Source organism: Heterocephalus glaber, unplaced genomic scaffold, assembly GCF_053883595.1.
Source record: "Heterocephalus glaber isolate CG9 unplaced genomic scaffold, H.glaber_assembly_v1.0 deba00001861, whole genome shotgun sequence".
Taxonomy (NCBI): domain Eukaryota; kingdom Metazoa; phylum Chordata; class Mammalia; order Rodentia; family Bathyergidae; genus Heterocephalus; species Heterocephalus glaber.
Window position 1 is genome coordinate 954,460 of NW_028258501.1, and position 110,171 is coordinate 1,064,630.

General features: G+C 52.0%; 6 protein-coding genes and 5 long non-coding RNA genes across 25 annotated transcripts; 4 read left to right on the forward strand and 7 right to left on the reverse strand.

Moving 5' to 3' along the window:
• Positions 1-3,447: 3,447 nt before the first annotated feature.
• Positions 3,448-4,700, reverse strand: Lage3 (L antigen family member 3). The gene is made up of 3 exons (XM_004875009.4): positions 4,485-4,700; positions 4,130-4,258; positions 3,448-3,765 (listed from the first exon to the last, which is right to left on the reverse strand). Exons 1-3 carry the CDS (start codon positions 4,619-4,621, stop codon positions 3,651-3,653), a joined length of 381 nt encoding a protein of 126 aa, XP_004875066.1. The 5' UTR covers positions 4,622-4,700; the 3' UTR covers positions 3,448-3,650.
• Positions 4,701-7,957: 3,257 nt separating this feature from the next.
• On the reverse strand, positions 7,958-10,405 carry Ubl4a (ubiquitin like 4A). 9 transcript variants are annotated; one of them, XM_087204100.1, is made up of 7 exons: positions 10,261-10,405; positions 9,986-10,091; positions 9,548-9,756; positions 9,198-9,282; positions 8,974-9,068; positions 8,581-8,755; positions 7,958-8,262 (listed from the first exon to the last, which is right to left on the reverse strand). In XM_087204100.1, exons 1-5 carry the CDS (start codon positions 10,306-10,308, stop codon positions 9,022-9,024), a joined length of 495 nt encoding a protein of 164 aa, XP_087060226.1. In that variant the 5' UTR covers positions 10,309-10,405; the 3' UTR covers positions 7,958-8,262; positions 8,581-8,755; positions 8,974-9,021. The 9 variants fall into 9 exon arrangements, with proteins under 9 accessions (XP_087060226.1, XP_087060231.1, XP_087060227.1 ...); XM_087204105.1 differs by having other exon boundaries at positions 9,198-9,469; XM_087204101.1 differs by lacking the exon at positions 8,974-9,068.
• A 425-nt stretch (positions 10,406-10,830) lies between these two features.
• Slc10a3 (solute carrier family 10 member 3) lies at positions 10,831-13,096 on the reverse strand. The gene is given in 4 exon segments (XM_004875016.3): positions 10,831-11,326; positions 11,329-12,103; positions 12,105-12,602; positions 12,854-13,096. Coding segments are annotated over 4 exon segments (1,638 nt in total). The 5' UTR covers positions 12,908-13,096; the 3' UTR covers positions 10,831-11,015.
• An 8,652-nt stretch (positions 13,097-21,748) lies between these two features.
• LOC147820551 (uncharacterized) lies at positions 21,749-23,276 on the reverse strand. The gene is made up of 2 exons (XR_015448412.1): positions 23,161-23,276; positions 21,749-21,856 (listed from the first exon to the last, which is right to left on the reverse strand). It is a non-coding gene; the product is annotated as an uncharacterized LOC147820551 (long non-coding RNA).
• Positions 23,277-26,777: 3,501 nt separating this feature from the next.
• On the reverse strand, positions 26,778-33,680 carry Fam3a (FAM3 metabolism regulating signaling molecule A). Of its 3 annotated transcripts, XR_015448406.1 has the most exons (11): positions 33,521-33,680; positions 33,176-33,285; positions 31,747-31,860; positions 31,348-31,371; positions 30,453-30,662; positions 29,556-29,679; positions 29,405-29,463; positions 28,866-28,916; positions 28,559-28,643; positions 28,354-28,480; positions 26,778-27,448 (listed from the first exon to the last, which is right to left on the reverse strand). XR_015448406.1 is itself a non-coding variant. In XM_087204094.1 (10 exons), the coding sequence occupies exons 2-10, from the start codon at positions 33,223-33,225 to the stop codon at positions 27,353-27,355; spliced, it is 711 nt and encodes a 236-aa protein (XP_087060220.1). In that variant the 5' UTR covers positions 33,226-33,285; positions 33,521-33,676; the 3' UTR covers positions 26,778-27,352. The 3 variants fall into 3 exon arrangements, 2 of the variants coding, with proteins under 2 accessions (XP_087060220.1, XP_087060221.1); XM_087204094.1 differs by lacking the exon at positions 30,453-30,662 and having other exon boundaries at positions 31,729-31,860; positions 33,213-33,285; positions 33,521-33,676; XM_087204095.1 differs by lacking the exon at positions 30,453-30,662 and having other exon boundaries at positions 33,213-33,285; positions 33,521-33,675.
• A 4,396-nt stretch (positions 33,681-38,076) lies between these two features.
• Positions 38,077-53,827, reverse strand: G6pd (glucose-6-phosphate dehydrogenase). 3 transcript variants are annotated; one of them, XM_004875025.4, is made up of 13 exons: positions 53,139-53,648; positions 52,429-52,556; positions 45,081-45,118; positions 44,894-45,002; positions 44,271-44,488; positions 43,276-43,434; positions 43,023-43,148; positions 42,802-42,895; positions 42,529-42,715; positions 42,192-42,427; positions 42,033-42,109; positions 41,863-41,955; positions 38,077-41,741 (listed from the first exon to the last, which is right to left on the reverse strand). In XM_004875025.4, the coding sequence occupies exons 2-13, from the start codon at positions 52,546-52,548 to the stop codon at positions 41,651-41,653; spliced, it is 1,548 nt and encodes a 515-aa protein (XP_004875082.1). In that variant the 5' UTR covers positions 52,549-52,556; positions 53,139-53,648; the 3' UTR covers positions 38,077-41,650. The 3 variants fall into 3 exon arrangements, with proteins under 3 accessions (XP_004875082.1, XP_004875079.3, XP_021107999.1); XM_004875022.4 differs by having other exon boundaries at positions 41,253-41,741; positions 53,430-53,827; XM_021252340.2 differs by having other exon boundaries at positions 41,253-41,741; positions 52,429-52,564; positions 53,163-53,254.
• Positions 49,359-67,619, forward strand: Ikbkg (inhibitor of nuclear factor kappa B kinase regulatory subunit gamma). 3 transcript variants are annotated; one of them, XM_004875020.4, is made up of 10 exons: positions 49,359-49,634; positions 57,111-57,312; positions 58,575-58,786; positions 61,389-61,507; positions 61,963-62,115; positions 62,615-62,711; positions 63,517-63,660; positions 63,873-64,015; positions 64,131-64,192; positions 64,361-67,619. In XM_004875020.4, exons 1-10 carry the CDS (start codon positions 49,446-49,448, stop codon positions 64,495-64,497), a joined length of 1,458 nt encoding a protein of 485 aa, XP_004875077.3. In that variant the 5' UTR covers positions 49,359-49,445; the 3' UTR covers positions 64,498-67,619. The 3 variants fall into 3 exon arrangements, with proteins under 3 accessions (XP_004875077.3, XP_087060203.1, XP_004875078.1); XM_087204077.1 differs by having other exon boundaries at positions 49,397-49,634; positions 61,392-61,507; XM_004875021.4 differs by lacking the exon at positions 49,359-49,634 and adding an exon at positions 53,916-54,103.
• A 10,511-nt stretch (positions 67,620-78,130) lies between these two features.
• LOC147820552 (uncharacterized) lies at positions 78,131-78,835 on the forward strand. Its single transcript, XR_015448410.1, has 2 exons — positions 78,131-78,531; positions 78,664-78,835. It is a non-coding gene; the product is annotated as an uncharacterized LOC147820552 (long non-coding RNA).
• A 17,112-nt stretch (positions 78,836-95,947) lies between these two features.
• On the forward strand, positions 95,948-96,988 carry LOC147820553 (uncharacterized). The gene is made up of 3 exons (XR_015448413.1): positions 95,948-96,126; positions 96,513-96,635; positions 96,805-96,988. It is a non-coding gene; the product is annotated as an uncharacterized LOC147820553 (long non-coding RNA).
• A 3,337-nt stretch (positions 96,989-100,325) lies between these two features.
• Positions 100,326-101,324, reverse strand: LOC106008685 (uncharacterized). Its single transcript, XR_015448408.1, has 3 exons — positions 101,136-101,324; positions 100,690-100,812; positions 100,326-100,508 (listed from the first exon to the last, which is right to left on the reverse strand). It is a non-coding gene; the product is annotated as an uncharacterized LOC106008685 (long non-coding RNA).
• Positions 101,325-103,818: 2,494 nt separating this feature from the next.
• Positions 103,819-104,523, forward strand: LOC147820554 (uncharacterized). The gene is made up of 2 exons (XR_015448409.1): positions 103,819-104,219; positions 104,352-104,523. It is a non-coding gene; the product is annotated as an uncharacterized LOC147820554 (long non-coding RNA).
• The last annotated feature ends 5,648 nt before the right edge of the window (positions 104,524-110,171 follow it).

Below are 110,171 nucleotides of genomic sequence, written 5' to 3' on the forward strand. Positions count from 1 at the left end.
AGACAAACATACAAAATTTTTTATATCAAAATTGTATCTCTTTTACTTATAGCTTTTAAATATATATATTTTTTATCTCACTATAGACCTTTTATCACAAACTTGTCTTTAGCTGTTAAAATTTTAAAGTGTCCCTTTTTTGTTCTCAGATTGTACACTTTAAACTTGGTTGGCTGCCAATAGAACAGTAGTAACCTTGAGGGTTTTTTATCCATAAAACACAGAAAAGAGCAAGTTAACCTTATAATTACAATTGAAGAATTTGCAATATACAAGAAATACTTTAAGCACAGCAATTAAACATCAACTCAAACTGAAACACAGATACATTCATCAGTTAGCTAAAATTTGTAACTTTTTAAACTGAAACACAGATACCTTTATCAATTAACTAAAATTTGTAACCCCTGTAAAATTTTTTTCTCTGGCTTTGTTTTATATCCTTCAGAGCTTTTTTATCTGTTTTTAATCCATTACTTATTTTTTTTTAATTTTTTTTTTTAATTTGAGTGTAAGCCCTATTTGATCCTCTCTGAGTCTGACCACAGCACGGTGCTCTGAAGTCAAGCAGTTTTCATGCTTTTGTCCCCACCTCCTCCAAACCTGTGAATATAGCAACTCAAAAGGAGGGGGAAAGTCTAAATTCTCTCGGTCCGGATCTGGTTTCTTTTCAGCATCGTCCCCTTTCTGACAGAGGACCAGGATATTGCTTTTCGCTTCCGGGGCGCACATATGAAGCCAAGGAGGCATTCTGTGGCACAATTTGAGCCATAAATCAACATAGGGAAATTGATCTGGATGTTCCCATCCAGGGGCAGTGACTGTTAGCCAGATGGACCAGACGAGACCCTCACCTAGGGATCTCTCAGTTGGCCAAGCTAGGCAAAGCTTGGGCCATTCTAACTCACAAAAGGCTCTAAGTTTTGGGGTTTCATCTTAATACCACAACTTCCAGTAAAACCTTACTTAAAATTCTTTTTTTTTTTTTTTTTTTTTTTGGTACCGGGGATCGAACTCGGGTCGGCGGCACCACTGAGCTAAATCCCCGCCCCTTTCTTAAAATTCTTAAGCATGCATTCCAAAACAGTAGGACAAGATGTTTCTGACCCACGATGGGCCGATCAGAGTGTTGGCGTGTGTGGGTACCCTTGTATGGAGACGGAGACGCAAGACAAAGGTGGGGGATCACTCGCTTGCCTACCTGGCTGTGGGCTTCTCGGCCACTGTAAGGTCCTTTCAGGCTAAGGTGGGCTGTCGCTTAAACTCACCATTGTGCCTTTGTTAAAGGTGACCACACACAAATTCTGCGATTCAGGGAGGACTGTTTAAGCGCAAGCGCTTCCTCCCTCTGTCTTGTTCCGCAGCTCTTTTCACACACTCTCCTATCCAGAACTCTTTCACTCACACATTTACTCAGAAGTTATCACATGCCCTCCCGGTGACCCGCTAACCGTAACCAAAACAAATGAAAGAAGCTACCTCCCCAAATGGCAAAGGGCAAGGGGTGATCGGGCCCCTGCACTATTTTGCCCAAAGTTCACAAAGTGAACCAAAACAAATGGGAGGAGCTATCTTCCCAAATAGCAAAGCACAAGGGGTGATCAGGGCCCTGTGCTGTATTTGCCCAAAGTTACAGAGTCCAAATTCACAAGGTGAAACTGAAAGTTAACGACTAGGGGGCTTCCCGGGGTTTCTCACCCAGCAAAGGAAAGGGACAGACGAGACACCAACAGCAGCAGTCCTCCTTCTGTAGTCTCCTTCTTGGGTTCGGGCGATCCTCCGCCAGTGAGCGGGTCTCTGTGTCCTGTTAGGGAGCCTAGGAAATTAGTCCCAGGGGTGCGCCTTTCCTCTCGAGGAGACAGAGAGCCGTTCCCTCCGGTGGGGTTCGGGCCGATGCCCAAAAGGGCTATTTCATTCCCGATTCCCGGCCAACGCACCAAATGTTGCAGAAATCTCGGAAAGAGATACACGGAGACACAGAATTCGGATAAAATAATAAAATTTCTTCTGGTGAGCGGGCGGGAACGTCAGAAACCAGTCTGGTTAGTATATGTGCTGCCGAAGCAAGCACACCAGTCTGGTTAGTATCTGCGCCCCCTTTGTTCAGCATTTCCCTTTTTATATCTCTTTTAGCCATTATCTCATCCCTAGTGGTCTTTGATGCGTAAATACAATTCCAGTTCCTATTTACAAGTCACAGACACAAGATAGGCCATATACATTGTAAATTCCGCCCCCCCATGGTAACTTTGTTAGGTTAATGAAGTTACTGGTTAAAGAGTCAGATAACCGTCACCTTAAACAAGGAGTTATGGGAAAAGCAAATCTTAAAAGAACACATTACTTATTTTGGTTCTACACTTACCTTAATATTTAATCTATTAAGTTATCTAAAACTTTTCCCTATCATTGTGACAGAGACAGGGGCCAGTGCGGCTTGGGGGCAAAGCACTTGCCAGGTGTGCATGCCACCTTAGTTCCACCCCAGCACAGCGACCTGTCATCCCTGAGCTCATCACCGGCAGGAAAACACAGTGCACCTGGAGGAGGAAATCTGTCACCCAAAGGCATTCAGAGTAGAAAGAAGACTGCCTCTATTCTGAGAAAACAACAGTGTTGATGAAACATCTACAAAAGAGCTGCTGGGCTGATTCATTTGGTCCTCAGACTGAACTCAGAGCCTTCACATGGAGCTACAGCCCCAGCCCATTTTTAATTTTGAGACAGGGTCTAGCTAAGTGGCTAAGTTGCCCAGGCTCAGCTCCAACTTGCAACCCTCCTGCCTCAGCCTCCCAGAGCATTGGGACGACAGGCTTTCACCACTGTGCCGGGGCTCCTGGACTGAGTTTAACAAAACCACAGGACACAACGTATCTTACAAGGAGCCCACTCCTTCTCTAAACACTTCAACCAGTTGCCCTAGCACTTTTCCTCCCAAGGTGGGTAAGTCACAAAACTCTCTCTAGGGTCTCTGCCTCTTTGGTTCTGGTCATGCAGTTTCTATGGGAGGAGGGGCTGGTTGTTTTGGCAGGAAAGTACTCCTTGGACCTAAGGAAGTGGGAAACCAGCATTCTGGTGGGGCAGCTCCTTTTCTGGAGAGCTATTTTGTGCTGTAGGTTGAGAGACTTGAAAATAAACTGAGGCAGGTGTCATGGCACACGCCTATCATCCCAGCATGCTGGAAGAATGAGGCAGGATTACAAATGTGATTCCAGCTTGGGCAACTTAGTGAGACCCTATCTCAAAATAAAAAATAAAAAAGGGTCAGGGATGTGGTGTAGTGTGAAGGTCCTGAGTTCAATGCCCAGCAGTACCCCCCCCCACACACGCACACACACTTCAGCTGTAGCCAGGTGTGAGTTCATGCTTCTCATTACAGCTATCTGGGAGGCTGAATGGCCCTGGATCTAATCCCCGTTTTCACAGGGAAACAGAAAGACACCCAGGTGCAGAGTAGTAGGTCAGTTTTATTTTCTGCAGAACACACATTTAAGCACCAAACAAAATGAAGGGACATTTGGCACCTAAGGGCGAGACCCCCAAGCCCTTGGTCTCCTAAACTTGGGATGCAACTGCTTGGGGACGTATTGCCCTAGGGCAGGCCACCTTGCCTAGGAGCGGATAGAAGCTTTCACCCGCCCACATCAGGCTCAGTGGGACACTGGGGGCCCAAAGCGCTGCATGGTCCGCACCACCAGGGAAAGCTGCTCCAGGAAGCTGACTACAGAAACCTGAAGGAGGCTCGCATCTTCTGCTGTCCAGCGGCTGAAGATGAAGGGAGAGAAGGCAAAGTTGGTCCTGGGGCACCCATCACAGGGCACTCCAGCAGAGACTACCTCAGGACCTCACTTGCATCCCTAGAAGTGCAGCCACATCACTCCCATGCCAGCCCCTTCTGATTTTCCCCTGGGGCTGGGGGGACTCAGGGCTCTGGCAAGCTAAGTGAGTGCTGTACCGCCCAGGTGCACAGCAGCCCTAGACTTTTTCGCTTTTTACTTTAGAGAGGGGCTGGCTGAAGTGCTGAGGCTGGCCTCCAACTCGCGATCCTCCTGCCTCAGCCCCCTAAATTGCCGGGATCACAGGCCTGTGCCGCCATGCCCGGGCCATGCCAGCCCTCTGTCTCACTTACACGGCCAGAGTGCTGCCACTCGCTGTCAGCTCCTTCCCAATCACTCCTGGGTGCGGTTCAGCATCTGGAGCCAGCGAGCCGAGAGCGATTCCTGCGTCCAAAGGCGTCGGGAACAGCACGCAGAGGGCGCTGGTGGCTACTGTGAAGGTTCCTATTGCACTGCTTTCCCGGCCTCCGCAGTTCTCTGAGGCCACCGTCACCCCTCCCGGGGCAGCCTGACTCGGCCAACCCTTCTAGGGGAGCCCACAAGTCCCCAGGCCACCCCGGTCACTCGACTCCCAGCCACCCTCTCGCGTGCCCCTACTCCACCCCAGGCAGCCCAGCTGAACCCCCGCTGTCCCCTCGAGTAGGATACAATATGTGTGTTCTGCTCTCGGGTCCGCTGGCCTTAGGAGCCGGATTTAGGCCCACACCGGGGGCTTTTGGAGCACCAGCTGCCGGGTGGGCGCTACCGGCCGCAGCCGCCGCCGTGCCTGCGCAGCCCGTCAGCATGTCCGCTGTGGCCCCGCCTTCCGCTTGCCCTGCTCGTCGGCTATTGGGTGACTAAGGGCCCCAAGGCCCCGCCCCCGGCCGCGAGCCCATCCCGCGTGCGCAGCCGGGCGCTGGGGAAGCGGCGGTTGAGTGGTCGCTTCCCGCTGTGATGACTCTGCCGGACCCTTGTCGGCCCGGTCAGCCACAGAGGGACAGAGGTACCGCGAAAGCTGTCCCTTCACCCACGAGCCGACGCCAAGGCGCTCCTGCCGGGCGCGTGCTCGGGCCCGCGAGCAGACCTTGCCGCCCTGGGCCCGGGAATCTGCTTCAACACGCTTGGCCCTGCTAGGCGACCCCGGAGACCCGCTGGCTGCCTGGCCAATGAGCGCACCGGTCTGAGGCCCCGCCTCCACGGCTGCCAATCAGGGCACCCATTTCGTTGCGGTGGGAAGGAGGGCGGCGTGCAGCCCTGTTTAGGATGCTGCCTTACTTACCCTGTGCCCCCACTGGTCAGTCCAGGGACAGCGAATGGATCCACTTGCAGTTTAGAAGGAGCGCTTCAGAGGGGGCTGTGTGGAGGAGAACTTGCCATCAGAGAAGTAAGAAATGACATGGACGTCAAGCAAAGAGCTGGCAGTGGAAATAGGTCTAATATATGGGAAAAAGCAGTGTGCAAAACCAGAGTCACTAAGTACCAATATAGTACGTTATCCAGGGTGCACACAGGAACCCTACAACAATCCGCTAACGTAGCAATACTCAGAATCTCTGGGGGTCGGGATGGAAAGGAACTCAGAACCTTGAGCTTGTTAGGCGGGCGCTGGAACCACTGAGCTAAATCCCCAGCCCGAGTTAGATTTCTTTTTATTTTTTTGGTACCGGGGATTGAACTCGGGTCCTTGCGCTTGCGCAGCAGGCGGCAAAACCACTGAGCTAAATCCCCGGCCATTTTGTTTTTTCTCTGAGATAGTCTCTTGCTGCCAGTAAGTTGCCCCAGTGGGATTTAAACTTGCAATCCTCCTGCCTCAGCTTCCCTCAGAGGTGAGATTGCAGTATATTCTTTTTTTCTTCTTCTTCTTTTTTTTTTTTCTGGTACTGGGGGTTGATCAAACCAGGATCTTGTGTATGCTAGGCAACCACTCTATCACTGAACTACATTCTCAGCCTTTTAAAAATGTTTACTTTTGAGATCCAGATGTGGTAGTGCATGCCTATAACCCTAGTGCTCGGGAGACTGAAGCAGGAGGATTGCCATGAGTTCAAGACCAGCCTTAGCTACACAGTGAGTTCACGTCCACTCTGAATAACAGAGTGGGACTCTCTCAAAAATAAATAAATAAATGGATGTTTTTTGGAATTGATTTTTGGGTACCAGGGATCAAACTTGGGACCTTGCACTTTCAAGGCAGGCCACAGAACCACTGAGCTAAATGCCCCGGCCCTGTATGTTTATTTTTGAGGTGGGTTTTACTAATTTCTCCAGGCTGGTTTTGAGCTGCCTCAGCCTCCTGAGTGCTGGGATTATAGGTGTGTTCCACCTTGCTGAGCTAATACAGTGCCTTTTAAATTCACTTTCCCTAGCATACTCTCTTTGTGGGATATATTCTAAAATCAGGAACTGGCTTCACTCTTAGCATAGTTGTTGATAATGGCAGAGATGAGGTGAGTGTGAAGAGAGACTGTTGGGTAGATCAGATGAGTCAATATATCCATGTCACAACCTGAAATAGAATTGGGATCTCAAGGCTCCTCGTGTTTCCAGGCTCTGTCCATTGACAGGGTCCAGGAGCAGTGAACACATCCTGCACAAAGACATTGCTTTCCTTTTGCTTTTGTTTGTTTATTGTTGTTTGAGACAGGGTCTTGCTATTTAGTGCAGGCTGGGCTTGAACTTGGGAGATCCTCCTGGCTCAGCCTTCTGAGTACTGAGATGGCAGGCATGCACCACCATGCCTGGCCAGATCTTGGTTTCTAAATACCATTGCCTGATTGAGCAGGGCCATCTATCATATCCTGGTGTTAGCGTCATCACCTCACATCCCTGGGGCTCGGGACTGTCCTGAAGGGCAGGGGCAGTGGGCAGACTGGAACCACCTGCGGGTGGACATTTGTGCCACCTCCTCCTCCTCTTCCCTCGCTCTCCAGCCTGCCGTCCAATGGCTTCCTCCTCCAATGGCACCATGTGCCATTAGCCTCACTGTCCACCTGGAAGTCCACCTCCTCTCCTCCGTTCTACCCCTCCTCTTGTGCCCCTTTCCCGGGAGAGCTCCTGATCTATCTGCAAAGCTCTGAGGGCATCTCTGGGAACAGCAGCATGGCCACCCCGGGTTAGGCTCCGGGACTGGACCATGCCTGGTTCTTGTACTGGTCCCTCTGTGTCCTAGTGTGTGGCACTTGGGCAAGTGGGGACAACAGAGGAGCCTGTGACTGACACCCACATAAAGCAGCACTAACCCAGTGCACACCCCGGGCCCTTTGCTCCTCAGTCTCCAGGTCTAGCGCAGTCTCACAAGCTCCAAGCCCTGTGTCCAGCTGCGCAGCCAGGTCCCTCCGTGGCAACAGAAGCACACTAGCCTCTCCCACACACTTGTTCTTCCCAGGCTCCCACATTTGCCCTCAGCATCATACTGGGGGTCCCTCCATGGGGTCCCTGGCCCAGCCTTGTGGCAGGATGACCAGCTGTGCTTTTTCGACACAGCGGGACCTGTGTCTGTGCACTGGCCCCCAAGATTGGCAGGACTCAAAAACCATGTGTACACTGGGCATGTTGGCCCATGCCTGGAATCCCAGCACTGAGAGGCAGAGGCAGGAGGATCGAAGTTCCAGCCCAGCCTGTCCAGCCCTGTCCCATAAATGAATGAATGAATGGGCCAGGGATATAGCTCAGTGTGAAGGCCCTGGGTTCAGTCTCCAGTACCGAAAGAAGAAAAATAACCATGTCTAGGGTTTCTCTCTTTCTCTTTAAGCAGGGCAGTGAGTCCCTGTCAAAGACTAAAGTATCTTTTTCTTCAGTAGCCCTGTAGCCCAGGCTGGCCTGGAATTCAAGATCTTCCTGCCTCAGCCTCATAAGTACAAGGATTACAGTGTGCATCGCCAAACCCAGCTAAGTGTCCTCAAGACAGGCACCACAGGGGCCCCTCCTTGTGCGAGCCTTCTGCCCAGGGTCCCCAGCAGCTCATCCAGGTGCTCCTGACCCTTTTAAGACACTTGGGTCCCCTGTGGTGGACAGATGCTGTTTGCAGCTACCATTCGGGATCTCCCAGCCTCCAGCATGGCTGGCGTATGCCTGAGGCAGCAGACCCCAGGCCTTGTCCCTCACTCCCCAGCCACCAGAATGATCGCACACCCAAGCCACTGTGACCAGTGAAATGATAGCGTTTATTTGCAGGGTCGTGTGAGACAGAAGCTACGCTACAGAAACAAGTGCTCCTTGGAGGTGGTGGCCTGGGACTGAGCAGGAACTGGAGAAAGTAGAGGGAGGTGGAAGAAACTGGAAATCTCGTCAAATTGTTCATCTGCTGTGGGTCACCAAGAAGTTTCCTTTGTTTTGAAACCAATTACTGGCAACCAAAAGCAGCCTCACTAACAGAGTTCTTTGTGGTTCAGTTTCCTGCACACAGTTCTTCTCAGAACACATGTTCTTCTCAGAGCATATTCCCTGACTGCAAAGAAACAACAGCATCACGAGCTACACAATTTCAGTGGATCCCTGCTGCATGATATCCCCAGCAGGTCTGTCCTGTCACCTTCCCTGCATGGGGACCCAGAGACGCCTCACCAAGGTGCAGGCAGGTGCAGCCTGCTCTAAGGGCCTGGCGCTGATGAGAGCACTGGCACTGGCCCCCCGTGCCCTCCATCTCACACTTCTGCCCCCTCCCAGCACCCAGTGTCCCTTGAAGGCGGTGAGGGGCCTGCTAAGTGGACACACAAGGCGGGGGAAGTGCCAGGCACCACACTGTCTCGCAGAGTCATCTGCCTACCAGAGAGGTGAGAAGCACCCACTTCCAGGAGGAGAAGCTGAGCAAGGGGCCCAGAGAAAAGCCAGGTCCCGAAGGCCGGGACACCCCCTGGCCAGCCCATGCTTGGCTATGGCTTCACTTTTGGCTTCGGTTTGTCACTGAACACAAGGTCCAAGGTCCCTGCAGACTTTCCACCCTGGGCCGGGGAGGGAGGAAAAAAAGGGATTCATTTTGGAGAAGTGACTCTCACTGCACAGACTCTATGGTTGATGACCCAAATGGTACAGTCACTTGTTCCAAGTCATGCCACAGGGCTGTGTGACTTTCTGACTCCCCAGCCCCTAGATCACTGCCCCTTCATCAAGACATGCTACACGGACTGCAATGGCCAAGGGGACACAGGGTGGCTGGCACCTGGCCTCCGAGGAGGTTTGCCAATGGCTCTGACAGATGCAGCAGAGGTCAGGAGACTGCACTGGGCATCAGCGGCCACCTGTTTCCCTGTAGGCCTGGGAGGGTGAAGCAGGGTGTAGTCATGGCAGCGTGCTGAAGCCCACCCCCCCTGCCCACAGGGCACTGCTCCTCCTCATGCCAGGCACTTCATGTCACTGCTGGGCCCCTTTGCCATCCCATCTCACCTCTGCTGCAGGGTGGGAGAGAACCAGGTCGAAGGGGCGTGAGGGGTGCCAGACACCCGCACCAGCTGTTATTATCAGGAGCCAACTGCAACATGAGAACACATTTAATGCAACATGCAGCTGTAGTCTGGCCTCGGGCTCCTCCCTGACATCCGGGAATGCTATTTGGAGAACCCCTTCTCTAGCGCCTCAGTCCCTTCAGGGTGCAGGAAGTGGCTGGCCAAGCGTTCAATGTCATCCAGCGTTAGGCGGCTCAAGGACCTGTCATAATCCTGAGGAGAGAAGGCCAGGAGGATTGGGGGGTGCTGGTGGGGACAGGCAGGCTGTGACGGGCAGGGGAGCTTCCTCACCCTCTGGAGTTGTTCCAGGACTCTGCTGGCATCTGCGGCACTGAAGTGATGGGCCAGGATTTTAGAGACCAGCTGCCAGACAGGTGCAGGTGGGGGCTCAGCCCCAGTCCGGGCAGCCCCTTCTTCCAGTAGCACCTTCTCCAGAGGTTTCACCACCAGGTTGAGCTTGGAATTGGGCCCGATGCTGTAATCTGACAGTCGTTTCCTATCTACCAAAGAAAGACGAGTGCAGTTCATTACCTACATCTGTGGGGGTGGCCCCGGAAGCCACGGGCCCACCTCCCTCGAGCAGCTGGGGCGGCGCAGTGGCATCTGGTGGTGGTGGTGACTTGGGCCACCGTCCGGAGAGCCCGGATCCGTCGCGCTGCTGCCTGGGCACCCTGCACAGCCCGTCCCCCGGCTTCCAGTGGGGCTCCCGGGCACCTCCTCTAGGAGTACCTGCTAGGGCCTTGCCCTTGAACAGCAGCCGCTGCTGGCGCACAGGGACATTTAGCTTCTCGGAGACCAGTTGCTTCACCGTGGCCACCAACTCATCCTCGGGCACCTGGCCGGGCGAGGGTGGAAGCAGGGGTGAGCCGCGGCCCCGGGGAGCGGGTACCTCGCGTCCGCTCCCGAGGGCCGCTCTCCGGGCGTTCGGGGCCCGCCTGTCCCAGCCCCTGACCGTCCTGGCGCCAGGCTAGGGTGAATGGCGGGTCCGGGCCCGGCGATCCTACCTGCAGACTGCACTCGCGGCCTTGGAGCGCCTTCACAGTCAGCTGCATGGCGACCGCGGCGGCGTCCACTAGGGGCGACGCGCACCCAGCGGCCTCCCGCCGCGCGCTGCCGCCCTGGGCGCGCGCCGGAACCGCCCGCCGCCGCCGGAAGCTGCGAGGGGGCGCGCCCGCGCGCCTTGGCCCGTCCCCGCCCCGCAGCCCCCCCCTCCCCGGAGAATCACCGGCCCCGAGGCCCCGCCTCGCCCCGTGGACAGCCTGGCGGGCCCTAAGCTCCCAGAGTGCTGGGGACGGGGCCGGTGCCAACCCCGGTTGTCTCAGTGACAGAAACGGCCCAGCCCTGCCCTGCCAAGCTTGTCCACTGCCAGATGACTTTCTACTTCCTCCTTTGAACCAGGCTGCCACCCTCATCCTCCCACCCCTCGACCCATAACAAGGAGGGGACCCACAGAGGGGACTGAGGGACAGAGCCTGGCCACCCAGGCCTCTCCCCTACCCTGGGCACACACCTCCTGCCTGCCCCAGGGCCCAGGGGCAGACTGGAGGGGACCCCAAGCTTGTGGCTTTCTTTTATTGAAATATATTTCTGGGCACTGCCCATCTACCTAACTCAGCATGGGCTCTTTGGGACTGAAAGCTGAAGAAAAAACAGTAAAAAATGTAAGCGTGGATTTGTCTGAGTGCATAGTGCATGAGAACTAAAGGCCTTTGGTACACAGGAAATGTGGGGACAGTGGGCAGAGGGCAAGGCAGTGGCCTCATGGGACTGGAAACAGGCTGCTATAGATGAAGTGGCCAATGACCAGGGCCAGCATCTCAGAGGTCCCACTCAGTGCCACAATGAAGGGGGCCTGGGAGGCATAGTCTGCTTGGAGGCGGCGGAGGGACAGCTGCAGCATGGCCAAGGCCAGCAGGCTGTTCTGCACCCCTACCTCAAGGCTGACTGTCCGCCGTTGTGCCACCAGCAGCCTCAGGCAGATGGCAAGGCAGTAGCCCACCAAGAGGCCAACCAGGGGCACCGTGAGGCCCACTAGGACAATGAGCAGCCTGACTCCCACCAGGATGAAGACCCCATGCGGTAGGCCAGGAAGAGGTCACCTAGCAGCAGCACAAAGCTGAAGGGCTTGATGACCTGCAGCAGCAGCTGGGAGAACTTGGACAGTTTGGACTTGATCACCACTCCTGCTGCTATGGGGGTGGCAATGAACAGCAGGGTCCCCAGGATCTTGGAGACTGGCACGTGCAGTGTTTTGTGGATGCTGAGCAGGTGGCTGTAGATGGCCGAGGAGAGTGGCAGGAACCCAGTGGCAGCCACCATTGAGATGCAAGTCATGGAGATGGCCAGCGTGATGTCCCCTCCAAGAAGAAGGCTGAAGAGGTAGCTGCCCCCACCGCCAGGTGATGAGCAGGTAATGATGAGGCCCAGAGCCAGGGCGTTGGGCGGCATGAAGACCTTGGCCATCAGGAAGACGTACAAGGGCATGACCAGAAACTGGCCCAGGAGGCCCAGCAGTACAGGCTAGGGGCTCTGCAGGAGCCCCTTGAGGACCTCAAGTTCCACTTTGCACCCAAATGAACACTTGTTGACGAAGATGAGCGGCAAGAGCAGGTAGAGGATTGGGTTCTTTGAGAAGTGGGCCAGGTCGGCAGTGAGCTCAGCTGGGGCACCTTCTACCGGCGAGACCTTGATGCAGAAATCTCTCCGCTCCTCGATCAGCATGGGCGGGGCCTCATGAAGGTCCAGGAGCTGGATGCTGAGTGGCGCCAGCCCAGCCAGGCCAGAGTGGATGTTCACCACAAAGCCACCCCTGCCTCCCCACGTTATGGCACTCACATTCTTGATGGTCGGCACTCACATTCTTGATGGTCAGCACCTCTGTGTCCAGGGATGTGACCTTCAGGGTAGGGCCAGGCCTGGTCCCGTTGACCTGGCCCGGGTACTGGCTTGAGATCACAATGATGCCCTCACTCTCCTCGGGGAACTCAAACTCCACCACAGAGCCATCTCCAATGCTCAGATAGCGGCCCCCTGCCAGGGGCACCATGTGGCCTACAGCAGTGCTGAGGTCAGCTGGGGCAGTGCCCTGGGCCCCCCATGGCAGGGTCAGGAGCAGCACGGTGGCTCCCAGGATGCTCAGGGGGCCCATACACCCTCCCTCCTGGCCTGGGCCCGGCTGCTGCTGGGCGCCCCTGCCTCTCCTGCACACCATAGCTGTCACGGAGGATGCGGTGCCCAGACCTCTGCAGCTCAGGAGAGCGCCCCTGCCAGTGCCATGGGCTCCTCCAGAGAAGGATCCATAGGCTGTGCTGGTTCTTTGCTGCCTGCCTCGAGGGTAGGGCTCTCCCTGGGGAAGAGAGGGACACAGAAGTGTGGCTGGTGAAGGTGAGTGACTGTGAGCCCAGGACCCTAGGCATCTGCAAGCCCCCCACTGGGGGACTGAGCAAGACCCTTGCCCCAAGCTCAGACATGGCAAAGCAAGGTCTAGTGCTGGCCCTCAGTGCAACTCAGCTGTCCCCTCCCCTGGCATAGCTGTGTCAAGCATCCCAGTCCTGGGGGGGGGGTATAGCTCTGTGTGTCCATTCAGCCTGCCCATACCTGCTCACTTTCCTGGGCTTGTCCACCATGGGGGCCTTGTGGGGATGTTCTCATACAAGGGACTCAGGAGAGCCACCTTCAGTCCTGTCACCATTAACTCATTCCCCACTGGCTACAAAATCCAGGTACATCTGGGTATGGGGTGCAGGCCTGTCATCCCAGCACTCGGGAGGCTGAGGCAAGAGGACTGCAAGTTCAAACCCAACCTGGGCAATTTAGCAAGACCCTGTTTCAAAACAAAAATATAAAGGACCCGACCCGGGATTTAGCTCAGTGGCACTGCACCTGCTTTGCAATCGCAAGGTCCTGAGTTCGATCGCTGGTATCAAGAAAAACAAACAAATCAACCCAAAACTATAAACGAAAGGGCTGAAGATGTAGCTCAGTATGTAGGCTCTGGATTCAATCTCCAGTACTGAAAAAAAACAAAACAAAAAACAAGGTACAGCAGGGCTGAAGCAATTCCACAGTTGGGGTAAAATTTCTCCAGGAGTTCCAGGACGGACAAGGGGACCTGCTTGTGGAGGACACAGGGACACAGGGCGCTGATGGGCCAGGGCCAGGTGCAGGAGGCTTCTGAAGAATAGAAGAGGTGACAAAGCTGTGCAGGCAGTGGGTGACCACTGGTGGGGACACTGGACTGCCCTATGGTGATGAGATGGGGTCCTGGGAGGAAGCAGGTCCACCCTCCCAGGGGAAGTTGCCAGAACTGGGTCAGAGAGAGTCACAGGGCCCCTGGGGGCTTGCCCTTCTCTGGCGGCCTCAGAATCTGAGCCCCTGGAGCTGTTCAGCTCATCCTTCAATGTGTGCCCTCCTAGCACCTCAAACTCCCAGTGGGACTTGGGGGTTTACAGAGGGCAGGGTGACCAACCACCACCCTGGTGTCACATCAGCTGCTAGAACTGAGGCAACCAGAACCTGGACACATTTTGACCTCTCTGCTGCCATTTGCCTCGAGCTCTGTAGTGTCCCAAGGCCCTGGGGTCCTGATCAGTCTTTGGGCCTGCCCACCCCCAACATCTGAGATTGAGGACAGGGCCAGCAAAAAGGTTATGCCTGGGATGCAGCCCCATGACAAGGCCCTGCTGGCCTGGGCTTCGGGTCACTTACCCTGGTCCAGCCTGTGTCTTGTGGCAGAAAGCTGAGGCTGGACAGGCAGGGTGGGTGGGAGAGGTCAAGTGCGGGGGTGGGGTGGGGATCGCGGTGCTGGAGCGGCCAGAAGGAAGGATGGTGTCCGTGTCGCCTGGGCTGTGCAGCAGGGCGGGCTGCCTGGAGTCACTGGCACAGGGCTCAGGCTGTGATGCCACCCGTCTCTGCATGCAGCTGTAAGAGTTTGAGCAGATGCAGCCCAAGGCAGTGGGCAATGCCAGCCCCAGGTGCTTGCACAGTGGTAGGTGTTTAGGGACTTGGGTGAGTGGCCGTGAGGCTGGGGTTCCTCTCCACCGGGAGCCCGGAAGTTGTCAGGTGGGCACAGTCGGGCTCGGGCGCGAACTGGGAGCACGCGGGATGGGCGCACGACCCTCCGGATGCCTCTCGAGTCAGGAGGGCTCTCATATCACCCCTGGGTGCTCGCAGGCCTCAAGGATGAGAGGCGGCCCTTCCCGGCCGGGTGTGGCCAGGCCGGCCCGGTGACCAGAGTGAGCGATTGAGGAGCGGGGATGGGCCAGAGGCCGCCTCCCGCCGCCCCTTCCCAGTCAAAGGCTCTCACCCGCCACAGCGGCCGCGGACCTCCTTGCCCCGCCCGCCCGCGACCGAACCCCGCCCCCCCACGCGGTCCGCTCACTCCTGGCCGCCTGTGCGGGTCGCGACCGGAAATGACGTTTCGGAGTGTTGTGCAGCGCGCGGCTCCCTGCTTCCTGAGTTCAGCAGCTGCGCGGCACCTGGCGCCGTGGTCGGCTTTGGCCGCCTGTGGCCGCCTGTGGCCGCCGTCTCCGGCGCGGTCCGGGGTTCTGCAGAAAAGGACCAGACTGGAAAGAGGTGGAGGAGAGACAGAATGGAAACAGATGGCAAGAGGATGAGAAAAAGGTGATGGGAGAGCGTGGAAAGGATGGAATCAGCCCGCGCTCCTCTAAAATGGACCTTGAGGGGCGTGGTGCATACCTGTCATCCCAGCACTCGGGAGGCTGAGGCAGGAGGGTCACCACGAGTTCGAGGCCAGCCTGGGCTACAAAGTGAGTTCAAGGCCAGCCCGAACTACATAGCGAGAGCCTGTCTCAAAACCAAACAAAAACCCCAAAATAAACACAGGAAATGGACCTCTTGGAGCTAGAAGTACATCTCAGTGATAGAACACTTGTTTAGCTAGCATGAGCCTCTCAGGTCAATTCCCAGCACCTCCAGAATAGATACGTAAATAGATAAAAATAGTAAAAGGAACTTAGTGGAGGGCAGTGGTCCCCAGAGTCGGAAGTATTTGCCTCCAGGGGGTGCTCAAGACATGGTTGTGGACTTGGGTAGAGTATAAAAACTTGTATCTCTAATTTTTCTAATAAAGAATCATGACTTTTTAAAATTTGTTTCTTTTTTTGAGACAGGGTCTGCTATGTAGTTCAGGTTGACTTTGAACTCACTATGTAGCCCAGGGTGGCTTCGAGCTTGTTGTGATCCTCCTGCCTCAGCCTCCCAAGTGCTGGGATGAAAGGAATGCATCACCACACCAAGCTTCATGACAGTTGTTTTAATACATTTCTTCACATGGAAATTTCTGTTGTTTGTTTTTCCAGACAGTGGCTCACTCTGTATCCAGGCTGGCCTAGGTATCCCGTGCTGGCCTCAAACTTGCCACCTCCTGCCTCAGCCTTTTAAGTGCTGGAATTACCAGCACATGCCACTGTGCCCAGCTTATTTTTTATTTTTCATTTTCCTGTTTTTGTGCTGCAGGGAATCAAACTCAGGGCCTTACATATGCTAGGCAAGTGCCCTACCACTGAGCAAAGTCTATAGCCTGAAATTTATTTTAAAACATTTATTTAAAAATAGATGTGGGAGGGCTGGGGATTTAGCTCAGTGGTTCTGCTACCTACCCTGAAAGCACAAGGACCCAAGTTCGATCCCTGATACCCGCCCCCCCCAAAATGTGGGACTGCAGTTCATGATGTATCTTGCTTCTTTTTTTCCTTTCTCCCCTCCCCTCAACCCCTCTTCCCCTCCTTATTTACAAAAGCTTTGTTTTTGTTTTTTTCATTCTATTCTCCTCTTTCTTGTCCCTTCTTTCCTTTCTCCCTCTCCCCTCCCTTGTTCCCTTTCTCATTTGAACATTTTCTTCCCATTTCCCAATATCTATTAATACATTTTGGTCCTTATTTACACTTTAGGTTTCTCACAGCAGAGAAACAATGTGGTATTTAAACATGTGTGTCCAATTTATCTCACTTAAGAGTATGGTCTCAAGGTCCATCCATTTAGCCAGAAATGTCTCAAGCTTATCCTTCTTTATGGCAGAGTAATACTCCACTGTATAAAAAACTCACATCTTCTTTATCCATTTGTTGTTTGATGGGCATTTGGGCTGTTTCCAAGATTTAGCTTTTACAAATTGTGCTGCTATGAACATGGGTGCACATATATCGCTGTGGTATGATTCTTTTAATTCTTTGGGGAAGATATCCAACGGGAATAGCTGGGTCAAATGGGACTTCCAGTCCTAGTTCTTTGAGGTATCGCCACACTGATTTCCACAGTGGTTGCACCAGTCTGCACTCCCACCAACAATGGAGAAGGGTTCCTTTCTCTCCACACCCCCTCCAGCATTTGTTATTGGTTGAGTTCTTTTTTTTTCTTCTAAAATTGTCACATACATCCTTATTTGATTCCTTCAAATATATATATATGTTTTTTTGGTATGGGGGATTGAACTCAGGTCCTTGTGCTTGCACAGCAGGCGGCGAAAGCACTGAGCTAAATCCCCAGCCCCTTCAAATATTTATTGAGCAGCTAAGAAATACAAAGGTAATTAAAAGAAGGGATGAGGCATTTGCACAACAGAAAGCATTATGTAAGTTTCACTGAATCACAGCAGTCAAAAAAGTAGAGGAAAAAAAGGTGCTTTAGGAAAAAAATTGCTTCCAGCCTGGAAGAGGGTCTGAGTGGCAGATCAGGAAAGGGGGTTGAGATTAAAAAGGAAGACTTCAGTCTGGATTGTTGGTGATACTCAGTATGGACCATTACTTATCTCTCCTCCTCCTTTCTCCCCATCTTTGGGCTTAAACTTATCAGTAGTCCCCAGGACTGTTCAATGTGCCTTTTCTATACTTGCTTGCATTTTTGCTTTAATATCTTCTACAGAACTAGGTCCTTTGGGTGTTTGAGGAGTCTTGTTTTTTGAAGGATTCTCGATCTTTTGATGTTGGTGTTGATGGTTTTGAGTCTTTTCCATTCTGGTTTGATTTTTGTGCATTTTTGGCTGGAGAATCTCGTATTGATTTCTTCACTGGCGCTTTTTCTTCAGCTTTCTCATCATCAAAATCATTGTCTTCATCATCATCGTCGTCGTCGTTGTCATCATCATTGTCATCTTCATCAGCAGCTAGTTTTACTTTTTTCTGTGGAACCTTGCTACCACTTCCAGGGGTAGATCGCTTTCCAGATATACTTAAGAGTTTTACATCCTTGTCCTCCTTCTCATCTGATTCTGTATCTTTCTCCACAGCCACTAAGTGCTGTCCACTAATATGCACAGGCCCTGAAGCACACTTCAACCTTAAGACAACAGGTGGTGTAATTTCAGAGCCCCCAAGGGGAACCGTTGGCTGTAGAGACATTTTCACAGTTGCCAGTGTTACTTTAATTGGACTGTCTTCGTAATACATTGCCTCTGCTTCCACAATGTGCAATTCATCCTTTGCACCAGCCCCTAAACTGACTGTTCTGTCGGCCTTTAGTTCACAACCGAAAAGATAGTTCTGGGGCCTCAGGGGGCTCATGTCCATATCCATCAAATCTTCCATGGAGTGGTGTCATGTACTTAGGTGGGAGAGAACGTAGATGGAAATAAACAGCTACTGCCCCCAGAGAACAGACACACAGGACGGAATCACGCCATGTTATTGGTTGATTTCATGATAGCAGCCATTCTTTCTGGAGTGAGGTGGAATCTCAGCATTGTTTTCATCTGCATCTCTCGAATGACCAGTGATGTTGAACATTTTTTCATATGTTTATTTTCTATTTGTACTTCTTTATCTGAGAAGTGTCTATTTTGATGCCCATTTTTTGGATTGGGTCTTTACATCTGGGAGGTCTGATTTTTTTTGAGTTCTTTATACATTCCAGATATTAATCCTTTGAGAAACAGCTGGCAAAATTTTTTTCCCACATTGTAGGTTGTCTCCCCTCTGATGGTGGTTTCTTTTGCTGTGCAGAAGTTTTCAATAAGCTGAGATCCCAGTTGTTGATTCTTTGTGATGTGCCCTGTGTAATCAGGGTTTTGTTCATAAAGTCTACACCAATGTCTTCAAGAGTTCTACCTATTCTGTCTTCTAGCAGATTTAGCATTTCTGGTTTTTTGTTTTGGGGTTTTTTTTTTTGGTACCGGGGATTGAACTCGGGACCTTGCGCTTGTGTGGCAGGCGCCAGAACCACTGAGCTAAATCCCTGCCTCAGGTTTTCTGTTTAAATATTTAGATCTTTAATTCATATCAATTTTAGTTTAGTGCATGGTGATAGATATGGGTCTATTTTTTTTTTTTTTTTGGTACCGGGGATTGAACTCAGGACCTTGTGCATACAAGGCAGGCGATAGAACCACTGAGCTAAATCCCTGGCCCTCTATTGGTCTAGTTTTTTTTTTTTCTATGGGTCTAGTTTTAATCTTCAGCATGTGGAAAGCCAGTTTTTCTAGCACCATGTATTAAAGAGGCTATCTTTCCTCCAGTGAGGGTGTTTGGGTCCTTTGTTGAAGATGAGGTGGCTGTGTCTGGAGTTATTTCTGCATCTTCTAATCTGTTTAAGTAATCCTCAGGTCTGGTTTTTTTTTGTCATTACTATGCTGTGTTTGTTTGTTTGTTTGTTTTTATATCGCAGTAGCTTTGCAGTATAATTTCAAGTCCGGGATTGTGATCCCCCCTGGCATGCCTTTGTTGCTCAGAATTGTCTTTGTTATTCTAGGTCTCTTTTGGTTCCATATGAATTTTAGGATTGTTTTCTCTAATTCTGTGAGGAACAGAGAATTTTGATTGGAATTGCATTACATCGTATAACAATTTTGGAAGTATGGCCATTTTGACTATATTTGTTCTTCCTACCCAAGAAGAAGGGATATCTTTCCATTTTCTGTCCTCTTCAACTTCCTTTTTCAGAACACTGTAATTTTCAAAGTGAAGATCTTTTACTTCCTTTGTGAGATTGATTCCTAAGTATTTCATTTTTTGGATGCTATTGTGAAAAGTATTGTTTCACTAATTTCTCTCCCAGTGAGTTTGTTATTCATGTACAGGAAGGCTATTGATTTTTGAGTGTTTACTTTGTATCCAGCTATGCTACTGAAGTTGGTTATCAAATCTAGAAGTCTTTTGGTGGAGTTTTTGGGGTCTTCTATGTAGAGTATCATGTCATTGAAAATAATGATAACTGAATTTCTTCCTTTCCTATCTTTACTCCTTTTATTTCTTTCTCTTGTCTAATTACTGTGGCTAATGTTTCCAGAACTATATTGAGTAAGAGTGGTAACAGTGGACATCCTTGTCTTGTTCCTGATTTTAGAGTGAAAGCTTTCAGTTTTTGTCCATTTAGTATGATATCTATTGTTGGTTTGTCATAGATGGCTTTTATCAGGTTGAGATAAAGACCATCCATTCAAATTTTCTGTAGGGTGTTTTAAAATCATGAATGGGGGTGGAACTTTGTCATGTTTTATCTGCATCTATTATTTCTCTCTCTCTCTTTTTTTCCGGTACTGGGGATGGAACTCAAGACCTTGTGCTTGCGAGGCAGGTGCGATGCCAATGAGCTAAATATTCAGCCCATTTTTTTCTGCATCTATTGAGATGATCGTATGGTTTTTGTCCTTGGGTCTGTTAATATGGTGTATTTATTACATTTATTGATTTGCATATATTGAATCATCCTTACATCCCTGGGATGAATCCTACTTGGTCATGGTGTATGATGATCTCGATGATTTGCAGCATTCTGTTTGCCAGTATATAATTGAGGATTTTTGCGTCCATGTTCATTAGGGAGATTGGCCTGTAGCTCTCTTTTTTGGTTGGATCCTTCTCTGGTTTTGGTATCAGGTAATGCTTCCTTGCAGGAATGACTTTTGGAGTATTGCTTCCCTTTCAATTTCATTAAAGAGTTTGAGAAGTAGTGGCATTAGGTCTTCTCTAAATTTCTTGTAGAATTCAACAGTGAATCCAACAGGGCTTTGGCTTTTCTTTGGAGTTAGGTTTTTAATTACATCAATTTACTGGTCTGATATTGGTTTATTTAGAATTTTTACAGTTTCTTGATTCAGCTTTGGTAATTTATATGTATCTAGGAATCTATCCATTTCTTCTGTTTTCCATCTTTTTTGGGGGGGGGGCGGGTACCGGGGATGGAACTCGGGACCTTGCACTTGGGAAGCAGACGGCGGAACCACTGAGCTAAATCCCCAGCCTGTTTTCCATCTTATTATAATACAGGCTTTCAAAGTAGGTATTGATGGTCTGTTGTGATTTCACCCTTTTTATTCCTTTTTTTTTTTTTGAGATGAGATCTTGCTATGTAGCTCAGCCTGGCCTTGAACTCACTATGTACCACAGGTGGGCCACCAACTTGTGGAGATCTTCCTGCCTCAGCCTCCTGAATGCTGGGATTACAGGGATCCGCCACCATACCTAGCCCCTTTTTATTCCTGATTGCATGGATTTGAGTCTTTCCTTTCCTTTTTTTTGACAAGGTTGGCTAAGGGTTTGTCAATTTTATTTAATCATTCAAAGAACCAACTCTTGGGTTCACTGATTCTTTTTTTTTATTGGTACAATTTAGATATACGTAATGACCACATTCATCATAGGGAATTTGTACCTGTACATGATATGTCTTGCTGCTGCTTTTTTTCCAATTCCCCTCCCCTCCCTTCAAATCCTCTTCCCCTCCTTATTTACAAAAGCTTTGTTTACATTTTTCCTTCTATTCTCTTTTTTTTCTTGTCCCTTCCTTGCCCCCCCCCCCTTATTCCTCTTCCCATTTGAACATTTTCTTCCCATTTCCCAATATCTATTATATATTTTGGTCCTCATTTACACTTTTGGTTTCAATTTGCGCTATCTCCTGCTTTTTATTGACTCTGGTCAATCTTATATTACTCGTCTTTGCGTCATCTAGCAGCTGTTGGATTGATTTTTCGTGGTCCCTTGCAATTTTTAAGTAATCTTTCTTTTTATGATTGCTAACCACAGTCCTGATTCTAGATCTGATATCCTATCCTCACATTGGTTCATTCTGCTCCGTATAAATTCAATGGAATTTTTAATCTCCTGGATATCTGTTTGAATTGTTTCATGGATTCCATTTCTTTCCTATGTTGAGTGTTCAAGGTTTCCATCATTTTCCTAAGCTCTTATATATATTTTTTATCTGTATCTCCCCTAGAATCACTAACCATGTCTTTCATTACAGTCACCATCTCTGTAATTATCTGAGAAATTCTTTTTTTTTTTTTTTTTGTGGTACCGGAGATCAAACTCAGGACCTTGCACATGCAAGGCAGGCATGGTGCCATTGAGCAAAATCCCCGGCCCGGAAATTTCGAATTAGATTTTTTTTCTAGAGCCTCAATCATCTGCTTTGTTACTTCTGCTGTTACCACTTCAGAGAGTCCAGGTGGGTGTCTTTGAATTGTTCCATGTCAATTCCCTCCGGGGTCTGCCTTTGGTGACCTGGAAGTCTGGGGTTGCATCTTGCTTCCATGTCTTCTCATTTTCTATTTTCTTTTAGTTTAATTCCTGGGGGGTTGGAGATTTAGCTCAATGGTGTCATGCCTGCCTCAAAAGTACAAGGTCCTGAGTTCGATCCCCAGTACTGGAACAAAACAAAACAGAACAAAAAAATAATTCCTGGGTTGATGTTTGTAAATTGCTTATGGCAGGTAGATTTATTTCTAGTATTTAGAACTCTTAGGAAATGACTACTTCTCAGAGATGTTTTCCAGGTATAGCTGGCTTTTGGGTTTTGAGTCTTTTGCAAGATTGTATTTCTTCAATTTATTGGGGATGAAAAGTTGCTACCTATTTGGTCCTGCCCCTGGTTCTTTGGCACTGACCTATAGTATTGTTTATGACCCTCAAACAACCTCAGTCTTGGTATATACCAGGAAGAACAACTGATTAGAACAGTTATGTCACCTTGGCTAAAGTAGTACAATCAGCAATAGCAATAGCATGAAACACAGCTTAGAAAATGACAAACTGTGATAACTATTAATTTGCCACTTTTAACCATATGAACTATATTTGTGGTTATATAAAAAAATCTAAAACAAGCCAGAAAATTATATACAATAAATGTGCCCTCAATATGGTGATTTTACCCTCAAGGGAGAAATTTTAAAAGGGGTTAAGAGGAAAAAAATACAGTAGAAGAAGAGGAAGAGATTAGAAGCAAGGCTGGAGGACAAAGAATGATTATGCAAACTTTGGGAAACTGGTGAAGAAGACAGAAGGGTAAGAGAAAAAATAAAAACAAGTAACAAAAAAAATAAAAAATAAAAACAAGAAAAGAAGAAAACAACCCCAACAAAAAAACTAGAAACAATGTTCACATTCATATAAAAACAAGAACAAACAGGAAAAAAGAAAACAAGAACAAAAGAGAAAAGAAAACAAAAGAAGAAAAGAAAAAACAATGGCCACTTCAGGGCATGTCTCTGCTGTCACTGGTAGACAGAGTAGGCAGACAGAGCCCAGATCCATGTTGATTAACCCCAGCAACCCAGCTGCAGTTTTACACCAGGGTAATGGATAATGCCAGCAAACCCACACCTTTAGTTCCACTGAAGTTCAGGCTGGTTTCTAGCTGTGAAGCTGGAACTCAACTTGTTTTTTTTTTTTTTGGTACCGGGGATCAAACTCAGGACCTTGTGCTTGCCAGGCAGGCGCCAGAACCACTGAGCTAAATCCCTGGCCCTAGAACTCAATTTGTTGAGCTTGCAACACTCTGTGTGCCTCTTGCCAGCTTGAACTTGGCTCCCTGCTGGCTTGAACTCAGCTCCTTGACCTTCTGCCAACTTGAACTCTATTCCCCTCACCCTGACACTGGGAGCCACTAGATGGAGCCAGCCCATAGATTGCCCTCTCCTGGGGGATGTCTGAACCCAAAGAACTCACCAGCCTCTTTGGTCTGCTGTGTCCACTGATCTGTTCCACTGGTGTGTTCCTCCGTGGAGGTCTCTGGGGTCACCAGTAGTCACTGTGCATCTCCAGGTTTGAGCTGCCCCTCCCATGCAGTGAGTCAGGGCTCAGGCAGAAAGCACGGTTTGCCACCTCCTCCTTCTGTGTTGAGGTCTCTGTCTTCACTCTCCCTGTGGACTTCAATTCTAGCTTCAGATCCTTGCTGGGTCCCAGGGACCCACTTCCCTTCTTCTCTTCCTCACATTGCTGTATTCCAGCATCTGGACACCAATTCTCAGACCGTTTCTCTGCTGTTCACCACTCCGCTATCTTCCTGGAAGTATTTTAAAAAGTTTTTTTTAAAGACCAGGGTCTCACTATGTAGTTCAGGCTGACCTTGAACTCACTCGCCCAGGCTGGCCTTGAACTTACAGTGATCCTGCTCCCTCCCTCAGCTTCCCAGTGCTGCGATGACAGGTGTGCACCACCATGCCTGATAATCCTGTTGGCTTTGTCAGGAGGAAAAGGCAAGTGAATGTTTGCGATTGATTTAGGGGATGAATAATGTACCTCATGGAGAACAAGGAAAAGATCTACAGATTGGGCAAGGATATCTCACTCCCAAGAAGTCACGCAAGCTTCGAGCACAGTTGGAGCAAGGACCAGCAACGGCTGGATGACATCATGCATTGAGAATAGGATAGGGCCAGGGATTTAGCTCAGTGGTTTCATCGCCTGCTGTGCAAGCAGGAATTCTCGAGTTCGATCCCCAGTAACGAAAAAAAAAAAAATTGAGAATAGGATAGACAGGGCCACGTGGCCACATCTTGCTGTCCAGGCAGGGGCTGGGGATGCTGCTGTGGACCAGGTACCAGGAGCACCACGTGAGCATGGGTGTATGGGTCAGGGGAGTGTCAGGTATGGCACCTTGAATTTCTCGAGACCCCCTCTTCCATTCCCAGTACATGTGCTTTGCAGAGGTCACTGCTTAGAGCCACTCAGCTGCATGCCAGGGTAAGCCCAGAATCCAGTTGTCCCCAAGGGTGTTGGTTCCCAGGGACTGTGGTGGACTCTGGGGAGGCAAGAACACATTTCTGCTGGGGCTGCTAAGCTGGGACCTCCACCATGGCCCCCCACTACCAGGGGCAGACAGCGTACTGGAAAACAAAGCAAGACTGGGAAAGCAGAGCCACAGGATGGTGAGAACCCAGGTCCCTATGACATTATGGGGCTAGAACAACCGGTGGCCTTGGGGTCTGTTACAGGAACAATAAATCCCACTCCTTTTTTGTTGTAGGTTTTTTGAGACAGGGTCTAATTATGTAGTCCAGGCTGGCCCTGAACTTGCCATGTAGCCCAAACTGGCCTCAAACTTGTGATCCTCCTGCCTCAGCCTTCTGAGTGCTGGGATGACAGGTGTGCACCACCACGCCTGACCACGGCCTCCATTTCTTATGTCTCTTTCCCTTTGGGTTCTGGCACTTGTACCTCTGTTGGGAGCATTTCTCCATAGATCTTGGGGAAAATCATTTCATAATTAAAGTATGACTATAGCTGTCTAAGGCCTGATGTCGCCTTGCCCGAGAGCGGCCGGCTACAGCAGGCAGAAATATGGCTCCGTTTTGCCTCTGGTCACAGCTGAGGGCTCAGAGGTCTGTGAAGCTGTGGCCTCAAAGGCAAGATAGCATCAGCTGAAGACGTCCTGGTTCCTCGAGAACCCAGTAGTAACATAGAAGAGAAAGGTTTCACCTGGGGAGGGAGGCGTTCCTTATCAGCTCAGCTCATCCCACCCACTGAGGTAGGAATGCTCTCCTGTCCGCCCTCAACAGCATCAGCCCCCAGGGCCCCCGATGCTCCCTCCAATTACTGTGTGCACCCAATAAATAGTGGCCAGCTCGGAGAGTCCTTGCCTTTGCCCGCTCTGAGGCACTGACCTCCCAGCCCCCATATACTTTGAAATTACGCGAGTCCGTGTTGTCTTTTTTCTTTGGCTCTCGCAGCCCCCCTTCCTAGGCAGTCGGAGGAAATCGGCCTCCAATATACCTCAAGGTGTGCTAAGTGCTCAGGGTAGACCTTGGGGACGGGCACGACCCAAGCTGGGCTGGGCCAAGTGGGGTACGAAGCTGGCCAGTAGTTCTGTGTGACCCTGGTGACCCCCAGTGGTGGCAGGGCCAGCACTGTCGCTCTCTTGTACATCCCTAGTGTGCAGCACAGTGGGTGACCCAAGGGAGGCACCAGGGGATGTTCAGTGGCCATGGCCCAGTGGAGGAAGGCTGGACACTCAGGGCAATTGAGTGGGCTGCACAGCAGGAGCTTCCAGTGCAACTCAGTGAGGTCCAGGTTATTTGGCGCCAAGCTGCCAACCTGTGTTCTGGTTTCTACCTGGGTGTCCCCAAGCCTGGGGTGCTCACAGGGGGTCTTCGGAAGGTGATTGGGTCACCAGGCTCACAGCTCACTCGCTGTTAGGAGGTGGGGCCTATTTGGAAGAGAAGGGTCCGTGGGCGTGGCCTACAGGGAGCACCTCTCTTCTCGCGGTTGGGGGGCGGGGCCTGGTCGGAAGAGGCGTGGCCTGCAGGGTGTATCTCCCTCCCGGCTCCTCCTTTCTGGCTCTGAGCGCTGTGAAACCCTCCTCATCCAGCTTCTCACGCCCAGGTTCCGCTGAAACTCTGAGTTCCCCAGGGTCCTCGACCTCTTTCTGTGCAACGGGGACAGTGGCCTGACAGCTAGGGTTGTGCAACTCATGTGTAACTGAAGTACTACTGATGGAGAACAAAGCCAATTTACTTGAACGCGCACGCGGGGGGTGGTGGTGGTGTTGGTTTGCTGCTGAGATGACGCAGGCCGCACATGGGCACCGCGAGCCAGGTGAAAGGTGCGAGGGAGCTGATCATGCTGTTCTCTCCGTTCTGGGGATAAGGGGCCCTCGGTAGGGAGATTTAAGAATGTGGACGCACTGGGTACTCCAATGGTGGAAGGATGTCATTGCACAATTTGCTCAGAACTCAGAAGCCACAACATGAAAGTAGGAGCTCGGTCCTTGCTCAGTTTTGCTGTGACCGTAAACTGACTCTACAAAGAGCAAGTCTCTGGAAGGCACCAGCTTAGGGCTGAGCTCTCCTCACTTCCTGGGCTTCATTTTCTTTTCTTTCTTTGATTTTTGGTGGTACTGGGTAAGCCAGAGCCTCGCACATGCCAGGCCAGCACACTGCACCCCAGCCCCTCTTGCCTGATCCGGGCATCTGAGCCACTTCTTCCCTGGGGGGCTTCTAACTCGACATCTGCCCGCCCCTAGAATACTTTCACCTTTGTTTCGTGAGACAGAGTCTTGGTATGTAGTCTAGGCTGGCCTTGAACTCACGATGATCCTCCTGCCTCAGCCTCCTGAGGGCTGGGATGACAGGTGTGCGCCACAACACCCAGCTTTACTTTCATTTCTTGCAGTCTGGTTTCCCTGGGGCTGGCAACACTTTCTGCTGCTGCCACAACAGAACTCCTAAGGCCAACAGTGTGACACTGCCACCACCAGGATGCCGGCAGTGTCCTGATTGCTCCCATCCAGAATACCAAACCACCTTCTCTTCTTCATCTCTACCCAGATACTTCTGCACCCTCAGTTTTGTTTATTTATTTATTTTTGGTCTTTTGAGAAAGAGTCTCGCTACATAGTCCAGGCTGGCCTCAAACTCATGGGGATCCCCCTGTCCCAGCCTCCCGAGTGCAGGGATGACAGACAAGCGCCAGCACAACCGGCTGCACCCCGTTTTACTTCCTATCCCAGTCCTTGCAGGCCCACACGTCCCAGTCCTGGCTCTGAATGGCGCCACCACTGGTCCCCGTCACTGTGGGGTGTGGCTGCGGGGCTGGGGACACAGGCTGTCTGCTCAGCCTCCTGACTCTGCTGTGGACCACAGGTTCATTAAGAGGCCACCTGGCGGGTGGCCTCCCCACACCACACGCTGCTGCCACTCGCCATGCCAGAGACTGCTCCCAGGCCCCTCCTGCTGCAGGGCAGGGATGGGCAACCCAGGGCCCTTGCAGCTGGGCCCTCAGGGTGGAGGGGAAAGGCTGGGAGGGGCAGGCCTTAAGGCCAGCTTGAAGGAGGACAGAGGTACCTGGGCTCCCATGCCAAGTGCACCTGGAGGCCATGTGGTCACGCCAGAGCCTCGGCTGGGCCAGGCCAGGCCCCGAGCTAGCCAGCCACACTTCGCCGTGGGATGCAGCCCTCCATCTCCAGTGCCTCAGGCCAGCCCTCGTACTTGTTGGTGTGCTTGCTGTTCTTCACGTGCTGCAGGGACGGGATGGGACGGGATGGGACGGGGACAGTCTGTGTGTGGGCTCCTGGGCTGCCACTGCCAGGGAGAGGGAACAGTGCAGAGTGGAGGGAGCATGCATCCCCGCTACAGGGAGCCCAGGCACCTGCAGCCAGAGCAAGGCCCCAGGGCAGGGCAGCTCCAGCCTCCTCCCTTTTTTTTTCTTTTTGGCTCTTTTGAGCCAGGGTCTCACTCTGTAGCCCAGGCTGGCCTCAGACTCAGGACAATCCTCCTGCCTCAGCCTCCCAAGTGCTAGGATAACAGGCGTGTACCATCTTGCCCAACTTCTCAAGCTGCTTCTTCATCAGCCAGAGCCTTTTCGAAATGTGTTCATGTGTCGTGGAGAATAGAGTTTAGGGGTGCTATGGCTTGGTCCCGGCCAGGAGCCTCCCCAAAGCGAGGCTGGCACTCGGGGCTCTCTTGCTGCCCAGCCCAAACACAGGGTCTGACATGTGCAACCCTGGAGTGCAGAATGTGGAGCATGGTGCAGGCCAGGGACCCAGGGCTTCGGAGGCCTCGGGTGGGCTTGTGCATCTCAGAGATGTTGGAAAGGATGGTTTTTGGTTGTGACTTTGCCAATATGCAAACTTTGTCATTTCAAGACCCTTTAAAAGCCAGGTGTGGTGGCACATGCCTCTGTCATCCCAGCCTTTGGGAGGCTGAGCCAGGAAGATCACCATGAGTTTGAGGCCAGCCTGGCCTACAGAGTGAGTTCAAGGCCAGCCTGGACTACATAGCAAGATTTTGTCTCAAACAAACAAACAAACAAACAAAAAACAAAACAAAAGACCCTTTAGGGTCAAACACATTCGAGAAGCCAATAAATGTTGCTATGGACAGAAGGGGCACCTGGGAGGCAAAGGCAGGGTTGCTGCTGTACCTGCTCAAAGGGGCTCTTGTTCTGCACGCCCTTGGCCCCCACGAACACCCAGCTGTCTCGGAAGGCCAGCTCCTTGGCGTTCCTGCTGCCTAGCTCGCTGAAGAGCTTCCGGGTCTCCTCATTCATCCTGCCACACAGCCGGAAGACAGGTGAGTCTGGGCTGTCACTGTGAGGCCAGGCTCAGGATCCCCTGGCAGGCACTTACTTGGTGGCTGGGTCGTCATAGGATGCCACGAACACCAGGGTGCCTTCGTGCAGGGGCCTGATGAACTTCAGCAGGTCGTTGACATCTGGGATGTGCGTGGCCCACAGAACACGGGGCTTTAGGTCCAGCAGCCCAGCCCTTCCTCAAAGCCCTCACTCCCATTGAGGAAAGCAAGACAGGACTGGGCGGGGAAAGGTCTCATCAAGGGACAAACTGGCCAGAAGCACAGCCTGTAGTCCTGGCTGGCGTCACCTCCCTCACCCCGAGCCCAGGGCCACTTAGGGTGGAAGATGCTGGCCACACTCACCTCCGGCCCACATGTCAAAGGCCCGGGCCTCAATGAGCTCGCCGCTCACCCCTGCGTCAGAGAAAGACAGGGACCTTCTGGGTGACCCACAGTGCCATTTGTACCACCCACTCAGGGGCACCATGGGTGGCAACTGGCAACTCTTCCAAAAGCTCTTTTTTGCTTTTTTGAGATGGGGTCTTCCCATGCAATCCATGCTGGCCTTGAACTCACTCTGTAGCCCAGGCTGGTCTCAAACTCATGGCGACCCTCCTGCCTCAGCCTCCCAAGTGCTAGGGTAACAGGTATGCACCATGGTGCCTGGCTTCCAGAGCTTTGCAAACACTCCCCTCCTTATCCCTTTGTTCAGATAGGCACAGCCCACCTGAAGCCACAGAGCTGGTGTGCATTTGGGGCCTGCATGTGGCTGCCTGCTTTGTCCATAGGTCACTTCCTCTGTGACCTTTCCTATAGCTCTGGGAGCTCCTGGAAGAGCACCCAGCAAACATGGTAGTATTTGGGGATGAGGAAGGGAGGGGTGGCATTGTGCGGGAACTCACCATTCACCAGGGCGATGTTCAGCCCACGGCCCACATTGTCCTTCACACTGCTCATGAGCCTGGCAGGGGACAGAGGCCACCATGGTCACTCAGGCTCTCTCCTCCTCAGGAGCCCTGCCCCACCTCTCGCCCCTGTGGGCCCTGAGCTCACATCTTGTCCTCCAGGCAGATCTTGGGCCCAATGACATTGGCGGCACCACTGACCATGCGGAAGGCGAGGTGCTCCTCGGGACATGGCTGGGGAAGGCCGCACTTGTACTTCCTGGCCCGTGGTTCTGAGCAAGGACAGAATTGTGACCCAGGGACCTGGCCCCAGAGTCACTTTAGATCCACCGGGTGGGGTATGGGCGAAACGGCTCAGCCAGGAGTTTGCAGGGCAGGGAACCAGCGCAGGAGGGGCGTGGCTCTGGCCAAGGCAAGGGACACTTGCACAATGTCCTGGGGCGAGGTGACAGCGGCCCAGGAGGCAAGGGCTGGCTCCCAGGTCCCCAAGTCCCCCTAGTGATGGGGAGCCTCTGTATATTTGGGCTCCGAGCCCTGTTTCCTCTGCTCCTGTGCACAGGCCACAGCCAGCCATTCATCGCCCTAGAAGTGCAGCGCAGGGAGCTCACTGCTGGGGAAGGGGCTTCAGGCAAAGATACAATGGAAGTGGAGCGTGGCAGCTGAGGCAGGAAGATGCCTGTGAGTATGAGGCCAGCCTGAAGTACACAGTCAGTCCCTTTCTCAAAAAAACAAGAAAATAAAAAAGATATGCTGGAACCCCAACTCCCAGCACCTCAGAATGTGGCCTTGTTTGGAAAGACGGTCTCTGCAGATGGATTAGTAAGGATGAGGTCATGCTGCAGCAGGCTGAGCCCTTATAAAGGCAGACGTGACAAAGAAGGAGGTGGCCATGTGACAAGGAGGCAGAGATCAGCATGGTGCACCTGAGGCTGCAAGAACCTGGACCAGGCCTGAAGCCCCTTCCCCTGGAGCTTCAGACAGACAGGGCCACCTGGCGACACCTCCACTTCACATTTCTGCCCCACAGAACCGCGCACAGGCCAACCTGCTGCTCTTTGTTACGGCAGCCCCGGGACACTGAAATCCATTTTGGTATCCGAAGTAGGGTCCTTCTGTGTGGCTGTGGCTTTGGGGCTGGGACTCTTCAGGTGCACAGCAGAAAGGGCCTAGATTCCCTTTAAGAGATGGCTGGTAGAAATACACGCAGTAGCCACACCTGTGATCCCAGCACTCAGGAGGCTGAGTCAGGAAGATCCTGAGGTCAAGGCCAACCTGGGTTAGAATAGGGAATCCCCAGCCAGCCTGGACTACAGAACAAGACCCTGTCCAGAAAAAAAGAAAACAAAACAGCCAGGTGCAGGGGCTCGGGAGGCTGAGGCTGGAGGATCACAAGGTTGAGCCCAGCCCTGGGCAGCTTAGCAGGATCCTGTCTCAAAGAATAAACCTAGATCGGTGGTGAATGCACTCCTATCACTCGGGAGGCTGAGGCAGGAGGATTGCTCCAAGTTTGAGGCCAGCCTGAGCTACATAGAAAAAAAAACCCAAATAAATAAACAAATGAATAAATAAATTTTTTAAAAAGGGCCGGGGGTGTAGCTCAGGGCCAAGGCCCTGGATTCCATTCCCAGACCCCCAGTACCTGAGAGACACAGAGAAAGAATATCCGCTAGCAAGAAGGCAAGCAAGGGTGTGGCTGGGCCAGCATTTGCTAAAGAGGCTGGGCTGGGCATGGGCCCAGCAACCTGTCCTTCCCTTCTAATTCCTGCCTTCTGAATGGCGATGTCCATCCACCTGCCCCTGGGCTTTGCACAGTGCAGTGCAGGGAGCTCACTGCAGGGTCCACAGCTCAGCAGGCAGTGCTAGCTGTGTTTGGGGGAGATGGGGAGAACCACAACCCTGAGGGCCACACAGGAAGGAGTGGGGCGGGGACAGAGCCTTACCTGCAGTCACAGAGCTCTCGGGGCCTGTGGGGATGAGAGTGTTTCTGTTGGCGTGGCGGCCTCAGAGCCAGGCCTCCCACTCAAGGTTAAATGATACTCAGAAGCAAAACTGAACACCCCTTTTTTGCTCCTGGAAAGGGGGAAACTGGAGCCATAGAGTACTTCGGGGACCTGGCCTGGTCACAGGGCAAAGAGGACCCTCCCCACATGAGGGTCCCATGGAGAGCCTGCAGGGTGCCTCCCAGTGCCCTACTGACTTCCCCTGGCCACGGGACTGGAACTCAAGCTGTAGCGCCTGCCTGGCAGGAGGAAGGTGGCACTCAGTACCAGGAGATAGGCGGAGGGCAGCTGGGGGCAGCCTGCCAAGGAAGGGACCCCCACCTGGGACTCCACACTCACTGGTGAAGAGGTGCTGGATTCGAGGAAAGCCATCGCCAGGCCCACCCAGGAGGATGCTGACGATGATCCAGGTGAGACCCACAGCAACGACTAGGACCACGATGCGGAGGGGCCCTGGGGGGGGACAGACAGGCAGGCCTGCCTCAGGCACCAGAGAATCCTGGGGTGACCCCTGGCCTCTTGGACCAGCTCTCCCCTTCCCCCCAGGAAGCAGGGCCAGAGGACTGGCCTGTGCAGACCTCCTGCCATCCACCCGGCTCCAGTGGGGGGACTCTCAGGACCCTGCTGCCCCCAGAAGGGAGCCGGGTCCTCCTCCAGGGCACCTCCACCTCTGCCTGTGGGCCCTGGGACTGGCAGTGCCACCACCGGCCCCCCCTTCCCTCTGGTCCTGATGGGAAGCCCAGTGCTTCACCTGCTGCAAGCTAGGGCCTGCTCTCCCCTCCCTTCCCTGATTTCAGGCAGTGGAGACCGGGCTTTCTGTGCTCTGTCTCCTGGGTTCTTAACATCTCCATCTCGAGAAAGCAGAGCTGGAAAGCACTCCTCCTAAGCCACACCCCACCTTCTCTCCCCCTTCAACTTCTTCTTCCCCACTCAAACTCTTCCAAAGTTTTCTACACTTGCCCTTGCTGCTACCTCACCTCCCACCCTCTCCCCAACCTGCTCCAATCTGGCTCTGGCCCTATCATCCCAAACAGACAGCTTGGGAAGATCTTCGTGGTCACCCGTGGGCTCTCATCCTCCTTGACCTCTCAGTGGGCTACCCGTGCCCTCCTTCTAATAGAAATCTTTCACCACTGGCCTCCAAGACAGTACGCTGTCCCCACCCAATGCCTCTGGAGACTATGTGGCTTGATGATGTTCCTCTAGTCCCCACCTAAAAGCTGGACAGAAGTAGGCTCGGTACTGCACTGCTCCTAGTCTCAACCTGTGCCCTTTTCCGGTGATTTCATCCACCTAGGTTGGCACAAAGTGCCATGGAGCAATGACTCATTGTTTTCTAGCTTCAGCCCTGGCCTCTACAGCACCCACACCCTCAGCGTTTCTCACCCCCCATCTCCACTCGATTCGGATCAAGCTGCTCCCCGAGCAGGTCTGCACTCCAAGTCTGGATCCTACTTTCCACCTTCCCCGAGCTTGTCCCTCCAGAAGGTGGCAGCGACACCAGAGTCGCCCTCAGCTGGCATCCAACCCCTGAAGGGACCCTGCCTCTCCACTTGTCCCCAGCTGCCAGGCCTCCTGGGGCCTCTGTCGCACCTCATTCGCTAAGAAGCAGCCCACCAGCTCTGAGCTGGGTGAACTTGGCCACTCTCATCTTCATCTCATGGTCTGAATGGCTCAGGGGTGAAAGGATTTGCTCAAGGTCACAGAGTGAGTGAGTGCGCAAAGCCAGCGGCTCTCCCAGGCCCCTCCAGACACAAAGTCCGCACACCTGGGCCTCCTTCCGGCGCTCTGTGGAAGCCACCCACCTGCCAACCTCATCTCCAGGACTCCCGCTGGGCAGGGACCGCCGGCGGGTGCACTGTTTGGGGCCCGTGCGCTCTGGGGAAGACGAAGCAGAAGAGCAGGTTTGGGTGGGGTCAGAGAGCAGTTTGTGTTGGGCCCCCTCGCGGGACGGGCACGATCAGTGCTACAGCTTGTTTCTCCAAGTACTGGGGAAGACGGCGGCTCTCGATTGGGCTGACAGAGGCCTCCAGGATTGGGCTGTGGAGTGGTTCTCCGGGGGCTCGGGCCACTCCCGAGGCTGGCGAGGGCGGCGGGGCTGGCGGGGACTTGCCTGGCCGCGGGGAGACGAGGGCTCGGCCCGGGGATGCTCGGCGGGCCGGCCGTCCCCTCCTCCCGGCGAGGGGAGGCCAGCGAGTCGCGCAGAAGAGACCGGCAGGACCGGCAATGGCGGCCCAGGGAGGGGCCCCGCAGCCCTGGCCCCGCCGCCCCGGCCCCGCCCACGCGTGTCCCGCCCCGGAAGTAATCCTCGGCTCTTCTCGAGTGGGGGGGCCTCGCTTCCAGGCTTTGTGCCGTGAGGTCGGGTACCTGCCGCCCGGAGGAGGCGGGGCATCTGGCAGTAGTCAGGAATCGTTGTGAGTTGCTGGACCGCGGGAGGTTCAGGTGGGGAAAGCCGCGGAATCCGAGGGCCTGGGGCCAGGCAGGGTGAGCCTGGGCAGCCTTCCTTCCCGGGGTGTGTTACGTCCAGAAGCTGCACGCGTGAAAGCCTTTGCCTGCCCCTCCGGCCTGAGCTCTGGCCCGAGTGTACCCTGACTGCTCGGTGCCATCTCTGTCCTTTGACCCCATGATCGCCCCCGAAATGATCCAGAGCACCAGGCACACAGCACTCACACGCAGTCCCCTTACGGTGCAGTCAGGTGTGGGTTTGGTTACTGAATTTGGTGGACTCTTAGGTATCTCTGGTGCCAAACTGTGGGCACCGTGCCCTCCTGCGCAGGGCCTAGTACAAGAACCTCGTGGTTCCTCACACCCGTACCTGGCAGGCCCTGGGCATCTGCCACGCGGGACGTTCCTGGAGGAGGAGAGAACGGTCCCTCCAGCGAGGTCCCAGGAGGGCTAGGGGCACCTCTGCCTTCCCCAGTGAAAGCACAAGAGCCTTGGGCCGGAGGTCCGGGAAAAGTAACTTCATGCTACAGAAAATCAAGTTTGCTGATGGTGATTTTGAAAGGAATTTGGGGAAGACGATTTTTGTTGTTTTGCATCAACAGCACTGGTTACTTAGAACAAATAAATAACAGCTTTTTGTAGTTGCTTCCTTTATCAAAAAGGAACATTTATGGGCTGGGGATTTAGCTCAGTGGTTCTAGCACCTGCCTTGCAAGCATAAGGACCCGAGTTCGATCCCTGGTACCAAAACAAAACAACAACAACAAAACAAAAACAAAAACAAAAAGGAACATTTGTGCCAGGCACTGTAATACACGCATCTCATCCCAGCACTTTAGGAGGCTGAAGCAGGAGGATTGGAACTTCAGTCTCAGCCTGGGCAACTTAGCAAGACCCTGTCTCAAAATACAAGATAAGGGATGGGGATTTAGCTGAGTGGTTCCCGTGCCTGACTTGCAAGTGCAAGGTCCTGAGTTCGATCCCGGTACCAAAACAAAAAACAAAAAAACAAGATGAAATGAGCTAGAGATGTAGCTCAGTCCCCACCAGAGGGGCTGGCCAACTACACCTGGTAGGGTCGGGCCCCACTGGGAGGGACTCTCATGACTGACTATTGGGCTGGGTGGTCAGAGAATTTCTTTACAGCTAAGGGTTGCTGAAAGGGTTTCTATGGTTTCTATGATCCATGCAGAGGAAAAGAAATCCTACGTTGTTCTTCTTTATTGGTACCAGGGATCGAATTTGGGACGTTGCACTTGTGAGGCAGGCGGGAACGCCACTGAGCTAAATTCCCGCACCTACCTTCCTTTTTTTTTTTTTTTTGGTACTGGGGATCGAACTCGGGACCTTGCGCTTGTGAGGCAGGCGCTGGAACCACTGAGCTAAATCACCAGCCCCCTGCCTATCTTTTTAAATTTCGACACAGGGTCTCACCAAATCACTAAGTTATTCAGGCTGGGCTCAAATTTGGGATCCTCCTGCTTCAGCCTCTGAGTGCTGGGATCACAGGTGTGCACCACCACACCCAGCTGCCTCCTGTTATTTTTATTGAACACTTCCTTCTGGACCATTTTTTAGTTTGAGGTGGAACAGGAACCCTCCTGGGGAGAAGAGATGGATAAAATTCTTGGCCCTGAACCCATAACCTGACCCGATGAAGGTGATGACCCCGGCTTCCCATTTCAGCAGTGGATGGAATGTATCCCCGTCTTTGCTGTAATCCTGGGCTCTTATCAGAGGATCAGGTCACTGTAAGGGGCAATGTGGTGCCTCGAGGTCTCCAAGAGCTAATTGGCTACTGATCCATATCTTTCATGAGGAAGAAATTTTTTAAAAAAACCAATCCTAGCCATGTGTGGTGTCTCATACCTGTAATCTCAGCATTCTAAGAGGCTGAGTCAGGAGGATCTCAAGTTTAAACCCAGTTGGAGAAATTTAGTAACTTGGCAAGACCTTGTCTCAAAATAAAAAAGTGTTTCCCTGGTACAAAATAAATAAATAAATAAATAAAAATTTAAAAACAAAGTGTTTAAAGGGCTGGGGATGTCACTCAATGTAAACACTTAGTACAAACATACTAGTACCCTAGTACTAAAAAAAAAAAGTCAATCTCATGACCCAGTGGAAATGTCCCAGTCCCTGCCCTCTCTTTGTTAAGGGGCGGCACAATCCCTCTGTAACTTTTCATTTCTGTTACCACTGAAACAGTCTTGCAGCTCACAAACGCTCTCTGGGGCACTATCTAACTGGTCATTAAGCTATCCAGCTGTCACTGGCTAGGGTCCGAGGAGGTGCCCCCAGGGAAGCTGGGGAACCTCGGCTCAGCCAGCTTCGCAGGTTCTGAGTCCTGTCACACAGACTGGTTTCTTAGGCAGGAAGAAGTGCATACCTGGGGGCGAGACTCCCCGGTTATGGGGTCTCAGAGGAAGTGGCTGGGTCAAGACGTTTTCCTAAAAACTTTCTTTGAACCCTTTTTCTCTATCTTAAAGTCAGGTTGCTGAGTTTTACCTTATCCACTGTTAATTTATGAACTTCTGGTATCTCTAAGGAATTTGGGTACAATGGGCCTGGAAGAAAAGAAAATCAAGCCTAGGGAGGAAAGGTATGGAGTGTAAACATGGGGAACCTTGAGTTACTTTGTGTCTTGAAGTTATGGTCTTCTAAAATTATTCTTATTATTTTTTGTACTGGGGATTTAATCCAGGGCCTGCATACTAAACATCCCCAAGCCTTTTAAAATTCTGAGACAGGGTCTAAGTCTCCAAGTTGCCCAGGCTGGACTTGAAATTCCAATCCTCCCGCCTCAGCCTCCCTGAGTGCTGGGAACACAGGAGTGTGGCCCCCAGTCCAGCTGCCTGCATCACTTTTTACACTTTTGGTTCCCTGCAGCTATTCCAGCATGGCCTTTTCCCTCCCATCCCCCCTTTTTTTGGTATCCGGGAGGACCTTGGTCTTTCGAGGCACGCAGCGGAACCACTGAGCTAAATCTCTGGCTCCTCTTTCTTTTCTTTTTTTTGGTACCAGGGATTGAACTCGGGTCCTCAGCTTTCGAGGCAGGCGCCAGAACCACTGAGCTAAATCCCCAGCCCTCCCCTTTCTTTTCAATAGTGGAGATTGAGGGCCGGGGATTTAGCTCAGTGTTTTCACCGCGTGCTGCGCAAGCGCAAGGACCCGAGTTCGATTTCCGGTACCAAAAAAATAAATAAATAAATAACAGTGGGGATTGAACCTGGGGAGCACTGGGTTGTATCTCCAGCAATTTTAAATGAATTAACTGGAGATAGAGCCTTGCTTAATTTCCCAGGCTGGCCTCCAACCTGGCATCCCCCTGCCTCCACCTCCTGACTAGTGGGGATTCCAGGTGAGTGCCTCCATGGCTGGCTGTCACTTTGCTGTTTGCCACTGTGCCCCTTGGAAGGCTCTCCTCCTGGCAGGAGCTGCACACTCAGGTGAGGGTGGCTTGAGCCCATGAGTTCAAAGCCAGTCTGGGTGACCTAGTGGGACCCAGTGTGTCCTCTGCCCTGGCCTTGCAGCTGCTGGAGCAGAGGATGTGGTCCCTGTTCCCTTTGCCCCGAGGTGGCTGCTGAGGACAGGTGTGTGTAAGGGTAGCAGGCCTGGAAGGGGGGGTTTCTAGCTGGCTTGTTTTGCTCTGGAGATGGCCTTGTAAATGCTTTCCTGACAGAAACCCAAGCCAGGCAGCTTCTTGTCCCCGAAGCTTCCTAGGACGTCCTAGTGGGGGCGGGAGCTCGCTGGCCCCCATTGTGGTCCACCCCAGGATGGTCTTACGGGCTTCTCCTCTAGCAGCACAGGAAGGATGATCCCTTCTGGCTGCTGCTCCAAGGCCAAGACGACAAAGTGGGGACAGCTGTTCTGTGTCTCCATGTGTACCCAGCAGTGGCAGGGCCACAATGCTGCAGCAGACTGGCGCTTGTAGGAACAGACTCTGTGGTCCCCAGGAAGCAAGCTGCCTCTCCAACCCAGGGGGTGGGCCCTGAGGGCCCAAGGGGACATCCTTTCTTTCTGGGTGAGGAATCTAGCTTTTTCCTTTCCCCTTTTCTTCTTTTTTTGTGGTTCTAGGGTGGAATTCAGGGACTCCTGGATGAACGGCCAGCTGTCTACCACTGAGTTACATCCCCAGTCCTTTTCAAATTTTATTTTGAGGCAGAGTCTCACTAAGTGTATTACCTTTCCTGTTGCTGAGACAAAATCCCCAACACAATAATGTAAAGGAGGAGAGGTTTATTTTGCTCACAGTTTCAGAGGATTCAGTCCATGGTTGTCTGGCTCCAAGGCAGGAACATCATGGGGGATGGGTCTGGGGGAGGAGAGCTGCTCACCCATGGCAGCCAGAAAGCAGAGAGCAGGCAGGAGCCGGGGAGAGGAACACACCCTTCCAGGTGACCCCACTGACCCACCTCTTCCCATCGGGCACCCCCACAGTACACTCAGCCATGAACACCTCAGTAGGGGAATCCACTGGTGAGTATAGCACCCCATGACCCAGTCACCTTCCAAAAGCCCTGCCTCTGTACACAAGACTTTGGGGGACATGTAGATCCAAACCATAATAGCTAACCTGGCCTCAAACTTGTGATCCTCCTGCTTCAGCCTGCCAGAGTGCTGGGATTGTACAGGTGTGTGCCATAACACCTGGATTTTTTTTTTTTTTTAAATTTTGAGACAGGGTCTTGCTAATTTGCTAAGTTGCCTAGGCTGTGTTTGAATTTGCAATGCTCCTGCCTCAGCCTCCCGGAGTGCTGGGATTACAGGTGTGCGCCATCACGCCCAGCTTTTTGTTTGTAATTTCTAATTAGTATATCCGTTCTCCCATTTCTCGTGGAAGTTTGGTTGCAAGAAGAACATGTGTGAACATAGTTTCGTGTGCAGACGCATCGGCGCTGCGTCTGGCAGTGTGTGCCCAGCCTTCCTCCCCACCCCAGGTACGCGCTGCAAGCGAGCGGAGTGACGCATGGCTCCTACCGCACCTTAGGCGAGTTGAACTCAGGTGGGAGTTGCCACGCTGTACCCAAGTGCAAGTGACCCTCGAATGACCTCACTAGTCTCTCATTCTCCTTCCTGAGACCCCCTGTCGCGGATTTGTGTCGCTATACAGAGCTCAAGTGGCATCTCGGAGTCTGTCTGACCGGCCTGGTGTCTCAGCCCCAGTGCGATTTCAGTCCCTTGTGGTGCTGCTGGAGCGCTGTGCAGGCACCCACAGCCGAGGTGACAGGTGACAGTCCTCACCTGCAGCGGCTCGCCTCTGCCCCACACGTGGTGCCAACTGAAAGCCTTGACTTGGGCCTTATGTTAGTCATCTTCCTGTGGCTGGGACCCAACCCCGAGAGCTGTGTACCTCATGGCCGCCCCGGGAAGCTAAGGGAAGGGGCTGGGGTCCGACACAGCTTTCAAGGGCCTGTGCCCCCAGCCCCTGCCCCGTCCCGCGAGGCCCCGCCTCTCAGGGAGCCCATTGGGCCACGCCCTCATCCTCCGACCAATCTGCTGGCGAGGGCAGAGCCCTCGTGACCCAGCCCCAAGAAGTGGTTGCGGTGGTCTTCGGAGGATGCCGCAATGCGAAAGCAACTAGGCCTCCTACCGTGAGCCCAGTGGCGGCGCGGAGGCACAGACGGCACTCCTCGCCGGGTCCCGAGTGGGCTCCCAGAATGGAGGTCGAAGCCATTCATCCAGAGGCAAGGTGCCACCTCAATGTCTCATGCTTGTGCCTCCGTGTGGAGGCGCCCGGGGTGAGGGGACAGCCGAAGGCCCTGACTCGGGACCTCGCGCTTTCCTATCACAGGCGCCTAGAGCAACGCCAACACTGACCTCCCCAAGACCCTCCCCTGTCTCTCGGAGGCACCGGAGGTCAGGTGCCAGCTGTCCCCTGCACTCTGTAAAGTCTGGAGCACGCCCTGGGGCTGACCCTTTGCACCTCCGCTTCCCCCTTTCGTCTGACGCGGCACTCCCCACCACGGCGGCTCCTACCTGTGTAAGGCGCCCCTGGTGGCGCGCGGCGCCTGCGAGGACAGCATGGTCGCGGTCCGCCATCTTGTGGGGAGCTGCGTCCTTGTCCTTCGCAGCTGGACGGTGGGGCGGAGGGTGCTCGACACCTGCCTAGCTTACGCTACAGTACTGAGCCCACCAGAAAGCACGGCCCCTTGTTGTGAAAGCCCTTGTTGCGTTTCCCCCCATCTCCTTTTTACAGTAAGGTCTCTCTCGGCTGCCCAGGCTAGGCTCCAATCACCCTCTTCCTGTCGCAGCATCAAGGAGTTGAGCTTCCTATTTCCTGATGGCTTTCTTTTGTAGGATCCTGGGCCTAGAGCAGCGGGTTCTGTGGCAGGCTAAGGAGAGGCCTGGATGCATCAAAAAGCCCTAGCCGGGCGTGGTGGCGCACGCCTGTAATTCCAGCACTCAGAAGGCTGAGGCAGGAGGATGGCAGGTTCGAGCCCAGCCTAAGGAACTTAGTGACACTGTCTCAAAAAAAAAAAAAAATCCCTGGATAGCTGGGTGCAGTCATGTGCACCTGTAGTCCCAGCTACTGAGGAGGCTGAGGCAGGAGGATCAGTTGAGCCCAGAAGACCTCATTTCAACTACACACAAAGGCCCAGATGACGTGGCCAGGTCCAAGCTGGCTTCCCCAACTCACTGCCCACTGACAAGGACCACTCCAGGCCCTGTGCCAGGAGCAGGCTGACCTCCTGGGCCATTTCTTGGCCAGTTGGTTTGCTTGCTCCTACATGGCCCCCCTCAGACCCTCATCCTGTCAGCCTCATCTCCCGGGTCCAGGCCACAAACTCGGGTATCATGACACCAGGGCTGTTGGCTCCGGAGAGGGCAGGGGAAAGCTGTGGTGACCCTCAGGGGCCCTGTTCTTCTCCGGGGGACCAGCCTGCTGGAGCCTTGGAATGTGACTTAGCACAAGTGGCCTGTGGAGGTGGCAAGGGTGGCTCCTGACAAGAGACGGACACACGACGGGGAGGCGACCCTGCTTGCCCTGACCCCGGACCCCTCACGCACACCCTCTGCTGTGAACACCAGGTTGGGGTATTTTTGAGGCTTCCCAGGACAGGGCCAGCTCAGAACTCTGCAGTGTCACTTCTGACTCAGAATCTGTCACCTCTTCCTCAAGATTTCTTCCTCTGTGGAGTGGCAGTGTGGCTTGAAAGGACTGGGCACGGCAGGGATGTGGCTGGGGCAGAAGCAGTTGAAGGAGTGGCCGCTAAAGCAACTGGACTCAAAGCTGTACTGAGTGACGGGCATCTGAGGGGACACACAGGAGCCTTGGGAGCTGGCATAGGCCCTGGGTTGGGAGTGGTGAGGTGGCCCCAGCAGGTGCCATGGCAAGATGACAGGTGACACAGGCAGTGGGGAATCGACAGGTGGCAGGGAGGAAATGACAGAGGGACTGCTGGCTGCTGGAGGTTTAATGGCGGATGGGGAGGTGGGTGGTCTTGGAGTGTGGTCGGCAGCAGGGCTGGGGCAGGCCAGCTGGGGTGGCGAGGTCTTGTCCAGCTGGCACCGGGAATGTTGGAGGCGCCTCTGAGGAGCTTCCCACAGCCTCCCCACTGTCCCTAACTCTGCCCTAGGCCAGTGCGCGCTTCTCCTTCCTTCTTGGGGCTGGAGTGCAGGGAGGAGGTGGCTCAGGCCCCAGGGGAGATGGGTGGCTCAGACAGGGCCTGCGGCGGGCGGTGCTTGAGGAATGCGGCGGCGGCGAGGGGCGAGGGCGAGGGCGGTGCCAAGCCTGTGGTCCCAGAGTCCTCCCGACACGGCCACGGGGAGGACGGGGAGAGGAGCGGGGCCGGGCTCAGAGCTTGTGGGGGTTTACCCACTTGTAGGTGCCCTCGTACTGGAAACCCGCTCGCTTCATCAGCTCGTCTGCCTCGGGGGGGCCTCGACTGAAAGCAGGACAGGCAGGGGGACGTGAGGGACGCCGGCCCCAGACCCCCACTGGCCTGCCCTCACCTGCCGTGGGCACAGGGGACCCCCACCTGGGACCTCATGTGCTCCCGCCCTCACCTGCCGTAGATGTAGGGGATGGGCTGCACTTTCTCCCGCTCGATCTGGTGCAGCAGAGGGGTGAAGATGCGCCAAGCCTCCCGAAGTTCGTCACTGAGGGGACAAGGTGTGGCCTTTGGGGATGGAAGCACATGGAGGGGATGTCACCCCATGCCTGGCACCCCGCTCACCTGCGCACGAAGTGCATCTGGCTCCCACAGAAAACGTCCAGGATGAGGCGCTCATAGGCATCCGGGAGCTTCACGTCCTGTAGGGCAGGCGTTAGCGGCGGCTGTGTGTCCCCCGGCCCCAACCCCGCCTCCCACGCACGCGCACGCACGCACGCACACCTTGTATCTGTTGCCGTAGGTGAGGTCCAGCTCGGACTCCTCCGGGTTGAAGAACATGCCCGGCTTCTTGGTCATCATCTTGGTGTACACAGCCTCATTGGGCTGGACACGGATCACCAGCTCGTTGCGCTTGCACTGCTCGTGGAAGATGTCACCGGCCACATCCCGGAACTGCAGCCGCACCTCGGCCTTGCGCTCGTTCAGGGCTTTCCCGCAGCGCAGGATGAAGGGCACCCCTGGGGACAGGGTGACCTCAGGACCAGGCTGGCCCAGGTGTGTGTCGCACTCCGATGGGCTGCCCAGCCCTGTGCTGCAAGAACCCCGCGGGGTCACCTACCATCCCAGCGCTCATTTTCCACGTAGAGGACGACAGCTGCGAAGGTGGCCGTGGTGGACCCATGTGGCACTGTGGGGTCATCCAGGTACCCTTTGGTGGCCTCACCCTCTCCGCTGGGGTTGCCCACGTACTGGCCCAGGACCACGTTGTCAGCCTCCACCTCGGAGATGCACTTCAGAACCTTGACCTGGGGACAGTGGGGACAGGAGGCCCCTGGTGACATGTCGGGTGGGCACGGCTGGGGCCCTCCTGGGGCGCGGCGCCAGCACCCACCTTCTCGTTGCGGACATCGTCAGAGTCCGTCGAGGCAGGTTTCTCCATGGCCACCAGACACAGCATCTGCAGCAGGTGGTTCTGCATGACGTCCCTGGGGACGGAGGGCGGCACTGTTCAGGCACAGGCCGGGGCCCCGAGGGCCCCAGAGTAGACAGTGACTCCCCGACGGGCGGGCAGCTGTCCGATTTGCTGCCAGGGCAGGGAAGGCGGGGTCTCACCGGATGATCCCAAACTCATCAAAGTAGCCCCCGCGGCCCTTCGTGCCGAAGGGCTCCTTGAAGGTGAGGATCACACAAGCGATGTTGTCCCGGTTCCAGATGGGGCCGAAGATCCTGTTGGCAAAGCTGCGGGAGGGCAGGTGAAGCTGACACCCGGCAGCGAGCTCCCCACATGGCGCCCGCTGCCCAGGGCCTCTGTGGCCCCTGCCCTGGGTCTGGCCCCGCCACCCTGGCCCCAGCACCCCGCCCTCACCGGAGCACCATGAGGTTCTGCACCATCTCCTTGCCCAGGTAGTGGTCGATGCGGTAGATCTGGTCCTCACGAAACAGGGAGGCGATGTGGTCAGACAGCTGGTCGGAGCTCTGCAGGTCCCTTCCGAAAGGCTTCTCCACGATGATGCGGTTCCAGCCCCTGCCAGGAGCTGCAGCCCTGTCACCCTGGCGCCCACCCTACAGACACTTCTGTGCCCCTGGTCCCCAATGGCAGTCTCAACACCCTCCCAGAAGTCCACCCACCTGGCGGCCGCACTGGCCCTGTTCTCTTCCTGCCCCGCTTGGGGTCCCCAGGGGGTGGGGAGGGCCACCGAGGACAGAGCTCCTCCTCGGGTTTTCTCTTTTTAGGTGGGGTCTACGTTGCCCAGGCTGGCATCAAATTCCTAGCACAGCTTCCTGAGTGCTGGGGCCGCAGGTACATGCTGCCCCAGCCGGCCCCACGGGCCTCAGAAGGACAAAAGGCCCTTTGCTTTGCTGTCCCTCACAGAGAATCAATGTGGCTCTCTGCGTTCAAAGCCAAGAACAAGAGAAAGAGATGGTTGCAGCCTGTTCTCCTGGAGCAACACTGCCACCTGGCGGGCCTGGCAGGGACTCTGAAGACGCAGAAGGCGCCAGAGAAAGAGCAAGTGCGGGGAGTGTTTTGTGGAGCAACACTGCCATCTTGTGATGCCAGTGGGAAACTGCGGCCCCCCCCCCCCCGCCAGGATCTCCCTATGCAGTTCAGGCTGGCCCTGAACTCACAGGCTGTGAACCTCCAGGGATGCTGAGGCTGGACACAGGCATGTGAGCCCCAGGTACATGGGCAGTACTAACATTTTCAGCAAAGGCTGTTAGAGAGCGACTGCATTTCCAGTCTTTTCTCTCTGGGAGAGTGAATTCATGCAGGAACGAGCAGGGTGCTCATCTTTCCTGGCCAGGGCCACCTTGGGGGTCTGTGGGCAGGACAGGCTGGCAGGGTGGAGGGGACAGGCTTACGTGGGGCTCATGCAGGCCTCGTGGATGTGCTTGGTGACAGCCTCATAAACGGTCGGGGGCAAGGCCAGGTAGAAGAGGTGGTTGGCCCGTGGGCCCTGGTACAGAGCGTCCATGTGGCTGCTGAGGCGCTGGTAGGAGGCTGGGTCGTCGTACTGGCCCGAGACATAGGAGTTGCGAGCAAAGAACTCTTCCAGCTTGGGCCTCTCCTCTGGGGCAGCCTGGGAGAGAGGGACAGACAGACAATGACGCCAGCCCCGCCCCAAACTGTGCTGGCAGCCAGTGGTCTCCCTTTGATGTCAGCTGTCCTAGCTCCTGGGTCCCCATGGGAGAGAGGCAGAGGCAGGCAGCAGATACACTGTGCCAACGTGCAAGAAGGACAGTCACCCTGTGTCTGCTAGGGACCTGCGGCTCAAGACAGGGGGCAGGGCTCAGGGACATGTGACCAGGAGAGAAGCAATGAAGAAAGTCTCCCTCCAGCGCCACCACACCAGGTGACAATCTGCTGGGAAGACACTGAGCCCCAGTGCACAGAAGGGGTCAGAGAGGAGTGCAAGGTCAGGCAAAGGGGTACCCTATTGTGGCACTGCAGCATGCCCCTTGCAGGGACACCGGAAGCCACTTACTCTGAAGAAGGGCTCGCTCTGCTTGCAGATGTCGGCCACTGTGAGGCGGGAGCGGGCGTACCCCACCACGAAGGTGTTCTCAGGCAGCAGGCCGTCCCGGAAGAGCCACCTACAGCAGGCACAGCTGGGGTCAGGCCGAGGAGGGGATGGCCAGGCCTGTCTCTGGTGGGGGCGGGGCCCTACTTACCAGATGGTTGGGTAGATCTTCTTCTTGGCCAGGTCACCCTAGGGCAGAAGATCACAAATGTGATCGAGAGAGGCCAGGGACGGGACCCAGCTCAATCTCCACTGCTGGTGACCCAGGTGGGTGGTCACTCAGGGTCCCCATTCAGTCACAAGCTCATTTGTCCTGTCCCCGGAGGTCCCCAGAGAAGCCTTGCGACTTGAGCCTGCCCGGGCTCCACATCCTGATCTAAAGTGTCTCCTGTGTTCAAGAAGAAACCTGCAAGTTCAGTTCTTCAAAATCTAATGATAATGGGGCCGGGGATTTAGCTCAGTGGCTCCGCGTCTGCCCTGCAAGCTCAAGGACCCAAGTTCAATCCCCGGTACCAAAAGAAAAATCCAATGATAAAGCTGGGAATGGTAGTGCACGCCTGTCATCCCAGCACTAGGGAGGCTGAAGCATGAGGATCACCGCAAGGTAAACAGCGAGACCCTGTCTCAAAAGCCAAAAGACCTGAGTGATGATGGAGGTACCACACATCGAAGCTGGGGCCTCGTGACTGCAAGTCTCACAAGAGCAAGGGTGGCTTCAAAGCAATGCGCTACATGTTTAGTTTATGATGTCAGGAAAAGGATGGCAGATTATTATTTTGTTTGAGACAGGGTCTCGCTGTGTAGTTCAGGCTGGCCTTGAACTCACTATGCACCCAGGCTGGCCTTGAACTTGTGGTGATCCTCCTGCTTCTGCCTCTTGAGTGCTGGGACTGAAGGCATGCCCCACTGCACCTGGCTTCTTTATTTTTTGACATACTGAAACTTGAACCCATGGTGCTTTATCTCTGAGCTACAACCCCAACCCTTTCTTTTTTTATTTTGTATTTTAAAATATGGCTAAGTTGTCCAGGCTGGGCTTAAACTTGGGACCCGCCTGCCTCAGCTTCTCAGAATGCTGGGAGCACAGGCCTGCACCATCATACCTAGCTCAGAAGAGTGTTTTCTGAGCAATTTTATTCAGTGGCTGACAGACAACTCAGATGAGAGAGATGAATTTCTAGAAAAAGCCAACCTACCAAAAGAGTTCAAGGGGTAGCCACCGGCAGGGGTTCTAACCCGGATGGAAAGAGAGCTGCAAAAGGGGACAAAGTCCTGCTGCAGATGGCAGGAAGGTGAGCAGTCCTGGGCCCACTTGCTGTCTCCAACAAGAAGGCATCCAGGCACAGCCCTCAGCCCCTCAAGTGCGCACACACACATGTGCACACACAAGCGCACACACACACACGTGCGCGTGCGCGCACGCGTGCAGAGGCAAAGCCACAACCACATTGGTGTCATCTGTGAAGTGAAGAGGTGGCGTGCTGCTAAGAGACCAGTGTCAGTCATGGGACCTCACCATGGCAAGAGATTAAAGGAAAACATCTTTGCCTACTCCTATTTACCGACTTCTAGAATCCAGCAACCCGAGCCGGGCATGGTGCATGCCCATAATCCCAGCACTCAGGAGGCTGAGGCAGGAGGATTGATGTGAGTTTGAGGCCGGCCTGAATGATGTCTCTCAAAAAAAAAAAAAGCAATAAACAAAATCCAGCAACCTTGCTGAACTCAACAAACGTAGGTAAAGGGTTTCAGAAGATTATGTCTTTGTGATAAAAACTTATCAAAGCAGGAACAAAAAGGAATTTCCTTGGCTTTGCATAGCTGATCTAGGAATGATCCTGCAACACCACACAGCTAGGATGACACTGAAATCACTGCAGATGGGAACTGCAAAGCAACTGAGCCACTGGCCTGGCCGGCCAGTAGTGTGTGCAGGAAAATGCAAGGGCGTAAGGTTTGGAGAGGGCGAAAACCACTCTTCCTCAGAGATGAGTTTGTCTAAACAAAGCGCCTCAGATTGTTCTCCAGATAAATGATCAGAGTGAATGACTTTAATACGGGTGTTAGATTTTAAAAATCCACAGGAATAGGCAAAGATTTTTTTGGACACAGAAAGCAATAACCATAAACACTGGTAAATGGAGACCAAATCAAAGTTAACAAAGCTGCTCATTTAGACACTATCAGGCGAGCGGAGGGCTGGAGTGCAGGCGCCGCATGCTCAAGGGCCCCGACCCCAGCACCAGGAAGCAGGAAGCCTGACCCGAGAGCATTCACCTGTGTCCATGATACACACACGGCTCCTACAACCAAGGAGAAAATGGCCGGTTAACAGTGGCCAGACCCTGCCCAGGGTGAGAAGTGACGGGCCGCAGGGGCCGGCTGGTGGTCGGCAATGCGCTTGGCCCAGGTGACCCACCCGCATGTGTATTTGGAATGGCCTTCCTGCCAAGCAGCCCTGGACCAGAAACAACTATGGTGCTCACATGAGTCAAGGACTGGATGTGGCGACAGAGGAATGAGAGCGACAGATTGGCATATCTCTGGCAGATCTCAGACCACTATGCCGAACCAAAGAACCCAGGCACAAGAGGCAGAATACTGAGCGAACTTAAAGGTCCTAGAGCAGGCAGCACGAACCCATTATTGCTGCTTTCGGTTTTTTGAGACAGGGTTTCACTGTGTAGCCTGGGCTGGCCTCAGCCTCCAGACACTAACCTACTGACACCAATGTACTGAGATGGAAATGAGATTAGTGGTGGCCTGGAGCAGGGGGTGGATTTGCTAGGAGGGGCCTGCAAGGACTTTCTGGGGAGACGGAAATACTGTGCTATCGATTACACAGTTACTATTTGTGCACATTACTGCTGGTGTGTACCAAAAAAGATGGTTAAAAGGAGGGGTGCAGGTTAGAATTACCCTTGGGAGCCATGTGTGGTAGCACAAGCCTATAATCCCAGCACTCTGGGAGGCTGAGGCAGGAGGATTCCAAGTTCTAGCCCAATCCTGGCAATTTAGCGACTTGGACCCTACCTGCCACAAAATAAAACAAAAAGGGCTGGGTTCAATCTCTAGGATGGCAAAATAAAAACCAAAGCAAGCCCCAAAGCCTTGGGGTGACAGCGACATAAGGGGCAACTCGTGGGGAAGCTGCCGCAGGGAGGCCCAGCTTGGGAAGCCATGTTCTTTTTCATTACATGACACGAGTGAACAGACACAAGCCAACCACTTCATTCGTGCTAGCAACGAGCACTGCGGAAACCGGAGCTCTGAGAAATGAGCGCAATGAAACACTGGCAGGTCCATGCCAGTGAAGCTGACCTCCTCTGCCCAAGGCGACCTCCCCTCTGGAGACACTCACTCTGCAGCGTCCCTCCTCCAGGCGGCAGGGCCATAGGCCCCGGCCCTTTCATCTCAGACCCTGTAATTGAAACTGGGGCCCTGCCGCTGTGTGGGGGGACTGAGTGGGTGGCACAGGTGTGGGACCCTGAGTTGCCTCATCCGGCTCCATGGCTGGGCACAGTGGTACAAACCTGCCATCCCAGTGCTTAGGAGGCTGGGGCGGGAGGACTGCCACAAGTTTGAGGCCAGCCTGAGCTATATAGTGAGACCTTCTCTCAAAAAGCCAAAAAAAAGGGCCGGAGATTTAGCTCAGTGGTTCTGTCGCCTGCCTTGCAAGTGCCAGGACCTGAGTTCGATCCCTGGTACCAAAAAAAAAAAAAAAAGACAGAAAAGGAAAACCCCCCCACAAACACAGAAGTCAGCTGTGGCAGCAAAGTAGCTGAATTCAGGTACAAAGGTCCCTTGTAGAAAGCAGCCCTGCAGATGTACCTGACTGAAAAGGTGCTTCTGGGTGGCTTTGGGTTGCTTTCCAGGTCCAGCCCCCTGCCAAGCCCCTTCAACACGAAGACGTGGCTTGATGTCCACATGAGCATCAGACTCTGATGAGCCCATTTCCATCAGGGACTCCTGGGGACTGGTACTCAATGCCTGCTGGTGACCTTCAGGGTTCCATTGTGACCCATGACCTCCATAGCATGCTATTCCCAAGCCACGGCGCCTATGTTGGCCTGGGGGACTGAGTCCTTCCCTCCTCCTCCGGAGTGTGCCAGCTGCTCACGGCCAAGCCCGACTCTGGTGTGGACCCCACTATAGCCGCCATGTTCCATGGGAACCTTGGGGAGTCTGGGTGCGGTGGCGATCTTTAGGGAAATGCCACCTGGTGGACTCTCCCTGCCTGCAGGGCTCCCTCACCCATCTGTATATCTACCGCTCTGCCATGTGACATCCACTGTGGTCACCCTGGCAGCCTCTGTGTTGCTCCAGTCCGTGCTGAGGCTGCCACCTTCCTGTGTCACATCGTCACTCTCTCGGGTCCCCACTTGGGGCCTTTGTTACAGCACTTGGGCAGCCTGCTCTGCTCGGGCAAGCTGGCTGGGGGCCAGACCCTGAGAGCCCAAGGCTCTCCACACAGGCTGTGTTTGCTTCCGGTCAAATTCCAGTAGACTGGAGTCAGATGGACTCCAGTATTGGTGGCAGGGGACTGTCTGCTGAGTCACAGTTGCCCCACACCCCAAGCTGTTTGCTCTTGCTGTTCCCTTTGGGATTAACTGGAGACAGAACCTGCTCACCTTGTTTCAGCTCAGGCCCTGTGGTCGGTCGAGTGGCAGTCTGCTGGGCTCCAGTCACCCAAGGGACAGGCGAGGTAGGATCAAGGACAATGGGGGTGGGGTGGCTGCCCTCCTCAGGCATGGTGGTGGCCCTGACCTCCCAGCTGGCACCGACTCCTCCAGAACAAGGAATATGGGCCATGCGTGGGTGAGGGGTTAGGGCAGCACTGGAAGCCCCTCACCTTCGCCACTCCCTCACTTTGCCCAGGGACACTCAGTGACTTCATAGGAGAACTGGGACATGATGAGGAGCCCCAGCCCTTTATGGTGGTGGCAGGGTCTTAGAAGTGGGGGGCAAAGGGGTGGCCACCCAGTCCCCAAGACTTTCTGGGATCAAGGAGCCATGCAGGTGGAGCCCAGGCCTTGGCTGGGGCCCAACTGGTCCCTGGCCACCAACGCCAGGGAACTTGGGGGCTGCTGGGTTCGGGCTGAAAGACTAACAAAAAGGCCTCCCTCCTACACCCTGGGACTGAGTCACCAGGCCTCTGGGGGAGTGCCAACGTCATCATGACACAGCGGGAACCATATTGCCCAGAAATGTCCCGAGGAGAAGGAGGGGCCGGAGTCCTAGTCAGTTTGCACCCAGACCCTCGCTAGGATGGATCGTGGGTGCCCACCAGGCCTGTAGCCACCATGGGTCAGGGGGGGAAACTGAGGATGGAGAGCCAAGTGGACTCCGGCGCTGCTCTGTCACTGTGTGGAGGAGCCTGGTACCCTGGGCTCCAGTCCTGTCAAGGGCCTGGAAGCTCCTTCTGAGTTCTGTGTGGCGGGGCACACGGGGAAGGAGGACTCCGAGAGACCCCCAAGCCATTTGCTAATCCTTGCCAGTGACACCTCTTGCCCTGGAAGGGAGCTGGGCATGAGGCAAGGGCTGGGGAAGCCGGCCATGGAGGGAGGGAGGGAGGGAGGAAGGGCAGAGGATAGCCCGCTTGCCCCAGGCTGTCCCGCTGTCCTGGGCTTGGGCCCACCAGCCCCTGGCCTCCTTTTGGTTTCTGGGTCACACTGAGGTTGTCCTCGACTTAGGGCTTTGGATGCTTGTGCCTCCTTTCACCTGGGTTGCCCTCTGGGCCCTCACCTGCAGGCCTTGTTTTCCTGGCCCTGCCATGTGCCCCTCTGAGGTCTGCTCACACCTTGGGTTCCTGGCTCCCCAAAGTCCACAGGATGTGTGAGCAGGGCAGGGACCCGGGCTGTTGAGTCTGGAAGGGGCACCTGACCGCTGTGTGCTGAATGAATGAATAATTGGACATCCCGAGGGTTCCCAGAGCAGCCCTGACCTTGCCACCTCCTGTGCGCAGGGAGGCACCCAGCAAGGACGAGTGGGAGCTGCTCGCCCGCTCTGGCGCAGTTGGGGGGAGGGAGAAACAGTAAGGCTCTTCAGAGAGGCCTTGCTCTGCTCCTTGAGGTTGGGCAGCGCTTCCTATTTCTACGCTGGAGCTCTGCTCAGCTGCAGAGAGGAGAGGAAAGGGGAACCCGCGGATTACAGTGAACCAGTTGCCCAACCCCAGCTGTGAGAACACAGTGCGCCCCAGGGCACCTGTTTCAAAAGCCTCCCTTGCTGGGTCCAAACCCCCAGCAGTTCACCCGAGGTCAGTCGCACAGCAAGCTGCACAGCAAGCTCGGATGCTGTCAGTGAGAGCTCAGTGCCTAGAGTTGCACTCCAGCCCCATGATTGGGTCACTGCTGGCAATGCTCAGGCCAGTGCGGGGTGGGGACTGGAAGGGAGGAGAACTTGTCCTGGGTTTCGTTCGATCTCCTCCAGCCTGCTCCTCAGACTGAGGGCCAAACAGTCAGAGTCCTAGGTGTTCAGGTGGTAGCTGTCACTGTGTGGCCTAAGAGTTTTGACAGCATGGGAGTCCAGGACAGTGTCTTCGGCGCCTTCCCTTCCCTTTCCCAGGCTGAACTCCTCCCCTCTGCTGTCTCTTCATTCCTTTTCCTAGCTCTAATCAGAAATACCAAGTTCCTCTAGCACTGCAGGGCCCACAACACCCCAGGGAGGTGCTGAGCTATTGCCTACTCTGTCAAGAGCCATCTGGTAGCTAAGGTGAGGTGGCCTACACCTGTAACCCTAGCTACTGGAGAGGCTGAAGCAGGAGGATCGCAGGTCCAAGGCCAGCCTGGACTATACAAGATCCTATCTCAAAACAACAAAACAAATGGCAAAAATGGTAACTTGGTCAGCAGATCTCTGTTCGCATCAAGGTTAAAAGAAACAAGTGAGACCACTTCCAACATCTGTCTCTGCACAGGTATTGCTGCAACATGGCGTAGGAAGAGCGTGCTGTAGCTTGAGGCCAAGGTTGGACCGTGGCCAGCCCTGCCATGTACCCTCAGCACACCACCCCTCTGCCTTGGCATCTACTCTTTGGCCTTTTAGATTGGAGCAAACTAGCAGTTATGCCAGGAGGGCACACAGGGCCAGTTCCTCAGCAGGCTCCGGGAGTGATGGCCAAGAGGTGATGAAAGGAAGGCCTGCTGTCGGGCCCCGGGGAACTTCACTGGTAGAAGTGAGGCAGACAGAGCCTCAGACCCTGCTGCTAGAGCTGACCTCTCGACTCCGGTCAAGTAACAGCCATATCTGAAAACAATGCAGCATTCCCCCGGCACACAGGGCACCTGTTTTCCGCCCGGAGGAGGAAGTGCACTTAGACGGAGATATACCACCTGGAAGTTGGATACCACCTGGAAGTTGCAGGACTCCGCAGTCGGAGGCGGGTGCCGCCTGTGTAGCCCAGCTCGCCTGGCTGTGAAAGCTGAGGTGAGGGTGGGCAGTGGCCCGGGTGATGCCACCTTCACTGTGACTTTCCAGATCAGAGGCCTGGGGGTACTCACCGAGGCGCCCATGATGATGAATATGTGCGTGTCAGCCTGGTGGAAGGCATCGCCCTGGTACAGCTCTTCCCGCAGGATCCCGCACACCTGGGTCCGGCTCAGGGCCACCTGCTCTGCCATGATGCTGTCTGGTGAGAGAAAGGCTGGATGACAAGGCAGGAGGCCAGAAGGGCATCGGCAAGTGGGCCTCGACCTCCAGGGGTCCTTTGGGCCCTCACCGGCGGCTGCGACCGAAAGCCCTCGCTGGGAGTGGGGGCAGGCGGGACGCGGGTTAGAGACGCCGCGGCTTCCTAGGCCTCGCTCCCTCCCTCCCTCCCTCCTCGGCCGCCTCCTTCGCTGGCGGGCGCGCGAATGGATCTCCAGCAGAGCATCAATTCCAGGCAAAAAAGAGAGCACCCCGCCCGGCCATCGCACCCCGTGCCTGGGACCGCTCGCTCCAGACTCTGCCCCAAACTTCACGACAAGCTGGAGCGCGTTAGATTATGCAGATGATGGAGCTCAGATCCGGCTGTCCCCCGGACGACGCTGGCCAGCCCCTTCCCTTCTCAGGGTCTCCTTCTCCGGCTCCCCGGAGATACCAAGGGATCGATCACGGCCCTCTCCATCCTGCTCCGCTCCCCAGCACGGTAAATCGCGCGGATCAAGGGCTAAGCAGTGCAGCGGCCGGCAGCACGCCCCTCCGCCTGCACCGCGCCAGCCCGCCTGGTTACCTGCGCCGCCGCTGCCGCTGCCGCCGCCGCCGCCGCCCTCTGCACTCACAGCCCAGGATCGCGCGGCCGTTTCCGGGGGCTGCGCCCAGCCGCCGGCCCATTTAACAGGCGGGGGCGGGCGCCGAGGCTGAGCTGACTGGCCTGAGGGGAGGCGCGCGGGGGCGGGGCCTGAGGTGCGGCGCGGGGGCGGGGTCTCCACAGTTCCTCTGGAGCGCGCGGGGCGGGGGAGAGGGCAGGTGCGCGCGCATCCCTGGGCAGCCTCTCGCGCGGGCTGCGTCGCCCTTCAGGCACCTGCGTGGACGGCTGTGCCACTCTGCGCCCGCTCTCCCCGTTGCCACTGTGCCGCGACCACCATTCCTTGCGGGCACGCGTACGGCTCCGTGTGGCTCTCCTGCGTCCTCGCGGCCAGCCTGGCCTCACATGACAGCCCGTTTTCCCGCTTTCCCCCTTCCTCCCCGCGGTGGTCCTCCTCCTTGCGGAAGGCCCCACTTCCGCCGGTGGCGTGGCCACGCCTCCCCGGCTTCCCCTTCGGCTTGTGGGCGGGGCTTCCTGCAGCCTCATCCTGGTTCTCCCCCGGGCGGGGGTTGGGGCCGAACATCCAGCGGCTGGATGCTGCCACGCGGGAGACTAGAGGGCGTGTAGATGGCGACGCCCCGGAAAGTAGAGGGTGCTTATCACCGGGCAGCGGCCTGTGGACCAGCCGAGGCGGGCGGGCTCCGGCTTTCTCCGCGGCTTTGCCGGGCTTCGCACCTCTCGGCAGCCTCCTGAGTTCCTAGGGTTGGAGCTTGTGTGTTTTACTTCCGGATCCCACGGCTACGACAACGGAAGCCGGAAGCGGGGGTTTCCACGGCGGAGAAGGGAAGGTCGACTGCTGAACTCGCACTTTCTCAGGAGCTCTGCGCCCCTAGGAGCGCTCGCAGCCCGCCGCTCCCGCCCTCCTCACGTCTGACCAACTCTGCTGACAGGTGTGGTCCCTTTCTTCCGAGACAGGGCTCCCTCGGCAGGCAGCCCTCTGCCTCCGAGACGCCTCCGGACGACCAGGCTTTCCCCTCCTGCTTGGGCCCCAGCTGGTCCCTCACTGCGGTCCTCAGCGGGAGCACCGGCCCAGGGGCCGGGGTGTGGCTGGTTGGCTTGCCTAGAGTATTGGCGGGAGCGGGCCGATTCGGGACCCAGTTTGTTTGGGCGGCGAGTGGGACTGATTGTGCCCCTCCCGCTGCCGCCGCAGGGTCAGCCCGTTCCTCTACTGGCAGAGCTCTTGCAGTTCTGGCATATTTTCTGTTCACGCGCTTCAGTTAGGTCGCTTTGCTAAACAGTTGGTAGCTACCTGTTCTTCCTCAGGCCGTTTTTGCGTCCCGAGAATGAATGGGTCGCCCCGAGTAGTCTCCGACCTGCAAGAAGGGCTTAGAGCTAGAGCGGAGAGCGCTAGGGCAGAGTAGTTGAAGAAGGAACGGGAGAGCAGATGGTGCAGGGCCTTGTAGGCTGTTCTCGTGGGGCCGTGAGCGCAGTGGGGGCTGGGGGAGGGGGCTCGTGGCAGAGGAGGGCTGTGACCCCATTTACCGTTTAGGCAGCTTTCTGGCTGCAGAGTGGTCTGTTAGGAGGTTGTTGTGGTAACCCAGGGGGTGGTAGTCGTCTGGGGTTTTAGTCTTCAAAAATTAAAAAATGTACAAAAGTGGGAAGATTAGTAAATCCCATTGCCCATGTCTTAGCTTTAGCTGTTATCGGTTCCTACCTAATTTTGTTCAATTTATGCACCTCAAAGTTCTCTCCCATTATTTTCAATAATGCCTCTTTAGAGATACAACTTGCATGCTATACAGTTCCCCAATTTATTTATTTATTTATTGGTACCAGGGATCGAACTCGTGGCCTTGCGCTTGTGAGGCAGGCGGCGGAACCACTGAGCTAAATCCCTGGCCCTAACAGTTCCCCTGTTTAAAGTGTACGATTCAGTGACTTTTGTACATTCATGAGGGTGTTCAGCCATCACCACTGATTCCAAAACACGTTCATCACTCCCAAAAGAAACTCTGTACGCTTTAGCTATCACCCCTACTCACCACATTGCCCTAGGTACCCTCTAAGTTATTTCTTCTGTTTTGGACTTCTTTGGGGGGGGTATGGGGGATTGAACATGGACCTTGCACTTTCGGGGCAAGTGCTCCAACCACTGAGCTAAATGCTCGGCCCTTTTGGAGATTTCTTATAACTGGAATCGTACAGTGTATGACCTTTTGTGACTTGTTTCTCAGCATAGTGTCTGAAAGGTTCGTTTGTGCTGTAACATGTGGCTGTACTCGACTGAGTTGATGACATTCAGGTTGTTTCCTCTCCAGCTGCTCTGAGTAATGCTCCTGGGAGCATGCATATCCCTTTTCCCTTTATTTTGAAGTGAGTGTCAGATAACATGTTTAAATATTGCAGTATACCCCTCTCTCAGAATGGACTTTCAACAACACGCCCACTGGGCCCAGTAGGTGTATACAGTAGTTAATGTTGCGGTTTCCTGATGGATCATTTGTGTGCTGGGAGATGGAGATAGAGGCATGTCTCAAGGAGAACTTGCAGGTTTTTTGTCCTGATGACTGTAGGATGGATTTGCCTTCAGCTGGAAGGCTTTGGATAGACCTGGCTTTTGGGGACTGTCGAGAGTTTTAGGGTAGTTTTTCTTTTTTGCAGTGCTGGGGATGGAAGCCAGGGCTGTAGGCATGCCACGCAAGTACTGTACCAGTCAGCCACGCCTCCAGCCCCGGAAAGTTAGTTTGGAGAGGACTACTAGATTTCCAAGTAGATATGTTGAGTTTGCTTTGGAGTTCAGGGGCGAGGTCTACTTGGGGGCGTTAATGGCATTGAGATTGGAGTTAAAGCTGGGACGCTAGATGGAATTGCTGCAGGAGTGAGTGTAGTTAGAGAAGAGGCCTCAGAACAGAGCCCTGGGCACTCCAGCATGAAGGGATGGGAACCCGTTGAAAAGGCCTGAGCAGGGGGGACCTGGGAGAGTGGGCTGTTTGGGAAGATGAGGGGGAACGCACCTGTGGGAGGAGGGAGGGGACAGCTGCTGGGACGGCTCCAGGTGTGAGTGGGCAGTGCCAGTGCTGATAGGCAAAATGACCAAGTCCACTCCATGTCGGAGTGCTCTTTCCTGCTCCTGGATACCTGTGCTGGGGTCGGCCCCTTCCTCTGGGCAGTCAGAGTCTGGTGCTGTCCGTGTCTAGCAGACAGCAGCCCAGCTAACTCAGGCTGGCATCCCAGCTCCCACTTTCAGTTCCTTGGCACACGCTAGATGTCAGAGGTGCCCCTCCCTGCTCCTCAGGCTCCATCTGTCTAGGCTGCCACAAGAAATGCCCACAAGCTTGGTGGCTTCAAATAACATAAATTCACAGTTCTGCAGGCCAGAAGTCCAAAATCAGAGGGCGAACAAGGCTGTGGTCCCTCTACAGACTAGGAGAGGGTCCTCCTTTGTCTTCTGGAGCTGCTGGTGGCTCGATTGTTCCTTGGCTCTTGGTCACGTTACTCCAGTCTCTACTTCTACCTGCAGATGGCCTCTTCCCATGTGTTTCCCTCTCTTTTCTCCTGTGTCTTCTAATGACACTTGTCAGGATCCACCCATGTGACCCAGGATGGTCTCATGTTGAGATCCTTCAGTCATGTATGCCTGAAAAGACTCTTTTTCTAAGCACTATCACACTTGTGAGGGTTAAGATATAGACACATGGTCTTCAGGGCTTCTATTCAGCTGCTTATGCTAGGTGAGGGCCAGGACCCTCCCCTTCTGTGTAGAGGTGTGTGGATGGGGCGGTTCCCAGCACATTTCCCTTGGCCATGGTCCTCTGCCTTCGACAAAAACCCCACTTCAGCATCTAGTTATGCTAGACAGAGGGATTGCCGTTCTGCTGCAAGCCTGGGCCCAGGGCTCCTGCCAGTGCAGTAATGTGGCACGGTCCCCTGCGATGCTCCTGCTGCCTCCTCCTCCAGGCACTGCCGTGGTGGATGAGCAGGCACCCCTGGAAGAGCCAGCTGTGTGAGATGGTGCAGCCCAGCGGTGGCCCAGCAGGGGACCAGGACGTGCTGGGTGAAGAGTCCTCTCTTGGGAAGCCGGCGATGCTGCAGCTGCGCGCGGAGCAGGGCAGCCCTGAGGCCCTCCAGCGCTGTCTGGAGGAGAATCATGAACTCCGAGGTAAGGATGGGGGTGGGGGCTGGGGGGTGGTGGGGGGGGTGCACCTCTGCATCTGTGTTTGCAGCGGCTCAGCCTCTCTGCATTTCAGCTGGGGCTCCCTGAAGCAGATCCTGAGTGAGATGAGTGTGCAAGTAAGCGTATTTAGAGGAGTCTCAGGACCAGGACTGGGGAAGGACAGCAGAAGGGGCGAGGTGAGCACAGGGAGAACAGGGACTGCTAGAGGTGACATGGCCTTCCCAGTTGGGCACATGTGGCTGGGCCTGTGTCCCTGCCCTGGGCCATCCAGGAGTGCTGTCAGGTCAGTGAGGGGTGTGGTCTGCTCTGAAAAGGGGCCTGGCTCCCCTGGGAAGCCACCATTTCAGTGTCATTAGTCAGTACCAGGGTCATCATCAGTCACCACCTTGGCTGGGTCTTGGCCTCAGTGGGAGGCCTTCTGTTCTCGGGCGGGTGGCTGGGGACTGAGTAATTTCCTAGGCCACCCTGTGTATTTCTGGAACGCCCCCCACCCCATCCTGGCACTGGTATTCAGGGGCAGCTTCACCCCGCCCCTAGCATGATACCTTCCTCCTTGTACCCTCTCCTCATTGCCTCCCCTCCTGCTCAGGGCTCAGGATTGTGACCCCCAGCGATGAAGGGACCCCCTTCTGGCCTACTGGTCCTTTGGCATGAGTGAGCCTCAAGTGCCCAGGTGACCCCATAGTTTTTAGATCATCAGGACACTTGCTGCGGGCACCTTGGAAACCACCTGGGCCAGAGGTGCTGGGGGCAGAGGCACAGACCCTCTAGGGATTACTGTGAGCATGACCATTTTTTGTGCCTTGATTCTTTTGGGGGACTTGGGCTCAGTGCACACCGCATCCTGGAGGACTGCACCCCTTCCTTATAGGATTCTTTCTTGAGCTGGTGTCTTCAACTGGCCCTCATGTCCTAGCTGGCAAGGGCAGTGTCTGCCTATGGCCATCTTCAGGCATGTTGGGGCCCCCCACCCTGATCTTGAAGTCAGCAAAGATGCAGGCCTGGGAGGGCAGGTGCACCTTGGACTGACCCAAAAGCAAATGAATGAAGTGTGCCTTGCAGAAGCATAGGGACAGATCATTCATGTAATGACTGTGGAAGATTTGAAAAAATCTTGTTTAGATGGCTGTCTGTCCTGGGGAGTGGCAGTCTAGCATTGTGGGGAGGGGACCATGGTGGGTAGCCCAGCTTGGCACCCAGGCTGGGTTGTCAGGACCACCTCTCCTCTGCCGTCTCCTCTCCCCCAGATGCCATCCGGCAGAGCAACCAGATGCTGCGTGAGCGCTGCGAGGAGCTGCTGCACTTCCAGGCCAGCCAGAGGGAGGAGAAGGAATTCATCATGTGCAAGTTCCAGGAGGCCAGGAAGCTGGTGGAGAGGCTGAGCCTGGAGAAGCTGGAGCTGAGGAAGCAGAAGGAGCAGGCTGTGCAGGAGGTGGAGCAGCTGAAGAGATGTCAGCAGGTAGCTGATGAGCAGGCTGGGTCACTCTGGGGAACCCTGTTGTGTTCAGAAAGTTGCAAGGAGCCTGTGGCTGGGGGTCCCCCAAAGCAGCAGGCTTGGCTCACGGGGGACTCTGGGACCCCACAGACTGTTAACAAGAGGACACCCTGGTGCAGGTGTCTGGGGCAGGGGCCAGGAGTGGCCAGGCGGGAGTGTCTGGGGGCCTGGGAGGTGAGGTGCAGGTGGCTTGTGTGCGGCCTTGTCGCCCAGGAAGCCCCCCCGAGCCCTGTGTCTGGGGGTCTTACTGGGTGGGTGGTGTAGGCTGGGAGCGCCGAGTGGCACTGTGCTGCCCAAGGTGCCTACGTGCATGGTGGTGCCAGCGTAGACTGCCTGGCAGGACCTCAGGCCCCAGTAAACTAGGGCACTTTCACCCGGCAGGGTCTTCTGGGGGCTTAGTCCCTGCCTGGGTGGGGCCCCCAGGCTCACGGTGTGGCCCGGTCCTGGGAGTTATTGTCCCCAAAGGATGGGATGCTCAGTGTGGGCAAAGGAGAATACCTTAGCCTATCTGACTTGGCCAGTGGTAGGACTCCAGTGATAGTAGGTAAGCAGGGGTGCGAAGTCTGGGAGGGACAGGGCAGGGAGAAGGGGCCCTGGAGGATGGGCACCTCACTGTGGGCAGTGCCTGGCTCAGGGTATTGCTTTCCTGTTGGGGACTTATGTGAGTTTGCCAGGGCACACTGGGGACCTAAACAGTAGCAATTTTCTTGTCCCACAGTTCTGGGGTCTAGGGGTCTGAGGTGAAGGTGTGGCAGGCTGGGTTCTTTCTAGGGGTCATGCAGGAACCTGGCCCAGCGCCTGGGGGGCCCAGCGGTCCTTGGCACTCCTGGGCTGGCAGCCTCTGCCTCTGTCATCTCAAGGCCACCTCCCTGTGTGTTCCCTCCCCTCTTTGTATAAGGACTCCAGTGTCAAATAGGAACAAAAGTGGGCATTTATCAGAGCCCCAATAACAGACTGTTCAGTGACGACTGGCAGCGGAGAAAGAGCTGAGCTCTGGGAGCACCTGCAGAGGTGACCGGGGGTCCTAGAGAGACCAGGGGCTGCAGTGTGGCTCAGAGGTGGAGAGTGCATTTAGCATGCATGGGCCCTGGGGTCCTGTCACTTTCTGGGCGCTGGGACAGCTTAAAGGAGGAGGGATTGTTTGGCTCTCAGCTTCAGAGGGTTCAGTCCACGGTTGGTCAGCTGCTCCAAGGCAGGAACAGCGTGGTAGAAGGGCCTGGTGGGGGAGAGCTCCTCACCCATGGCAGCCAGGAAGCAGAGACCAAGCAGCACCCCCTTGCTCCAACAGCACATCAGCCACAAACCCATCCATGGGTGAATTTGCTGATGATTACAGCACCCTGTGATCCAGTCACTTTCCAAAGCCCCGCCTCTGGGCACAGGCATTTGGGGACATTCTTGATCCAGAGCATGACAGGTTCTATCCCCAGCATCTAAAGATGAGAGAGAGGGAAGGAGGCAGGGAGGGAGGGAGAAAGTGTGTTGGGTGGGGAAGGAAGCTCAAGTGAAAAATGACTAAGGGTGTCAGTGAGAGATAAAACAGAGTTAGAACCATGCCCTCCCCTGGAGCCCTCGACACTCTGGTCCTGCTCCTTCTGGTAGTTCATGTCAAAGGATTGCTCTCAGGTCTGAGAGGGACACTGCTGAAGTGTGGCACATGCAGGCATCTCAGAGGGACAGAAGGATTCAGCAAGGGCTCCAGGGAAGATCAGAGGCCTGTGTCAGGTGCGGCCAGAGGTCCCCAGACAGACCGGGGCAGGGCCTGGGCCATCCTAGGAGTGTGGCCAGGGCTGCCAGGAGCTGTGTTGCATTTGGTCAGGCCACAGTGCAGGGCATTGCATGCTGTGCGGTTTTTGCAGTTCTTGGTGTTTCCTAAGATTCAGCAGCCAGTAAGATTCCCTGATTGGCCAAGCCTCTCACCTTCTCGAAGCTGTGGGTTGGGCCTGTTTTTTTTGGTATTGGGGATTGAACTCAGGACCTTGCACTTGCCAGGCACGTGCCAGGCAGACGCTGTGCCACTGAGATAAATCCCCGGCCCCAGGGCCTGTGTTTTTGTTGCTATCCTCAGGTCCCAAAGCAGCTGAAAGGTTCCTGCTGGGGCCACAGCCATGTGATCTCGATGTTCAGCCCACATGGTCTGGTAGCCAGGGCAGTAGCAAAGCTGTTGCAGTGTCCAGGACTCTAGGAGCTCTGTGCCCCTACATCCCTTTGGGGTCTCCTCTGTCACCTCAGCCACAGGGATGGGGCGGAGACTCTGGAGGCGAGGGGTCCTAGAAATCCATCCTTTTCTGTTGCCTGGCTTGCTTTGCTGGCTTGGGGAGCTGCCAGAGGTGGAATGGGACAAGTGGGGTGGTGGGACACTGAGGAATACCTATCTGCCAGTAGGGAGGGTAGGGGTGGCGACTGGGGGGTCAGGTGGCTATTGGGTCCCTGAGGCACTGGCGTGCCTGGGTTTGGGGGTGCTGGGTGCAAGAGAGAAGCCTTCAGGTGTGTGGGCCTCAGCTGCTCCTGGGCTGCCGCAGGCCTTGGGAGAAAGCAGTGCTGACAGGAAGTGATTCTACTGCAGCAGATGGCTGAGGACAAGGCTTCTGTGAAAGCCCAGGTGACATCCTTATTGGGGGAACTCCAGGAGAGCCAGAGCCGCTTGGAGTCCGCCACCAAGGAACGGCAGGCTTTGGAGGCCAGGTGAGTGGCATTTCATGGGCCCCAGCCCCAGTACCATGGGTGCGTCTCTGGGGATGGTTGCCGTCCTGGCTGAGAGTCACACAGTGCCAGTGCAGGGGCCCAGGGAGACTGCAGAAGCCTCGCAGAGCACCCTGCGGATATGCAGCATCCCCTCTCATCTGGCAGGCAGGTCACATGGGGCCTGTGGCAGGTGTGCACTGAGATACCTAACCTGCACAGCGGAAGGCGGGTGCTCCGCGTAGGCCTTGGGGCTCGGACAGATTGGCACAGCGCAGCCTGGCCTCATGCCTGCCTCTTTTGCACAGGGGGTCTAGTGGCCATAAGTGGGACATTGGGTCAGAGGGCAGGGATGCTACTGTGGTTCTCACTGCCTTGTTATGTCTTCCACATGTGGGTGCCCTCCCAGTGCAGGGGGTGCAAGGTGCCTGGCCCTCAGTGTGCCTTCTCCTGTGTAGGGCGCGGGTGGCCAGTGAGCAGGTGCGCCAGCTGGAGAAGGAGCGTGAGGTGCTGCAGCAGCAGCACAGTGTGCAGGTGGATCAGCTGCGCATGCAGAACCAGAGCATGGAGGCTGCACTGCGTATGGAGCGCCAGGCCGCCTCAGAGGAGAAGTGAGTGGGCACCAGGGCGTCCCACCCAGCCACGGGTCTCTGGGCCCCAGGGATTGGCTGTGCCACAGTCCCCATGCATCGTCTACCGCATGGCTGTGCTGCTGCTTTCCCGCCGTGTGCCCTTTCAGTGTCTTTTAATCCAGGGCGGCCTCCTTGCCTTTCTGTGCACTGTGTGAAGCTGATGCTTTTGAAGAGTACAGATTGAGTCCGTTTGATTACAGTCACCTCACTTCCTTATCTTCCTTTTGGTTCTGGGCCTTGCACATGCTGGACAGGGGCTCTGCCAGCATGCTCCATCTGTGCCCTTGGTACAAACATTATAAAATGTTGGGTTTAAAGAAAGTGATATGATGTAAGTGACCATGTCAGTTGTGGAAAATACTTGCAGGGCTGTCTCAGAGGTGGCGGCCTTAGGGGGCCCAGCTGTGTGCCTGGAGGTCCCCTTCCGGCTCTGGGAGGTAGATGCAGGCCTGAGACCAGCCACAGCTCCTGTTCACAGGCGGAAGCTGGCCCAGCTGCAGGTGGCCTATCACCAGCTCTTCCAGGACTATGACAACCACATCAAAAGTAGCGTGGTGAGCGGTGAGCGCAAGCGAGTGAGTATGGCGGCTTGGGCCATCCAGGGTGAGCCTTGGCCCTTCCTGTCACCACAACACAGTTTGGCCTTTGGGAGGGACAGTGTGTGTAGCTGGGCCAGTTCAGGAAAGGCCACTGGACAGGCCTTGGGGTGGGCTTGGCCCCACCCTTGGGATTCTCTCCCTGGAGGGCAGGAGATACACTTGTTGCTGAGGCCAGGTTTCCTGAGCCAGGGTACGTCTGAGGAATGCTTGTACCCTGGTGTGGCAAGGCAGCTGGGAGCCCTCTCCTAGTCTGTCCTCACCAGCCCTAAACTGGTGATTACGTGTCAAGAAGGACATTGTCAATGTGAATGCATCCACAGGAGATTTGTAAGGATTATGCCTCAAACCAGGTCACAGGAGGAAGAGTTAGTTATAAAAATGGCCACTTAATCTCCAGGGGGAAGTCAGTCTTGGGAGAGTGCGCATGTGCATGTGTCTACGTGTGGGGCCCCTGTGGGACAAGTGGGCTCTGCCTAGGTGCCAGAGTGGGGGACCAATAGGAGGTGGCTCAGCTGTGTGTGCAGGGGAGGAGGGTGACCCTGTCTTCGAAGGGTCACAGGTCTATCCGGCTGGTGACTCTGAGGGGAACGAGTATGGGGGAGGTGGCGCCCCATGGCCTCAGAGGTCCCCTCAGTCCCAAGGAGAACCTTGCCGCATCCTGTCCTGGGCTGGGGTGGGACACGGGCTTCTCCTCTCCTCACACAGTAGTGGGGTCGCATGACCGGCTCCGTTGCTCTGGCTGCTTGCCGTCCTCACTGTATTAGTGCCCCGGAACTCCTAGGGGATGCAGCTGGAGGACCTGAAGCAGCAGCTGCAGCAGGCCGAGGAGGCCCTTGTGGCCAAGCAGGAGGTGATTGACAAGCTGAAAGAGGAGGCTGAGCAGCACAAGATGGTGATGGAGACGGTGCCAGTCCTAAAGGCACAGGTGAAGCCCTCCTGTAGATGTCGTCTCGAGTGGCCTCGTGTTCTGTGGGCCACACTTCCCTTGCCTCTCTGTGCCTGTGGGGTCATTTGCTGGCCCGTCTGCTCCCTCTGTTGCCAGGGGCTGGGGCCAGGGGTGGGGGTGGCTCAGCTCTGTCCCCAGGGCCCAGGAGGGCCCACTAGTGGCTAGTGGCACGTCCCTCTCATACCTGCCAGGCGGACATCTACAAGGCCGACTTCCAGGCAGAGCGGCAGGCCCGGGAGAAACTGGCAGAGAAGAAGGAGGTGCTGCAGGAGCAGCTGGACCAGCTGCAGCGCGAGTTCGGCAAGCTCAAGGCCAGCTGCCAGGAGTCGGCCAGGTGGGGCTGGTGTGGGCCCTGGCCCTCTGCCCTGCCCCAGGGACCGTGGCCACTCCGGGGGGAGCTCCTAGCCCTGCCTGCATACACACTGAGCGGACAGTTGGCATCTCCCCAGGATCGAGGACCTGAGGAAGCGGCATGTAGAGGTCCCGCAGCCTGCACTGCCCCCTACCTCTGGTGAGTGGTGTGCATCAGGTGTGTATCAGGAGCCCGGCCCCGGCTCTGGATGGATGTCGCGCTGTGGTGGCTGATGGTCACACGTGGATAGTGACCCCTTCAGCCAAGGCCCCAGCACCTTGCTGTCCCATTTCTCTGACACCCAACTGGCCTGTTCTCTGTCCCCAGTGCACCACTCCTTTCACATGCCCAACCAGAGGAGGAGTCCCCCTGAGGAGCCCCCCGACTTTTGCTGTCCCAAATGCCAGTATCAGGCGCCTGACATGGACACCCTGCAGATCCACGTCATGGAGTGCATCGAGTAGGACCTGCTGCTGCCACACCTGGGACCTTGCCACCTTTGCCACCCTTCCCAGTCCAGAATCGAGGGCTTGGTGCCACAGAGCAGGTCCAGTGGGTAGCTGGCTTCAGCCCTTTGCTCTTCCATTCCTCTCCTTCCCTTCTGTCTGCCTGAACGGCTCGCCTCTCCTGCCAGCCCCCAGAATCCAAGAGGGAGAGGCTCTAGAGATGGGGAACCTCCCCAGCGCCCGCCCTAGCACTGCCTCTCCTGGCGGAGCTCCCATGGGGCACCTGCCCGTGGCATTCAGCCAGTGCCACTGGTGGGCCTTTGGGTCGGTGCCAGTGTTTCTGCTCAGAAATAATGGTGCAGTGAAAGTGCTGGCACACTATTCATGTGTGTCTTTGGGCTGGAGGTCAAGAGGTGGAGCTGTGGCCTCTGAGGGCTGGGCGGGTGGACCTCTGCTTTGCGGCCATCCCAGGGCCCTTTTCCCCCAAAAGTGGAAGCCTCTTTCCCAAGGGCTGCTGGGGCCATTTTACTCTGGCTGTGAGCAGGCTGCCCTTGTTTTTCAGCTGTTTTTCTATTGGGTTGTTGTCTTTTCTTTCACGGTTTTTAGCAGCACTGTGGTCATTGGGCAAGAGGACCTCTTGTCTGTGATAGAAACTGCACACATCTTTTCCCACTTTGTTTTTGCTACCAATGGTTTTCGGCCTTGAAGGTTTTTTGGGTTTTTGAGGCAAGGTCTCATTATGTATCCCAGGCTGGGCTCAAACTCCTGATCCTCCTGCTTTAGCCTCCTGGGGTGCTGGGATTACAGGTGTGCCCCCTCTGCCTGGCAGAGGTTTATATTTTTATGTAGTCATGTCCGTTTTCTCCCTTGTACGGCTTTGAGTTTGGAGTTGCCAGCCCTCTGTGGCCTGCCAGAGGGGTGCTTCACGCTTGTACACTTTTCTTCCACAAGCACCAAAGTGTGCCCTCGCCTTTGCATTGTGTATATTGCCTGGTGCTGGTGGTGACCACAGTCCATCATGTTCTAGAAGTCAGTGATGCCATGTCCTCCACTAACCCCAAATGCCCTGGCCTTACAAGTGGAAGCCAGTTGGCACTGATGGATAGATCAGGAACAGTAGGGCATTCTTCACTCTGCGAGAGGTTCTGGGCACTTGGAGGATGGCACAGCAATTCTGGTGCATGGAAGAAAGCTGAAGTTGGGAAGGCCTGCAGTGCGCATGCAGCCCCAACTCGGCCCCACCCCCACATTCTTTGGACCAGTACTTCCTTCTGTGTGCCTGTGAGAGGCCTGGCTGCTTAGTCTCCAAGGCCTGTAGAGATCAGCCTGAGTCTGTAAGGGCAGCAAGCAGCAGCCTTTCTGTTTCCTAAAGTCCAGGCCTATTACCCCCTGGACTTTGGGAAAGTACTGAAGGCACGGACAGGTTCTGTCATGGGCCCTGCGTTTCAGTCCTGGTCTTGCAACTTTTTTGCAAGAGCGCTCTTAGTTCTGTTTTACCATAAACCTGGTGGCTTAAGACAACAAAAACTCATTCTCTCATGTTTTGGAAAGCAGAATCTGAAGGCAAGTTGTTTCTTTGGTCTTTTTCTTTTTCTTTCTCTCTCTCTTTCTCATCTGTCTCTCTCTCTCATCTCTCTCTCTCTGTCTCTCTTCTTTTTTTTCTTGAGACAGGATCTTGCTATGTGGCCCAGGCTGCCCTGGAACTCTCCTGATCCTCTTGACTCACCCTCCTGACTCAGCCTCCTAGGTGCTGGGATGACAGGCACGTACCACCATGCCCATCTCAAGTTGTGTCTTCATGAGGCTCTGAGAATTAGTCCCAGGCCTGCAGCAAGCTTTGGGCAGTTGCTGGCTGTCTTGGTGTTCCTTGGCTTGTAGACCCCACCTTTTGGGCTCTGCCTCTGGTCATGTGGCCACCTCCTCCTTTGTCTGTATCTTATAAGGACACCACATCTAGGATTCAGGATCCTCTGGATAAGCCAGGTGATTTCACCTCAAGATCCTTACCTTCATTACATCTTCAAAGACCTTTTTTTTTTTTTATTGGTACCGGGGATTGAACTCAGGACCTTGCGCTTGTGAGGCAGGTGGCGGAACCACTGAGCTCAATCCCCGGCCCCTTCAAAGACCTTTTTCCCTAATCTCACACTCATAAGTCCTAGGGGCCAGGACCTGCACAGAGAGTTCAAGTCACCTTCAGCTCCAATTGGGGCAGACTCAGGGGCCTCCCTGCTCTGCATCTCTGCTGGAGGGATCTGGCCCGAGGGTGATGGTCACTGGGTTGCAGGCACGGAGACATCTGTCTCCAGGTGGATGCTGCCACCCGGGCCGGCGGATGGGGCAGGAGAGGCAGGCGTGTCACAGGAGGACAGGCTGTGGGGCACTGTTCCCCGGGTAATGGCCGCTGGCTATGGTGGAGGCTTCGTGCTTTGCAGGAGGGTGAACAGAGGGCTGTGTGAGCCCTCCCCAGTCAGCAGAGTGTGAGCGAGGGTCGCCTGGGGGCACCAGGTGGGGCAGGATCAGAGCTGGACCTAGGCCCTTCCTGCCGCCTGGCGGCACCCTATGTTGGACAGCATTCTACCACTGGCCCAGACCCAGGATGTACCGCTGCCTCTTCTGGTGCTACTTAGACTGGGGAAGTTCCCACAAGGGAACCCACCTCTTCGCCTTAGCAGCCATGGTCCCCACTGCATCCTGCTGCCCAGCGCCCACGAGAACTCCAGCTGGCCAGTGAGCCTGGTGTGAGCAGGACAGACTGCAGGCGCTCATGGGAGCGGAAGTGGTGTCAATATGGCAACACGTGCAGCCCTGGGCATGGCGCCCTGCCAGCAAGGCATGGCCACAGCCTTGTGATGTTGCCCCTCTGAGGGGATTGCGTGGTGAGATGGAGCCAGCACTGGGGAGCATCCTAAGACAGTTGGGTGCTAACAGCAACTTCTGCCTTGGAGAGGCTCACGCTCCATCCTCTGTAACCGCCAAAGGCCATACTGAAGTCAGAGACCATGAATCTGGTGACACAGGCCCACATAGCCAGCCTTTTAAGCATCTTGATACATACAATATGCCCTGGAGTTAGTGTGAAAAGACCTAGCCATGAAATTAATTGTAAAGTGTGAAATAAAGTAAATGCTGCAAGTGTGCACCCGGGTATCATTTGGGTGGATGTGGTGAGATAGCCAGTAATGAAAATTTCCTGACGTGTTTGTATATTTTCTCCATGCACAGTTGTGTGCATTACTTTGATCCAAAGTTAGCCTTTATGTTAGTGCAACTCAGATTTTCTGTGTGCCAGTGACCAAGGAGAGCTCACTGGTGATACAGCTTTCTTAATGGGGCAAGGGCTGGGCGTGGTGACGCACACCTGTCATCCCAGCACTCAGGAGGCCGAGGCAGGAGGACTGCTGTGAGTTTGAGGCCAGCCTGGGCTATGTAGTGAGTTCAAGGCCATCCTAGATGACATATCGACACCCTGTCAAACAAAAAGGTAAGTGGTATGGAAACACTGAGGTCATGTCCCACAATGACGAAGAGTGAAACTGCAGCCAGAAGAGGTAGGGTGCAAGGTGCAAACTAATTTATTTAAAAGACATAAAGACAAGGAAGTAAAAGATACAAAGGTGAGGAAGCAGAGCCCTTGCTGTCCAGGAGGGGTTCTGAGCAGGACACCACGGGGGCTCTGTGTCCAGGGTGTCTTAGGGGTTTGGGGTTTAGAAGGGCGTGTGGGGCTTTGTGTAAGCTCTGTGATCTCTATTCTGTAGTGAGGTGGGACAGAAGAAAGGTGGAAAGAGACAAGTCAACTATAAATTGTACTTTTTAAAAATTTTATAAATTGTACTTTTAGGAAGACTGCAACTTCCAGGACTTAGCCAAAATGACCCAAGGTGACCTATCACTAAAAGGCCATACATTGGCTCAATTAAGAAAGGAGCAGGCTGGCCAGGGATTTAGCTCAGTAGTTTTGCCGCCTGCTGCGCAAGCGCAAGGACCTGAGTTCGAGCCTCGGTACCAAGAAAGAAGACAAAAGGAGCAGGCTGAGAGGCTTCAGAGAAAGTTTGAGTTACCTATCTAAAACAAAGCCCTGCCATTCCTGAGGGACGAGCTAGTACCCTTCTTGGGAGGCACCACTTTTTCTTGGCTTTACATCCCAAGAAAAGTATAAACTTTCCCAGTTCCAAACTAATGTGTACCCACTCTCAAGTGTGTCCTAGATCTCTGATAAACCTTTGTGTACCCTTTAGTGATACATCCACGACAGAAGTCAGCATCCTGCCACAGAGGGTGGGTTAAGTTCCTTAGTTTGGCTTTGGAATCTTGGACCCAACCTGGTGGTAACAGGAGACTTCACTTCCTGGGGTCCTGGCAGTGTGAGGTCTCTGGAGGCCGAGACTGCAGACTCCTCCTGGGGCTGCTGTCCTCACTGCCTAAGAGAATCTTAACTCCTGATTCACTAGTTCTGTTTTTGCAAGGGAGCCAGGTGAAATGCACACCTGTAATTCCAGCATTCTGGGAGGCTGAAGCCAGGGATTGCAAGTTCAAGCCCAGCTCAGGGAATTTAGTGACAGCAAGACCCTGCCTCAAAATAGATGTAAAAGCTGGGGATTTAGTTCAGTGGCAACATGCCTTCCTTGCAAGTGCAAGGTCCTGAGTTCGATTCTTGGTAATGGGAAAAAAATGTAAAAAGTGGGGCATGTAGCTCAGTGTGAAGGCCCTGGGTTCAATCCCCAGTACCTCAAAAGAAAGAACAAAAAGCTAGGCTAGGGACCACCAGATCAACACTTTTTACATGAGGGCTTGTATGTCCTGGATTTCCTGTGACTGCTGAAACAAAATACCACACATGGGGGAATTAAACAGCAATTTCTTGTCCCACAGTTCTGGGGTCCAGGGGTCTGAGGTGAAGGTGTGGCAGGCTGGGTTCCTTCTAGGGGCCGTGCAGGAACCTGGCCCAGCGCCTGGGGGCCCCAGCAGTCCTTGGCACTCCTGGGCTGGCAGCCTCTGCCTCTGTCATCTCAAGGCCACCTCCCTGTGTGTTCCCTCCCCTCTTTGTATAAGGACTCCAGTGTCAAATAGGAACAAAAGTGGGCATTTATCAGAGCCCCAATAACAGACTGTTCAGTGACGACTGGCAGCGGAGAAAGAGCTGAGCTCTGGGAGCACCTGCAGAGGTGACCGGGGGTCCTAGAGAGACCAGGGGCTGCAGTGTGGCTCAGAGGTGGAGAGTGCATTTAGCATGCATGGGCCCTGGGGTCCTGTCACTTTCTGGGCGCTGGGACAGCTTAAAGGAGGAGGGATTGTTTGGCTCTCAGCTTCAGAGGGTTCAGTCCACGGTTGGTCAGCTGCTCCAAGGCAGGAACAGCGTGGTAGAAGGGCCTGGTGGGGGAGAGCTCCTCACCCATGGCAGCCAGGAAGCAGAGTTCGGTGAGCAGCTGGGGACAGGAACACACACTTCCAGGTCACCCCACGGACCCTCCTCCTCCACCAGGGCCCCTCCTAACAGCGCATCAGCCATGAACCCATCCACGGGTGAATCTGCTCATGACTACAGCACCCTGTGATCCAGTCACCTTCCAAAGCCCCGCCTCTGGACACAGGAGACTTGGGGGCGGCATTCTAGATTCAGACCATACCACTGGGTCTGGAGGAGGGGAAAGAAGAGGAATCAGGATGAATCTGGACTTGGGGCTTAAGCAGCTTGGTACCCTGGGCCACATACCAAGATGGGGACTGTAGGGAAAGGAGGGCAGATTGATAGGGAAATGATAGGATTGAGGCTGCAGTAAGCTTTCAGGCAAATCCTGATTAGAAAGAGTTAAGTCTTTGCTGGAAGGAGTAGTTAGGAGTAGTGGGAGAGCTGATAAAGCATGGCTCCACCAGAGACCCAACCAAAGTTAGCTGTTCCTCACCACCTGCAATAAAGTACAAAGGAGACAAAATAGGGAGGGAGCTACACAACAGAAAACTAACTTAGGACGTAAGATATATACTCATATCTGGACACTCATATATATGAGCACTATGTTTCTCTTGCCTTAATTGCTAACTTGACCTTATATGTATGGTCCCTCCTAAACAGCCTATACATTTCAGAGACAGGGCCTGACAGGACAAAGAAGACTAAACAAAGCTCACTGGGAAATTTGCGAGTAGACTATCTCAAATCTATAAAGAACTTAAAAAAAATCAGACCTCCCAAATTTAAAGACCCAATCCAAAACTGGGCATCTGAAATGAACAGACATTTCTCAGACAAAGAAGTAGACATGGCAAATAAACATGAAAAAAATGTTCAACATCACTGGTCATTGGAGACATGCAAATGAAAACAACGCTGAGATTCCACCTCACTCCAGAAAGAATGGCTGCTATCATGAAATGAACCAATAACAAATGCTGGTGGGGCTGTGGGGAAAGAGGAACCCTGCTCCACTGCTGGTGGGAGTGCAGACTGGTGCAAGCACTGTGGAAATCAGTATGGAGATACCTCAAAGAACTAGGACTGGAAGTCCCATTTGACCCCACTATTCCCCTGCTGAGTATCTTCCCCAAAGAATTAAAAGAATCATACCACAGTGATATATGTGCGCCCAGGTTCATAGCAGCACAGTTTGTAATAGCTAAAACTTGGAAACAGCCCAAATGCCCATCAACTGGCGACTGGATCAAGAAAATGTGTGTGTGTGGTTTTTTTTAATAAAATGGAGTACTACTCAGCCATCAAAAACGAGAAATTAGAGACATTTATAGCTAAGTGGATGCACGTTGAGGCAATACTCCTAAGTGAAATAAACAGGACACACGTGTAAATACCGAAGAGTTTCTCTGGTGTGAGAAACTGAAAGTGTAAATAAGGACTAAAAGGTATAATAGGTAATGTGAAATAGGAAGAAAAGGGGCAAAGGGGAAGGAAGAGGGAGGGCTAGGGGAAAAGAAAGGAGGGAATGGAATTAATATGAGAAAATGGAAACAAAGTCTTTGTAAATAGGGAAGAAAGGAGGGGTTGAAGGGAGGGCAGGGGAAGGAGGAAAAATAAGAACCAAGAGAGATTATGTAAAGGTGCAAATTTCCAATGATGAATGTCATTATATTGTATACCTAAAATGTACCAATAAAAGGATATACAAAAAACAATTTGCAAGTAGATGATGGTGAGAGGGTTGGGCCCTTCTGGCCTGGGACAGCCAATCAGGTTGTGATAAACTCTAGGGGAAGAGTTTTTCTTCCACTTGATAAAAAGAGGCTGAAGACAAAGGCCTTTGGGTTTTCTGACCCCAGACTCCCTACTCTCTCTCACAGGGTAGCTGTTTGTCCCTTCCTTTCCTCCTTTCCTGCAAATAAAGTGTCTTTCTTTCCTTAAACTTTGTCCCTCTAATTCTTTATTGGAACAGAGTTGATGATCCAAGCGAACAGCTCAGATAGCGAGAGCAATGAAGCCAGAGCTGCGGTGTGGTGTGCACACTCCGCACACCACAGAACCAGGGAGCCCCTGGGCTGGTGCTCCAGGAGAGCACAGCAGGGAGGGGCCAGCTGGGGCCCAAGCAGGAGTGGGGAGCCTGGCTGTCCGAAGTTGTCTTGGAGGCAGCGGGCTGGCTGCCGAGGGAGCCCTGTCTCGGAAGTCCAAGTCTTCAAGTCCAGTTCTGCTTTGGCCAGGGTTAGTGTGAGGAGTCATCTTCCTGGTTTTTCACATGGGGCCTGGAATCTGTGCCTCACAAGGCGGGTGGCCAGGGCATTGTGATAAACCTGCTGTGTGCTTTGCTGTGTGCCCAGCAGAGCTTTCTGAGGCTCTTAAGACTTAAGCTCCATCCCCAGCCTCATGAGGTTGGGTCCAGCCTTTTCTTCCCTTCCAGAAACACACAACACTTCTATATCTTCGTCCCTGTTGTCCCCTCTTTTGGGAAGGATCTGTCCTCTAATCCTGTTTTTTGAGACAGGGTCTCACTATGTAGTCTAAGCTGGTCTTGAACTCACAGCGATTCTCTTGCCCCAGCTTCCTGAGTGCTGGGATGACAGGTGTGTGCCACCACAGCCGGCTGTCCCCTAATCTTTGCAAGGCTGGCTTTTATTTGGTCATTCAGCTCTAAGGGTAAAATCATTTCTTTCATCTGAAGATTTTGTCCTAAATCACATTTCCCTGCTAGGCAGTCAGGTGACTGGATTTTTTTCTGTTTTGTCTTCTCTCTCCCTCCATTACAGGACGAGCAGCAGCTTCTGCTGCCCTAATTGGGCTGCATCCCTGGGGACAGTGCTCAGCATAGAGCCACCTCTGTGGGCATTTATGGGTGACATGAACTTGTCTCGTAGAGCCATCGAGATTCCTGTCAATTTTTAAAAATTTAACTTTATTGGTACACTTGATACACATAATGGTCACGTTCATCATAGAGATTTTTGTTTGTTTCTTTGAGATGAGAGGTCTCACTGTGTAGCCCAGGCTGACCTTGAACTTGCAACGATTTTCCTGCCTCAGCCTCCCGAGTGCTAGGATGACAGGTGTGCATCACCATGCCTGGCTTCCTCATAAGCATTTAAAAAAATTGTTCAGAATTTGGATGGGTAGTGCATGTTGGCTTCTGATGCTTGACAAGAGACTCAGGTCACATGCCCAAGACCCAGTCTGCCTGGGTTTCCTCATCTGCTCCCTCTGTCTCTCTCTCATCACAGAAGTCATGAAGGGGGGTGCGGAGAACATCTGCAAAGTTACTGATTGGATGGAGCATGTCATGCACTGAAGGCCGCACTGAGCCCAATGGAGAAGGAAAGACAGAGAATAATGTAGAAGTTTTAAACTTTTAGGCCTTCAAGTCTTAAGAATCCTCACAGGCCCTTATTTGGCTCCTATTTACCCAGAAACAGGCAGACATGCTGGTAGAAGAAGTCGAGCTGGAGCGCCTTAGGCTGTTCTGTATGGAAGATTCTGGTCAGAGCTCAGAAGGCCGGAAAGCCACTAAAGACCAGGCTCAGGAGGTTTCTGTTGGGAAGAAGGACTGCATTGGCTGCTGGACTCCAGACATGTGTGTTATGGGTTGGCAGAAAGTTTGTCCGCATTTTACTCATGTCCAGAGACTTTGCCTGAGACTGAGATTAAGGGTGGTGGACTAATTAACCTTGCAGAAGAGATTTCAAGGCAATCTAATGTTGAAGCCGTGGCATGGCTACTGTTGGGGGCTAAATTTTAGCCAGATCTATGCAAAGAGCCCAGCAGAATGATTTAAAATACTTTGAATTTGGCCAGAAAGAAAGCTCCTGTAAAGCTGTGGATTGCAAAGATGGAGCAGAGGAGATCCTGATTGCTGAGAAGGAACAAGAGAATAGAAAAGATGGCCTTAGGGCCTCACAAGGAGCAGCAGGACTCCACCCTTTGCAGCCTCCAAATTGCAAAAGATGAAGTCTTTGATTTGAGAAGAAAGCCCCAGAGAACCGTCTTTGAGAATGGTGGCAGCCTAGAGAATTTGTTCCTCGAGACTGGGTTCAGAGTGCTCAGCGATCCAGGCACTGGACCCCTACAGCTGAGAGAAGGAACTTTGGCCTACTGCTCCAGCTGGCAGCAAATATGGGCGTCAACCACATGGTGCTGGTTTTAGGTGCATGCAAAATACAAGAGTTGTGGGGTCAGTAGGCTTCCACCCAGATTTCAGAAGCAGGCCTGGGAGGCCAGGCAGTGTTCCTGAGAGGGCAGTGTGTGAAGCTGTGGGTGTGAATTCAAAGGTGCAGTGGAGACCCCAGAAGTTTGGAGAAGCCAGGACCATGGATTGTTTGAAGAAAACTGCAAGGAGGGAGCAGAGCAGGCCCAGAGAGAAGCCATGGGAGATATAACCCCCCCGTAGTGTCATGGGGCAGAGCCACCCAAGCCTTTTGGAGTTTACAACTTGCCACAGATTGTCTCAGATGCTGAAGTGGAACTATGGGATTGAATGTTTGCCCTACTGGATTTTGGACTTGCCTTGGTCCCATTCCTCTGTACCCTCCTGTTTGTACCTTTTGGAATGGGAATGTCTATCTTGTGCACTGAATGTTGGAAGTGTTTGACTTTCTTTTCCTTTGGACAGGGGCTTGCAGCTAAGAGTTTGTCTTAAGTCTCAGAGGAGACTTTGGACTTGGACTTTTCAGCAATGCTGAAACTGTTAGGACTTTGGCAACTCTTAGAGGTGGACTAAATGGGTTTTTTTTTTTGCATAAAGGGATATGCATGAGGCTTTGGGGGTCCAGCAGCAGAATGTTGTGGTTTGTGTTGAGATGTCTCCCCAAAGCCTCATGCAGATGAGGTGGAACTTACTTTCTCAGAGGTGGCTGAATCTGGAATGTGTGATGCTGGGATTAAGGGCCCATGATTACTAAATCACTACATGTGAGATAGTGGTTTAGCACCACCCTAATCCTGGTAGTCTGGATGAGATAAAAGAGGTAGAAAGACATGGTGAAGGCCCCTTGTTGCCTTTGCTACTTTGTGCACGCCATGTTGTTTCTCCTCCGTGATGCCTGTTTGCCATCTCAGCCTTGGAGCCAGCTGATTATGGACTGAAACCTCTACGAACTGTGAGCCAAATAAACCCCTTCTCCTTTAACTTTTGGTGCCAGGTATTTTGTCTCAGCAGGGAGAGAAAAGTAACTAACACAAGGCCTGTGGTAAGGCAGGAACATCATGGCCGAAGAGCATGACAAGAGGAAAGCTGCTCACCAACCACATGGCAGCCAAGAAGCAGAGAAAGCTAGAGAGAGGAGGATGGAGTCAGGGACAAGGTATACTCTTCAAAGGCATGCCTGCTGGGGCCTCCTTCCTCCAATTAAACCCCACTTCTTCAGAGACTATTCAGCTATGAGCTTATCAATAGATCAATGTATTGATGATGAGTTAGTGCTTCATGATCCAATCACTGGTCTGGTCCCCATCTGTGAACATTGTTACATTGGGCATCAATATTTCAATACCTAAGATTTTGGGGATACTTTTTTCAGTACTGAGGATTGGACCCAGAGCCTTGTGCATGTTAGGCAAGTGCTCTATCACTGAGCCACACCACAGCCCATTTTTAAATTTTATTTTGATACAGGGTCTTGCTGAGCTGCTCAGGTTGGCCTCAAATTCCTGCCTCAGTCTCCCAAGTAGCTAGGATGGCAGTGGTTCACCACCACACCTGGCTTGGGGGACATTTTAGATTCAAAGCATAAAAAGGGCCAGGCATAGTGGTGCACCTGTGTCATCCCAGCACTTGGGAGGCTGAGGCAGGAGGATCACTGTGAGTTTGAGGCCAACGTGGGCTACACAGTGAGTTCAAGGCCAACCTGAACTACATAGAAAGACCTTGTCTCAAACAAAATAATACAAAACAAAACAACCCCCCAAAACCAAAAGCATAATAAGGTACAGGACATATATATGAGAATTACAAAACATTGCTGAAAGAACTTAAAGAAGACCTTAAAAAAAAAAAAGAAAGACATCCTATTTAGGTTAACAATCCATTTGGGGTCAAGTTTTGGTTTTGGGCTTTTTTTTTCTTTTTGGTACCAGGGATCGAACTCAGGACCTTGCACTTGTGAGGGAGGCGGCAAAACCACTGAGCTACATCCCCGGCCTGGTTTTGGTTTTTTTTTTGAGACAGGGTCTTGCCATGTAGTTCAGGCTAGCCTTGAACTCAATTTTTGTATATAGTGGGTCCAACATCATTTTTTGGCACATGGATACTTGGTTGTTTGAATGCCATTTGTTGGAAAGACTGTTTTCATGTATCAAACAGTCTTGGTACTCATGTTGGAAATCAATTGACCATGAATGTATGGGTTTATTTCTGGACTATCTGGATTGGAAGACACAATATTGTTAAAAGTGATCCAAAAAAAAAATGATCTAAAGATTCAAGGCAATCCCTACCACAATTCTAACGACTTTTTTTTTTCAGAAATGCCAATCCTCAAATTCATGTGGAATTATAAGGAGCTCCAAATAGCCAAAACAATGTTGAAAAAGAACAAAGTTGTAGGACTCATATTTCCTGATTTCAAAGCTTATTACAAAGCTATAGGGATCAAAACAGCGTGATATTGGCATAAGGACACAAAAACCAATGGAATAGAACAAGTGTGTGTGATGCCTTGGTTGCTCGCTCTACTCGCCCTGCGGAGGGCGAGCTATGGGAGAGGCTGACAGTTCAGTGTCCTATAAACACACGGGAAAATGCCCAGGGGCCCCCTCCTCTGAGAAGCCCCTCCAGCCATTTCTTTCCTTTGATCTGAGGACCACAGTTGATGCCAGCAAGACAGCATCTTGCCCTCTCCACCAAGGTGCCACACACAAACTGGGAGGAGTTGGGGGGGGGGAGGTGTCCCACAGCAACCAACAGAAACGTGATATAGGTACAATGGAGCTCTTGTGGCTGAAAAGGCAAGAAAAGGAACACAGGACAAAGACGAAGTGAAAATGAAGATGAATCCATGGGCAAGAAGACAACGATGAGCTCTGTGTCCAGCCCATTGTTTGTGAGAGCTGTGTCTTCTAAGCCTCTCCTCCACCCAATGCCAATCTCAGGACTTTGAAGGAAGACCAGAGAATTCAAGCCACTACAGGGTGTGCTTTTATGCCAGCTCTTTGGTATCCTCAATGCCCTGTTCTCCGTGGGCTGTGTTCTACACGTTTGTTTGTTTGTTTGTTTGTTTTGGGGGTGCTCTATCGCGGATCAAACTCAGGACCTTGCACTTGCGAGGTAGGTGCGGTGCCACTGAGCTAAATCACCGCCACTGAGCTAAATCACCGGCCCTCTGAACAACAATCTTGTCATTGGAAGGACCTCTCCTCTCACCAGGCCCTGGCTGGGGTCCTGTCTCCACCTGGTGCCATACTTTGTGTCCCCGTGTGGAGGCCCAGGGCTCCCCGGCGGTGCCATCCCCACCTCCCACCTACAGTGGTTCCTCCCCTGTCCACTTGACCACCTCCAGACACAAAAGTAGACACAGAGTCACCTGCCAGTTGAGGGCCCAGGCACCTGAAGCCAGGCTGATGAGTCAGAAGACTGTTCCCCAGATCTGGCTTCAGGACGACACGATGGGACATGACAGTGACGAATGTCACTGAAGGCGCAAGTATCCTGGGCAAATCCTGAAGACCGGCACTGGCAGGGATCCACATGCCCAATATCGTGTCCCCAGGCCTGGACCTCTTGTGTGGGGAAGGGGACAGATGGCCTTGGACAGGCTTGGCTTGGAAGCACCCTTTGCCGCCGGAACTCTGTGATGGGGGATGAGCCTGCACAGTGCCCATGGGTGGGGCGGCCCCTATGGGCACCACGTGGTCTTTCTGGGATGCTTGGGGGGCTTGAGGAGGGGGTGGGCTCGGCGGGAACCAGCCACATGTCAAAGGTATTAGGGCATGCGCACATGGGAGTGGCAGCCTTGTAGCTTTAAGGGCCAGGGTATAACAGCACTGACTCCTCTTCACATGGGCCTAAGGGGATCTGTTTGTGCAGGCTTCTTAGGTCTACAGGGCAGAGCTTCTCAAGGGAGCCCTCATTCGTTGTTGTTCCGTGTGTGTGTGTGTGTATGTGTGTGTGTGAGTGTGAGTGTGTGTGTATGTCTGTAAACCAGTCACTGGCTAGGAGGCTTCGCAAGTGTGTGTTTGCGCAGGCGCCTTGGACCTCCCAAGTTACCTTGCGCGTTAGGAGGCGGGGTCTTCTTGCTGGAGCAGCAGGTCGGTGGAGGACGAGGCCTTCTTCAAGATGGGTTCTGAGGCTGACGAAGTAGGAGACGTGCCGGTAGCAGAAGAAGGGGAAGCTGTTGCGGTGGTTGAGGCGGGTGCTGTCGCTGGCCAGGTTGGGCCAGGTGGTCCTGTGGTCCCTGAGGAGCCTCGTGGTCCTGAGGGGCCTGGTGGGCCCGGCGGGCCCGGCGGGCCCGGCGGCCCCGGAGTTCCTGGCGGGCCCGGGAATCCCGGTGATCCCGATGACGCTCGTGATCCCGGCCGCCTGGACCCTCCCGGAGGCCATGGCGAGGGCGGAGAGGCCCACGCGGCTGTTGCTGTGGTGCCACATACGATGGGGCCCAGCGGGGACGCCACAGGCGGAGGCGGGGGTGAGCAACCGTCCAGGGCCGGCTGGGGCATGGGGCGGGCGCCGGAAGCCCGAGGGCTTCGTAGGGGGCGGTGCCTTCCCGGGCGGGCGGGGCCCTGGGCCACCATCCCGAGCCCTTCTCGCTTCCTCCTAGACAACTGACGCCGACCTAGGACGCGAAGCCTTCGGAGATGGCGCCCCCGACCCTGATCCTGATTCCCGCAGCCTGAGCCTCCCGGAGCAGCCGCTCCGCAGCCCAGAGATGCCCTGGGCCGCAGTCCAGTCCTTGGCGGTCACCCCGAAAATAAACCTGAGCTGCTCGCCCAGCGTCTGGGTTTCTTTGAAGCTGCGATGCCGCCAAATCCTCCTCCGCCCCGCCCCCCCCCCCCCCAGCGGTCCGCGGCGCCCAAGGGGAACTTAGTGGGCCTTCATTCAGCTCTCACTCTCATGGGCATTTTGGAGTTTTTCTCTTGTGTTTTGAGACAGAGTCTCGCTGTGTAGGCCTGGAACCGCGCAGCCATCCTCCTGCCTCAGCCTCCTGAGTGCTGGGAAGGATTTTTTTTTTATCCATTAAGTTCATCGGTACATGTTAGGTACACAATAAGTTGCATTCATCCTTGGGATCTTGTACCTGTACGTGATGTATCTCGGTTCTTATTCTTTCCCCCTTCCCCTGCCCTCCCTTCAGCCCCTCCCTATGTACCAAGACTTTGTTTCCAGTTTTTCCTTTTCTCATTAGTTTTGCGGTATTGAGGATTGAATCCAGGGCCTTTGCACTGAGTTAGGTCCCCAGAAGTATTTTTCTTTCTTTCTTTTGTTTTTGGTACCGGGGATCGAACTCGGGACCCTGTCGTTGCGAGGCAGGCGTCGGCACCACTGAGCTAAATCCCCGGGCCTGGTTTTCTTTTTTAAAAAACATTATTTATTTACCTTTTGAAAGTATCTAATATCTGCGTCTGAAGAGAACTGGCTCCCTTGGTCCTGGTGAGAGGCGCGGGCGGTACGCTCTCCTCCACGCGCAGGGCTCCAGGTCCCCTCCCGAGAAAGCACGAAAAGAGGTCGTGTGCTGCGCCCGGGACGCTGGCTGGAACACTCGCGGCCTGGGCAGAGCCAGTGCCCCCAGGGCGACAGCAGGTGGTGGGGGAGACCCAGGGTGCGTGGCCTGAGTCCAGGGCCAGGATGCTGTGGGCTGACGCATGCGTCCCCGCAATGGGGCGGAAAAGGGGGGTGCTCAGGAGCGAGCGCCTCAGGAGTTAGCACCTTTAGAGGAAGGGCAGGAGCCAGCACGGAAGCCAGCAAGTGGATTGCAGACAGGGAGGCAGGCCTTGGGCTTGGACTTAAGCTCTAGAACTATGACCGCAGCAGGCGTGGTGGGGACTGCTTGTCATCCCAGCACTCCGGAGGCTGAGGCAGGAAGGTGGCTGCGAGTTCGAGGCCAGCCTGGGCTACATAGTGAGATCAAGGCCAGCCTGGACTACATCGAGAGACCCTGCCTCGACAAACAGGAAATAAAAAACTCAAAAACTTCAGTCGTTTTGGAGGCCTTCACACCCACCCATGTGTGGACCTGAGTGAGGGTCTCCTTCCGATGCTTACTTTGCCTTTTGCAATTCCCCGCGCCCCTTCCTGGACTTTTGGCCAAGAGGTTTTCCAGCTCCATTGACAGCAGCTGCTGTGCCAGATGTTTGGGCTCCCAGTCGCGGTGGCAGTGTCTCCCTCCTCTTCCAGGAGCCCTCCCTGGGTGCCTCTTCCTCCGTGTCCTCTCTCTTCTGCCGCCTCAGCATTTCACCACCTTCCGCGGGTCTCAGTTCTCTCCCCCCCCCTCATTTTTGGAGACAGGGTCTCTTTAAATTGCTAAATTGTCCAGGCTGGGCCCTAAATTGTGGTCCTCCTGCTTCAGCCTCCAGTGCTGGGATTATAGGCGTGAGCCACTGCGCCCAACTAGAATATATATTTTTAGTATTTTAGTAGCATTTGTATAATAAATGCATGACCTGAGACACAAGAGTAGCAACATTTGGCTTCCTGACCTTGTTTCAAATTTGTGAAGAAAGTGCTAGGACTCTGGCTAAGGCCTGGGTGACATTAGCTCCCCACTGATTGGTCCCAGTAGCTCTTTCGTAGACTTAAGTTGGATTTTCTAAATACACAACTGTGTTGTCTGTCCATGAAGGCAGTTTCACTTCTTCCTTTCCAATCAGTACCCTTTGTCGTTTTGTTTTTTGTTTTTTGAGACAAGGTCTCACTATGTAGCCCAGGCTGGCCTTGAACACCTGGCGATCCTCCTGCCTCAGCCTCCCTAGTGCTGGGATGACAGGCGTGGGCCACCACTCCTCACATGATTGGTTTTTCCTCGTAATGGGTTGGCCCTGCCTGCCTGCCTGCCCTCTTTCCTTCCCTTCCTCCATTCATCCCTCCCTCGTTTCTTTCTCTCTCTCTTTCTTTCTTTCTCTTTCTTTCTTTCTTTCTTTCTTCTTTCTTTCTTTCTTTCTTTCTTTCTTTCTTTCTTTCTTTCAACAAACCCTTGTATCAAGGGCTGAGTTTCATGGGATCACAGCGAGGGAGCTGCTCTGCTATGTAAGAACCCGGACCCAGAAGCAGGTTGCCTACGCATGGCTTAGCGCCAGGTTCCCCAGACATGTGGTAGCCAGGGGCGAGAGGGTGGCCCTTCTTCTTGAGTCTTGAGTTCAGGGCTTGCTGAGTGGGACGGAGCAGATTTCAGGGTGGGCCAGGCTGGGGGCCGTGTGCTGCTCTCGTGCCGACAGTCGGGTGCTGGTGCAATCCATGTGGACGTTTCTTTAGCCTTCTTTCATTCATTCATTCATTCATTTCATTTTTTATTTATTTTTTCCTTTTTCTTTCTTAATTTTGTCACAAACCCTTGTGCCAAGGGCTGACTTTAGATTTTTCCATTAGTCCGTGTCTGCAGTACGCGGTCCCATTTATTGTGGGGAGTCGGAGCATGCACATAACACATGTTCATTCTTCTTCCCCTTTGTCATCCCTCCCTCTCCTCTTGCCAGCTTTTGATACTCCCCCCCTCTTTTTGTTTTTCTGAGACAGGGTCTCACTATGTAGCCCAGGCTGGCCTTGAGCTCTCAGAGACCCTCCTGCCTCAGCCTCCTGAGAGCTTGGATGACAGGCATGCACCACCACGCCCAGTGGTCCTTTTCCCATTTGCAAAAGCTCTATTATCATTTCCCCCTTCAACTCTTTCTCATTCTCTTTCCCTGCTCTCGGGCCCGCCCCCTCTCTGCATCTCTTGTCTCTCCATCCACTTGAAAAAGATCTCTCCCTACTTCCTATTTATCAACTACTTTCACTGTCTCCCTACCTCCCTCCCTCTTTCTGTTTTTCTCATATAAGGGAAACCATGTGATATTTGAAGTTGTGTGTCTGACATTTCATTTAATATAATCTCAAGTTGCATCCATTGACCTATGAATACCTCAAGTTATCCTTTTGTATGGCAGAGTAGTACTCCATTGAGTGAACAGTACTTTTTTTTTTTTTTTGGTACCGGCGATCGAACTAGGGACCTTGCACTTGTGAGTCAGGCGTCAACCACTGAGCTAAATCCCTGGCCCTTCCATTGAGTGTAAATACCACATTTTCCTTGTGAATTTATCTGTTGATTGACTTACAGGTCACTATTTAGCTATTCTGAGTTGTGGAGCTTTAAACATAGCTATGCATGGATCCCTGTAATGTGATGAATTTAATTCTTTCAGAAAGATACCTAGAAGCGGGATAGCTGGGTCAAATTGAATTTCTAGTTTTAGTGGTTTGAGCAATGTCTAGTTTACATTCCCACTAACAATATAGAAGAGTTCCCTTTTCCTCACAGCCTCACCAGCATTCGTTATTGGTTGATTGCTTGATGGCCCTTCTTTGTGGAGTGAGATGGAATCTTGATGCTGTTTTCCTTTTTCTTTTCTCTTTGTTCTTTTTTCTTTGGTACCAGGGATCAAACTCCGTCCTAGTGCCTGTGCAAACCACTGAGCTAAATCCCCCACCCTAGGTGCTGTTTTCATTTGCAGTTCTCTAATGGCCAGAGTTTTTTCATGTATTTATTGGCCATCTGTCCTTCTTCTGAGTAGCATCTATTCATTTCAGTTGCCCACTTTTTGATTGGGCCTTTTATTTTGGTGGGCCCAAGTTTTTTTCCGAGCAAAGATGATTTTTTTGAACTTCATGATAGAAATGTGACACTGTTCCACAACAAAATTATTTGACTTCAGATTTCATGAGGAAACATGAATTAGCAATATGCTCTCAATAAGCCTTGTTATTAATAGCTAACTGCCTTAGATTCTGGGGTCGTTTCCTCTGGTGTTCTCAAATGAAGACTTTTCTAAAACTATTCTGATATTTCAATTAAAGATCAGAGGTAAATTCACAGATTTACAAGATATGTGATTTGTACTTAAAAATTAATAGTTGTTGGATAGCCACCACTTTTGGAAGTGATTTCAAACAACAATGAAGTGTTTTATAAATATTTTGGAATACATGCAAAAGCTGTATCCCATTCAACTAAATGTCTTCTTTTTAAAAATGAAGACATGTGGGCCAGGCATGGTGGCGCATGCCTGTAATCCCAGCACTAGGGAGGCTGAAGCATGGGGATTGCTCCAAGTTTGAGGCCAGCCTGGGCTACATAATTCAAGGCCAGTTTGGAATACACAGACAGACCCTGTGTCAAAGAAAATCCCCCAAAACCCAAAACAAATACAACACCCCCCAAAAAGACCACACAAAAATCAATAGCTTTCCTCTACACAAATGACGGACTCACTGAGAGAGAAATAGGGCAAATACTTCCTTTCACAATAGCATCCAAAAAACTGAAATACCTAGGAATCAACCTAACGAAAGAAATCAAAGACCTCTTTTCTGAAAACTATGGGACTCTGAAAAGAGAGATTGAAGATGATATCAGAAAAGGGACAGACATCCCCTGCTCCTGGGTAGGAAGGATTAATATAGTGAAAATGGCCATACTTCCAAAACTGCTATATAGATTTAAGGCAACTCCAGTTGAGATCCCAGCAGCATACTTCGTGGACCTTGAGAAAACAATCCAAAAATTCATTTGGAACAAGAAGAGACCCAGAATAGCAAAAGCAATTCTAGGTAACAGAGACATGGCAGGGGGTATCACAATCCCCAACCGCAACTATACTACAAAGCTACTGTGATAAAAAACAGCATGGGACTGGCAAAGAAACAGACCCGAGGACCAGTGGAACAGATTGGAAGATGCAGAAACAACGCCAGACACACTCAGCCATCTCATCTTCGATAAAGGAGCCAAACACCCTCACTGGAGGAAAGATAGCCTCTTTAATAAATGGTGCTGGAAAAATTGGGCTTCAACTTGCCAAAGATTAAAAATAGACCTAAATCTCTCACCATGCACTAAACTAAAATCAAAATGGATTAAAGATCTAAATATTAAAACAGAAACTCTGAACCAGTTGGAACAGAGGTTAGGTAGAACCCTTGAAGACATCGGTGCAGGAAAAGATTTTAATGAACAAAACCTCAGTTGCCCATGAACTAGCACAAACAATCAACAAGTGGGATCTCTTCTTATTAAAAGGCTTCTGTACAGCAAGAGCAACAACCAGCAGTGTGAAGAGACAACCCACAATGTGGGAAAATATCTTCACCTGCTCTTCCTCAGACAAAGGTCTACTATCTCAAATCTATAAAGAACTTAAAAAGATCAGACCTCCCAAATTTAAAGACCCAATCCAAAACTGGGCATCTGAAATGAACAGACATTTCTCAGACAAAGAAGTAGAAATAGCAAATAAATACATGAAAAAATGTTCAACATCACTGGTCATTCGAGAGATGCAAATGAAAACAACGCTGAGATTCCACTTCACTCCAGAAAGAATGGCTGCTATCATGAAATCAACCAATAACAAATGCTGGCGGGGCTGTGGGGAAAGAGGAACCCTGCTCCACTGCTGGTGGGAGTGCAGACTGGTGCAACCACTGTGGAAATTAGTATGGAGATACCTCAAAGAACTAGGACTGGAAGTCCCATTTGATCCCGCTATTCCACGGCTGGGGATCTTCCTGAAAGAATTAAAAGAATCATACCACAGCGATATATGTGTGCCCATGTTCATAGCAGCACAGTTTGTAATAGCTAAAACTTGGAAACAGCCCAAATGCCCATCAACTGGAGACTGGATAAAGAAAATGTGTTTTTTTTTTTTAATGAAATGGAGTACTACTCATCCATCAAAAATGAGAAATTAGGGACATTTATAGCTAAGTGGATGCACACTGAGGCGATACTCTTAAGTGAAATAAATAGAACACACATGAATAAATTCTGAATAGTTTCTCTGGTGTGAGAAACTGAAAGTGTAAATGAGGACTAAATGTATAATAGGTAATGTGAAATAGGAAGAAAAGGGGCAAAGGGGAAGGAGATGGGAGGGCTAGGGGAAAGGATAGAAGGGAATGGGATTACTATGAGAAAATGGAAAAATAGGAACAAAATCTTTGTAAATAGGGAGGAATGGAGGGGTTGAAGGGAGGGCTGGGGAAGGGTGAAAAATAAGAACCAAGAGAGACTATGTAAGGGTGCAAATTTCCAATGATGAATGTCATTATATTGTATACCTATAATGTACCAATGATTAGAATGAATAATCGATAATGCAAAATGGGAAGAAAAGGTCGAAAGGGGTAGGGGTAGTGGGAGGGGCAGGGGAAAGGAAGGAAGGGAAAGGAAAAATGATGAGAAATGGAAAAAATGGAAATAAAGTCTTTGTAAATAGGGAAGGGTGGAGGGGTTGAAGGGAGGGCTAGGAATGGGGAAAAAATAAGGACCAAGATGCATTATGTAAAGGTACAATTCCCAATGAGAAATGTAATTGGGTTGTATACCTACAATGTACCAATAAAAGAATTTAATTAAAAAAGAAAACAATCAGGGAGCTCATAGAAGACACTAATAAAGCTAAGCTGCACTAAACAAAATGATATACAACATGAATGACCAGTTTAGCAAGGAGTCCACCAAAAGGTTACAAACAGCCAGGAGAGTGAACGTTATATTGAACGTAAGGGTAGCCGAAGTAACTAATGTGAAGACAGAATATCAGAAGTAGAAGAGGAGGATGCTTTCAAAGACCAACTACTCAGAGATACCTTAAAAAGAAGAGAACATAAAAAATGGATTCAACAGCTGATACATGACCCAAAGATGAAGCCAAAAGGAACTAGAATTAGTGAAAAATCAGAGGACAGCACAAATGGCATTAAAACCCATTTATCGAAATCACACGGTGGCAGAAAATTTTCCAAACACTGGGGAAAAATTAACATGGATAATTAGGAATGGTCAGAAGAGAAACTCTGCAAGTCACACACAGTCAAAATCCCAGAAGCCCAGCACAGGGACAGAGAAAAGCAACAAATCAATTATGATGTAGTCATTAGAATTACAGCAGGCTTCTCAACACAAACTTTAAATACACAAACCCTTAGCCAACCATATCAAAACAAGGAAAGAAAACATCCACATCCGTGCAATTAATGATGAAAAGTGAAATCACAAAGGATCCTGCAGAAATCCAGAAGATCATCAGTACCTACTTTGACAACCTGTACTCTAATAAGAAAAATTCAGAAGAAATGGACAGGTTCCTAGAGATATATGAATTACCAAAGCTGAATCAAGAAGATATAAAAATTCTAGCCAGCGATTTAGCTCAGTGGTTCCGCCGTCTGCCTCGCAAACACAAGGTCCAGAGTTTGATCCCCGGTACCAAAAACAAAAAATCTAAATAATCCAACATCAGTCAAAAACATCGAAGAAGTAATTTTTTTTGGCTTTTCGAGACAGGGCCTTGCTGTGTAGTCCACTCTGGCCTTCAATTCACTATGTACCCCAGGTTGGCCTCAAACTCACAGCAATCGCCCTGCCTCAGCCTCCCAAATGCTGGCATTATAGGTGTGTGCCACCATGTCCAGCCAAAGAAGTAATTTTACAAACCTACCAACAAAGGAAAGCCAAGATCCTGACATATTCACTGCTGAATTCTACAAGAACTTTATAGAAGACCTAATGCCACTACTCGTCAAACTCTTTCATGAAATTGAAAGGGAAGCAATACTCCCCAAATCATTCCTGGAAGCAAGCATTCCCTGATCCCCAAACCAAAGAAGACTCCAACCAACAAAGAGGACTACAAGCCAATCTCCCTATTGAACACAGATGCAAAAATCTTCAACAAGATACTGGCAAACAGGACGCAGCAAATCAAGAAGATTACATACCATGACCAAGTAGGATTCATCCCAGGGATGCAGGGATGGTTCAACATGCACAAATCAATAATGTAATACATACACCATATTAACAGAGCCAAGGACAAAGTCCAACATCCATTCCTGATAAAAAAATAAAACTTACAATTGGAATAAAGGATCTTTATCTGAATCTGATGAAAGCCATCTATTTGTCAACAGCCAACATCATACTAAATGGACAAAACCTGAAAGATTTCACACTACAGTCAACAACAAGACAAGGATGCCCACTGTCACCACTCTTGTTCAATATAGTCTGGAAATATTAGCCACAGCAATTAGACAAGAGCAAGAGATAAAAGGAATAAGGATCAGAAGTGAAGAAGTTAAATTACCATTATTTGCGGATGACATGATACTCTACACTAGAAGACCCCCAAAACTCCATCAAAAGACTTCTAGATTTAATAACCAAATCCAGTAAAGTAGCTGGATACAAAGTCAACACTCAAAAATCAATAGCACGGGCCAGGGATTTAGCTCAGTGGTGCCGCCACCTGCCTTGCAAGGGCAAGGTCCCGAATTCAATCCCTGGTACAAACAAAACAAAACAAAACAAAACAAAACAAAATTAGTAGCATTCCTCTACAAGTAACAAAATCACTGAGAGAAATTAGGGAAACAACACCTTTCACCATAGCATCGAAAAAAATGAAATGCCTGGGAATCAATCAAATGTCGGAAGAAAAGATCTTTACACTGAAAACTACAGCTCTCTGAAAAAGGAGATCAAAGAGGATACCAGAAAATGGAAAGACATCCCTTATTCTTGGATAGGAAGAACCAACATAGTGAAAAAGGCCATACTTCCAAAATTGTTATGCAGATTTAATGCAGTCCCTATAAAAATATCAATAGTATACCTTACAGAACTAGAGAAAACCATCCTAAAATTCATATGGAACTAGAAGAGCCTCAGAATAGCAAAAGCAATTTTGGGCACCAAGAGCAAAGCAGGAGGCACAGCAATACCAGACTTCAAACCATACGACAAAGTAATATCGATAAAAATTGCATGGCATTGGAACAAAAAACAGACACACGGATCAATGGAACAGAATACAGAAACCTCACAAGTGATGCTGGGAAAACTGGACCCTGATTCTTCACCACATACTAAATTCAAATCAAAATAGATCAAAGACCTAAACATTAAAACAGAAACATTGAACCTACTGGAAGATAGAATAGGTAAAATGCTTGAAGACATAGAAGTAAGAAAAGATGTTCTAAAAAGAATCTCACAAAAAAATAGCACCAATAATCAGCAAATGGAATTATATCAGACTAAAAAGCTTCTGTACAGCAAAAAAATCAATCGAGTGAAGAGACAACCTACAAAATAGGAAAAGGGTTTTGCCAGCTATTCTGCAGAGGACTAATATATAAAATATACAGAGAACCCAAAAAATTAAACCACCTAAAATTTAAAAATGGGCTAGAAAAGGGCCAGAGATTTAGCTCAGTGGTTCCGATGCCTGCCTCACAAGTGCAAGGTCCCGAGTCCGATCCCCAGTACCAAAAACAAAACAAAACAAAAATGGGCTGGGGGGGCAGGGATTTATCTTAAGAGAACCATGCCTGCCTCGCAAGTGTAAGGTCCTGAGTTCGATCCCCGTTACCCAAAATTAAGGGAGGCCTAGAGAAATGAACAGACACTTCACAGTGGAAAAAAATACAAATGGTCAACAAATACATGAAAAACAGTTCAGCATCTCTAGTCATTAGAGTAATGAAAATTAAAACAACACTAGGATTCCACCTTATTCCAGAAAGAATGGCAATCACTAGGAAATCAAACAAAAACAAATGCTGGCATGCCTGTGGTGAAAAAGGAACCCTCCTACATGCATGGTGGGAATGTAAACTAGTACAACCATTATGGAAATCAGTATGGAGATTTCTCAAAGAACTGAAATTAGAAATTCCATACGACCCAGTGATCCCCCTGCTAGCTGTCTTCCTGGAAGCAGCCTGTATACCCACCAACAGATGGCTGGATAAAGAAAATGTGGCATCTCTATTTAATGGAAAACTTCGCAGCTATTTAAAAAATGACAAATTTGAGACATTTGTAGGAAAGTGATGCATCTGGAAAATATAATGTTGAGTGAAATAAACCAGACACACAAGCTTACATACAATATGGTATCTCTCACTTGAGTGAGGCAAAGTACAAACAAAGAAAATGGTAAAGGATAGACAGGAAGGGACAAGGGAACGGATCTCTTGCAATAGAGAAGTTGTCCAAGGGAATAAGGGTGAGAGGTGAGGAGGAGGGGAAGGGGAAACGAGAGGAGAGAAATAAAGACATGCCATGTGCAGGAGCCTAACCCTAAAGAATGTAAACATTATATGCCATAACATGAGCTAAGACTAATAATACGAGCAAGAATGAAAAATGGGATAGGGCAATGGGGGAGATTTTTAAAGAAAGAAATATGCTGCAGTATGTACATGTAACCACTCCCCAAGACCACTGTAAACTACATGAACTGCAAACATGTACAAATACAATTTGAAAACAATTTTCTAAATGAAAAATTATAGTACTCTGAAAAAGGAGATTGAAGAGGATATCAGAAAATGAAAAGATATTGCCTGTTCCTGGATAGGTAGAACCAATATAGTGAAATGGCCATATTTCCAATACTAGCATACAGAATGAATGCAATCCCAGCCAAAAATACCAATAGCATTCCTCATAGAACTAGAGAAAACAATCCTAAAATTCACTTCAATCAGAAGAGACCTAGAATGGCAAAAAAAGAACAAAGAAAAAAACCTTTGGGCAACAAGAGCAAAGCAGGGGGCATCACAATCCCTGACTTGAAACTATACCACAAAGCTACTGTGATAAAAACAGCATGGTACTGGCAAAAAAACAGACCTGAGGACTGGTGGAACAGATTAGAAGATGTAGAAACAACTCCAGACACACTCAGCCACCTCATCTTTGACAAAGGAGCCAAACACCTTCACTGGAAGGAAGATAGCCTCTTTAACAAATGGTGCTGGAGGGTCAGGGATGTTACTCAGTGGCATTGCACCTGCCTCGCAAGCACAAGGTCCTGAGTTTGATCCCCAGCACTAAAAATACAACAACAACAACAAATGGTGCTGGAAAAACTGACTTTCCACATGCTTAAAATTGAACCTAGACCCATATCTCTCACCATGCACTAAACTAAAAGGGAAATGGATCAAAAATCTAAATACAAAAACAGAATACTTAATCTGTTGGAAGATAGAATAGGTAGACCTCTTGAAGATATTGGTGTAAGCAAAGACTTTATGAACAAAACCTCAATCACACAGGAACTAACACAAAGGATCAACAACTGGGATCCCATCAAATTAAAAAGATTCTGGGCCGGGGATTTAGCTCAGTGGCACCATGCCTGCCTCAAAAGTGGAAGGTCCTGAGTTCAATCCCTGTACCGCAAAAACAAAACAAATTAAAAAGCTTCTGCACAGCAAAGAAAACCACTAACAGAGTGAAGAGACAACCCATAAAACGGGAAAACATTTTTACGACCTGTTCCTCAAGGGACTAATATGTAGAATTATATAAAGAATTCAAAAAAAAAAAAAAAACCCAGACCACACCGAATGTAAAGACCCAGTCCAAAAGTGGGCATCTGAAATGAATAGACACTTCTTAGACGAAGTACAAACAGCCAGGCCTGATGGCACATGCCTGTAATCCCGGCACTCAGGAGGCTGAAGCAGGAGGATTGCCACAAGTTGGAGGCCAGTCTGGGCTACATGGTGAGACCCTGTCTCAAAGATAAATAACTTAATTAAAAACTTAGAAATACAGGGCCTGGGATTTCCTCAGTGGTTCCACGGCCTGCCTCAAAAGCGAAAGGCCCCAAGTTTGATCCCTGGCACCAAAAAAAAAAAAAAGTTTAGAAATACAAACAGCAGGGCTGGGGATTGAGCTCAGTGGTTCCGCCCCCTGCCTCGCAAGTGCAAGGGCCCAAGTTCAATCACTGGTACCAAAAAAAAAAAAAAAAAAAAAAAAAAAAAAAAGAAATACAAACAGCAAATAAATATATGAGAAAATGTTTAACATCACTGGTCGGCTGAGAAATTAAAAGCAAGAGAAATTAAAGCAACACTGAGATTTTATCTCACTCCAGAAAGAATGGCTATCATCAAGACATCAATCGATAGCAAATGCTGGCAAGGCTGTGGGGAAAAAGGAACCCTTCTCCATTGTTGGCGAGAGTGCAGAGTGGTGCAACCACTGTGGGAATCAGTGTGGAGATTCCTCAAAATCTAGGATTACAGGTCCCGTTTGACCCAGATGTTCCCCTTCTTGGCATCTTCCTGAAAGAGTGAAAGACATCCTATTACAGTGATCCACACATGCCCATGTTTATAGCAGCACAATCTATAATAGCTAAATCTTGGAACCAGCCTATATGTCTATCAACAGATGAATGGATAAAGAAAATGTGATATTTATAAATGATGATTCTGCCATAAAGAAGGATAAATTTGAGTCATTTGTAGAAAATGGATGCACTTTGAAACCAGAAATGTTAAATATTGCATGGTTTCTCTTATATGAGTACCCAAAATGCAAACAAAGAACAAAATAAAATATTTCTAATAGAGAAGAATGAAATAGAGGGAGGAGGAGGGAAAGTTAGCGGAAACACATCCAGGAAGGAGGCGAAGGGAAGGTGACATAAAAGGAATTAAGATGTGGCATGTACGTTATGAATATAACCAGTATGCACTGCAAATGTGTACTAATAAAAGTAAAATCAAAGGCAACATAAAAAAGAACAAACTATATCTGAAAGAACTAGAAGGAAATAACTAATAAGTATCTGGGGAAAATAAACGAAATAGAGACTAAAAGCACAACACAAAAGATTAATGAAACAAAGAGTGGGTTCTTTGAAAATATAAACACAATTAACATACCCTTAGCTAAACTGACCAAAAGAAAGGAAGAAAAGACTCAGATAAACAAAATTGGAGATGAAAAAGTGATATTATAATATATACCATAGAAACTCATAGGATCACTAGGGAATATTTCTTAAGCTAATATATTGGAGACTCTAGAAGAAATGAACAAATTTTAGACACACATGACTCACCACAATTGAACCAAGAAAATATTAAAAACCTAAATAGATCAATAACAAAGAATGACTTTGAAGCAGTAATAAAAGTCACCCAACCAAAAGAAGACAAAGACCAGATTAACTTCTGATTTTGTCAGACTTTTAGAGAACTAATACCACAGTTCCTCAAGTGATACCATAAAATAAAAAGGTAAGGAATCTTTTCAAATGTATTCTACAAAGCTAGGATTACCCTGCCACCAAAACCGGATAAAAGCACAACAAAAAATCTATAGGACAATATCATTGATAAACATAGATGCAAAAATTATCAATAAAGTACTCATAAATCAAATTCAATAACACATTAAATAGAACATACACCATGATCAAGTTGGTTTGGTCCAGAAATGCAAGGATTGTTCAACATAACCAAATCAATAAACATGATGCTGCAAAGAAATGCAATCAAGGATTAAAAACATCACACCATCATCTCAAGAAATACAGAAAAAGCCTTTGGCAAAATTCAGCATCACTTCATGATAAAAACCCTGAAAAAATTAGGTGCAAAGGATCATAACTCAAGATAATAAAAGCTCTATATTATCATGAAGAGGGAAAACCAGAAAGCATTTCCTATAAAATCAAGAACAAGACAAGAATGTCCATTCGAGCCACTCTTATTGAATATGGTACTTGAATTTTTAGCCAGAACAATTAGGTAAGAGAAAGAAATGAAAGGAATACAAATGGAAAAGTAGGAAGTCATATTATCCCCCTCTGCAGATGATGTAATTCTATACTCAGAACACATTAAGGATGGGGCCAGGGATTTAGCTCAGTGGTTTCGCCACCTGCTGCACAAGCGCAAGGACCTGAGTTCGATCCCTGGTACCAAAAAAAACCCCAAAACACTAAGGATGCCACCAAAAATAACTCTTAGAACTGATAAAATCAGCAAAGTAGCAGGATACAAAACAAACATATAAAAATCAGTAGCCTTTCTGTATACTAATCATGAAGTCAGGGAGAAAGAGATCAGAAAAGATCTCCCATCCGCAATAGCCTCAAATAAACTTAACCAAGGAAATGAAAGACCTCTATGATGAAAATTACAGAGCAGTGAAGACAGAAATTGAAGAAGATGCTGGGAGATGGGGAGATCCTCCCATGTTCGTGGACCTAAAGAATTAAAGTTGTTAAAATGGCAATATTACTTAAAGTAATCTATGGATTCATTACAATTCATATCAAAATACTAGTGACATTCTTCACAGAAATTTTTTAAATCCCCAAATTTATGTGGAAACACACAGGATTCAGAATAACCAAAGCAATCCTGTGCAAAAAGAGCAAATGATTTGAAGGTACACCACAAAGGCGTAACAAAACCAGCGTGGCATCACCATAAAAACAGACAGGCAGGCCAGTGAAACACAATAGAGGACTCAGAAATAACTACACGCATCTACAGCCATCTGGTACTCAACAAAGACGCCAAAAACATAGGTGGCGAAAAAGACAGCCTCTTCAACAAAACGGTGCAGGAAATAGTGAATATTCACATGAAGGAGACTGAGGCAACTCAATCCTAGATAAGGGCTAGATAAAACATCTCATCCTTCTCTCTCATCCTGTGCAAATAGCTGCTGAAAATGGTTCAAAGACCTAAAACTCTAAAATGACTAAAAGTAAACATAGGGGAAACACTTGAAGATATTGGCACGGGAGCTAAGAGTGGTAGCACACACCTGTGAATCCCAGCACTCTGGGAAGCCGGGCAGGAGGATTGCAAGTTCGAACCCAGCCTGAGCACCTTATCAACGTAGCAAGACCATATTTCAAAATAAAAACAAAAAGGGGTTGGGGATGTAGCTCAGTGTGAAGGCCCTGGGCTCAATTCCCAGTCCCACAAAATGAAAAAGAAAAGGAGATAGTGGGGCAAACAACAATTCCCTGAATAGGATCCTGATAGCTCAAGAAACAAAAGCAAAAACTGCCAAATAGATTACATCCCATTAAAAAAGCGTCTGCATAGGAAAGGAAACTGATAATGAAGACATATGCTAAAAGAGGGGAAAAAAATCTTTGCCAAACATTCAACCAACAGACGATTAATGGCTAGTTTATATAAAGTCCTCAAAAAACTCAACAACAGAACAAGTAATACAATGAAAATGGGCAAATGATCTGAAGAGACACTTTTTGGACTCAGTCTCACTCTGTAGCCCAGGCTGACCTTGAACTCACTATGTGTCCCCAGTTGGCCTCAAACTCATGGCAATCCTCCTGCCTCGGCCTCCTAAGCGCTGGGAGTACATGAACAGACACATCTCAAAAGACGTACAAGTGGCCCATAAATGTATGAAAAATGCTCAATATGTTTAGCCACCGGGAAAATGCAAATCCAAACTACACTGAGGTTCCATCTTACCTGAGTCAGAATGGCTATCATCAAAAAAGCAACAAATAGGGCCCGGGGATTAAGCTCAGTGGTCCGTTGCCTGCCTCACAACCACAAGGTCCCAAGTTTGATCCCCAGTATCAAAAAGAAAAAACAACAAATAAATGCTGGCCCAAGATGAATGGAATTATTATGTATTAGAAACATACAGAAATAAATGAATCAATAAATGCTAGCAAGGATGTGGATAAAAAGGAATCCTACTACACTATCGGTGGGAAGGTAAACTAGTACAACCACGATGGAAAACAGCATAGAAGTTCCTGAAAAAATTAAAAATAATACTACTAGACCGCTCGTGGCTATCTACCAGAAGAAATGAAGTGCACATACAAAAGAGATACTTGTGGCATAACCAAGAGTCAAGACAAGGAATCATCGGATGGTGCATATCCACAGTGGAGTATCACTCAGCCTAAAGAGGAACAGAATCATTTCAATAGCAGGAAAATGGGTGGGATGGGAGGACCATCATGTAAAGCAAAATAAGCCAGACTCAGAAAGACGGGTATTGCACGTTTTCACTAATATGTGGAAACCTAAAAAACAAAAAAAGATGACCTGAAAGTAACAAAGGTGTTAGTTGCGTAAGAATATGGGCAGAGGGGAGAGGAAGGAAAGAAATGACGTGAGAGCAGATGGACAAAAACAAATCATAATATCTGCATGTAGGGAAACGTCACAGAGAACCACTGAGCTAAATCCCTGGCCCAGTTACCCATTCATTTGTACAATTACTGGGCTCGGGATTTAGCTCAGTGTTTCTGCCACCTGCCTCGCAAACGCAAGGTCCCGAGTTCAATCCCCAGTACCAAAAAAGAATAAAAAGTGTTCCTAACCATTTGCACAATTACTCTGCATTAATACTTACGATATAAAAATACAATTGATAACGTCCCTATCGCAGTCACACCCTCGGCTGAGCAGGCTTCCGCGACTCCCAGACTCCTGGAGTCCCAGCAGCTCGTACCCGTGTCCCGCCCCCCACAGGGTGAAGCCATGCAGGTGCGGTGGCAGGATGCAGTTCTAAACAGCGTGGCCGGAAGAGCCCTGCCCAGCGTGACACCTCCTGTGTCCTGGGGGACGCAGGGGAGGACAGCTGCCGATGGGCAGAGCCAGAGCAAAGGCCCCGAGGCTCCTCTGTGGCCAAAGGGGTCTGTGGGACTCAGGACTGGGCCAGTTTGGAAGGGACCAGACACCTGGGGGTCCACTGCACATGGGCACTGGTGTGGGGGGGCGCTCCTGGGTGGGGCACCCGTTGCCCGGCAACCGAAGTTTTGTGCCAGGTGTGGAGGCAAGTTTGGCGGGAAACACAATGCCTGAAGGCCTGTATGCGCAGGCGCTGTTGGCCTCAGGAGGAGAATTGTGGGTGGAGCAGGGACGGAGCTTTGCACGCGCTTCCTGCCCTGGAAGGAGCCTATGTTGAGAGGTCGTGATCCTGATCGAGGTCGAGCTAGACTCAAAGGGGAAGAGGCAAGTCCGGCATGCAAGCCCCTGCAGGCGGTGGGAGTATTGCAGGTGGCCACGAAGATGACCACGATGGCAGCAGAATCCTTGATGGGCAGAGTGATGCCGGAAAGCCGGGGGGCCGAGGCTCAGCAGGTGTCTCTGGCGATGTTGGTACTAACGCTCCAGCAGTTTCGCCTGTTGTTCTTGTTTCTGATGGCACAGGGCAGATTATGCTCATGTCTGCTTGGCCAACTGCGCAACCGCATGAACTGTATCCTTCCTGACGTGGCCTGCGTGGCCCGTGACGTGGGGGGACAGGGAAGCGTCAGGAGAGGGGCGGCTGGGACTCAGCGGGGCAGCGGCACAGGGATGGAGAGCAGGAGAGGCCAGGCCGAAGCCGGAGGGCCAAGGGCCTGGGCCAGGAGCAGGGCTGTGGTCCAGGCCAGGCAGAGCCAGGCGGGCCGATGCGGGGGAGGCAGACGAGGTGGGGGAGGCAGACGAGGCGGGGGAGGCAGACGAGGCGGGGGAGGCAGAAGCCTGCAGAGAGGAGGCCTGAGGCGCCCGGGATGTGGGGCAGCTGCGGGGCGGGGGGTGTGAGGGCCTGGCCGATCCGGGGGCCCGGTCCCTACAGCACCGTGCCTTGACCACTCTCCACAGCAGCCTCAGGGTGCCTTTCCCATATCCAGGAGAGGCGGAGGTCGCCCGAAGGACCTTGGCTGCCTCTCAGGAACACCCGAATGTTCACCGAGAACTGACAGTGAATGGCAATTTGTTGAATGTGTCCGTCCTCAAAGGGCTGGGCTTCTGGGGGTGTGGCCACAACTATAGGGAGGGGCTTTTTAATGGACACTGGGAGCTGCCTAAGTGTTAGGACTAAACAGGGCGGGGCCACGCTTGCTAGTTTAGAGTCCTGACTATTGACTGGATTTTTGTTTTCTCTCACTTACAGGAGATGGGTTTCCCAAGACCTTGGCCGCCTCCACACAGTGTTCACCTCCTTCCTTGAGGACCTTTTTCCCTCATCTTCTAGGTCATGCACAGCCTGGGACCCCCAGGTCCCCAGACTGCTGAATAGGAAGAAGGATCTCAAACCTATGTGTTCCGTGCCAGACTGCATCCTTCCCTAGGCTCCAAGGTTTTGAGTTTATTGCCATGTTCTCCTCAGATCCTCATTTTTTCTGCCTTTAATAATCACTCATGGCATGCCCGGGGCCCACTTGTGTTTTCATGTTGGTGGGTGGGAGACATGGTCAAATGTTTGCAGAACATAAATAAGTCAAATGAAGCTGAGCAATCATCCCGTGCCTGAGTTTCTTTCAGTTACAGTACCTTCCTGTTTCCTGGCTTTTGTGCTCTGAGGACAGATGGCAATTTCCCACGGGGGATACACATTTACACACGGAGGTGGAGTTAGTAAATTCAACAACAGGTGAATATCAATAATGCAGAAAACATGAGCATACCTACCCATGGGCACGAGGTCAGAGTGCAAGGCTGGTGAACTGCTGGAGTGGGGGACTTGGTCCTGTCACCCTCTCCCTTTGACTACCATAAACCAAAGTTCAGAAGGCAGCCGAGTGCCAGCCCCTAGCGCCTGCCCCATGACACCCTACAGGGGGCTTAGGCCCCAGGGCCCCAGGCCTGAGCCAGCCCCTGCCCATCTTTAAGGCATCATGGCATTTATAGGGGATAGAATAGCCTCGCAATAGGAATGTGCATGCCTCGGTGCACTATGAGCACAGCCAAAGAGGTTGAGGCGAAGGAGGTTTTAAAGATAAAACCAGAAAGGATGACATTATACATCTTGAGACACAAGGGTTAAGGGGACACCTGGGGGAGAGGGCGGAGGAGGAAACTCTCCAAGCAGGGGCAAGTGGGTGGGTTCTGGGTTCTCAGGGAAGGCTGGAGGAAGGCTCACGGAGACCTATCTCCCCCGGCCCCCCGCCCGGGTACCTGGTATCCAACTCAGGACCTTGCGCTTGTTAGGCAAGGTGCCACTGAACTAAGTCCCCACCCGAGGAGACTGCTCTTAGGGGATGCAGAGGCGTGGTGAGGTCAGCAGCTCAGGCAGAGCTGCAGTGCAGTGACTCTCACGATCACCTTCCGAGTTGGCTTTCCTTTTCAACCTCTGAAGAGTATGACCTTATTATGACATCTGGTGTCCAGGGCTGACTGGATCTCAAAATATCTCACGTACTCCTCCGCATTTTTACCTTTAAAATTCCCAGGAAATACTATTTCCAAGAAACAGCACAGACCAATGAGGTTTGGGAGAATTCATTTCAGGTTTAAGGTGTACACTGACTCAACAGACTGTTGTCCAAAGGAAAGCATTGAACAAAGAGAAGTTCCAGCTTTTATATATTTGATCAAGGGGGGTGTGTGGTCTTTCTAGTGACATGAAACTAGGGGGTGTGTAAGGAGGATACAGAAGCAAATAAAAACCAATTTAGGGCGCCCAGGTGATGGGGAAAAACTAAGAACCAAGATATATCATATACAGGTACAAACACCCAATGATAAATGTAAATGAATTGTATACCTAAAATGTACCAATAAAAGAACTAAAGAAAAAAAAAAAGAAGGCAATTTAGGGCCGGGGAATTAGCTCAGTGTATTCACCACCTGCTGCGCAAGTGCAAGGACCCAAGTTCGATCCCCGGAACCAAAAATAAAAAAGAAGAAAAAAAAGCAATTTAGTCACATCTCACACGATGACAGTTTCATTTCTTGTGAATCTTGTGAGAACAGGGCGTCATGAACTTTGTTTACAGGACACGGTTGCCAATCTCATGTGTATGCTTTTTATGTTTTTTTTTTTTGGTAGTGGGGATCGAACTCAGGACCTTACACTTGGGAGGCAGGCGCAGTGCCACTGAGCTAAACCCCAGGCCCTCATCTGTATCTTTTAAGGCCATACAGTTCCTTAAGGTTTTCAAAGATCTCATTTACAGGAATGTAACTGTCTGCCCTATGAGTACCGGGTTGGGGCAGCGGGGAGGCCAGCCTTGAAGGAAGGCAGGTTCCTGGGAAGTCAGGTCGTCACTGGACTCTGTTGCCAAGAACCTTGTGTACTTTATCTGTCACAGAATAAGGAGTTACAGCTCTGAGGAGGAGGTGGTGGTGGTGGCGGTGGCGGTGGTGATCCGAGGTGGGGCGCACTTCCCAAGGCTTATTTTACTTTAGGTCCTGCTTCAACAAATCTTTGTCCTCCACACCTCCTCCCACCCTCTCTGGCCTCCCCACCATGCTTCCCTGGCACAGCGCCTTACACAGAGGTGGTCATGATGGGGTCTGCACTGAGTCCTACTACCTCAGGGGGCACCTCTCCTTCCCCACATATTCAGACTCTTACACCAGGAGCCTCCATGACCCCTTCCCGCTCCATCCCTGCCCAGGGCTCCATTCACCTCCATGCTCCCTTTTGATTGTTTTCCTGTATATGTTGTCTTTGTGGACAATAACTTTATTAAGAAAACAACCTGAAGGAAACAAGCATTTCTTCAAGGACATTCACCCAGCAACTGTCTTTATAACCTGAGACAGCTGTCATGTGCAAATGAACCAAATTTCTTGTGACAGGGAAAGGACTTTGCTCCCCCTCCCACTCCTGCCTCACAGGAGACTCCACTCGCTATGAGACAGATCAATCCATTGTAATCCACTGACACCAAACCATGAGGAACCATGAGCAGTGAGCAGTGGTTCTGGGGGGAGGATGAGCTGAGGTGGCTGGGGACTGGGGGCTTTGCACAGGAGGAACTGGACCCTCCTCTCAGCCTGGCAAAGGGGCCTCTTCTCCCCAGCTTCTCACTACCCTGGACAGAGACGCCTCTTGTCAGTAGCCTCCCAACCAGCATCAGCCAAGGGTGGTAGAAATGGTGAGGAAGACGCTCCTGGTTCCTGAGCTGTCCTCCCGCCAAGGGCGAGGGCTGGTTTGAGCCTAGGTCCCGGGGGCTGAGCCCCATGCAGGAAGTTTGAGGTGAGGCCCCTGGAGTCAGTTACTAGGCCACGATGCCCTCAGCCCACTGGAGCCCACTTCCTTAGTGCCTTGCTTTGGGTCCTGCAGGAGCAGGTGCAGGACCAAGCCCCTCAGTCCAGCAGCACAATATTCTTGCTCTCCTGACCTCCTGGCCATGGGTGTGAATACTCCTGTCCTCTGGGCTATTTATATCCAGGTGTTGTTGAATTAACTAACTCCACCTCTACCTCCACCTGTAACTACGTGTCCCCCCCAGGCAGTTGCCTTTGTCCTCAGAGGAAAAAGCTAGAGTAGGGAGATGCTTCAGCTAAAGAAACTCAGGCATGGAATCATTGCTCAGCTTTATTTTCTGCAGTGACACACATTTCATTGTGTCTTGTACAACAACAGGGAAACAAAACAAGTGGGCCCCGAGCACCCAATGAGTAACTAGCAAAGGCAGGAAAAACTAAGGTCTAAGAAGGACGTGATGATTAATTCAGGAATTTAGGGCCTAGGGAAGGATGAGCTGTCTGGCATGGGCGTTTGGGCTTCAGCCCCCTTTGTCTGGCAGAGACATGGGGGGAAATGGGGGCCCAAAGCACCGCATGGTCCGCAAGAGCAGGGCAAGGTCGTCGAGGAAGCGGTTGAACACTGTCTGGAGGCTGTCACGGTCCGGGTCAACCCATCCCCTGAAAGAGAGAAAAGGAAACTCCAGCCAATAGTCAGGACTCTTAGCTAGGTTACAGCCCACACCCTGTTTGGTCCTAACACTTAGGCTCCTCCCTGTGTCCATTAACAGCCGCCCCCTTGCTTGGGGCCAGAGCCCCAGAGCCCCAGGGCCCCAGAGCCCCAGCGCCTTGCAGGACTGACACAGTCAACAAACTGCCATCCACCATGAACTCCCTGCGAATGTCAACGTGTTCTCTGAGAAGGGTCAAGGTCCCTCGGGCGACCTCCGCCTCTCCTGGATATGGGAAAGGCACCCTGAGGCTGCTGTAGAGAGTGGTCAAGGCACGGTGCTGTAGGGACCGGGCCCCCGGACCGGCCAGGCCCTCACACCCCCGCCTTGCAGCTGCCCCACATCCTGGGCGCCTCAGGCCTCCTCTCTGCAGGCTTCTGCCTCCCCCGCCTCGGCCCGCCCGGCTCTCCCTGGCCCGGACCACAGCCCTGCTCCTGGGCCCGGCCCTCGGGCCTCCGGCTTCAGCCTCGCCTCTCCTGCTCTCCATCCCTGCGCCGCTGAGTCCCAGCCGCCCCTCTCCTGACGCTTCTCTGTCCCCCCACGTTCTGGGCCACGCCGGCCACGTCAGGAAGGATACAGTTCATGCAGGTCCATCCTTGGGCTGCTGACCACGAGCACAATCTCCCCAAAGGGCCATGGGCCCCGAGGTATCTGGACAACCCGTGAAACTGTGCCACCCTGGTCACGTTCATGGCCCTCTGCTCCACTGGAGCCGTGGTAAGGGGCCTGCATGGGTGTCTCGGTTCGTCCCCTCAGAGCCCGCCCCGACGACGAGGATGAGGGCTACGCACTCCTTGAGGGGAAGAAGGCGCCTATGAAGCCCCACCCCTTTCAGACCCACAGTGCACCACGACATGCCCACGGCGCCTGCGCCAATGGGCCCTCAGGGTGGGCTGCTTTCCCCCAACCTGGTCTTCCTGCTTCAACTAGTTTTTGGTTGCCAGGCAAAGGGCTGTCCCTTGCCTCCCATCGATGGCCCCGCAAGTGTCTGATCCCCTCCAAGCTGGCCCAGCCCCGAGTCCCACAGACCCCTTTGGCCACAGAGGGACCGAGGCGTCAGGAGACCCAGCTCCGTAACGGGGGCATCTGCCAGGCTCTCCAGAGCCCTGGTAGGAACAGGCGCTGCCTCGGTCGGGCCTGGACACCCCGGAATGCCGCTGGACCCCGCGATGCCCGCAGGGTCAGCCCCACCCGTGAGCCCTGTGCTGGCCCATCCCCCATCGCTGAGTTCTGATGGGGGAGGAGATGGCCACGGGCCCAGCCCGTCCTGTCCCCTACACACACGCACACGAGGTCCAGGCCTGGGGACACAGTGGGGATGTGGATCCCAGCCCGTGCCCGTCCTCGGGATTTGCCCAGGACACTTGCTCCGGCAGCCACATTCGTCTCTGCCATCCCGTGGTGCCCTCCTGTTGAGCCGGGGCTGAGTGTGCACAAGGGAGAGAGTGAGGATGGGGACGTGGCCTGAGACACCTGTCCATCCCCCCTCCTCTTGACTGCTAGGGAAACAAAGCAGGGCCCCACCAATGTGTGCAGGAGGACCGAGGAGCCACCAGTCATCCGGGCATATCCCAGCAGCAGGCTCCTCTGCTGGCACGGCCCTCAGGTGCACTCCGCGCTCCATCCTGCAACTAGCCACAAAGGCTGGTGGCTCTCTGTGGTGCTGGAGGTGCCTGGGAAACGACCCCGTGTATCCCTACACCCTGCGGAGGGCAAGCTATGGGAGAGGCTGACAGTTCAGTGTCCTATAAACACACGGGAAAATGCCCAGGGGCCCCCTCCTCTGAGAAGCCCCTCCAGCCATTTCTTTCCTTTGATCTGAGGACCACAGTTGATGCCAGCAAGACAGCATCTTGCCCTCTCCACCAAGGTGCCACACACAAACTGGGAGGAGTTGGGGGGGGGAGGTGTCCCACAGCAACCAACAGAAACGTGATATAGGTACAATGGAGCTCTTGTGGCTGAAAAGGCAAGAAAAGGAACACAGGACAAAGACGAAGTGAAAATGAAGATGAATCCATGGGCAAGAAGACAACGATGAGCTCTGTGTCCAGCCCATTGTTTGTGAGAGCTGTGTCTTCTAAGCCTCTCCTCCACCCAATGCCAATCTCAGGACTTTGAAGGAAGACCAGAGAATTCAAGCCACTACAGGGTGTGCTTTTATGCCAGCTCTTTGGTATCCTCAATGCCCTGTTCTCCGTGGGCTGTGTTCTACACGTTTGTTTGTTTGTTTGTTTGTTTTGGGGGTGCTCTATCGCGGATCAAACTCAGGACCTTGCACTTGCGAGGTAGGTGCGGTGCCACTGAGCTAAATCACCGCCACTGAGCTAAATCACCGGCCCTCTGAACAACAATCTTGTCATTGGAAGGACCTCTCCTCTCACCAGGCCCTGGCTGGGGTCCTGTCTCCACCTGGTGCCATACTTTGTGTCCCCGTGTGGAGGCCCAGGGCTCCCCGGCGGTGCCATCCCCACCTCCCACCTACAGTGGTTCCTCCCCTGTCCACTTGACCACCTCCAGACACAAAAGTAGACACAGAGTCACCTGCCAGTTGAGGGCCCAGGCACCTGAAGCCAGGCTGATGAGTCAGAAGACTGTTCCCCAGATCTGGCTTCAGGACGACACGATGGGACATGACAGTGACGAATGTCACTGAAGGCGCAAGTATCCTGGGCAAATCCTGAAGACCGGCACTGGCAGGGATCCACATGCCCAATATCGTGTCCCCAGGCCTGGACCTCTTGTGTGGGGAAGGGGACAGATGGCCTTGGACAGGCTTGGCTTGGAAGCACCCTTTGCCGCCGGAACTCTGTGATGGGGGATGAGCCTGCACAGTGCCCATGGGTGGGGCGGCCCCTATGGGCACCACATGGTCTTTCTGGGATGCTTGGGGGGCTTGAGGAGGGGGTGGGCTCGGCGGGAACCAGCCACATGTCAAAGGTATTAGGGCATGCGCACATGGGAGTGGCAGCCTTGTAGCTTTAAGGGCCAGGGTATAACAGCACTGACTCCTCTTCACATGGGCCTAAGGGGATCTGTTTGTGCAGGCTTCTTAGGTCTACAGGGCAGAGCTTCTCAAGGGAGCCCTCATTCGTTGTTGTTCCGTGTGTGTGTGTGTGTGTGTGTATGTGTGTGTGTGAGTGTGTGTGAGTGTGAGTGTGTGTGTATGTCTGTAAACCAGTCACTGGCTAGGAGGCTTCGCAAGTGTGTGTTTGCGCAGGCGCCTTGGACCTCCCAAGTTACCTTGCGCGTTAGGAGGCGGGGTCTTCTTGCTGGAGCAGCAGGTCGGTGGAGGACGAGGCCTTCTTCAAGATGGGTTCTGAGGCTGACGAAGTAGGAGACGTGCCGGTAGCAGAAGAAGGGGAAGCTGTTGCGGTGGTTGAGGCGGGTGCTGTCGCTGGCCAGGTTGGGCCAGGTGGTCCTGTGGTCCCTGAGGAGCCTCGTGGTCCTGAGGGGCCTGGTGGGCCCGGCGGGCCCGGCGGGCCCGGCGGCCCCGGAGTTCCTGGCGGGCCCGGGAATCCCGGTGATCCCGATGACGCTCGTGATCCCGGCCGCCTGGACCCTCCCGGAGGCCATGGCGAGGGCGGAGAGGCCCACGCGGCTGTTGCTGTGGTGCCACATACGATGGGGCCCAGCGGGGACGCCACAGGCGGAGGCGGGGGTGAGCAACCGTCCAGGGCCGGCTGGGGCATGGGGCGGGCGCCGGAAGCCCGAGGGCTTCGTAGGGGGCGGTGCCTTCCCGGGCGGGCGGGGCCCTGGGCCACCATCCCGAGCCCTTCTCGCTTCCTCCTAGACAACTGACGCCGACCTAGGACGCGAAGCCTTCGGAGATGGCGCCCCCGACCCTGATCCTGATTCCCGCAGCCTGAGCCTCCCGGAGCAGCCGCTCCGCAGCCCAGAGATGCCCTGGGCCGCAGTCCAGTCCTTGGCGGTCACCCCGAAAATAAACCTGAGCTGCTCGCCCAGCGTCTGGGTTTCTTTGAAGCTGCGATGCCGCCAAATCCTCCTCCGCCCCGCCCCCCCCCCCCCAGCGGTCCGCGGCGCCCAAGGGGAACTTAGTGGGCCTTCATTCAGCTCTCACTCTCATGGGCATTTTGGAGTTTTTCTCTTGTGTTTTGAGACAGAGTCTCGCTGTGTAGGCCTGGAACCGCGCAGCCATCCTCCTGCCTCAGCCTCCTGAGTGCTGGGAAGGATTTTTTTTTTATCCATTAAGTTCATCGGTACATGTTAGGTACACAATAAGTTGCATTCATCCTTGGGATCTTGTACCTGTACGTGATGTATCTCGGTTCTTATTCTTTCCCCCTTCCCCTGCCCTCCCTTCAGCCCCTCCCTATGTACCAAGACTTTGTTTCCAGTTTTTCCTTTTCTCATTAGTTTTGCGGTATTGAGGATTGAATCCAGGGCCTTTGCACTGAGTTAGGTCCCCAGAAGTATTTTTCTTTCTTTCTTTTGTTTTTGGTACCGGGGATCGAACTCGGGACCCTGTCGTTGCGAGGCAGGCGTCGGCACCACTGAGCTAAATCCCCGGGCCTGGTTTTCTTTTTTAAAAAACATTATTTATTTACCTTTTGAAAGTATCTAATATCTGCGTCTGAAGAGAACTGGCTCCCTTGGTCCTGGTGAGAGGCGCGGGCGGTACGCTCTCCTCCACGCGCAGGGCTCCAGGTCCCCTCCCGAGAAAGCACGAAAAGAGGTCGTGTGCTGCGCCCGGGACGCTGGCTGGAACACTCGCGGCCTGGGCAGAGCCAGTGCCCCCAGGGCGACAGCAGGTGGTGGGGGAGACCCAGGGTGCGTGGCCTGAGTCCAGGGCCAGGATGCTGTGGGCTGACGCATGCGTCCCCGCAATGGGGCGGAAAAGGGGGGTGCTCAGGAGCGAGCGCCTCAGGAGTTAGCACCTTTAGAGGAAGGGCAGGAGCCAGCACGGAAGCCAGCAAGTGGATTGCAGACAGGGAGGCAGGCCTTGAGCTTGGACTTAAGCTCTAGAACTATGACCGCAGCAGGCGTGGTGGGGACTGCTTGTCATCCCAGCACTCCGGAGGCTGAGGCAGGAAGGTGGCTGCGAGTTCGAGGCCAGCCTGGGCTACATAGTGAGATCAAGGCCAGCCTGGACTACATCGAGAGACCCTGCCTCGACAAACAGGAAATAAAAAACTCAAAAACTTCAGTCGTTTTGGAGGCCTTCACACCCACCCATGTGTGGACCTGAGTGAGGGTCTCCTTCCGATGCTTACTTTGCCTTTTGCAATTCCCCGCGCCCCTTCCTGGACTTTTGGCCAAGAGGTTTTCCAGCTCCATTGACAGCAGCTGCTGTGCCAGATGTTTGGGCTCCCAGTCGCGGTGGCAGTGTCTCCCTCCTCTTCCAGGAGCCCTCCCTGGGTGCCTCTTCCTCCGTGTCCTCTCTCTTCTGCCGCCTCAGCATTTCACCACCTTCCGCGGGTCTCAGTTCTCTCCCCCCCCCTCATTTTTGGAGACAGGGTCTCTTTAAATTGCTAAATTGTCCAGGCTGGGCCCTAAATTGTGGTCCTCCTGCTTCAGCCTCCAGTGCTGGGATTATAGGCGTGAGCCACTGCGCCCAACTAGAATATATATTTTTAGTATTTTAGTAGCATTTGTATAATAAATGCATGACCTGAGACACAAGAGTAGCAACATTTGGCTTCCTGACCTTGTTTCAAATTTGTGAAGAAAGTGCTAGGACTCTGGCTAAGGCCTGGGTGACATTAGCTCCCCACTGATTGGTCCCAGTAGCTCTTTCGTAGACTTAAGTTGGATTTTCTAAATACACAACTGTGTTGTCTGTCCATGAAGGCAGTTTCACTTCTTCCTTTCCAATCAGTACCCTTTGTCGTTTTGTTTTTTGTTTTTTGAGACAAGGTCTCACTATGTAGCCCAGGCTGGCCTTGAACACCTGGCGATCCTCCTGCCTCAGCCTCCCTAGTGCTGGGATGACAGGCGTGGGCCACCACTCCTCACATGATTGGTTTTTCCTCGTAATGGGTTGGCCCTGCCTGCCTGCCTGCCTGCCCTCTTTCCTTCCCTTCCTCCATTCATCCCTCCCTCGTTTCTTTCTCTCTCTCTTTCTTTCTTTCTCTTTTTCTTTCTTTCTTTCTTTCTTTCTTTCTTCTTTCTTTCTTTCTTTCTTTCTTTCAACAAACCCTTGTATCAAGGGCTGAGTTTCATGGGATCACAGCGAGGGAGCTGCTCTGCTATGTAAGAACCCGGACCCAGAAGCAGGTTGCCTACGCATGGCTTAGCGCCAGGTTCCCCAGACATGTGGTAGCCAGGGGCGAGAGGGTGGCCCTTCTTCTTGAGTCTTGAGTTCAGGGCTTGCTGAGTGGGACGGAGCAGATTTCAGGGTGGGCCAGGCTGGGGGCCGTGTGATGCTCTCGTGCCGACAGTCGGGTGCTGGTGCAATCCATGTGGACGTTTCTTTAGCCGCCTTTCATTCATTCATTCATTCATTTCATTTTTTATTTATTTTTTCCTTTTTCTTTCTTAATTTTGTCACAAACCCTTGTGCCAAGGGCTGACTTTAGATTTTTCCATTAGTCCGTGTCTGCAGTACGCGGTCCCATTTATTGTGGGGAGTCGGAGCATGCACATAACACATGTTCATTCTTCTTCCCCTTTGTCATCCCTCCCTCTCCTCTTGCCAGCTTTTGATACTCCCCCCTCTTTTTGTTTTTCTGAGACAGGGTCTCACTATGTAGCCCAGGCTGGCCTTGAGCTCTCAGAGACCCTCCTGCCTCAGCCTCCTGAGAGCTTGGATGACAGGCATGCACCACCACGCCCAGTGGTCCTTTTCCCATTTGCAAAAGCTCTATTATCATTTCCCCTTCAACTCTTTCTCATTCTCTTTCCCTGCTCTCGGGCCCGCCCCTCTCTGCATCTCTTGTCTCTCCATCCACTTGAAAAAGATCTCTCCCTACTTCCTATTTATCAACTACTTTCACTGTCTCCCTACCTCCCTCCCTCTTTCTGTTTTTCTCATATAAGGGAAACCATGTGATATTTGAAGTTGTGTGTCTGACATTTCATTTAATATAATCTCAAGTTGCATCCATTGACCTATGAATACCTCAAGTTATCCTTTTGTATGGCAGAGTAGTACTCCATTGAGTGAACAGTACTTTTTTTTTTTTTTTTGGTACGGCGATCGAACTAGGGACCTTGCACTTGTGAGTCAGGCGTCAACCACTGAGCTAAATCCCTGGCCCTTCCATTGAGTGTAAATACCACATTTTCCTTGTGAATTTATCTGTTGATTGACTTACAGGTCACTATTTAGCTATTCTGAGTTGTGGAGCTTTAAACATAGCTATGCATGGATCCCTGTAATGTGATGAATTTAATTCTTTCAGAAAGATACCTAGAAGCGGGATAGCTGGGTCAAATTGAATTTCTAGTTTTAGTGGTTTGAGCAATGTCTAGTTTACATTCCCACTAACAATATAGAAGAGTTCCCTTTTCCTCACAGCCTCACCAGCATTCGTTATTGGTTGATTGCTTGATGGCCCTTCTTTGTGGAGTGAGATGGAATCTTGATGCTGTTTTCCTTTTTCTTTTCTCTTTGTTCTTTTTTCTTTGGTACCCAGGGATCAAACTCCGTCCTAGTGCCTGTGCAAACCACTGAGCTAAATCCCCCACCCTAGGTGCTGTTTTCATTTGCAGTTCTCTAATGGCCAGAGTTTTTTCATGTATTTATTGGCCATCTGTCCTTCTTCTGAGTAGCATCTATTCATTTCAGTTGCCCACTTTTTGATTGGGCCTTTTATTTTGGTGGGCCCAAGTTTTTTTCCGAGCAAAGATGATTTTTTTGAACTTCATGATAGAAATGTGACACTGTTCCACAACAAAATTATTTGACTTCAGATTTCATGAGGAAACATGAATTAGCAATATGCTCTCAATAAGCCTTGTTATTAATAGCTAACTGCCTTAGATTCTGGGGTCGTTTCCTCTGGTGTTCTCAAATGAAGACTTTTCTAAAACTATTCTGATATTTCAATTAAAGATCAGAGGTAAATTCACAGATTTACAAGATATGTGATTTGTACTTAAAAATTAATAGTTGTTGGATAGCCACCACTTTTGGAAGTGATTTCAAACAACAATGAAGTGTTTTATAAATATTTTGGAATACATGCAAAAGCTGTATCCCATTCAACTAAATGTCTTCTTTTTAAAAATGAAGACATGTGGGCCAGGCATGGTGGCGCATGCCTGTAATCCCAGCACTAGGGAGGCTGAAGCATGGGGATTGCTCCAAGTTTGAGGCCAGCCTGGGCTACATAATTCAAGGCCAGTTTGGAATACACAGACAGACCCTGTGTCAAAGAAAATCCCCAAAACCCAAAACAAATACAACACCCCCCAAAAAGACCACACAAAAATCAATAGCTTTCCTCTACACAAATGACGGACTCACTGAGAGAGAAATAGGGCAAATACTTCCTTTCACAATAGCATCCAAAAAACTGAAATACCTAGGAATCAACCTAACGAAAGAAATCAAAGACCTCTTTTCTGAAAACTATGGGACTCTGAAAAGAGAGATTGAAGATGATATCAGAAAAGGGACAGACATCCCCTGCTCCTGGGTAGGAAGGATTAATATAGTGAAAATGGCCATACTTCCAAAACTGCTATATAGATTTAAGGCAACTCCAGTTGAGATCCCAGCAGCATACTTCGTGGACCTTGAGAAAACAATCCAAAAATTCATTTGGAACAAGAAGAGACCCAGAATAGCAAAAGCAATTCTAGGTAACAGAGACATGGCAGGGGGTATCACAATCCCCAACCGCAACTATACTACAAAGCTACTGTGATAAAAAACAGCATGGGACTGGCAAAGAAACAGACCCGAGGACCAGTGGAACAGATTGGAAGATGCAGAAACAACGCCAGACACACTCAGCCATCTCATCTTCGATAAAGGAGCCAAACACCCTCACTGGAGGAAAGATAGCCTCTTTAATAAATGGTGCTGGAAAAAATTGGGCTTCAACTTGCCAAAGATTAAAAATAGACCTAAATCTCTCACCATGCACTAAACTAAAATCAAAATGGATTAAAGATCTAAATATTAAAACAGAAACTCTGAACCAGTTGGAACAGAGGTTAGGTAGAACCCTTGAAGACATCGGTGCAGGAAAAGATTTTAATGAACAAAACCTCAGTTGCCCATGAACTAGCACAAACAATCAACAAGTGGGATCTCTTCTTATTAAAAGGCTTCTGTACAGCAAGAGCAACAACCAGCAGTGTGAAGAGACAACCCACAATGTGGGAAAATATCTTCACCTGCTCTTCCTCAGACAAAGGTCTACTATCTCAAATCTATAAAGAACTTAAAAAGATCAGACCTCCCAAATTTAAAGACCCAATCCAAAACTGGGCATCTGAAATGAACAGACATTTCTCAGACAAAGAAGTAGAAATAGCAAATAAATACATGAAAAAATGTTCAACATCACTGGTCATTCGAGAGATGCAAATGAAAACAACGCTGAGATTCCACTTCACTCCAGAAAGAATGGCTGCTATCATGAAATCAACCAATAACAAATGCTGGCGGGGCTGTGGGGAAAGAGGAACCCTGCTCCAC

Coding starts and splice junctions, on each gene's coding strand:
- Lage3 (XM_004875009.4), bottom strand. CDS start 4,621: ATGCTGACGGGCTGCGCAGGCACGGCGGCGGCTGCGGCCGGTAGCGCC. Junction 4,259..4,484: donor GAGAGCAGAACACACATATT/GTATCCTACTCG, acceptor AGTAGCCACCAG/CGCCCTCTGCGTGCTGTTCC. Junction 3,766..4,129: donor AGTGGCAGCACTCTGGCCGT/GTAAGTGAGACA, acceptor CTTCATCTTCAG/CCGCTGGACAGCAGAAGATG.
- Ubl4a (XM_004875011.3), bottom strand. CDS start 10,308: ATGCAGCTGACTGTGAAGGCGCTCCAAGGCCGCGAGTGCAGTCTGCAG. Junction 10,092..10,260: donor GCCGCGAGTGCAGTCTGCAG/GTAGGATCGCCG, acceptor TCGCCCGGCCAG/GTGCCCGAGGATGAGTTGGT. Junction 9,283..9,547: donor TCCTGGAACAACTCCAGAGG/GTGAGGAAGCTC, acceptor CTCATGTTGCAG/TTGGCTCCTGATAATAACAG.
- Fam3a (XM_087204094.1), bottom strand. Junction 29,464..29,555: donor ATCTGCCTGGAGGACAAGAT/GTGAGCTCAGGG, acceptor GTCCCCTGCCAG/GCTCATGAGCAGTGTGAAGG. Junction 28,481..28,558: donor TATGACGACCCAGCCACCAA/GTAAGTGCCTGC, acceptor GCTGTGTGGCAG/GATGAATGAGGAGACCCGGA.
- Ikbkg (XM_004875020.4), top strand. CDS start 49,446: ATGGACTCCAGTATTGGTGGCAGGGGACTGTCTGCTGAGTCACAGTTG. Junction 58,787..61,388: donor AGCTGAAGAGATGTCAGCAG/GTAGCTGATGAG, acceptor ATTCTACTGCAG/CAGATGGCTGAGGACAAGGC. Junction 63,661..63,872: donor TGCCAGTCCTAAAGGCACAG/GTGAAGCCCTCC, acceptor CATACCTGCCAG/GCGGACATCTACAAGGCCGA.
- G6pd (XM_004875022.4), bottom strand. CDS start 53,736: ATGTTCGGCCCCAACCCCCGCCCGGGGGAGAACCAGGATGAGGCTGCA. Junction 45,119..52,428: donor TCATCATCATGGGCGCCTCG/GTGAGTACCCCC, acceptor CTTCTGCCCTAG/GGTGACCTGGCCAAGAAGAA. Junction 43,435..44,270: donor GAGGCCTGCATGAGCCCCAC/GTAAGCCTGTCC, acceptor AGCTCCTGGCAG/GGGCTGGAACCGCATCATCG.